This window comes from Spermophilus citellus, assembly GCF_964194105.1.
Source record: "Spermophilus citellus genome assembly, chromosome: 3".
In the NCBI taxonomy this organism is placed as follows: Eukaryota; Metazoa; Chordata; class Mammalia; order Rodentia; family Sciuridae; genus Spermophilus; species Spermophilus citellus.
Window position 1 is genome coordinate 141260216 of NC_138184.1, and position 115483 is coordinate 141375698.

Consider the following 115483-nt stretch of genomic DNA (forward strand, 5'->3'; position numbering starts at 1 on the left):
TTCCTCTAGAAAACCGTAACTAATACACCCTCGAAGAACAGAACCCACAGCTGTGCAGGAAGAGTGCACCCTAGGCTCCCTCAAAGGCCTGCTTCCCCTGACCCCAGCCACAGGTGTGTGCTGACAACAGGGCTGGCACCTGCCTCCTGTCCTGTCCTTTACACAGCCTCTCTACTCTGAACCCAGAGCCTAAACGAAATACTTCAATGCTTTTCATGTAATTTGGAAAGACTGGAGAACGTTCCGAGATCCTAAATGCAGTCTTTGGAAGTGTCTAAAAAATGTTTGCTGTCAACGCCGTGGTTGAAAATGAGCGTCCACAACAGAAACTCAATAGAAGTTGGCATTGACTGAAGTTGTAATCCTTGGAGGTAAAGAATTATTACAGTCTTACTCCCGGGAGAAAGGCTGGACTAAATCACCCTTTTCCCCAAGGGCAAGTGTTTGGAGAACTGTAAGAAAGAGAACTGACGACATTAACTTGTTGCAATATTTTATTTATACTCAAGAGCCCAACGAAGCTCTTTGGAGTGGGCATTATTTGTTTTCTTTTCCTTTCCCTCTCCACTGGAATACAAGTGCCAGGGATAACAAGATTTTGTCACATTTGCTGCTGTGTCCCCAAGGCTTGAGAGAACACGTGATTTCCGGAAGGCTGTGTGGAAGGAATGAGTATTTCTAAAGTGCCTGAATCTGGCAGGTTTTCCCTGATTCTCAAGCCGGACATCATCTTGTCTGGGCTTGCTCAATGGCACTTGTTTGTATCTGGATTCCCAAGCAGCAGAGCCTGGCATGGAGATTCTTGAGCACATCACTTAGAGAGGGAATACTTTTTGGTGGTGCTGTGGAGACAGAGAGGGCAAAAGAAGGTGGAGCTGTCTAAACATCCTGGCCCTACACGGAGAGCTGGTGTGTGTGCACTGGACCACAGAGGCTACCCTTCCCAGAGGTCAGGGCCATCCTACCCATCAGTCCAGACCAACCCCATCAGTCTAGACCAATCCCATCAGTCATTTGTACAGGACATGCTGAGTGGTCAGGGAGGCAGGAGGGCTGTGTTACTCCTCAGTCTTCTGTCAGCAATTGTCTGGGTGGGAGGGGGGGTGTGAAAGCCATAGCAGCCCACACCTGCAGCAACCAGATGACCAGATGGAGAAGGGAGCTGGGTGGCACCAACAGCATCTGCTGGGCATGCCTCTCCATTTACCTTAGTCTACGGTCCTCCCCTTATCTGCAAATCCATGGGGCACTGGTTCTGGAACTCCCATAGATAAGAAACTACCGATGCTCAAGTCCTTTTTATAAAATGGTGTATTATTTGCAAAGAACCTACACACATCCCCCTTTATACTTTAAATCTTCTAGATTACTTGCAATACCTAATACAATGTGATGTGATGTGATGTGATGTGTGTGTGTGTGTGTGTGTGTGTGTGTGTGTCTGTAGTTGTTACACTGATAATAAATGTCAAGAAAAAATCTGTACATGTTGAGTATGGGCACATTCTTTTTCTGCAATAATTTCCATCTGAGGTTGGCTGAGTCCACAGACACAGAACCCACTGATATGAAGGGCCAAATGCATTCACTCATTTCCCCACAAGCAATAAGCTCCTGAGAGAGACTCTTGTCTCTTACTTTGGTATCCACATTGGATAGGTATCCTCACTGGAATGAGGACTTAGCTGATTATCTCAGTGAAAAATCTAAGGAGTGAACAAACTGGTGAATATTAGTATATTGGTGTTTACAATTAAGTGTGAAAATTCTTAGATGCACATGAACTTCCTAAATGACATGCTTCTTGTATTAGCTCGGTTTCCAGATTTAAGGTTTCTATAAGGTCAGACAAAAGTGCCATTGTTGAGTTTTATCAACAGGAAATGCGTAGGGTTGAATCACTGCAAAATCCTCTGTGGGTCACATTCTTTCTTAAGCAACTCAAGATATGTTTCTCCTCCTGATGTTAATTATAGTAAATATTTTAGCTAGTTCTTGCCCCTCATTATCTCATTTATGAGTCACTGTGTGGAAACAAGCCTGATGATGGGCTGGGAGGACTCCCTGTGACTTCCAGAAGGGAGCGCCCATACCGCTGTTGTCCTCAACTGAGTGGCCAGCAGAGGGCACTGCAGACCTGTGCTCTGATTTTTGCCCTGAAGAAATAAAGGTCAGGGAACTTGCTGGTGGAGGAAATGGCTGTCACTTCCCAGGTATATTATATTGGCTGCTGTCTCTCTTGTCTGCCTTTCAGATTTAATGCCTGTGGTTGTGTCCTGGTCTGCTTGAAGACTTCCTCTGTCTGTCATGTAAAGGATAACAGAATGAAGAGGCAGGACTCTCCCCAGGCCACTCGCAGAGCCCACCAGGCTGTCCTCTGTACCCTGTTGACCTCCATGTTTGCTACCCATGGGCCTCAGGCCTTGGTGTCACCAGGAGGCTGTGTGCAGCCTGTGTATCATGCAGGCCCAAGAGCATGCAGACCCTTCAGAACTGAGTGTGGGGTTCCGACAGTGTGGCCAGCTGGGGCAGGTCTGTTAGCTCAATGGGAGAAGTGGACCTCAAAGGTCAGGATTTCCTTGAACTTGCTGAAAGACAGAAATCACTGCATCTTCTGTCTCTTTGACTCCAGTGGAAGGGCTCCTTTCCAGCAAAAGTCATTCTTGGGGGGTATGATGGATCCCTTTCCAGGCAGAAGCCTTCCTTGTTTGAGGGCATGATTCAGAGGCCTGAAAGCTGCCCCCTCCATCCTCCAAGAGCAGGGATGAGAACTGGGTTCTCTTGGGAGAAGTCCCAATAGTTTCTAGAGTGATCCCAGCCAATCTTGGAGGTAAGAGGATGCTTCCAAATGAGCCACCCCCTCCAAGCCAGCTGCAGTTCTTCCCTGTGGCCAGTTCTGTAGCCTGGTTCTCAGTTCTGGTGTAATGCCAGATTCGTGGGACTCCAATAGACCTCCAGGAGCCGAATCCGATGCAATCACACAAGAGTCTTTATTGCAAGCTCGAGCCTGGACTCACAATCGTTTCCGACGCATCGGTCCCAAGGAGTGAGTCCTGATTCTTATTTCAGTGAAGATTTATAGGTTTTTTTTGGGGGGGGGATGCTCTATGGGTCACAACATCACACAGCAAATCATTTCATACCGAAGGAAAATCAAACAACAACTCTTAACATTGATTAGCACATTCACTGGTGGGAACAATCTGAGTAGGGGTGATGGGTTAGTTCAAGTGGTGGATACATTTGAACTGATTGGTTTAGGCCGCAAGAGTGTATAGGCTAAACTGAAGGGTAGCCTAATCATGTTATCAATCACTGAAACTACTGGGAGGGTCCCCTGGCATTTCAGATATTTTCCCTGTCTTATGCTGATTGGTGGTTGCTAGCATTTCTTATTATTAAAAAGCCCTTGTTTTGTACTTAATTTTGAATTCAAAATTTTGTAGTTTTATATTAAAGAGGGTTCCCCAAATTACATGAGTTTCAAGCCACCTAAAACCGACATTGGCACGTGTTCATGTCAGATAAATAGGCCTCATAGATGCACCAGAAGGTGGGGTATCTCAGAACTGTCTGTGGTGCTGGACCCAAAGCTTGCAGGGCTCTCTCCATGGTACTTACTGCATAAGCCCTTGCCCAGGAGGGTAGATTGTGCCTGGAGACGAGGAGTGGGGTTTATCAGCCAAGGCATGGTTAATGCCATAGCAATGGATGCTTTTGCCCATGGAGAGAGGGTCTAAAGAGAAGAGGTAAAAGAGAACCACATGTGACTCCTAAGTATCAGAGAACCCCCAAGAAGAGGGGCACAAGAGTGTCAGCTCAAGGAAAACGCAGACCATAAGCCATGCACAAGTCTAGGGCAGGAACAGAGAGGAGGTGAACCTTATGTGAGGCAAAGGAAGTAGCTAGAATACCATGGGTTGGGGTGGGGCTGTCTGGAAGGGAGGGGAGTGTGACTGAGAGGAGTGGCCTCGAGAGAACTCTGAGGGACAGAACCAAGACACTTCTTGTTGAGTTGGTGGAAGATGAGCCCTCTGAAGCTGAGGTTCCACCCCCAAAACCCCATCCACTCAAGAGTCTGCATGAGCCAGAATAGATACACATGATGGCTTTGTCCAAGGCTCCTGCCTCTCATGATGTTCCTGTCTTTCGTAAATGTTGTTTTTTGTTCAGAAAGAGACACTCAATTCCTTTGAAAATTGGGCTTGCTGAGGCAATAAGAAAAAGTCAGTGTCCAGCCCACTTGAAAGAGTTTAAGAATTTCATCTGACTTCACAGCTGAGCCTGGGTCCCCTGAGGATCTAGATGCTGCTGTGATGGAGTAGGTCACAACTCAGGCGCTACAAGTTTACACAAGAAATGTGAAAAATGTTTAGACAGGACCATGTGAAAACCAGGGTGAGAGGGTTTGGGATCAGGTTTGTTGCACTTTATTTTGGACTTTTACTTAACTGCATTGATGGTGACTGTGGGTGACTGATGGTAACTCACCTCACATATTCACATCAACCCTCCATCTCTTCCAAATAAATAATCTCAAGTAAACATGAGTGTGCCCGCTCAGCCAGTGACGCTCCAAACCTCCTTGCCTTTTACTATAGATTGAGTTATGTCTCCCCCGATGACATACTGATGTCCTAACTGCCTGTGAATGGGACCACATTTGGAAATAGGGTCTTTGCAGATATAATGAACTAGTTGATGCTGTATTGGATTACAGTAGGTCTAAAATCAAATGTGACTATTGTCCTTATAAAGAAGAATAGAAATACGGAAAAAGACACACATGGAGAAAGTCTTGTGCTAACAGAGGAAAAGATCAGAGTGGGGCCTCTATAAGCCAAGGCATGTCAAAAGTGGCCTGCCAGCAAGCCTAGAAGCTAGAAGAAAAGCATGGAAACTTCTCCCTCACCTTTAAAGGCAGCAGGGCCCTGGCAACATCTTCATTTCAAATTTCTAGCCTCAGAGTTGTGAGACAAGAAGTTTCAGTTGTCTCAAGCCACCCAGTTTGTTATGGTTTGTTAAGGCAGCCCTCGGAAACTAAAACAGATTGCATCCTAGTTCATTTCATGTTCAAGTGTGTTTACTCCTGGTGGTTTCTCTGCCTGGGATGTTCTCACCATAGGCTTTTGCAGAGGCCCACAGGAAGTGGTCTAATAAGGCTGGGAGTCTCGGAGTGTTCGAGCACACATATGTCTGCATCCCAGGCCATCTCTGTCTGGGATCTGGAATCCTAACCCTGCATCTAGGATCTGGAAGGGAAGAGCCATCTCCATGTTCACATCAGAGCCACTGCAACAGGTTGTCCAACGAGAGGGAAGCTAATAAACCTGCAAGGCTCAGAAGCATCCAAATTGAGTTCACTTGGGGATAACTGATGACCATGAATTAGAGGACCCTCATTCTGTCCCCCCCAAAAAAACTAACTCAAAGAATCCCCCAAATTAAAAAGAGATGAATTCATATGGAAGTTTCTGGAGCACAGAACCCACTTAAGAAGTGCAGCTGTGAGCAAAAGTTCAAAGGATGAAGAAAATCAGAAAGGACATGATCACATTCTCACCCCTTGAAACTAGACTCGGTTTCAGGGGTGGGAATAACTGAGGCAGACGTAGAGGGGCTTAGGCAGTCAGGGAAAGATGGCTAGTGAGGAGGTTGGGGGCAGGGCCAGAACAAAGGAGCATGGAGAGGGTCTTCTGATGAGGTCAACTTCCTGCTTGACGAAAGTGCTTGTGGACACAAGTGGGGGACCCAATCAGACAGATACAATCAGACAGACACTTCTGTGCTCATGCTCCTAAGGAGGGGAATCCATTAGAAAAACTAAAACAGACTGTGGACACAGGAGGGCACCAATCAACAATAGTGAGGAGCATGTAGACAGGGGCAGAGATTAAAAAAAAAAAAAAGAGGAAATTCCAGAGACCATAAAAAGAACAAGCCAAAACTCTCCCACTAGATAGATTCCCAGCTCGGGACCCTTTCTCTTGGGAAAAGTCTACCTCTGTATCTCTATCACTTTTACAATAAACCTACTTCTTGTTTGCTGTCTCTGGGTCTTGTTCTCCAATTCTTTGCTGAATAGAGACAGTGAACCTAGCACCACTAGATGGTAATATAACAAGTTTCCTCAGTTCTGATCCAGGGATCCTTCAAAGTCGTTCTATGGTCAGATTGGAGACTGCACCCCCTCGTTTGTCATTTTCAATAGAGTGGAGCATACATATACCTCTCTCTTTTTGCACAGATGTGAGATGAGCCCAGTGACCACCACGAGATTGCCCAATGATTAGGGGGTTGAGATTATGACACAAACCACCCTTTAGCAGTCAATATCCACTTTCTCCTTTCAGTTTTATTAAGGGGGGATTACACTGTCTGCCTTGCAGTGAGTTATGGCCATGAGACTAAACATTGGCCAAGACATGAAGGAGATACAAGGCTTCTTAAGAGATGGTGACTAAAGAAGGAGGAGAGAGCTTTATCCTTCTCCCACTTGAGTTCATTGGCACCCAGAGCTCCAGGAGCCACCTTGGACCATAAAGTGTCCCTAAGACTCACATGCAAAAGATGTGGAAAGAAAGAAATTTGAGTCCCTAGAGAGACCATAAATACAATACCAGTTCTGAATTTTCTGTTTTTGGACTTAGTATGAGAAAAACTAAACTTGTCTTCTTTAAGCCATTTTTAGTGGGATTTCCCTTGTCATAGCTCACTGAATTTGATCCTGATTGATTCAGAGATGGTCCAAGGATTCAGAGATTCAAGATGATTTGAATTCTTGGACCTGGATTCTTGGGCCATCTTTGAACATCTATAAGCTGATTGCCCCTTGAACCCTTTTGCCTCATGATCTTAAGACATTAGCCTGAAGGGAAATTAAATTAAATCCCAAGCTGCTAATGTCTGTGTATGTTGTTAGCCTCCTAGGGAGCAAATCACAGGCCAGGTCCAAGAGGCTGGGATCAGAAATTATGGGAGAGGGTCCAGCAATCTGTATTTTAACAGATGCTCCCTCTAGGCAAGCTTTTGGGGTATGTAATGATCACTCCCATAGAATATGAAATACTTAAAGCATCAAAGACTATAGAGTGAGTTGCTTCCATTTCCAGGACCCAAAATATAGATGTGATCCTGATTCCACTCAAGTTCCATGAAACATCCTCAAGGGGTTCTGATACAGGCTAAAGCTAGAGAATTACTGAGTTCCCAAGAGGAATTACCCTTAGTGTTTGTACCCACAAATAACCAGGAATTGTTACCTAGGAATAACCAGGATTCAAGACATTCTTTTAAGGGGGTTAGGAGAAAAGAGGACTCGATGTTGAGGAGTAGATGTATGAATCAGGACTTAACTCATATGCACTCAGTAGCTTGATCTTCACAGCCACCAAGAAACTCAAGCTTAATATGTAATTCCAGCTTCTCGACTTGCTTTTGACTCTTTGCCTTTACTTCTTGAATGTGACCTCTTTCTAAGAATGAAATACATGGGACCTCAATCTGTCATGGTCACATCAGTGAAAATAATGTTTGTCTATACTCTAAGGAATTCTCCTGTGAAAGCAGCCAGCAGAGTCTGACACCCAGGATTCACAGCCTCTAATTCATAGTTGCATTTTCGAAGCAGCTGAAGTTGTCTGCTAAATGAGCCATAGGACATAGCCTTATAATATCTCTAAAGGAAGTAATAGCAGGTTCAGCCTCAGGTAGCAGCACCTCCCAGGTTACCAGCTTGGGACATCCCCACTAGATGCCCAGATGCATTGGTGAATGGCCTCTCCAGCCTATCCAGTTGTAGACTCATATCCTATTGGATTAGGATGCACCTTTTCGTTGACCCAATTCTATAGCGGCCCATCTGGCCACCAGAGGAAGCTAGCTTTGTCACTTTTTCCATAGACTTCAATCATGTGGACATTAATTATTCACAGGACTTTTTAACACCATTGGAATGTTTAGAAAATCTCCAGATTTGTGAGCTGGACCTCCCCAAGGTAGAATCCAGAGAAGTATAGTTTCCAGTCTCCCCTGCGTGAAACCCAGGGAATCCAAGGGAGTCATGGAGACCGTGGGATCCAGATCTGATTTTTTGGTGAGAATGGAAGCAATGCTATGTGCTTCAAGATAGTAGTAATTGGGACACCTAGTCCCCAGCATGAAAGATACATCACTGGGCTGGCTGGTGGCAGTAACAGTGGCAGTTAAGTTTCACCATCAGTTTGGGAACATAATATGTGGTTTTAGATAACTTTTTTGGTGTCTCCAGTCTTACAAGAATTCTAAGACCTGCCCAACTTTTTTTCTTTTCACAAATTCCTTTCCTGATTTATAAGCCCAAATTATCTGCTAGCAACTAAAACTCATATGACTAATATAAAAGTGGGCACCACACTTGTGACCATCAACAGAGCCTCTAGGAAATGAGATTAGGCACCTAGTCAGGCAGGGACTGAAGACTCTGACTCTGCAGAGGGTTAGGGGATGGGACTCCTGGAGCCGAGGGCACACCTGTGACTACCTGGGATGAAATGCCTCCCTGTTTGCAAGACATTTAGGGGTACCTGGTGGCCACTCCTCTTGAACAATATGAAGGACATAAAGCATCAGATTACAGAGTAAGCTGCTTCCATTTCCAGGAACTCAATATATCCAAGTGATCCTGAGTTCACTCAAGTTGCATGAAGATTCTTTTGAGGCCAAGACTTTTCCTTTTGTTTTCCAAGACCAACATCAGCTCATTGAGCCCAATTCCCATATCACTCGCTTGGAATCCCAAAAGACACAGGATTTTACAGACTGGATTATTCTAGGGTGATCAGTCCTCCCCTTCCACCTCCTCTTCTCCATGACCTCCTTTTTGATCAATTACAGCCACCAGGAAAAAAAATGATAAGACATTTATTGAGTCATCTACAGCAGTTTGACATCCTTAAATTCCCGGACAAGGTTGTGAGCACAGCATTAATGGCAGCAGCAGTAGCAATAAGGTCCATGGGGCTCATCTATATCATGGGAGATGAAACCCAGGCTGATCCAGTTCCCACAAGGGAGCCTGGAGTTGAATCTGGGATGCCAGGGACTGCACCACTCCAACCCTGGCAGGTGCAAAGCAACAGAACACAGACATCAGACAAGACACACATGGCTGATTGCAGACACATTCCCAGACCTGGAGTTCAGGGGAAGGAGAAGGGATGGGCATATGGCCCATTGGAGAACTTTCCCACATCCTTGAAGGATTCCCAGGAGGGGTAGCATCGAAAAGCTCAAAACACCCACGTGGTCCTCTCCCCATCCTAATCCCAAGTGCAAACAGAATCAGTTGAAGATAAAGCTAAGACTCTGTGTCTGCCAGAGCCCTCTGGCTTCCTCCTCATCCCCAGTGCTGGTGGTTTTACAAATGGGGTAAAAGTCAACCCAGGAGCACTCAATGCAGTAAACAGACAGCAAAGATCCCCTTTCAGGGGGCTTCACCCCAGTAATGAGACCAAATTTGTGTCATTTACAAAATTCATTCACACGCAGAGGGTCTCTCACTTCAACCTCATCCCTGGCCTGTGCAGCAGATGATCCAATCACAACCGTCCATTTCTCAGATTAGAGGGCAGAGGCCTGGAGATGGTCTCACAGAGCAGGTGGCGAAGCCCAGCAGGTCGACTCCACTGCTTCTCCTGCATTCTGGAGTCCTAAACAGCTTTCAGTAGCCAGAGCCCCTCTGCTACACAAGGCCAAGTGTTTATTAGATGTAGATGCTTTGAGCACCACGTTCTGGCTCATGTGCAGGGATGTGTACGTACTGGTGGGGCCATTTCCTCATTTAGATTTATGCCTGGCCCACCTGTTTCCTCATCGGTCTGAAGGTGACAGCTGATGTGTAGATCTCCAAGTTTCTCCCGGCTCTAGTCTTTTGTGTCTCCCCAAAGCCACAAGGGAATGAGTCAAGGTTAAACAGCAGGTCAGTGGCAAAGCAGGGAGAAGCCCAGGTCCCTGCTCCCTGCTTGGGGCTCTTCCAGCTGGTTTCCATGCTGCCTGGGCTCAAGTGATTCATATGACACAATGCTCACTACTTTCACTCTGGAGTGGCCCTGAAAGGGATAAGGGTACTCAAAGAATTAAAGAGAGAGTCTCTTCCAGGAAAAGAGAGGGACTGATCAAGGAGCAGAGGCCTTGGCATATGATAACAGATGCAGGTCTATTTCCAGCCTCAGGCCAGGCTGTGGCTCCCCAGCCTTATTTCCCAAGGACCCAGCTCACAGAAGATGGGATTAGAGAAAGACAGGCATGCCACAGAGGGTCACAGGGCTGCCTACTGAAACAGAGAATGTATTTTGGCCCCAAGTATGATGGGAGTCCTGAGGCTCACAGTGCTGGGGACCGTGACAAAGCTGCAGAACCCCTAAATTCCACTCTCTGGCTCTTCACTGGCTCCACGGCAGCCTCAGCTTCCCTAATTTTTGCCTCTCCTGACACTGCCTCTCCTGTCCCACACCTGGACAGTCATGTCAGGGGTGAGATTTCCCTATCCCGAGAAGAATCTGGCCACCCATGGGTGAGGTTTAGAATTGCATAGAACAACAACAACAAAAAAAACCCTTCCCAGGAATGAACCCCCGCAGGCATGGAACACAACAACTCTGTTCTTCTCCAGGTGAACATTTCCCAAGTGTCCCCACCCCTCTTCACACAGCAGGATTCCTTATCTTTTGGGAGTCCAGGCAATGACACAATCCTTACTTGGGGCCCCTTCCAAGGAGATGGCTGGTATTTAGAGAGAATTCCAGGATGTGTCGGGCTACGTAAGAATCATCTAGTCTTATTGCCCATGCTACAGATTTGAAAACAGAAGATCTGGTCCCAAGCCTCATGCCACCCTCCCACTACCCATGACCTAAACCAGAAACTTCTGGAACATTCAGAACACAGCAGGTACATCTTCTCACAAGACTGGCAAAAATCCATTCAAACAGAAAGCAAACCGAGAGGACCTAGAACCTCTAGGAGGACAGAGGCCCAGGGCTCAGCAGTAGTGCAGGACACGGGACGCGGGGCTGACTTGTTTTTGCTGTTTCACAATGATGTAGCTATAAAGTCAGTTTCTTCTTCGACAGTGACACAGCGCTGCTGGTGAGGGTGGTGACAAATGAATGAGGTCCATATAACTGCTCCTTGGATCTGGTTGCCACCTAGTCACAGCACCCTGCCCAAGCCAGGTGGAGCGCTGGTCTGCACATCACACCCAAGGCACCTGTTCAAATGTCCGTGACCTGAGCCTCCCTTCCATTCTACTGGCTTCCATCATGGTGTCCAAAAGGAAGGGAAAGGAGCTGGGTTTCGAAGAGAAAATAAACAGCATTCTTCCCTCAGACCCCCCTCCTTAAAACCTCAGATGATACACACATCATGCATGCATGCCCTTTTACCTGCCTTAGTTTTGAACTGGAAAACTGAACAGTATAGGGCCCAGAGAAACATTAGATGCCACCTCATTTCATGAATGGGGAAACTGAGGCCCAGAATAGGGAGGATTGCGTCCATAGTCACAGCCATGAGAACCCAGCTGGGGCAGAATCCTGGTCTCTGAATCCCAGGCCGGGGCTTCTTCCAAGCAACTCAGGGACTCCAGCAGTGACCCAAGTGCAAGGTGATCAGTAGACACTTCTTGGGCAATGCACCTGCCTCCCCAAGCAGGGTGAGGGGATCCGGAGGTCTGGCTCAGGGTAGAAGGGACCACTGCACACCCCACGGCAAGTCCAAGTCATTCAACATGCTGAGGAAAGGGCAGAGTTCCTTTCCGGGTGGTTGACAAAGACCTGGGGACCTACTTCCCTGTGGAGGACGCAAGACTCATCTCCAAATTAGAGCAACTCGAGCCTTCTCCAGTCCCTCTGAAAGGGTCTCCAGAAGCACTGCCAAGGCCCCCAGGGTTCCTTCCTCTTTGTGAAACCAAGACAAAGCAACACCCACCCCCACCGCAACCCCCAAGCATTTCAGAACATGGTCAGGAAGCAAGTCCACAAACACAGAGACAGGAACAAGACCAAGAGCTGAGGTGGAATGAATTGGGCCCCGGGGCCATGGCACTCTAGCACTTTTCTTAACCTTCCCTGAACCTGGTTCTGCCCTATTTGAAATTCGTAGGTGGTGGCTGTGCCATTTGCAGCTGGGAAGCCAAAATGAGCACTGGGTTGGGGTGGGGGGCAGGGGGGCATCAGCTCCTCCCGCCAATAGCTTCTGCTAATGGGTGTGTAGGCATGGTGTCCCCTCAAGCTCCCTAGCAGCCCACAGTGATTCAATGTCAAGGGCACACAGGGGGATGTAGTACAGAGGTCTCAGATAGAGTTCAGTAGTTGAGTCCAGGTCTGAGGACCTGGTGACTGGGGCTCTTCGTCACCCATGGAGGCAGGGCCTGGGGGAGCCCTGGGCCCAGGACTTGGGCACATTGGAGGTGTGAGGTGCTCCAGGATTTGCTGACATCACAGGAAGTCGGCTGGTTCAACCTAGTCATGGCTTTGACTTAAGGGGAAGGAAGGAGGAGGGCTTAGGGACTCTGGGGCATCTACTGGGGACAGGAAGGGCAAAAGGGGAGCTACCAGATGAACCCTGCCTGTCTCATGTCGGGGTCCAACAATGGAGATGGAGGAAGTCTTCTTGAATGGGTCTTCCAAACCATTCTATCTCCTTTTCAATCATATTCACATTTCTGGCTCTCAGCTCTTCTTGGATCAAATGAAAAGCACCAGAACTTTTCCTGACCTTCAAACCCCACCCCCAACTGAAGTCTCTGATTGAGAGAGTGTGGAGTTTTCCCACAACCCTGATACCCAGAGGTTGGGGACCTGGACACCAAGATGCCAGGTGAGCATGAGGGAGCCTTGGGGCTGGCCTGCATTGAAGGATCCGGCCACCCCAGCTAGACCTCTGGCTAGCCTCAGGGACTAGGCTCAGACAAGAAAAGGTCCCATATCTGAAGTCAAAACTGAGGGGGTTATCGAGGCAGGCATCAGACCAGCCACTCCAGAGCAGGGTCTCTTCAGCCTCAGCTCACGAGGCCTCGTGCCTGGGCTCAGGCCATCACCAAGGCTGGCCAAGACTCAGTGCAATGGAACTGGGCTGGCTGAAGTGAGCGGGGACATGGGTGGAAGGGAAGAGATGGGACAACTTTCCAAATTCAAGGAGTATTTACATGTCCAATCAGGGACCAAGGGACCATGGTGGGCAGGACCAGTACCAAAACAGGAGGGGCAACAACAATCTGCGCCCCGCCACCTTCTCCCCACTTGGGGAGGAGCCAAGCTGCCAGCCCAGGGTCTGCCCAAAGGGAGGGAAGAGGCGCGACCGTGCACAGCCCCTGCCCGCAGCCCCAGCCTGTGTAGGAGGAGAGGAAGAGGGGAGGGGGACTCAGGTGGCCAGGTTGTCGGCCGGAAGGCTGGACATGCGGAGCTGGGAGCTGCTCTTGCTCAGGATGGAGAGCTGGGTGCCCCCGTTCACCCCACTGCTGGCCAGGGATGGGTGCCTGTGCTTGAAGTCCATGGTGAAGTAACGGTTCACCTTCCAGCTCCGCCATTTCCGCTTGATCTCTGCCTGCACCTGCAGGGAGCAACTGGGGCTGTTACCTCTGGGCGACATCCTCTCCAGGCACCAGGTCCCACCCTGACCGCAGGCCTTCCGAGGCTGTCACCTCCAGTACTCCTCCTGGTACCCCCTGCAGACCTCCCCCTAGTCACTGCCTGGGGAAGGCCTTCGGACAGCTTCCTATTGTCTCTGGCCCACTCCAAAAAGAGCTGGGTGGGTCTTTAACAAGCAGTCCCGCAGGGCACATGGATCAGGGTAAGGATGCCCACTCTTGCTGACCATTCACACTGGGCTGCCTGAGAATCACCCAGAGAGTTTTCAAAGTCTCAGATCCCAGACCATATGGATAATTACATCCCATCTCTGGCTAAGATCCAGATGGCAGTAGCTTTTACAACATCCCAGGTGATTGCAGTGTGCAGTCATGGCTGCGAACCACTAAGCAGTCCTCTGGCAAATGCACTCCCATGTAGCCCTTACTTAGTACGGCAACTAGGGGGTCATGCCAAGTGAGTCTCAGCTTCCACCTGCCCTTCAGCCAAGTTATCTCTGTGCAGTGCACAAAATAGAACTAGAAGCAGCACCCACACTCCCCCTCTCCACGTCCAGCTCCCCTTCCACCGCAGGCTCTTGACAAGCTACACCTACTCCAGTGTCTGCTCTCCCCGTCACTCCTGCAAGGCCCTCTCTGTCGCTCCTCATCTGTCCTAATCTGACCCTTGCTCTAGGTCATTCCAGTGATGGCTGAGCCCAATCTTTTTGTTTCTCAGATGCAAACAAGGGAAGAGCCTGCTGAGGTCATGGTCACACAGAGAGCACTGTTGCTCCCTCTCCAAACCCATCCCACATGTCCAGCCCGGGACCCATCCCTGCACCTGTTTGGGTTCTCCTCAAGAGCATCACTCCATAGGTTATCTCTGGAAGTGGAGCATTACTGGAAGGTTCCAGGTCTCTCCCTGAGGTCTCTTCCAAATCCTCCCATTCCTTGCTCTACCAGGGGATGGATTTGGGTGAAGCAGGGGGGTCTGCTGGGGGGCAGCGCTGAATGCTGGACAGCTCCTGGTCTAGCAATCTTGCCCATCACAGCCTCCTGACCTGTGGTCCCTATGCCTGTGTCCTCCCCTGCCTCGCTGTCACCTCCTCCTCACTGAGTTGCCTCTCACGAGTGCACGTGCAGGAGCTCTGGACTCAACAGAGCTGCTGTCTTCCTTTGGGTAGAGCTCTGTGCTCAGGGTGGGCCTCAGCGGCCAAGTGGGAAAGGTCCTGGCCCAGGTGGAAGCTGTCAGGAGACCCTGACAAGACAGGACACTTGCAGCTGTGTGACCAGCTCCTCCCCTAGGTGCTGAGAACCTAGCAAAACTCTTGTCAGGGGGATCTATCCTGGTGTTTGCTCCCCAGCAATCCCCACTTCCACTGGTGAGAAGCCAAATGGCCAGGGTCTTACCTCCCCATTCAGAAAACAGTAGAGAACGGCCACCACAAAGCCCTGGGGAAAGAGGAGAAATAAACCTCAGAATGCCATATGCAGGGGGTGTGGGGGAGGGCAGGGGTGAGAGCATGACAACAGGAAGCAGAAAAATGCCAAGACCTGGATAGGGGACCCTGCCCAAGGCTCTGGGATGAGACAGATGTGTTCTGCTCCACCAAGATGGGCAGTCAGGAAGCCAGGTGGCTGGTGGGCGAGAACCCACCAATACACCCAGGCTTTGAATCCCATGTGCCCTTGGTAGAACCCTTCCCAATGCCTTTTTGCCCCCCCCCCCTTTTTTGTGGGACCAGGGATTGAACCAAGGGATGAGTTATCAATGAGCTGCATCCCCAGCCCTTTTTTTATTTTTTATTTTCAGACAGGACAGGGTCTTGCCAAATTGCTTAGGGCCTCACTAAGTGGCTGAGGCTGGCTTTAAACCTGCAATCTTCCTGCCTCTGCCTCTTGAGCCACTGTGATTACAGGCTGTATCCCACGTCCCTGAATGCCCCAGAATGTTCTCTGGGCTCTCCAACTGGATGGCAGGCTCCTGAGACAGGAGCCCTCCAGGATACAACAGAAGCATGTTTTCTTTAACTATTACTGTCTCCCCACTCTCCCTCCACCCTCCACCCTTATCACAGTGAAGCCAAATACCATGTAAAGTCAGTCCTTGGCATGGAACATGGGTTTAGCCACTCTACATGTACACCAAAAAAAAAAAAAAAAAAAACGAGAACATTCTCCTGAATGCTGCCAACAAATTTCTTGCAATCCCTGTGCCCTAGGTGGTCATTTGAAGGTGTCAGCGGAATAAGGACTGGAATACATCAGCAAGTCCAAACATGGGAGCCCTGGGTTCTGATTCCTGGTTCAGAACTTGCTCTATAAAAATCTGTCCCAGTCTGAGCAGGTTCAGAAGCTGAGCCAGGTAAAGTGGCCTTGAATTAGAATGTAAGACACCAGTCAGATGTCCAGAATAATGTCCTGACCACCAAGCTCAAATGCTATATTAAGCAGATGGCTCAGAGACAGACACTCTACCCAGCACACCCCAGGGAGCCATCCTTCCCCTATGAACCCACTGTTACTGCCCACGCACACCAGGACTCACAGCCCCATCATTCATCCCTCCCCATGTGGACTCATTACTCCACTGCTCCCCGCATCTCCTGGCTCACTTGGGTATGCATCTATTTGCTCATGTCCTTGCCAAGCTCACTCAACTCCTGAGGCCAGGTCCTATGCTGGGGACTCCTGTGCCAGGGACCCTGACTTGAGTAAGACAGAACTCCAGCCCTGCAGGGGTACAGGATTAGAAGGCTGAAATCAGGATGTGGACACACAGGGCTCTCAAAGCCATCCACCCTGCAGCCCAGGCTGATGGACAACTGTCATCTCAGATTGCCCAAGAGGCGTGGCACAGGAAGCTCAGTCATAGTGATGTGCAGATATTGGCGTGTCTTCCTAGAGCTTTCACAGAGTGCTTCTATTCTAGTACTTATTTCAGAGACAGAAACACTGAGACCTGGAGTGAGGTGAAGAGGTTCCAGAACTACCCCTGGTTCTGGGGAATTCTTCCCTCCAATTGTGCCATGCCTTACCTGGAAGGAGCCCAGCCCCAGCTCAAACACGAGTCTTTCCCTCTTGCTGACGTTCTCTGGGGAGAAGGCGAATACAGTGTAGTGGATTCCAAACAGCGGGATGAGCAGCAGGGTGGACCGGGCCAGCCGTCTGTGGAGAGAAAGTAGCACATGTGCTCCAGAGACTGCCAGGTCTTGGGACCAGAGCCACAGAGGATCCAGTCCCAGCCCCTGGCTCTCCCCCAGGTCCCTGTCAACAGTTCTGCTCAGCATTACGTCAGTGCAAGGGACCTGGGAAAGAAGGGAACTGACCAGGGCCCAGGCTTCCAGGACTCCCTGAGCTATTGTGGGGCGGGGCTTCCCCAGTCTGCAAGGCACCCAGTCAACATCCTGCAGAGCCACTAAAAATGTACACACTATTTATAGGACCCCCCCTGAGCAATGTGTAAAACCCTTGGGGGTAAATAAATTCAGAGCAAAACACAGGACTGGTATTCAGGAGGCTGGAGGCAAAGCAAAGCTTCTCCCTGTTCTGGAAGGAAATTCTATGTGCCACAAAAGTTGCTCCTGAAGGCCACAGAGTTTCTGTGTTTCTGAGTCTGGGGTGAGTGGAGGACATTCCCAGAAAGTAATAGGAGTGCTGAACACAGGGAGAGAGGGCATTGGCTGGACCACAGCTGGATTCTAGGAAGGACCTACAGACTCTGGGCATAAACCATCTCTTCCCAGGCAGGAAGAAGCTTCTGCCCAGGAAACTGGGTAAAGGGGAGAGAACAATCTTGGCTCCAAGGTGGGACAGACAGGGGAACTACCAGATGTGTGGCCCACTTTCTCCCTGACTCTCAGCCCACCACTGGCTCTCAGGTCAAGAGTGGAGTGGTGCCCTGTTCTAAGGGTGCAGAGGCTTAGAGACCCAGGATGGGGACACCAGGCAGCTGTGCTCTCTAGGGAGGAAACTCTCCCAGGAGCTCCCAGGACCCCATCTCCACCTGCTCCAGCTTACTGGCTCCCTGTGGGCCTCCCCAAAGAGCCCAGTCCTGTCCTGCAGATGTGTTCTGTCCCTCAGCTGCACCCAACCTGGCTCTCTGGAGGGTCAGACCGTGCTCTCCCCACAGAGGATGGTTCACAAAAGTGGACATGAAGTTTAGGGTGCCTGTTTGATAGGGGCAATTGTACTCTGTGCTTCTCCTTCCTCCCCATCCCAGACTTTCTAGGAGAGAACGTTATATTGAATGTGGAGGTTCCAAACTTCTAGAAAATTGAAACCATGAGATCTGTGCAAGGTCTTGGTATCTTGGCTTCTGTGAGGAGAAGGCAGGAGGGAGAAGGCAGGCAAGGAAGAGGAAGAGACACAGGGAATAAGGAGGAGGAACAGCCTGAGAAGACCTACAGGAAGAGGAAGCTCAGCCCAGAAGGGAAGAGGCCACTGGAGTGTGGCCAACCTCCTCCCTGCTCACAGCCTGTTCTGCAGGCCCTGAGGGTCCTTAGACCAGATCAGGGCCAACAGGAGCTGAGCAATCCCTGCTGGGAGTCCACATGCAGCCCTGAGTAGCCTGTCCTCTCAGCCTTCCTCTTAGAAAGTGCCCCCTGAAGAAGGCAGAGAGGCTCCTGTTTGTCTGTGATGTCCTGCAGCAAGCACCTCTGGGCTTGGACCTGATGCCCAGAAATGCCTGCTCCAGGGAGGAATCCATGGACCACACAGGCACAAGAGCCCGGAGTCCTTAAAGCCAGACATCTGGGCACGTGGGTGCTGCTCATCTCTGGGTGCCCAGAGTCTGGAACCAGAAGGCAGCAGAGGGTGACAGATTAAGAAGAGCCAAAGAAAGGGGCTGGAAATGCAATGTGTGGCCCCCCCGGGGGCTTCACTCTGGTCCTGCCTAACAGGCTCACTTTAAAACACACACCTGTTGAAGGAGCTCAGGAAGGGAGGCTGCCCTGAAACAGGACTGGGGTGCCTGCCTCCCTCCCTCCTGTCTTCCTGTCCTGCAAATGGACAGTTTCCAGGAACCTGGCCTTATCGTCTGAAAAGAGCCCTGGAAACCAAGATGTCAAACCTCTCCAGTGTCAATGCTGGCATGAGATGCATTGGGTTCACAGTGGGGCTTTTCATGCAGGGGCTCAGGCTCTTCCCAGGCCCAGAACAGAAGTGGTAGCTGCACCAAGGGTATCCCATGGATAGGCCATGGGCAGCATCCCTCCCCAGCACCCTGCAGCAGCCTCAGCAAAGTCAGGGATTTTAGGCAGGGACCCAGGTGGCTGCAGGGGCCCCTTTGGCAGACAGGGCACTGAGGACAGAGAAGACCTCTAAAGCTCAGGGGGGTGGGGCTTGTGGACCTCTGACCTGCCTGGAGGCCCTACAATTGGAACTTAGGATATAAGCCTCACACTATAATCTGATCACCCAGAGAGACAGTGACACAGGGCGTAGCAATGTCCTACTGCCCTGAGAAGACTTCAATAGGCAGAAGAATCCTAAAATGCCAAGAAGAGCCTCCAGTGACTGGAGCTGCATCAATGACAAGGGGCTGCCAAGGAGGCAATGACACCCCCAGTCCACGTGGACATCCAAATTGAGGCTGACCTGGTCAGAGTCAACCTAAGCACAGTGTTCAAATCCTGGGTTCAAATTCTCACCCTGCCAATAAAGTGGCCTCGAGTGAGTCACTTCACCTCTCTGTGCTTCAGTTTTCTCATCTGTAAAATGGGGACAATACAAGGACCCACCTCATAGAGTGGCTGCCGAAACAAGTGACTTGCTACCAACTTGCACATTGAGTGCTCTAAATATCGGAGTGAGGGTCCCCTCCTGTGTGCAGGGGTTTGGCCTCGATAAACTAAAGTTCTCACCCTTATTAGAAATAATTTTGCAATTGCAAAGACTGAAGCTCAGAGAAGTGGGGGATTTGGGGAAAGGTTACACACACAAGGCAGCAACCAAGACTGCAGAGCTTCCTCCTCAGCACCAGCCAAGCCCCCAGAATGCTGCTACCATACTGCAGCTCCGTCCCCACACCTTGCCCTCCCGCCCCAGGACCACAAGATTACAGAGAACTCACAAGACACGGGGACAGACGTCAACATGCAACAGCCGGGGATCAGGGCCAGGCTGGGAAGCACAAGGTGGCTCTCCACTCTCCAGCCTACCAAGACGCAAGCTCGAGGCAGTGGCGGCATGCGTCCCCCTCCCCTCCAGGACACCCGGCCACAGCCACGGCCACGCACACTTACAGAGTAATGGTGGACAGTTCTGACATCTTGCAAGAGTGCTGCTGAGCCCGCTGTGGCTTGCAGTAGCATTTCTGCACGCAGCTGCTGGGTGTGACAAGATTAGCACTTCTGTCAGCTGGGGACACCGGGCAAGGAAGAAACTGAGGCAGGACTTAAGGAGGGAGGGCAGAGGAACAGGGGGGTGGAGGCAGGGCCAGGACATTCATGAGGAGAACAAGGAAGCCTAAGGCCAAGACTCAATCGGCTCTGGACAGAGAAAGGCACGCCCACATGTGTAGGTGTGTGCTTAGTTGCACACACACCCACAAGCACTCACTGGGACCACCAATGGGTCGATGATCTTAGGGGGAAGGTGTGTGTTCAGAAGGTGGGATGTGGGCAGGGGCCGAGGCAGGGAGCCCGAGGCTCAGCCCCAAGCTGCTGAGCACACAGTCTTGCTGCAGGTCACTCAGTGAGATAGACAGCTGGAAACTCACACCACAGACCTCATCACACGCTGCCTGGTCTGGGCAGAGTGAGCTCTGAGCTTGGTTGTGTGTGTCACCTTAGGTGTCCTCTGGTCATCCCCTCTATCCCTCTCTCCTCCAGCCCAGGCTGGCCTTCCTCTCAGTGTCAAGAGTGCTATCTACAGAAGACCAGACTGAAAGCACTGCTCATCGGTCTAGTCTGGACTTGCACTGTCCACTCTGAGAGTCACTACCCATATTCGGCTATTTGGATTAAAATCAATTAAAATGAAATCAACTTAAAAATCTACCTCCTCAGTTGTCCTAGCCATATCATAAAAGCTCAAGGGCCACATGTAGCCAGGGGTGACCATGCAAACAGCGCAGGTGCCAGGCATTTCCCTTGCCCTGGAGAGTTCTGCATAGTGCTGGGAATTCAGTGGGCAGGTGCTGAAGACTGAGAGAATAGCTTTGGAGCACTGCCCCATGTCCTGCAGAAACAGGTGACTTTAAGAAGGTGGGCCCAGAAGCCAGTCTAGCTCTATAGCCTGCTGGGTGGGCACAAGCCTCAGGGTATACAGACTCCATCTCTTTCATTCCTTCCTGTTCATGCTTGAGTGGGCACAAGCTGTGGACATTTGTTCTCCTCTCAAGATGGGTCAACAGCTGCATCATCTCACACATAGGAGCAGCTCCTTCAAAGCCCTTCTCAGGGGCCACACACGTGGCCTTGAGATTCCTAGTACTGGATGGTGAACTGATGTATTAAACATGAATCAGATGTCCATGAAGTCAGATATTTGGGAGAGGTTAGATCCTTGGCATTCATAGATATGCTCTTTTTGACTCCACCTCTTTGAGTACAAGTCCGAAGGCACGTGACATGTGGGGACATGTCATTCTGCTGGGGGAAGAATGTGTATCATGCACTTCTGATGGAATATTATTACTCAGCCGTAAAGAAAAATGAAATTATGGCATTTGCTGGTAAGTAGAAGGAACTGGAGACTATCATGCTAAGTAAGCTAATCCCAAAAAACCAAAGGCCAAATGTTCTCTCCAATGTGCGGATGCTAACACACAATGGGGTGTGTGTGTGGGGGGGTAGAAGTTCATTGGATTAGACAAAGGGGAATGAAGGGAAGGGGGGAGGATGGTAATAGGAAAGATGATAGAATGAATCAGACATAACTTTCCTCTATTCATAGATGAATATACAACCAGTGTAACTCCACACCTTGTACAACCACAAGAATGGGATACTAATTAGTATAATGAGTTATACTCCATGTATGTGTAACATGTTAAAATACACTCTTCTGTCATGTGTATCTAAAAAGAACAAAATTTAAAAAAAAATGTGTATCATATGCTTCAAAGATGAGACCAACCCCAGCCTGCCCAGCATCTGTGCTGTGCCTCTGTGGGTTTGTGGTTCTCATTTTATAAATGGCCCCTTTCTGTTCTCATTACTTGCAAGGTGGTTACTGTGAGCCCATTTTTGAAGAAGAGAAATGTGTGGTGTGGTTTGATGCTTTGCTTTCCCCAGACCAGCAGCAACAGGATCCACCTAAGAACTTCTTAGAAATGGCAGACTCTCGGGGCCACCCTGGCCTGCTTGACTCAAGATCTGCTTTTTAATTAGAGTTCCCAGCTATTCATGCATCTAAGTTTTTCATGTGTCCTCAATGAATGCCCAAAGTCTCCATTACAAATATACAAGAAGACACACAGATGCAAATAAGGACTTTTTTCTCAATAATTAAAAGGGTTCATTAGGTCATACAGGAATGGTAGTTATTCATTCTATCCTTATTATCTCCCTTGCATGGACTGAAAGGCTGACTGGTCTCCCCTAGATGGCCTGGTCTCCCCTAAATGGCCCAGAAACCAAGGTCAGAAGCCAGAGACCTACCCACAGCAGCAGAGCCTGCGCCAACGCTATCACCCTGAATTCTAAGCTTTGGCTGTTCTCTGAGATCCCTCTATGTTTAGCTCCAAAGTGTCCCTGATCTTCCTGGACTCCAGATATTTCTACAGTAAACATGGCATCCTCTGATTATTTCCAAGATTTTTTTAAATAATCTAAAGACTATTATGTGACAAGTTAGCTGGGACACGGTGCATGATGGGGGAAGAGGAGGACAGATGGATGAGCAGTAAAGGGGGATTGGAGGCATCTCAGGGGAGATGGATCTAGGGGAAAGGGGAAAGGCCCCTTTCCCTAAATATGTCCTTCCCCAGACCTTCAAGGACTGTGCAAACGAACTCACTGAAAAGAAGAAAAACAAGACTGCAGCAGGCTGACCAGAGTCAGGAGCGTGAGAAAGAAAGAGAAGGCAGAGTCTCAGGACAATTAGTAAAAAGAGAAAAGGAATTTCATTAAAAGGAAGAGATAAGGCTAGACGGACTGATGAGATCAGTTCCGAGTTGGCTCCAAGGGAGGACCAGAAACTCAGATGAGGGTGCTGGGTGGGGCTGCCTGGAGAGCAACAGCTGCCCGAATCAGAAGGCAGGAGGCCCCGGCTGCAGGTACAGGACCCACTCTGCAAGTCACGGGGCCCTTGACTTCCGGACCCGACTCTGCCATGGCTTTGCTGTGTCTGCTGGAAGGTCAAAGCCATCCCTGGTCTCAGAACTCAAGGATCTGGCAAAAGGTGTCTACAGTAGCCAAACTCCAAGAGCATTTCCGTGGTCTTTGTTTAGAGGCTGGTTGGACTGCAGCCCCAGAAAACACCCAGGTTGCTAGACAGAGACGTCTGTGGAGGACCTTTGCAAGCAGAACCCCCATCTTTTTCACCTCTGTGATCCTAGAGATCAGTGTGGTGCTGGGCCCTTGGGGGGCTTCAGAATGTGGTGGTCTGAGCCAGACATGCCTCAGTGGGTCTCTTCTGATGCCAAGGTGCTATGTACACCAGCACCCTGCCCATGCCTAAGGAAGTGCTCCCCAGCACACCAGCACCCCAGCTCTGCAGATCTTGGAAGCTTTCCTGCTCAGCACCATGTCTCCCCTCTTCTCTGTGCTCCCTGCCAGCATGGAGAGGTGTGAGATGAGGAGTCGGGCACTCAAGCTCAAAGCTTTGTTCAGCCACTAATGTGTTGGGTGACTCAAGTTATATCACATTCCTTCTTGAGGAATCAGTTTCTGCAAAATGAGGGTAACAATTCCCTGCTGATCAGCCTCTAGCAGAACGGTGAGGAGGGGACACTCCCAGGCAGGGCAGGGCAGGGGCACTCTGGAGTGGAAGATGGAGCCCCGCGTGAACCAGAAGCCTCTGGCTGTGGGTGAAGGCCCTGGACTGAGCCCCTGGCTGCACAGCGGCCTTGCCACAGCAGGACCAATCTTGGGAGGGGCACACCGTCTGCCCTGATGGGGCTGAGGAAGCCCCAAGAGGGGTGCACATAAGCTTTCCCACCCCTACCCTATACCCAAAATGCAGCTTCCAGTGCCCATCTTCTGGCTAGAGGTGACTGGGAATGAAGCTAAGCCATGCCAGAGCGGGGGCCTGAGGCTCTTCCTGTACAGAAGGTGTCTGCCTTAGAAACTTCACCCCTCCCTTTCTGGAACCAGGTAAACTCAGATCTGCAGCCAAAGACAGGCTGACCCTGCCGGCGGAATGCTCAGCCCTAACTTTAACACTCAGCCCTAACTCTGGTCTGAGACCAAGCCAATTGTGGACCCATGCTGAGCCCTGACCTAGGCCCCGACTCCATCCCTGGCCATTGCCAAACCCTGATTCCAGCCATTCATTCTACCAGGAGCATCAGGTAGGAGTGTGGGTGGCTCAGCGTCACTGGCCCCTGCAGGGGCCCCACACCCCAACAGGTCCTTCTGAGGCTGGGTCAGGAGTGCCGTCTTGGTCTCCGTAGGAAAACCCTTTATCATCTGAGCAGCTGGAACCAACCTACAGGAAAGGGAGTGAATGCTGGTCTGAGGGCACAGGCAGGGGGTCCTCTCGGGTTTTCTTGGGGACTCCCAGGCTTAAATTTGTTCTGGAAACAGAGGAAAAAAACCAGAGAGCTGTTGTGGGCAGATATGAAGAGGCTTTGCAGCCCAGCATATACTTCTGGTGCCCCAGAGGATGGGGCACAGTCCTGGCCTTTCCCTCTCCCACCAAGCCCAGTCTTCTCCTCCTTCCCCCCAAGCTTCTCCCCTCCTCCCCATGCACACACCTCCCTGCTCACAGCCAGCCCCTCTTCCACACCCTCTAGGCTGGGGACAATTTTACGCAAGGCTGGAGCCCATTAGGAGCCTCTTCATCCAGGAAACCTCATTGTATCAGTTAGTTGGACACCACCTGCAGGTCTGCGAATCAAGGATAAGAATAGCCTGGAGAAATGCCCCCCACGCCCTGCACTGTAGCTACACCTTGACTCTATCCTGCAGGACTCATTGCACTGGGAACTAATTCCCTCAGCTCTAAGGTGGGGAATTGCTTACCTAGCCCGCCAGATGCGCTGGGTGTTTGTGAGCATAAAATGTGCACAGGCCAACCTGCAAGTGCTTTAAGTGCTCTGCAGTTCTTAGCAGCATTGTCACTGGGTTATTGCTCATGTTCATGGAAAGGGTGTCCTCGACCCTGGGAACACTCCAACACGTGGCTGATGTCAATGGGATCAAACAGATTCCTTGTCTACCATCAGCCCACCCACCTGGTTCACAGCCCTGAAGTTTTCATCTTCCAGGCTTGAAACTAGCAGAGGTTTGGCTTTCTCTAAAAAAAGGATTTATTGAGTAGGCAAGGAGATGCTTTTAAAGAAGGAAACCAACTAGCTGTCTCTTCAAATGTCTTGGATCAACACTTCAATGGATAAGCCGTGTGCTAATGACAAGTGGTCCTCACCTATGCATTTGTGCTAGGACAGGACTCCACAGTGCCTACAGTGTGGACAATTTGAAACCCAGGCCCATGATTCTTTCCCATCTGACCCTGGGGTCTCTTGTTGCCTGGGGCAGGATGTCTGAGTCAGCCAGGGTTCGGAGCATCCTTGCTTAGGCTGAGCAGCTGGAACCAAACAGTCTCTGTGGGTATCCCTGCACAGGCAGAGTGAGGGGAAGCCGGAAGGACCCCCACTCCTGGCCTGCAAACAAGAGGTCCCAGGGGCCTTAGAAGAAGAAACAGATCCTACCAGAAAGGGGAAGAGATAAAGCTGCTCTTGCTCAAATGGGAATGAAGCTGACTCAACAACCGGCCCAGCTACTGTGGATTTCAAATACCAGACGTAAATGTCAGTGGGTTAACCAATTCCCAACCAAGCAGGAGAAACTGAGGCCACACAAGGACATGGTTTCCAACACCACAGGGAGGGGAGGGGAGGAGCAGGGCCCTATTTTGAGACTCCTAAGATAAAAGTAGGAAGGATGTCTCTAGGGCAGGTTGGGTAGTGGCAGAGGGCTGGCCCTAGCAGACATTATGGCTTTTATCAATGAATAATTTTCCACTATGTAATAGACACATGTAAGTAAGAGCTGGCAAAAACTTATAAAAAAATGACAGTAAATGGACAGGAAAATAAAAGTTTCTTTTCCAATGTGATGTGATCATCATACTGGCAAAGAAAATATGGAAATAGTCTCCAGTCCCCATGGAAAGGGCTTCTCCAAGGGGAAATACCAGGGTGGATAGACAAGCCAAGAACAAGACTCCCAGGAAGCCCCCAAGGAACCTTCAAGAAGATCTGGGACTTGGCCTCTGAGCAGTCCCTCCCTCTGCCTCTCTCCAGGAGAATGCTGGGGTGCTATGGAGACCTCTGCTGAGCCCTCCCTGCGCCTCTCTTTCCCCTGGGCGGCGTCAAGGTTGTGATCTGAGGCTGGGGTCTCTGGTGAAGGCAGGACCAGTGATGGCCGCAGCTCTTTCTAACCTGCTCATTTCGAAAGGAACAGAGGAAGCAACACCCTTGGCCTCAACTGTGTCCCCCAGTCAACCACAGGGGATCACCAACCTTTCTCTTCAGCATGGAAATGCCCCCCCCACCTCAGAGCCCCAGCTGGTCCTGCTCCATTCACAAGGCCAGAAGGGTGAGGGGGCAGATGCCGAGTCTGATTTCAGATAGAGCAAGGCTGGGAGAGCCAGCGGGAAGATGCTATCAGGGACATGACACAAAAATAGCTGTAGGAAACCAAATGGCCATGAAAGTAGAGAAAGCCTTGGGCTCAATGGAAAGAGGCTGCACGTGAACCCCAAACACAGAAAGCGATCAGACGTTCCCCTTCTCAGGAAGGAGGGAATTGAGGAAGAAGGATCAGAGAGATGCAGAGGCAGAGCTGCCCTAAGAGAAAGAACCCCAATTCCAACACCCAGGCCAGTGAGAATGACCACCTGTGTCACCAGGCACGCTGAGCAAGTTCTACGTGTTGTCCTGGGGGTTGGGCCTATCCAATGTGCTCACAGGTTTCCCACAGACCAGCATCCCCACAGGAAACCCAGCTTCTGAACAACCAAGTCCTGAACTACCTTAGGGAATCTGGTGTTCTCCGCTTTGATTTTTCTAGTGTCACATAGGCTCTGTCACTCTCTTTTTTTTCCCTTATGTGTAATGGCATGGAAATTAGGAGCTCCTGGGTTGGCTGAAGCCCAGGAGGGAGGGCAACTATGTTTTAAAGGCTATGTTTCATTCAGGAAGAAATTTTGCCAATGCCCATTATGATATAACCCTATCAGCAAAGCCCAAGCCTTCTCCTGCTGGTGACCTGAGCGCCGGGCCTGTGTGGCTGTTGCAAATGGCCGTGGCATCCACATGGTGGTACTTACAAGTAGATGCTGGACTCGTTGCCTCCCATGTCTGGAGATTGCAGCTTCTGCACAAGGATGACGATGATGCCGATGAAGAGCACAAAGTTAACCTGAGGGCCAAAGAAAAGGCAGACAGACATGACTTTGGGCAAAGACTTTGTGTACTCCTGCCCCTATACAGGCTCCTCTTTCCCACGGGTACCTTCCCCAGCTAGTCGAGATCCCCTCTAGACTTCTAATCCAAGATGGCGGTAGGAGAGTGCTAATGTAGCTCCTACCCACCACAGTATCACTGCAATGAAAGAAGAGATACGAGAAACAGAATTCCACAGGAGTTCCGGAAAATAGGGAAGGGTGTCATGAGTAAGTGGGGAAGGTGAGCCATGTCCAGAAGAGAAAAAGAAAGTAGGACCAGGCTGGTGGGAAAGCTACAACTTAAGAGAAAAGAGTCAACTGCAGAGGTGAGAGTTCTTCTCTGGAAAAACTCTAAGATGAGCGTCATGGAATATGGGGAATCTGTGTGGCCATAAGCCTTGCTAATTACAATAGCAATATTTGCCATCAGATAAAGATCTTTGACAGATGCTTTCTAAACAAAGTGGGAAGCTGTGTGTATGTGAGAAAGGAGGAGGAAGGAGAGCAAATAAATAAATGAGGACTGTTCAGGGATGTCTTGGAGATAGCCAAAGCAGCCTTGGAAGAAAAAACAGAGAGCCTCGAGTTAGTCTATTAAAAAAAAAATCATAATTACTGAAAACTAATTAGGCCTTCAAATCAAAAAAAGCTAAGAAAAGATTACCTCAAATGGAACTTATAGAAGAAGGAATTTTATATAGGCAAAAGACATAAGAAAGAAAATAGAAAAAAAATAGGAGATTGGATCGACAAAAATGACAATTTATTTTTGTTTTTGTCTTCTTTGTTTTTATAGATCAACTGGAATGACGAAGCACACACCACACTCTGTCCACCTTGTTCTCTGCTCCATGCCTGCTGTCTAATCAGTGCCTGGAATTAGCTCAGCAAATACCTCTAACTGCATGTGTTCATCAATCCAAAAGGAGAAACTACAGTTAGACCAATTTAGGCGTGAGAAAGAGGACAAGAAAAGATGGGCAGAATATTTTAAATCGTGAGAGAATACCAAACAAAATGGGAAAATAAAAATTAACAAACACAACTCAAGAAGAGGTAGAGAAATCTGAGTAATCATCTCAGAAGAAATTTAAAAAGTAGTCAAGGTGTCTGCATTCAAAGACATTAGGCCCGGATGATTTTTATGAACTTCTAAGGAACATGTAATTGACATGCTACTTTATTGTTTTAAAGCAAATAAAACCTCATAGATTACCTACGAAGTTAACAAAATCCTGCTACAAAAGCCAGGCGAATACAGAAAACACTTTCACAGGCACATAAACGTAGAAGACCACAGAATTTACAGAGAGCAAGGCAAAAAGTTAAAACAAATATTAATAAAGAGAATTTAGCAGTGTATTCAACGAACAAACAGATCATGACCACAAAGGTTTCAAACTAGAAATGCAAAAATAAACCTAATATTTGTTACGACAACAGATTGAAATAAGCTTCCATTAAATCCCTGAAGACTGGTGAATGAGTTGGTCACAGAAACATCAGCAAAGGTAGGGGAAATACCAGAAATGATACCTTGCTCATAGAGGGCAGTTTTTGCTATCTATGAAAATGTACAATGCACATATCTTTGTCCCAGGAATTCTACTCCTAGAGATTTACTCTAAAGAAATATTCACATATGTTCAAAGAAAGGCACAAATATATATTCCTTGTTCATAATGAAGTTAGATTGGAATACTCTCAATGTTCATCACTATGGGTATGATCACTTCAATATCTCCAAAATGCATTTGATAAAATCCAATATCCATGCTTGAGATATTAAGAATTCATACTAAAACAAGCCAGGAAGAGAAACTTCTCCAGTTCTGTGCAGGGTAATTGCCAAAAGCTAGAGAAAACATCACCCTGAACAGAAACCAGGAATAAAGGGACACATACTGAAAAAGAAGGACAAAAACTGTTTTCATTTGCAGATCATGTAATTTCTACCTAGAAAACCCACGTGAACCAACAGAAAAGGGACAAGAACTAATAAAAGGGTTCATAAATGTAACTAAAAAAAAAATGCACAAAAGACAAGAGCTTCCCTACACTCCACCAGTAACCCATCAGAAAGTAGAAAGAAAGAATGATTCCTAGATTCAATAAAAGGCCAAACTGGGAAACACCTTAGAGGTGAACATAACAACAAGAAAGAAATCTTAAAAAGTTTACCAAAATAACTCTGTAACAAGGACCGAATAGGTGGAGAATCTTGTCACACTCTTGGAGAGAAAGACCACCATTTAAGCAAACCAGTTCTCCAAATTAGCCTATAAATTCAGTGTGATTCCTACACAATCTCAAACATACTTTTTTTTTATTTTACAATTTTGCAACTTGACAAGGATATTCAAAAGTCCACCTGAAGAGTAAATGGGCAAGGAATTTTTGAAGAAAAACAAAATAAGAGGAGAAATCTGCTACAAAGCATGCTACAAGGTCTCAGTAACTAGGAAAATGGGGAATCTGCCTAGGGAATAGACAAATAGATTAGCAGCATAAAAGTGAAAGTCTGGATCCAAAAATAACATTTCAATAAAAAGGATGCAATAAAAAGAATTGAGAATGTGGAATGTACATCCATTAGAAAGATAAAATTAAATAGCATTTCAGGCCAGACAAAAAATTAAATTTCAGCTGGATTAAAGGTGTATACATAACAGTACAATTCACAAAAGTATTACGAAACAAGGAAGAGGCGTATTTTTATATCTTAGGTTAGGAAAGAACTCTATAAACAAGAAGTAGGGCTCAGAATTTATAAAGCTGGAGGATTCCACTGCAGAACAGCTATGCTGTCTTAGAAACACAACACATATAACAAATGAAGGGTTATTATCCTTCACTGTAATAAATATAATCTGATAGAAAACTAGGCAAAAGAGATAGATGGGAATATTCAGAATTGAAAAAAAATATGATTAAATGTTCAGAAAAACTGGTCAATTAGCTAACAATATGGAGAAATGTTTGTGAAATTACTATTATCCTCCATAAGAATATTTAAAAATTTAGACAATTGATATTGGGGAAATGCACCACCCTTCCAGAGGAAGTGTGAATTGCTAAAGGAATTTTGCAAAACAATTTGGGACCTAAAATTTTTAGATGTACACCCTTTTTGACCTATTCCTCCCATGTTTAGAGATGTATTCTAAAGAAATATTTGCAAATGTTTAAAATTATGCACAAAACTATTCTAGTAGCACCTTTCATAATGAAGAAAACGTAGTAAGACACATGTCCACCCCTAGGGGGACAGCTAAATAATTTGTGTGTCTGTGCTATGGAATATAATGCAGTCACAACAAAGAAGAAGGCCAGTTTGTTCAGTGACTCTTTCATGTCCCCTTCTTGTTCATGTGCCATGCCACCCAGGCCCTGTCTCTTCTCTTCCTCTTTGTCCCAAGGACACTCACCATTATCGAGCCAACCACAGGGCCTTTGATCACCCACCACAGAGCTGTGCTGTCATTCATATCCCAGCAGCTGAAAGATGGACAGACAGAGAGAAGAGAAATCACATCCAGGGGTGAGCCCAGATGCCTACAGGACACTGCCCTGGCTAGCTGAGGGTCTGGCCCTTTCTTCCCCTGGAGCTCCTGAAGAGGGGTCAGCTAGAAGGAGAAGTTGCAGAAGCCAGACCCTGGTTATAGGAATGCCCCTCTTTTGAGCTTTGCTCTTTCCCTCTGCATCCCTGTCAAGACAAGATTTGGGGTCAAAGAGTTATGGTCACCAGTGGGCTCCTGGGAAAGGTCCCTGTGTCCCTTTCAGACCCAGAACTCTTGAGGCATAAGCTCACCATCACCATCTTCCCACCCTCCCCAAAGGGAGGGCCCAGAGCTGGGCCCAGAGCAAAGAGGGTTCAGAAGCCTTTCCTATTCTCTTCCTGGGCTGCTGGCTGAGATGTAGCTGACCTTCATGGGGTCTGTGCTCAGGTGGCCCCTGGCCCTGGGCTTCAGTCTGGTCCCAGTGTTGGATGGTTTGCTGGGAAAGTCGACAGCCACTGAGAACCCAATCTGTAGGAATCTATTCTGCTCTGGCCCTGACTCTTGGGCGTGTACTCACCCTGTGTTATCGAAGTAGATCCTCAGTGTAGCCCACACGGTCACACACACAGTTGGGGTCCCTAGGAAAACAAGAAAAAAGACCCCTAATAGCAGGAAAACCAGCATGTCCACTGTTCCCTCAGACTTGGGGCTCCCAGAGGCCACCATGCCCCTCACACTTGGAGTTCCTGGGGACTCTTACTGTCCCTCACACCCAGGCTTCCTGGGAGGTCAACATCTCCCCCAGATCTCAGACCACCTTATCTCTCAGGAGGACTCCTGGGCAGTACTTCCCCCTCAGACAGGGAGTTTCCCACAGGCAGGAAGAGAAAGGCAGGGTCCAAGAATGAGCAGTCAGCGTCTGCCTGGGGCAGTACCAAGGTCACAGGCGACTAGGAGGCCCGAGTGCGTCCAGGCCCACCCAGGGACCTACCCCAGCCAATGATGGTGTACCAGTAGAAGTATCTCCTCTCAGGAAAGAAGGTCTCCACCAGCAGCGTGAAGAGGTACAGGCCCTCGATGAACAGCCAGAAGTAGTTGGACACCACACAGTAGTGGAAGAAAACCATGACAGCCTTGCATGCCACCTACAGGGACAGCCACCAGGCGAGGAACGTCGCACTCCCTCTCCTGACCCCAGGCGAACCCCTAAAGCCCAGGGGAGTTCTGAGGACCTTCAGCTCTAGTTATGCTGGGTGGGGCCCAAACACACCCAGGATCCGGGACAGTCAACACTCCTGAACTGTGGCACTGAGATCTGCAGCATCCTATGGGTCTCAGTCCAAAAGGCCTGCGCTGGCAGGAGAGGGACAGGTACACAGGTGTGGAGCCCACCAGGCCCACCGACCCCCTCTTCAGCTCCCACAAGGAAGATGAGCAGGGAGAAGCAGCCAGAGGTCCCCCACAGGGAGCTCCTGGTAAAACAGGGACCTGGATCCCTCCCAGATGGAGCGAATGCTCACCCTGGCCCCAGAGATCCCTTCTCACTGAAAATCTTCAAGTGAGCCCTCTCAGTCAAGGGCTGGACTCCAGACCATTCTTCCCACCTGGCGCCTCCTCCAAATACCGGGGGCATGAGGAGACACATGGAAAGACCCCTAGCCATCCAGCATAGCCCACACCAGCCCTCTGGGAGCCTCAGCTGCCTCCAGAGTCGGCTGACCGTCCTCGAGTATTCTGAGGGACTGAAGACAATGTGTCTGGAAGTGACACTAGGGACATGTTGATTCCTGGGCTTCCATGTGAATGGGGCACAACGCCTTCATTCCAGGAACACACTTGAGGGGCTCAGGCTGAGAAACAAGTCCCAGGCGGTGGTGCGGGGAGGGGGACTTCCTGGCAGCAGTGGCCTCGGGTCCTCTGGGCTCACTCACGGTGGAGATGAAGCAGTGGTTGCTGTCCTGCTCGGCATAGAGGATCCAGTCTTTGATGAAGACAGAAATCGCCCTCAGCATGAAGGACACAAACAGGTTCATGTGGATGAAGTTTCGGGTGCAGTGCAGCTTCCTGCAGGAGCAGGCCAGGGGAGGAGGAGGACTTGACCCCAAGCAAGCAACCCCAAAGCACTCACACCCCTCCACCCTGGGCTCTGCCCTGGACCTGCTCTTGCCATTGTCTCAGTGGGGTCTGCCACCGAGTCTACCTGCTTCTACCCACCTCTTGATCCTGGTTTCCAGGCCCCTGTAACCTGTGCCCCTTCTCCCTCCTATGGCCTCTCTATCTACACTAGGAAGATGAAAGTGAGCAATGCAGGTCTCTTGCCCAGCTTCTGCCTGGCTGTGTGGCCCTGATCAAGTAGGCTGCCCTCTCTGGGGTCAGGTTTCCCATCTGCTACCCCAGGGGTGAGGGCTGACATCCACAAGGAGGGGACGGGAGGCACTACTCTCAGCAGAGGTAGGTTGTGTGGGCTCCAGTGTCACTGGAGTCTCACCGGAAGCGACACAGGATGACCATGGCAGTGGTGAGCGTGACGAGGGAGGTGCTGTAGCCAACAGTGTAGAGGGCCTTCACCGACAGGTAGTAATAATCCTAGAGTAGGACACAGGATATGCAGGGATCCACATGGGGCAGGTCCTCCCACCCCCACCCCCAGACCTGCACCCTCTGAGCCTAGCTTCTCCCTGTCTCCTCCTAGCGATCTTACCTCCACTCCCCTACTCCCAGCTAAGCTGCTTATTCCACTCTGCAGGGTAACCTTCTGCAGATGTGGCTGGGGGTGTGGTGCAGAGATGGAGCCCTTACCCAGCATGGAACCCTGGGTTCCATCCCCAGCATCTGCTCAAAGGAAGAGCACTAACCAGTCCGTATAGACAGCATCCTTTAGTTAGATGTGGGAGGTAGGAGGGGGAGCCCGCATGTGGGGCCCAGAATTAACTCCTCAGGTTCTGGATCCTAGACAAGACAGTGTCCCCAGAAGGGACAGGAAGTAGGAGCTGGAGGATAAGGCAGTATGACAGCTGCTTCTCGCCACAGCAGCTAGCTTGGATACACAGTAGGTGCTCATGAATGTCATCTAGAGACCTGTCTTTTCCGCTGTCCCACCACTTCTGGGGAACAGGGCACAGACACTCACCTGGTCCCCAGTCTCAGTGTCATAGTCGTCAAAGCCACAAGCATCGAAATAATGCGGGAAAGGCTCCGACCAGCCATACTCCGTGCAGTTCCGGCTCACCACACCCATGTCTGCAGAGAAGAGAACACTCAGTGAGGCACAGAATGACTTCAGAGAGCCCCGAGATGCAGATGCAAATATTACTGCTTAAGTAGGAACCAGAAACCCATGTGTCCGCTGGAAGACATGAGGTCCAAGGAGTCAGTGACAGCTGATGGCCTGCAGCTCAGTCTTTACTAAGAACCATAGGGCTGGGGAAAGCCATCTTTTAGCCAGGGGTAAGGGGACTGAGCCTGTGAGTCCAGCAGCCCTGCAGCTCTCCTTCTGGAATATTCCCAAATACCTGCCACGAAATGCTCAAGTCTCTGGATCAGTGCTTCTCAAAGGTCCATGTGTAGAAGAACCATCCTGAGACTGATCACAAATGCAGATTCCAGTCCCTGCAGCCCCAGGGATTCTCAGCAGGACATCTGAGTGTGTCCAGGAATTGCCTCAGGTGACCAGAGGTGTGTCTTGAGCCCACTCTACAGGTGAACTTTACCCTAGCAGCTGACATTCTGCACCAATGAGACACCTTGCTTAATCAACAAGGACACTGAACTAGCTTAGGACCTTTTTTAAGACATATACTCCAGTTTGGTTTTTGGTTAAGTTTTGCCTTACAGGGTTTGCTGGTCTATTTCCTGTTACTAATGTACTTTAGTTTTTCTTCTGATGGCCTTAAATTAAAGGCCATCTTGTGTGATACCCAGGGGAGGCCAGGGTAAGACACAGCCATTGAGCCATTTGCTAGCTACAAAAAAAGCATTCAGCCTGGTTTTCATTATTCGTGGGGCTGTTTTAGCATCCCATGGTTGCTTGGTTCATTTCTCTCTCCCATCACCAGATGGTCTGTAAGGTACAGCCACAAATGATCAGGGGAGGTAAGCAGTCCCCTTTCGTCCAGCGAACACCTCGATGTGGCCCCGGAGAGACGTCAGTCCTCAGAATGGTTTCTTGGGAGTTACCTGGCCTCTTAGGACACATGGGGATGGTTCTTCCCCTCATAGGACTCAGTGACAAGGGGCATAGGGCACAGATTGCTGGATAGAATTTTCCCCTCTGTGACCCAGGCTGCCAAGGTGGGTGGGCAGTGGTTCAAGGAGACCCGTGGCCGGATGCAGAGGCCAAGAGGAGAGACTCCTCTTCCAGCCCACATCCTTGCTGGTTGAGCTGGAAAATGGAAGGCCAGTTCTCTTCACCTAGGAGAGTCAGAAACATCTTTCTTGGGACTTGGAGACATGAGCCTGCAGGGAAGAAGAGTTCTGCCCAGCAGCGGGGAGGGAGAGTCTGGTCTTTGTCACCTCTATAATTTCTCCAGTGCCGAGTTCTGTGGACAGGCTGGGGAGAAACCTGGCAGGCCCAGGCAAAGCCAAAGAGCTCACTTCAATCCCACAGTGTGGTGCCAAGCTGCTCCTCCTTCCAGAAAATCTGCTCAGGCTGCCCCTGGCAATCTCTGGCAATCTCCTTCCAAGTCCCTCTAAACACTTCTTCAGAAAGTCTGACTGTCCCAGGGGAGGCAGCACCTTGCCCAAGCCCCTCCCCCATCAGGGCTTCATCTCCTCCCTACTCTGCCCTTCTCAAGGTGGTGAGAAGAGGAAAGGAAGTTGTTTTGAAAAACAATTTTTTATAAAACTGTCCTGGAGTGAAAAGCCATTTCCTCTCTTTTCTTTTCTTTCTTTTTTTTTTCTTTTTATAGCCTAATGTAGGCACAGAAAAGTATAAACCTTTTTGTTCCAGAACTGTTCCTTGAATATTGTTCTGATAGAAATCTCCGGAAGAGCGTTCTCCAGATTGTCAGAATCCTGCAGTGACTGCGCCCACATCACCAGGCTGCTTTGCCCCAGCAGTTTCATAGAAGCCGGGAATTTTAGGGTTCCTGAATGAGCACCTGCCCATATTAGACCATAGAACACCTGGGTATCCAGCTAGCAATGCGCATGCTCATCCTGAGGCCGAGGCCGAGGAAATCAGAAGACTCTGAGGGTGAGGCCCTGGAATCTGTGTTTTAATAAGCCCAGGAGAGGACTGTGATGTGCAAGTTTAAATTTGGTTTGAAAACCTCTACCCTACGTATCGGAGTTCAAAACTATCAGGAACCATCTAAAACAGGGGTTCTTTGCTTAGAATCCACAAAGGGGCTTCAAGAGATCTCCAGCTCCTATGAAATTGTAGGAACCATGTTCTGCCTTTGCACCTAACTGCCATCTGCCATGGAGACAAGCTGTACCTGTACCTCGAAAGTTACCAACCAGTCTCAGATCTCAAAGCCACAGAGGGCAGAGCTCAGCCTGCAATGGGGCTCTCAAAGCTCCCATGTCAGCAGACGCCCTCCGGTCAGCCAGTCCATGGTGGGTCCCAGCCTGTCCCTTACCTGAGAGACCCAAGGAGTTACTGCCAGCAAAATCAAACTCTCCTGTAAAACACAGATGTGGGCATGTGTCAAAATGCCTGGTTTATCAACTTGACGCAATACCACTGCTTACTTTCCCTGCTGTGCCTGGGTCTGGAGGGCCTGGGGACAAGGTCACCAGACAGCCTCACACACAGTGGCTGCACACCCTTCTGACTCACAGCACCTTCTGACACCCATCTCCTTGGGTTTGCATTTCTTGGATGCTAAGGATGATGCATGACTCAACCACCCACCCCACCCCTCAGGAAACAGGAAATAGGCACTGTCAGGAGGGCAGGAGGACCTTCTGCTGAGAGGAAAGGGAAGGAATGGAAACGAGCAAAGAACAGCAACAGGGGTCTAGGACTTGGGGTTCCTTGGGTCCTCATCTCGGTCTCCAGACCCACTCCTCATCAAAGGGAACCCAAAACTTCAAAGGCTTCATCCCCAGAATTTTATCCTTCTCTCTTTACTCTTTATTCCCCTTCCCACGCTCTCCTATGCCCAAATCCCATGCTAGCCTAGCAATGGACCCACATTTCATCTCCATTTCTTAAAAATCCAGTTTCCAAGCTGACATGCCACCTCCTCCAGGAAGCCCCCCATGACCTCACTGCTCTGCCCATATGCTGCATCATCAGCTCTCTTCTATTCTCTGGCTTCCCGTACATTCTACCTTCTCAGCAACTGGGGATATGAGCATCTGTACGGATTCACTCACAGGTCAGGCCTGCGCACATGCCTATGCATTGGTGAGTCTTGTCTTTCCAAACAAGCTCATGATGGCCTGGAAGCCAAAGGCTGTGTCCTCCATTGCTCCCACCTTCAGGGTGGCTGAACAGAGGTGTGGGGAGGGGAGAAGGAGAGAAGAACCTGGTCTCTGAAGAGCCTGCCATTCCACCCAACCAAATGCTGATCCCGGCAGTCAGAGCCTGGGATCTCCTGAGGCTAGGCTCCTGCTACATACAGAGATGGACAGATGGACAGCGGTCTGTCCTCACCAAGGTTCCTCTTACCGATGGTTTCCGTCTCCCAGACTGCAACAGAAAGAGAGAGAGAGAGAGAAAGAGAGAAAATGCAGAGGTAAGCAGGGGTGTGCAGTGGGGGGTCTGCTCTCACTGACCACTTCCTCCTCCTCCCCACCCCCAAACTTCGGAGAGAGTTCTGCAGGGGGTGCAGAAAGCAGGACTACACCCTGGGCACCATCAGGCATGAGAGACTTCTACCTCCACCTCCAGAACAGAAATGCGCAGAGGCATCTGGGAGGAGGAGAGAGGGTGGAGCTCCCACACCTCCAATATCTCCAAGGTCCTTGCCGGCTGCATTACCCCTGGAGCTTCCTGAGAGCTGAGAAAGCAAAGGAGACATCCAACCCACACGTCTAAGTGGAAAGACAAGCCCACCAACCAAGCCTGTGAACAGAGGTGCTGGAGTCCCCGCCTTAATGAACCATTAGGAATGGGGTGTCACCTCACCGCCTGCCTGCTGCTGAGGGAGAGAAGCTGGAGGAATGTGCATCTCCAGGAAATCTCACTCGACTGCAGATTCTCTTTGCCTTTTGTGGCAAGAAGCATTCTTGGCATGGAATCTGACCCAGAGAAGATGTTCAGTAAACTTTAAATAAATGACTGAATGAGAGCCATACATTCATGGGGGAAGTGACTAAGTTGGTTTCTAGAGGAATGAATGAGGAACGGGGCTGAATCACAGGCTGTCACTGTGCCTCACAGCCCTCCATTCACTGTGCTCCTTGCTCCAGCACTTCCCTGCCAGTCTCCTTGGCCAGAATTCACTCTCTAGCCTGTTTGGGGTCACTCACTCAAAGTCCCCAAGCCCTTGGGGTGGGGAGTTCAGTTGCCACCCTCCTTCTGGGTTGGCAGAGGTTTGGAGGTGTGAGGGATGTGGACAAAGCAAGGTGGGATGTGTGGGAGACAGGCCCCCACCTTCTAGGGATGGGAGCCAGAGATGGGACTCCAACATGTGTCACTACCTCTCTTGGCCACCTCCTGCAAATCCCTCGCTTTACGATATTGCTGGAACGTGAGGTTTGAAAGTGAATTTGCCTTTTACCTCTCATAATAGGAACCCCCCAGTGGATATGCAGCCATTTAGAGTTTACTTTATATATATATATTTTTTTTTTTTTTTCGATACCAGGGATTGAACGCTCAACTACTGAGCTTCATCCCCAGCTAAGTTGCTTAGAGCCTTGCTAAATTGCTGAGGCTGGCTTTGAACTGGCGATCCTCCTGCCTCAGCCTCCGGAGCCATTTGGACTTTGTCTTGCCCCTGCCCCATATCTTTGTGTCCTGCATCACGGAGCTCAGCCACCATGTCTATCCCACAGGCTCCTAAATCAATCTGGGGCCCCCAGAACTCTCCACAGAATTTTAATGGCCCCCAGAGATCTCAAACTCAGACATGCCCAAAATTGAGTTCTTGTGACCCCCCACTTCCCTGGTAGGAAGGGTGCCATCATACACTCACCCCAGAATCAGCGTCCATAAGTTACAGACTACACTGTTTCCACTGTGGATAGTGTCCTCTCCTAGGAGCCCAGGAGCTTCTGGAGGCCAGGACCCCCAGCTTCTCTTCTCCTGAGCCCTCATAGCTACCTAAGGGCAGTGAGGGCCAAGGAAACGCTTTGTTAGCAGACATGCCTGCCTGCCTGCCTGCCTGCTGTGAGGCCTGGGCACCATGCCCACATCAAGTGGTCCATGAGTGTGGATGTGGGTGAGCGTCATGAGCCCAACTGCACCCTTCACACTCCCGCTCTGCCTGAGGGTGTCTAACTGCTGGTCCCTGTCCACGCATTCCCCTGGGCCTCTGAGAATCTCTGTGACTGTGTGACAGCAATGACAACATCAGCTACCACTGACCACTGAACATTCAAGATGTGCCAAGTCCTGCACTACACGGTGACCCACATGCATGACCTCACTTTATCCTCAGAGACACCCCATGAGGGAGCCACCATGCCACATTCTCACCTGGCAGACCAGGGCCTTAACTGGGAGGAGTGAACTGCTTTGCTCAAGTCCTTAGGAGGGTGAGAGACAGAGCTGGTGTCAACCCCACACCAGTGCACACCCAGGTGTCCCTGGGGACTGGGTGCCATGTTGAAGGAAGGCTTGTGCACCCCTACAAGTGCTCTGGAGCAAAGACTATCTGTTCACAGGGAGCCAGTCCTTAGTGCTTGTCTTTGGGAGCCTGGGCTGAGCTCAGGGAGCAGGTTAGATCAGTGTGGCCTAAAGACTGGGCTCTACCCACCTTGGTCCGGGTTGAAGATCCGGAAGACATCGGGGCAGCTAACGAGGACCATCTCCCCTACATGGGCTGGCTTCCAGCAGGTTATATTGTCCCACATGCCAGGGCAGCCTGGGGGAAGAGAGCCATGGTGAGCATGGGTCTACACACACACACACACACACACACATGCACACACGCACGCACACATGCACATCATCTCACACAAATACCATGTTAGTGCACACACACCACACCACACAGAACCAGTCACAAACACGTGCATGCACACATCCCACAACACACGCTACACTGTGGATGCCCACATGTACAGCATACACGCCACACTTGGATGCTCACGCCTGTATTCCCCCACTGCCCCCCACACAGAGGCAGGCTGGGCCGTTCATGAGCCAGGCTCTTGCCGAGTGGGTGGGAGCAGCTGCAGAGGAAAGTGGACTTCCTGTCTGAGGGAAGGCCAGGTCTGTACCTGAAAAGCCTCTCAAAGAGGAGGTGAGGCACGAGCCTCTGCAGGTGGTCCTGAGGTAGAAAGGGGGCCTCACCTGATCTTACCTGGCCCACAGCCCCCAAGTCCTGCAGGGTTGTGGGGAGGGGAAAAGCACCAGGCCAGGGCAGGGCCCTTCAGAAAGGGGCTGCCGGGTCTCTCGAGCAGCCCCTCCCACACGACCTGCTCCAGACTTCCTGCCTCGGCAGCAGCCTCCCAGGGCCAGCACAGTGTGGTCTGGCCTCAGCTCTACCTCCTCAGTGGTGGTCAGTGGTCGCTCACCCTAGGGGTGGGGGCTGGAAGTGGCTGGTCTGAGGCTGCTGCCTGGCCCCCACCTGCCTCAAAGGGCAGGCCTGGATGGAGCCCACAGTTGGCCCCCAGCTGGCACTTGGAGGAGGAGCACAGATTGATCAGATGAGAAGGGAAGGCCATCCAGGCAGAAGGCTGCGTGTGCCACGGCTGGAACTGGGAAAGGACCTGGAGTCTTGGAGTGGGATGACATGAAGGAGGCAGGGACCATGGGGGAGGCTGATGGAGAGGATGGCAAGGATGCACTGAGAAGTGCCTAGGAATCCTGAGGATCTGGAGACTCCCTGGACGTGAGTTGTGAGGAAGAAGAACCAGATTTTTGGATCTGGGGAGCTCAGAGGCCCCTGCCCCCTCTGCTGTACTCTCTCCTTCCAGCCACAGCCAGTCTCCTGTTTATCACCTCTGTCCCTCCTCTATGCTGAACTGATCTCACCAATGTCAACACTGACCTCTTTCCTGCCGAAATCAAAGGATGATTTCAGCTGTCTGCCAGCTGCTCTGACCTGAGCCACCGGCCACACACCCGGAATGAGCTCCCCCCACTCAGATACTTGACATGCCCAGTCCTGTTTCCAGCCACTCCCTTAGGGCTGAGTCTGTGGCCAGTTACCTTGCTGGACATTCCCACCTTGGGGGACCCAAGACCAATCAGAAGCAGATGAAGCAGTTCGTGCCTCTACTCAGCATCACCCACTAAACCCTCATCTCTCCCAGCCCCAGAAGTGTGACAGCCATCCCACCTTGTTCTCTCTCCTCCTTTGTGCTCCATGTCAAATCCTGCTGGATTTCCCTCCAGATGATCGTGGAATCCTCTACCCTTCCCTGGGACCACCGTTACAGCCTCTTCTTGAATCTCCATCAACCCCACACAGCTATGACTGGTTTTCAAAATGAGTATCCGACTGGGTCACACCCACCCTATGAGCAGTTAAAAGCTTTCCGTTCTCTTAGCGTCCCAATTCTTCAACAGAGTCCCACAGTCCCCCTGCCATCCTTAACTCCAGCATAAGGGAAGTAATGAGAAAAGGATGTCAAGTGAGAAGATCCTGGAGGAGGGAAGCCCAGGGACCCTCATTGGCATCTATGGGGTAAGCCAGCAAAGTACACACAAAGACACAGTTAGACAGCGTGCAGAGGTGCAGTGGGGTGGCCGAAGCACAGCACATCAGACTGCAGAGTAGCTTCGGGAAAGGAACCTGGTCTGCAGAGAGACCATGGGCCACGGAGACGGCTCCCACATCACAGCAGGAAAGCAAGTGACCTCCGCACTCCACCTCACAGGGCTGCTAGGAGCACTAATGAGTTCCTACATGGAAAGTTCTCCAAATAGCACCAGGCTCCCTCTATGCAGACACACTGTTGTCATTAGCATCAATTTCACTGCTTTAGTCAGGTGTCCCTGGACAGATGCCAGGCAGGGGAGAGGGCTTGGAGCATGAGGCCATGGTCTCTGTCAGGGTCCACACTATTGGGTGCTGTTAGGAGCAGGAGATATCTATGGCTTCTGGATGTAGAAGACCTCTTCTCCCAGAATGTAGATCCTGCCATTTTAGAATCCACACCCTGACCTATAGCATTCTGCTCTTGGAATGTCAGAATTTGGGAGCTGGGAATAATGCAGTACTTTGCAATACTCTGAGTCAGCACACCAAGAGGTCAAGGACACTGAGGATTATATGAGGGGCGCCAGCCCTGGGTCCCAGCAACAGGCCACTGTCAGGGATACCTGTCTATCCACTACAGCAAGACATCTAGCCAGCATGTGCTTGGCTGTGACATTATGTCCTTGAAAGAGACCCAACAGCACATCTCTGGCCGCCACAGTTTGTGTTGACCGTGAAGCAGCCATGGAGCGTGACCATGTCTGGCCCACACTCCAGGGACCCCAGCCAACAGATGTTCCTGTTACGCGGAGCATTAGGCCCTAGCACAGCCAGCTGCTGCTGCCAGCAGGGCAGGGGACGCAACTTCAAGACAGCAAGCAGAGATGTGAGGGCTGAGAGGCAGAGGGGATGCAGGAGCCAAGTAGGTGGCACGAGGGGTGACAGGGGATCCTGGGATGGAGGGTAAAGAGGTGGTGGCAGGGAAAGGGGTGCATTCTCCTCATGACCACTTAGAGTGTCTGCCATGTGCCAGGGACCCTCTAGGCACCAGGATACAGGACTGGAGGAAACACACAAAGCTACAAAGCTCACAGGGGGTAGGGTCTTTCCTCGGCATCTGCACTGGAAGCCCCAGACTTGTGTTCTGGCCTCCTCTGCCATGGCTCATTCCTGAGGTGCCCATCAAGGGCCTTGTGTCTCTTGGGACGTCCAATTCTGAGTGACCAGAGCTCAAATCTGGAACAGAGATTCCCCAGGGACTTGCTGGTGCCTCGGAGATGGCCGGGGCAAGCAGGAGCTGCCCTCCAAGGAGCACTGGACCCGGCACCCCACCCCACCCCACCCCATGACCTGGAAAGGCTAAGGACCCTCTAGCACAACTCTCAAAGTCCTCCTGGTGTCTTCTTCAGTCCCCATCCTGGGTCCCCTCCAGAGTCCTAAGGGCAACTCCTGTGGCATCGGAGCAGACAGGAAACCTAAAACGAGACCTGGTCACCCCATGTCCTAATCCCAGTGTCGGTTTAGTGGACATCCTTGAGCATGGGAGCTCACAGCCTTGGAGCCGAGGAGAGCAGGAGGGGCTCTTGAGAGGGCCTTAGGTTCCTCTAGCTAAGGACAGCAAGATATTTTCCCGCCACTCAGGTAAAATGCGACCTGTTTCCACATTCCCGTTCATTTCACACTCCAGTCTCAACACACCTTAGTTTGGGTGAGATTGGAAGCTCAAGGATGCCTTTTCTCCTTTCTCCTCTCCCTCCTCCTTTTATTCTTTTTTTCTCTTTTCCCTGTCTTCTTCCCCTCCCCCTCCCCCTTATGATCCATACTCAAGAAATACGAGTCAGACCCTGCAGAATGCTACAGGAGTGAAGAGAAAGGATCCTGTCTCTGCTTCACAGAACTTACAGTCTGCCAGATCCTGCTAATGATTTTGGATGTTATGCTAAATGCTCAGATGCCGCCAGATGGTGGTGTCTTAGTTTCCTGTTACTGCTAAAAGTTTGTAAGCAACTTACTGTCTTCAAATGGCACAAATTATTAGTTCTGGGGGTAAGAGGTCTGAAATGGGTCTCGCTGTGCTGAAGTCAAGGTGTTAGCAGGGCTGCGCTTTTAGAGGTCCTAAAAGAGTCCTGTCTCCTTTCTTTTCCAGATTCTAGAGGCCACCTGCCCTTCTTGGCCTATGGTCCCCTTCCCCTATCCTCAAAGTCAGAAGCTGAGCCTTCTCAACTCTCCCTTTCTGACTCTCCCCTCTTCTTTCACTTATAAGGACTTTCGTGCTTACACTGTGTCTGCTCAAGTAACCTGGGAGAATCTCCCCATCTCGAGACCCTCAACATAACTGCCTACGCAAATCTGCATCCCTCTGCCATGTAAGGTCACATTCACACAATTCCAGGGAATAGGATGTGTCTTCTATCTCTGGACAGTGGCAAGGGTCCTTATTCTGCCTACCAAAGGGCTTTTGATCTCGTTCAGTAGTGTGTGAAGACAATATATTTCAAGAGCTGAAAGCAGACATGAAAGACTTGTCAGGGCACCGCTGACACCCTGGAGAGGGATGAAGGAGTCTGACAGGGAGCAATGGCCGCAGAGAAGAGTCCTGTATAGGACAATGTGGAGACAGGGATGACAGGGCTTGGAGGCAGACCAGCTGGACATGGCTGGCCAGAGTGCTAGAGGTGGTTAGTGCTCACCCATCTCACGTGACTTATCATCACATCCTGAGTTTTTAGCCACAGCAAGAGGATAGAAATGATGGACTAGTCTCTAAAACGCCCCTCACAGGATTCCAGAGCCTTTACCTCTCTTCCCTCTCTGTAGGACCCTTGCATGTCACAGGCAGAGTTCACATGGGGGTGGCAGTGTTCCAGTTTGGGAGGTGCCTGAATAAACTGTGTGAAGTGGGACTCTGCCTCCACCTCTGCTGACCACACTGGCCTGTAATATAGGCAAGCAAGAAATGTCACTGCGCTACATCTCTGAGAGTATACAGTTGATTTGTCACTGCTGTGTGGTCTAGACTATCTTGAGTCACACAAGGAAGGGCAGAGAGGTACCATGATGTCACCCAGATTTCTGGCTTGGGTGTCTGGATGGATGGATGAATGAATGAATGGATGGACTGACCGAGAGATGAACTGATGAATGAACTATGCTATTTACTATAGTGGAAAGGGCTGGGTGAGCAGCAGATAGAGGGGATGTTTTTCTTTTTTAAATTTTGAGACAGGGTCTTCCTGAATTGCTTAGGCTGCTCAAACTTGCAGTCCTCCTGCTTCAGCCTTCCAAGTAGCTGCAATTACAGGCCTACACCACCATGCCTGGCTGGAGAAGGAATTCAGCAAGTTGGAAATCAAGACTTTGGTCTGGTACACGTTTAGTTTGAGAGAGCAGAGTGGAGACAGGTATCAAACAGGCAGCTAAAAAGTCTGGGGTGTGGTGTGGTTGTGGTGTCTCATGCCTGGAATCTCAGTAGCTCAGGAGGCTGAGGCAGGAGGATCCCAAGTTCAAAGCCAGCCTCAGCAACTTAGCAAAGCCCATAAATATCTAAATAAAATATTTTAAAAGGCCAGGGATGTGGCTCAGTGCTTAAGGGCCCCTAGGTTCAAACCCTGGTACAAAGAAAAAATAAATGTCTGGGGTCCACAGAAGTCAGAACTGGAGATGAAGAGTGGGTGGGGTCAGCAGGGATGCTATTTGGGCCATGGACTGGATAGTCCAGCAAGAGAGCAGAGCTCAAAGAAGAAAGAAGAATAGCCTGGTGCTGACAGAAGAGAGGATGCCAATGTTTAGAAGAGGAGCTGGCAGGGAAGTCGGAGGAGGGACACCAGGACAGGAAAGCAGCACGCCAGCCAGGAAAGCATGTCTCAGGGAGGAGACAGACAGTCAAGCGCAGCTAGCATCATGTACCCCTCTGTTTCCTCCTCCAGAGAGGCCAAACATCAGAAAAGGTCTCCATCCCTCAAGAGAATGCTCAGCTCTCGGCAGCCCCACCGCCCCAGACTCCCTTTCCACCTCCTATCATCCCTCAACTCTGTGCCACCCCTGCCCCACACCTCCTGGGCTGGTCTGCCCAGACCCCGCTGTGGAACTTGGTCAGAGGAATCTGGGCAGTGGGCAGCTGGGGATACTGCACACTCTCTGGACTATTCCCACCGAGCAGCCAAGGGATGGTAGCGAGTTGTGACAACAGGAAGAATAGAGACCACTTAGGCAGGTCAGACTGAGGGAGAGTACAAGAGCTATTAGCCTTTGGCTGGAACAAAATATGGAGCTCATCTCAGGTTGTCATGGTGATGATTTTGTCCAGTTCCACACAGTGTTCAGAACCCCTAGACCAGGGACACCAGAGCGACAGACAAAGCGGTGGTCGTTCCCTCCAAAAGCCACCCCAGAGTCTCAGGTATTGTGAGAACAAGGCCCCCTATCTGAGCACAGAATTCAAATATTAAAAAATGATTCAATTTACTGAAATTCACTTTACAGCCAAGGCTTCTGTTAAAACAGTGAGGACCCCCACCTTGACCCGAGGTAAGTGCTGGAGGGGAGAGGAAGGACCAGAGACACAGCCCTCCTCATTCAAATCCAGGGATCCCTAAAGTGTGGGCCCCAGGCCAGCAACACCACTTAAGAACCAGGTCTAGGAATCAGAAACTCTGGGGATGGGTGTCAGTGACCTGCATTTGACAAGCCTCCAGGAGAGTCTGTTATATGCTTGAGTTCCAGAATGACCCAGCTAGGAAGACAAGGATCTGGACAGAAATGGAACCCTTTGTCAGATATGGCATCCAGGCCTACAGGGAATACTTCCCTCTGAGCAGAGCAAGAGGCCCTGCAGACCCCTGTTTCCCCACACCTAGGGCCTGCTTACCCTTGAGCAGCTGAGGGGACCAGACAGCAAGCTCATCCTGCTTCAAGGGTGGGGGAGCCCCAGCCTGGCCCTGAAGTGGTTCCCTCCTGGGGGCCTCTCCCCTTCGGAGGAGGGTGGAGGGGCTGAGGCACCTGGCATTCTGGACAGGATTCAGAAGACCTCCCTCTTCCATGTCCCCCAGCACGTGGGACCCCATGCAGAACCACACCTGAACAACCCTGCCAGGATGCAGCATGGCTTCCAGGCTGAGGGGAGTCAGCAGCCCTGGGAAGAGGAGATGCTGGCTGGCCCTGGGCTGGCAGGATGCCCCAGGACAGAAGAGGGAACAAAGCGTCTCCCAGCAGGTGCTCCCTGAGGGCCGCAGGGGCACCGGGCACTGTGTGATGGAGCAGCAGTTCCCACGCAGAGCCGTCCTTTCTCCACCTCTTCTGGCCACAAGAATCCTGCAGCAGAATGGCAGCCCCTGGCTGGGATGGCAGACCTGGGCACTGGCCCAGAGCTGGCTCTCACCCTGGGTAAGACTCGCCAGTGACCACCACCTCTGACCTCAGCGGCTCTGTGTCACGTGAGAGCTGCACTGGGGTTGGTTCCAGACTCATTCAGCATTTAGGGGTTTGGAGTGAGATGAAAACCACTAAATGCATCTCCAGACCTCCTCCTCTTCTTCTCCAGAAACTCCTTTAAGACACATAGAGGGTGTTCAAAAACCCAGCCAGAAAGCAAGTTGCTGCTACTGTCCGTGGCCACCTCCCTGTCGGTACCTTCAGCCTCTCTCAGCTGCCTCCACTCTGAAGACCACCATCCGCATGACCATCCCATGTTCTCTCTGGGACAGCGGTCCCAGAACGAGTGAGGAGCCAGAGTTTGAGGGAATGCAGGTGGCTTCCCGGGAGCCCCTCAGCCCCCACCACACACACAGGGCCACATGCCTGCCCCTCACCTCTACCACACCAGGACCAACTGACCCACTTTACTAGATCTACAGGATTATAGGGAGAAACTCAATGTACATAAGCAGGTCATGTACAGTCACATGCCATAATGACGTTTAAGTGAGTGATGGGCTACACACACACCACGGTGGTTCCATAAGATTACAACAGAGTTGAAAACTCCCAAAGCTCAGCAATATCACAGTCACTGTACTGCTGTACATAACACAGTGCACAACTCCTGCATTTGTGGTGGGAACAAACCTGCATTGCCAGTCATTTAAAGGCATAGCACAGGCAATGATATACCGCGCACAGTACCTGATGATAGACAGCTGTGCTACTTGTTTTCATATTTGCTGTACTATAATCGGTATCACCATTATAGACTATTCTTCTACTTATCAAAGTTTACTGCAAAACTGTATGCCCTGCTCTGCAGCCTCATACGTCCTGTAGTCTCCTGGTGGAACCAAGGGGCCACGTGGAGTGACTGCCCTATAGCACCCACGTCACACGACCACCAAATCACAGACAAGGCATTCCTCAGAGGGTCTCACTACCACCAAGCGAGCAATGCCGGTAGATGTGTGTGTGCTCACATGTGTAAAAGCACTGCCCTGAGTTCACACTCGTAGATACCAGAACAAGCCATCAGGCTTTGTTTTTCCATGTTCTGTTGTGTTTCAAGGGCATCTGCTGCCCTTGGGCCAGCCTCTCTGCAGGTGTGCTTGCTCAGGGACAGTGCAGCAGCGGGAGGGCTGGCCTCTCTCAATTCCACCCCAGCCCAGGTTAATAGCCTAGTGCACAGCTGTCAATCATGGTTACTCTCGGGTTTGGTCTCTGCGGGGAATGGGTTCCCTGCCCAGCCTGTGCCATGGGAGCTGCTCTCCGGCTTCACATTATAGCACACCCTGGAGGGTGCTGTTCTCAAATAAAACTAGTGATTCTCAACCTGGGTACTCTTCAGAATTAACTTAGAGGATCTTAACACATACCAATGTGGAGTAGCCCGTACAAATGCTGATGAGGCTGGGCCTGGGAAGTTCTGGACATCCGCATCTTGCAATCTCCCAGGGAGCTTTAATGGGCTGAACCACGAACAGGGGTTGCAGTTCACATTCCACGAGTGTGTTTAATTTGGAGCCACGAAGAAGCCCAGCTCCAGCCAAAGGCACTCCTAGGAGCAGGCCTGAGGCTCCCGTGGGGACCCGGGGGAAATTAAGGCCCTTGTTTGGCAGCTGACAGTGGGATAACACTGTCCTTGAACTTAAGCCCTGGAAAGGAACCCAGAGGCTGCCTGATCTAAAGCCCCTTGAGGAGGGTCCTCCAACCTCAGTCTGCGGAAACAAGCTTTTCAGACCACAGGCCGGATGCAAGCTCCTTGGAGGTCAGCCTTCCGCAGTGGGCCTCCCCTCGTCCTGCCCGCTGCCCCTCTCCTTCCCAAGCAGGTCACTGGAGGCTGAGAACCTGGCTCTTATAAAAACAAACGCCCTCCAGCCTTCACTAGCTAAGAAAAGGGCAGGCCTGGGGCACACACCCAGGGCCCTCCTCTCCCAGCTCCACTCTCCAGCTCCAACTTCCTCCGCAGCTGTCTGACCTTTCCCTCCAACAAGGAGAGAAGGGCGGGTGCCTCCTCACTCCTGAGCTGCAGTGCAGCGCAGTGGCGGAAAAGGTGGCTCTGGAACCATCTGAATGCACACTGCAGCTCCACCCTCTCTGTGTGGGCTTAGATGTGAGCAGACAAAGAAATGAAGGCTCTTGGGAACAGCCTCATCTGTAAGCAGGGGGTAGAAACTGCCCAGACATGGTGCTGCGTACATGGAGAACCCAAGGACTGCCTTCTAAGTGCTGGCTATGACGCTCCCTGCCACCTGCCACCCACCTCTTTCCCTTCCCACCTTTACCCAGGCCATCCCCACCTGGTTCACATTCCTACCTCTTCCCTCCTTCCCTCCAAGGCCCAAGCTGGCCCCCAGTCCCTCCCTGCTCTTCCAGAAAGCCTTTGTGGATTATTCCAAATGGCATGCCTAGAGGAGTCTCAACACTCCCCAGAACTCAGACCTAGAGGAAGATGGGTCACCCTCAAGGCCCCCATGTTGTGACATGACGACTCCAATAACCGTCGTCTCTGCTGAGAGCTTAGTAAAGCCCATCACCATCCCCTGCCCTTCCCACCGATTTCGTCACTTAACCCAATATTCCTGTGTGGTAGGTATTATTTTTTCCTCCATTTTGCAGACAAGAAAATTAAGGTGTTATGTACTTTCCTAAGGTCCCACAGTTGGTGATCTGGGAACCGGTGCTAGGTTCCCAGCATGTGGTTCTGAGGCTTTATGTCCCAGTGGCTGTCTGGGTTCAAGGTCCACCTCTGCCTCGTAATGGACTGCAACCTTAAGCAAATTGTATAACCTCCTTATGCTTCGGCTTCCTTATGTATAAAATAGGAGCAGTAATAGACCAGCCTGCCAGGTTGCTTTGGTGATTGAATAAAACACACACACATAGTGACTGGAATAAAGGAAGTCTATATAAAGTATTTGGCCATTCACATGACCCATTCTACCATCTTCATTTTATAAAAGGAGATCTTTTTATAAAAGGTCCATAGCCACAGAGTCAGGGGTCTAGCTGGGCCCTCAGAAAAGTGCTTCTTCTTTCCTGATAGCTCTTCTTTCCTTCTGCTTAATTTAATGTCAACCCTATCCGGTAAAGCTCTACCCCTTGACTCAGGGAGGGCAAAGATAGAGATGTGAGATCCTCTTCTCTCCTCTAACAGGCCATGGGTGGGCAAAGCCTTCTTTCTCTCTCTCTCTCTTTGTCTCTCTCCCTTTCTCCATCCCTCCTTTCCTCCCTCAGAAGAGACCTGTGCCCTCCTCACTCTTGAAGAACCCTTCACACCCTACCCCCTCTAGGCCGAGCCTGCCTATCCCTACCTTCACCTGCCCGTGAGAGGCACCGTCTCCTCCCCTGAATCCCCAGTACACAGGCTCCAGCTTTCCCCACTGACTCTGACCTCTCTGAACTTGACTTCAGGGCTCTCATGTCTGCCTGCATTCCCTGACCCTGGCCTTGCCCTCACTCCACCCAGGCCAGACACCTAAGAATCCAGCTTCTCCTGTGAGTCCAAGAGTGCAGGAAAGGTGAGCGAGCAGAGCCGAGCCAGGGAGTGGATGAACGAATGAGCTGGGGGGGGGGGGGGCAGTGAGTGTCCTCCACGGGCTTCAGGTCCCCCACCCAAGTTCAGGTCTGGGAGTGACCTGTGTCACTGCTGCTCCACAGGGTCCCTGAGGAGGGCCCGATGAGGTCCTGGGGAAGGATTCTCGCTCAGTGGGGACTGGCCACAGCTGTTCCCCTACCTCCGCCTCTTGTGGAAATGGACTTGAAATGTGCAGACACTCACTCCCTGGGACAGCCAGCCCCCAGGATGGCTCATCCCCACACCCCAGACGGGGCTGCAAACAGGGGCACTCCGTCCCCCCAGAGGTCAGGCACCTGCCCCCTGGCCTCTTGTTCCTATGACTCTCTTCGTCTGATTCACCCACTCTCGGTTCTCAGCTGCGGTCAAATGTCCACCCATCCTGGGGGCCCAGCTCAGGGGTTCTCAGCTTTAGCTTCTCACTTGAACTTGATGGGAGCTTCTGAACCTGACAGAAACTGCGTGAGGTTCTGACTGAAGCTGCAGGATCGTGGTTTGAGCACCTTCTTCTGAAAGCTCTCCTGGCAATCCTGACGTGCAGCCAGGTTTGGAAACCAAGGATCTCGGTTCAACGCCACCTTCCCCAGCAGCCCCTCCCCATCTCATCACGAAGGACTCACCTCTTTCCCATCCTGAGCACACTCCCCAGCACTAGACAGCCCGTCCCAGACTGGTGACTGTCCCCACATCTGTCTCTGTCTTGCTTCAGCCAGGTCACCGCTATGGGCAAGCCTGTCTTGTCCTCTCAGCCCAGGGCTCAATAGATGGGTGTAATCTCCCTGCAGTCCCTGCCCTGGCCCCACCCTCAACCTCTACCCTTGCCTCCTGGACCCCTGTGCTGCTCCACCCTGAGACCTGGATGCAGGAACAATGGCTCTGGGCTGGGAGGCAGGACACCTGCAATCCAGACCTCCACATGGGCTCTGAACATGGCCTGCCCTCAGCAGCCCACTCTCCATGAAAGACCGGGTCGGGACAAGTCTTCATTTCTTTGAGTTTCCTCCAACCACACCCATCTGGAAGAGGGTCCCATCTGAGGTCCCTTCCTGAGTGTCCCTAGTTGGTGGGACCCAGCATCCACTTTTGCCGTCAATCAGGGCTAAGCAGTGTCCACTGGTCGGTGGGGCAGGCAGGCCCAGCTCGGAGCAGTGCCTTCCCAGCCAGTCTGCACGGAGAAGCAGCTGGCTGTGGAGTTGGGCCCAGTGGGACCGCTACATTTAACTGGGCTAGAGATTAATAAAGTCTTCAAACAGATGGTGCTCAGAAGAGCTGGGCGGATCTGAAGGGAAAAGCGCATCTTCTGGTCTGAGCAGACAGCCTCACCCTTGGGTAGACCCGCAGCCAGCAACCGAAGCAGGAGCGAGGCTGGAAGGGCCGCTGGGATGCCCCAGCCAGCCCCTGAAAGGCCCTGAGACAGAAGGCAGAGGGAGTCTTTGGGCCTGGGATCCCATCTGCAAAGCAGGGGAGTTGGGAGGGGAGGGTGACATGGGACCACTGGGGCTCATCAGGGCTGCATCAGTCCCTGGGGACATGTGAAATGTTGGGAGGCACTTTTTGTTTATCTTTGGGATCAGGGGTGTTATGGACATTTAAGAGGACAAGCTAAGGATGCTAAATGTCCTGCACCATGTAGCTCCATCCAGCACAGGGCATGGTACCCCTCCCCAGATGAGGCCACCCCTGCACCAGACAGTCTCTGAGACTGGGGAGCTTGCTGCCTTTCCCCCTGGCTTCTGATGGAATGAGCAGAGAAGACAGGAAATGACCCTATGCTCTGCCCTAAGCTGACCAGGTGCTCTACAGCCCAGCTGCCAGCAACAGCTGCGTCCCTGCTGCCATCAGGCCCCTGTGGCCTGCTAATAAGCTTTCTGACAGCCACTGCCCGGCCCAGCACCAGCTCTATCATAGCCTCTAGGTGAGAGAAGGTGGTCACATCCAGCCACCAGAACAGCCCTGAGCCACCCAGGACAGACTGGCTCCAAGCAGGGCAATCCCTGCCGCACTGCTCAGAGCAGATGAAGGACACCATCTCCCAGAGACCTGCACCCTCTGCCACCCCGTCCAAGGTGGACCTGGGGCCAGGAAGCTGGTGCTAAAGGCCAGCCTGCATGTTCTGGGGACACCGTGCCCTCCCAGCCATCCGGCTCACCTGGGGAGGAATCGTTGAAGCCCAGCAGGTCATTGGCCCTCTGGATCTTCTCCAGGCACAGGGCCTGCTCCTTCTTGAAGATGCAGTCGGAGTGCATAGCGGTGGCCTGCAGGGGACACATGGTATGGGTGGTGGGAGACCCACCTATGACACCTCCTACTTAATCCCAGGGGCATGTCCTAGAGAACATGTGCGGGGGGGTGCAGAACCAGGAAGAGGAGAGTGGCAGAAAGACCTCAGGGCAGCAGGGGGACATCCTCTTAGTCATGAGGGCCACGAGGGCTCTTCTCAGTCACCAACTCAATGCCTGGCCTTGGACAGATCCCACTCTTCTCTTGGGTCTCAGTTTCCACATCTTATAATAATTTTAGCAATCCTATATGTAGCACTTTACTAAGTACATGCTTTATTCTGAGCGTTGTGTGTATGTGCACACATGAGCACACAGACACACATATATGTGTGTAGATATCTTATAAGTATTAGGAAGTAGGTATTATTTTTTATCATTTTCCATATGTGAAAACAAGTAAAGAGATATGAAGTTACTTGCTCAGTGTCACATGGCTTAGTAGACCATAGAGTCGGGATCTGAACCCAGATGTTCTGGCTCCAGAGACCACAAGGATCTAACTACTTCAGGGGCAAGCAAGGGGTGGGGGCGAGCTCAGGGTCTCTTTTCTCGGGGCTGGTGAGGAAGTGGCGCCCTCTAGCTGCTGCAGGTGGAGGAGCAGCGGCTGCAGGCCAAGAGGCCAGCTCACCACTCTTCCTTGACTGAGAGGGAAAAGTGAGGCTCAGAGGAGTTAAGGAAGCACAGCCCAAGGTCAGGCAGTGGTTGCTGGCAGATTTGGATTCTAGCTCGGGATCAAGTAACTTCACAGCCATGCATGGTATCATGACAGTTGCCTCTGCACGCTGTCACTTTAACTCAACCCCCAGGCAGGATGGTTTCCCAGGGGACTGTCAATGCGTGGAGAAGCAGTCAGCAGACATCGGAGCTGCCAAGGGCCATGTTCAGGGACACTTCCAATCCCAAATGCTCACAGATATGCAGGCAGCTCCCCCAGAGAGGGATGCGCTTGTCTGTAGTCACACAGGGAAGCAGAACAAAGACCTGGACCTCTGCTGGTCCAGGTCAAATGGAGGGGCCAGTACTTGGGAAGCCTCCTTTTCCCACTTTCTCTCCTTATCCTTGCTCAGAAAAGACATGAGCAGAGAGCAGCCTCCTGGATTCAAATCTGGCCAGGCCTCCTAAGCTGGAGACGAGAAGATCAAAAGACCCTTCTGCAGCTCTAACTAGGATGCCTGCATACGGCTGAGCAGGCTGTGTACTGCACAACTCCAAACGTGACCACACATGCCACTATCGTAATAAATTTGAAATTTCAAATTTATTTGGTCTAATCAGTCCAGTATCCTAAGGAAGGGCATTCTTCTAATTCACACAAAGGTGCTAGATGGTCCAGTAGGGTGTTGGCAGAGATACCAGTCAAGTATCTCAGCTTGGATGAGGACACAGAAAAGTCCTAGGTTCTCTGGGGAAAGCCTCAGGTGAGCCTGAGCTGCAGATTCATGGAGGGGAGGGTCCCGGGCCTTACCACAGGCAACAGGAGGAGTGCAGCCAGGGGGACCTGCAGGACACTGGCCATGGTGCTCCTCAGCCGGCACTGCTGGCCTCCCACACCAGCAGCCGCTGCTCAGCCCCCAGAGGTCCACAGGCTAGGGAGGAAGGAAAGGCGTGAGTCCTGGGTTGTTCCCCCACCCACCTGCAGCATGGTCCCCAGCCTCCAATGCAAACTCCCTCCAGGCCTGCAGCCGTCCATCCTATTCTTTCGACTCCTACAAACAGGAGAGGGCCAGGGTCTACATCCTCTAGATATTGAGGATAGAGTGGGGTGCAGGCTGGCTCAGCCCCGACAGTCTACTGGAACGGTCGGTCTGGAATGGCTTTCTCATCTGCCGTAGACCAGTTGTCTCCCTGACCTTGGCATGCTCCCCTTGCTCCACAACAAATGGACAGCTTTGCCTAGCACCGCCTTGCCCACCCAAAGGTGACACTTCCCTGTCTCCCCCGCTCCTGAGCATGGGATCAAGCTGGCATCTGAGGAATGCGACTGGCAGCAGGAGAGCCTCGTGGGCAGCATCCCATACACAAGGGCTTGGCATGCTCTCCTCTCCTATTTTCTTGCCCTTCCCGAGTGTAGACAAGGATGCCAGCTGTGGGCGGGGAGAGCAATGCTCTGAGAGGAGCCAGGACCACTGAGTGCAGCTAAGCAGCCTGGATGGCCTACCTCGCCCCAGACTGCGCTGCAAGGGAAATAAACTTCTACCTAATTTACTCTCTCTTAAGGACCCATTTGTTCCAGCCACTTAGGCTGGCACCTTATAGAATACACCTTCCTTTTGCCCTGCCTCACCCCACTTTGTCCTCAAGAAACAAGTGACACAGAAAGCACAGTGACTACTAAAGGGTGTGCTCAAGCCTCAGAGCTACCCGGACCCCCCAAGAAGACAAACATGCAAAGACTGGGACCCTGGCAGGGACCAGAGAGGTTACACGGAGTCAATTGAGGAGCTGCAGGGACCCAGTTCACTCCCAACAGAGGATATTCTGCTTCTGAAACTGATGACGAATACATACACCCTGCAACCCAGCAACTCCACATCTGGGAAATTTTTGCAGTTGAACCAAAAGAAGGATAAGCAAGGCTATTTACTACGGCATCATTTAAAATAGCATCTGCGACAAAAAAAAGGGGGACAGAGCAGCAGCCACCCAGCACGCACTGCTAAACAGGCTCTGCAGGGCCACACAATGGAATACCACACACTCAGCTTAAAATCGTCATTACTGTTATTATTAAATTGGTATAGAAAAGGTTGAGTAGGCTCAAATTAGGGGCACCGCTACCTGGCACGTGTCTGGTTTGGGACAAAAGGGGCTGGAGCAAGCGCTGCCCCTGCATCGCAACTACTAGGCCTTGCAAGTGCATGCCCAGTGTGCACAGCTGCTGTGACCCCTGGTCCCCTTGTGCCCAGCTCTCGACCTAACCATGTCTCCATCCATCTCTTCTGGCCTCCCCTATAGCCCCTCCAAGCTCAAGCTGGTGATGAGCAAGCACCCAAAGGAGAAATAGAAGCTGCTGCAGGAAGGCTCAACAAAAGGGGCCCCCATGTCATCCCCAGCCCAGGGCTCACTCAGAGATGCTGAGACAAGCCTCAAGAGACACTCTGAGAAGTCCAGTGCTGACTGCGGGTCAGGGAGGATGGAAAGCACTGGCCCCAGCACTTGCAGACACCAAGGACTGGCTACACCAGACACCCAGGCTTCCACCTCCTGTACCCTCTCCCAACTTCCTACAAACCCTTGGTGGCTACAGGCTGCCTCTGACATGGCCCTGGGGGGTTCCCAAAGGACTCAGTCACCTCCATCTGCCCTGGGAAGTACAAGATTCTGCTTAGAGAGAGATAGCCTCCTGTCCTTCCTGCTGGGATAGAGCAGTGCCTGGTCCCAGTGATCCTCAGCAGATGAGATCATCTGCTGAGCAGAGAGGCCATCTCTCCCGGACAGCAGAGCAGGGAGAGAAGTTACTGCAAGGCAGAAGCCTCTGAGATCAGGGGGTGACTGCCCTGGACCTTGGACAACCTCAGGTCAAAAACAGAAAAACAGAGCTCCTTGTCCTTAGGGACCACCTGAGCCGGCACAAGCACGGCCCACTACAGGACAGAGCTGCCCCCACATGGTGGCCCATGCCTCCTCCCCAAGCCGTGACTGCTCAGCCCGGTCCGTGTGCAACCTGGGCTGCCCACTAGAGTCACCTGCAGAGCTTCAAAGGACACCTCCGTGAGAGAAATCAGAGCCTCTCCGGGGTCAGTCCTGTTTTGAGTTCCCAGGTGGCATCGTGCAGAATTAGAACTCTAAGGGTTTGTCTTAACCTTTAGTAGAGGCCAGAAGTGTGCCCACAGAGCTGTGGCTTGAAGGGTTCCAACAGGAGGCCTACGGCAGCAGGGGCAGGTGAGGGCTGGTTGATCTCCGAAATTCTCTTTCTGATGCACATGCTGTGCGCACACGCACAAATACACAGAAACAGGTCCACGGAGATGCAATAAAGACATGTCAACCTCACAGAGACAAAAGAGACACGGATCCCCAGGGCTCCCACTTGAAAGTCTCAGTACAAACTCCCAAGATGGGATACACAGGGCGGAACAGGCCAAAAACAGGGAAACAGAGCTCCTGGTCCCCCTGAGGACCAAGCAGACAATGCCACACACACACACACTCCTTCATGGTGACAGACACACACTCTTAGAACCAAGTCACGTGCAGAAGCAGCAGCCGAGACTGGGACATTCAGACACATCTATCAAACAGGACATGTATGTTGATGCTCGTGCTCCATCTGTAGTCATCCAGACACATCAAGGCATCGAGATACTCATGAATGCAGACCTGGGTGCAGGCATGGGCACGAGCGCAGGCACACACGAGCACGTGCACACAAGTATGGGAAGGCCTGGGCTTGCAGGGTGCGTGCCCTGCTCTGCAAGCAGCTCCTCCACCACAGCTTCAGTGGACTGAGAAGAGGGCCGAGCCCAGCCCTTCACTTCCCGGCAATCTGCATCACCATCAGGCTGCTCAAGCTACCACAGGAGCCAGCAGAGAGACGTCTCAGTCCAGGGGCACGGGGTAAGGGAGCTGGGAGCTCTCCGCACAGCACCTCCTCTGGAACCAGACCCAGAGTTCTTGACGCCAATGCTGCACTCTCCTGCATCCCTGCCACAGCCCATCCCCTGTGCAACTGGGCAGGCGCTCCCCAGCAAAGACAGGGAGAGAGGACCTGGGGCTCTAGGGCCTTGATTTCCCAACCACACACCTCTGGGGACCTCAGATCACTTTCTACAGCCTCCCCAGGGTGCTAATACCCTCAGTCCCTCCAGGCGCTTCTGTCCCTACCCATACCCTGCACTGGACCTGATGGGCAGAGCCCAGAATTTGCAGACTTAGGTCACCTGTCCTGTCCCCAAACCAGTGTTCTTCCAGGCACTTGTGTGGCTCCGCTGCCCAAGGACAGTCTTCTGAGGCCCCCAGTCTGCCACTCTATCAGCTGCTCCTCCTCCACCCCATCTCCACTGCCTCTTCCTCAGGTGACCCACGCCCTAAGGGCCAAGCCACCACAGCTCTGAGGACGGTCATCAGGTTCCTTGTCTCAGGATGATTTGTTTACCCATGTCCCATGACATTGCTCTTGGGTCTAGGCTCTGCAGGGCAGTGGGCCTTGAGAACAAACTCTGTCTCGGGACATTTAACTGGGCAGACAAAGGAATCCTTTTTGCTAGAGTTTTTAGCCTCAGGATCTCAGGCTTGAGCCTTCCGTGCCTCCATTGTAACCTCTGTAAAATGGGAGTAACCGTAGTGCCTGTCTCCTGGGTATTACTTCAAGGCCCTCAACTATTTACAAAAACTGCAGAGGGTACCAGAGCCTGGCCCCCAGCGGGGGCTCTCTGTATTATCAGTACTGTTGACTCATGGCTTCCTGGGCAGGCTTTGCGCACCCTGGCGGCTCTCCACCCCCAACAGCCTACTAAACCAACCGTTATTGGCCAATGGCTAATATCTATCAAACACTCAGTCTGTGCCAGGCTGTCTTCCAAGTAAGAAGTGTGCAATAACTCCTCCAACCTCCTGAAGCCTCTTAAGTAATTCCTAGCACCCTCCTCATTCTATAGAGGAGGTGACCAAGGGAGACGAAGCGACTCCCCCAAGGTCACACTGCATATTCATGGCGGACCAGGGAAGTGAGCCCAAGCAGTCTGGTTCCCAAGTCTGTGCATCTGGGCTTCTGCTGCTTTGCTTCTGGCAAAGGAAGACAGCTCAGAGCCTTCGGGTGCCCCAGGGTGACCTTGACCCTCAGGGCTGGTCAGGCCCTCTGTGACCCCCTGCCCCCCCATCTCTATCTGTTTCCCTCCTTAGGAAGAGTCAATGATCGACACAGCATCTCAGGCCAGAAGCAGACCTTAAAGGCCACCTCCTCATGGTCCAGCAGGGGAAACTGAGGTCAGAGAAGGGGAGACACTTCCCAAGGTCACACAGCGTGGTACCCTGGAGGTTGGCCTACCGTGAATGGGATGCGTAATAGATAAGTGAGCCAAGAGGAGTTTGAGGGGACCCAGTGGCACACCATCCCCCCTTTAACTGGGGTTAGTCTGACCTCCTCCGGCCCCCTAAGCCCAGTGATGAAGCCTGGAACTGGCAGCAGCAGCAGCCGCCCTGTCCTCCTATGAGTGGCGGCTCAGGCAGCGGTGGCCCAGCACACGGAAGACGCGTCATCAGTCAGCACAGGAGCAGGCGGTGACTCACGGGGCACTGCTCTCCACATCTGAGCGGGAGGAGATTCAGAGACCCTCCAGCCACCCCCTCGCTGCACCAGATCCAGCAGGAGCCCTTCTGCAGCACCCCAGCTGTGGGCCAGGCTCCTGGCCAGCGTCTCTTGTCCCTCTCTAGCAGCTGGTCAGGACCTCAGAGGGAAGCTCCGATGTCTCCAGATCTCCTTGCAGCCAGCCCTAAGCAGCACTGGGTCTTCTGCCCTACAGATGCCCCTAGGCGGGTGTGAGGACTGCATCATCCTCTCCCTCTCCTCTGGCCACACAGCCCTTCCTTTCATAGAGCAGTGCCAAGCTTAGACACCAGACAGACAAAGATGGCCAGGAAAAGAGCATCACTCACCTCCCCTGCTCTCCACATGCTGCCTTTATTAATGAGACGGAAACAGGTCCCACCCCACTTGCTCCTCTGCCTCCTAGGACTGGAAACGTAGAGGGAAGGTGAAAGAGGAAGCACTTCCTCCTACCCATTCCCCTCAGTAGAAGGGACAAAAATTGCTTCAGGGAAGAGGGAGGAGTTGGAGCACCTCTTTCCTCCTAGTAAGGCCCGAGCTGATAAAGGCTGAGCCCTGGGTGAGAAGCTTCCTAGCAGTCACAAGATCAATCATGCATACTGATTCTCCTCTTTGGTGATCAAACCAAGCCATCCTTTCAGAGCTGCTCAGGTTCTGTCCACAGTCGGCCACAGGAGCCAGGTCACCAGACAGGCCCCAGGAATGATTCCACCCACACCCTTCATTTCACATGGGAGTGGGGACCGGGGCTCAGGACGGGGAAGGGCTGGGTTGGGGTGCACTGTGGCAGAATCACCCCTTCCATCAATGACAGTGGGGGGTCCCAAGAGGCTTCTCCAAGGTCACACTGTGAAGTCCTTTACCCTCCCCCCCCCCAAAAAAAAAAACCATGTCCTCTGAGGAACCCCTTCCACAACAGAGAGTGCAGGAGCACCTCCTGTCCTGCAGGGTCAGGGGGAGCTGCCCGCTCCCAGGCCAGGCTAAAGGAGGAGGCAGAAGACCAAAGCTGGGGGAAAGCAGAAAGAGGTTGAGAGGTGATGGAAAGGTGGGTGGGTGTGGGAGGGGAACAGGAAGCCCCGGGAGCAGGGAGGGGGCATGGCTCTGAACTCCCGGCCAGGCAGGGGGCGTGGCTCAGGACAGGGGGCGTGGCTCAGGACGGGAGTGGTGACCAGCCCCACTGACCGCACTTTCCCTTAGCCCCAGCTCCGTTGTGCACGACCTCCTGGCCCCTGCATACAGAGGTATGTGCCCAGAGTGCGCACATGAGTGCCTGCTGGATGGCCTGGGAAGGTGACCAGCTGGGACACGAGAGGGCTGGAACACAGGAAGGGATGGGCCCTGGAGAGGGCTAGCAGGGGAGTGGGAGCTCTGCTTGCCCCCTAGAGAAGAGCCCTTCAAAGGCTGGTGAGCAGAGCAAAGGGGGAGGTGCAGGGTTATGCTCTCCCGAGGCCCCTCTCTGGATCAGGGTAGAGCTGAGGGGCAGCTGGAACAGAATGGGGAGTCAGAATCCAGAGACTCAGAAAAACAGAAAGTCTCCCTGGCTCATCTTGGGGGAGGTGGCAGGAAAGAAATGTCTCAAAGAGACAGCAGGGGGAGGAAGAAAGAGAGGGCAGGGCAGGTTCACTCCACAAACTAATAAATCAGCAGCTGGGAGACTCCAAGAGGCCTGCACAGGAGCTCTATGCTTTACTCTCTGCCAGCCCCCTGCAGCGCCCATTTGTCAGGAGGAGAGGTGAGGACAACCAGGGCCATGCATGGAGTCTGGAGAGCCAGGAGGAGCATGCCCAGCCATGCCTCAAGGCCAACCTAACCTCCTACACCACCTCCAGGAAGCCCGCCCGGGCTGCACCCACCCCCTCTGACCTCATCCTCCTCTGAGAACCCCCAATCCTGGGATGAAAACTCTCTTCTTCCTGCCCAGGCTGCTTCGGGTCTTGTCATGTTCACGGTGAGGTTCAAGTTGTATCTGGAAACAAGGAGCCTGCAGGTTTGAGGGTGATATCCCTCACAGTGGGAGTGCACCTAGAGCTGGGCACAGAGGGTACACAGGAAAAGGGGCTCAGGAGCCCTTTGGGGCTCAGGGGACATCAATTAGTTTTTCATGACTGTTTTCTCCAGGTGTTCTCAGAGTAGAAATTTATTGTGTGGATGCCATGGGGGGCTGGTCTGGGGTAGAGGGCAGAGGCCAGGCAGGACCTCCCCTGGGACAGGCTCTTGTGAGCTCCATATAGACTGGGTGAAGCACCATGGTGCCCTCAGGTGTCCTGAGCTCCCAGCACCAATCGCCTGCCTTCCTCATTCTCCTGGACGCCTTCTCTTGTCTAACTGTTGGTCCGGGAGTCGGCAAACCCTTGAGGCCTGTTGGATCCAGCCTGTCACCTGCTGTTGTACAGCCAGCCAGTGAATGGTTTGTACATTTCTAAATGGTCCGAAAAAAATTAAAAGAAGCATTCTTCCTGATACATGCAAGTGGCCCCAAATTAAAATATTCAGTGTCCACAAATGAAGTTTATCAGAACATATCCTCTAGGCTTTGTTTTTATTTACATATTTTCGACAGTTGTCTGATTGTTTTCAGGCTACATCAGACAAAATAAATCACTGCAACAGGGAATATTGGCCACAAAATCTAAAATATTCACTGTATTTACAAAAAGAAAAAAAGCTGCTTACCCTCGTTCTAGGTTCATACAGCACAGAGTGTACACACACACACACACACACACTTTCTCCACTCAGCTCAACATGCATCTGGATCTTCTTTGTGGTCTTTGGGCAAATGCCTGAGTCCCCAGGTTTGCTCAGGTCTGTGTGAAGACTCTCTCTGTTCATCTCCCTTACTCTATTTTGTCCAGACTCCTTGGTAGGTGTCATGGGAAACCCACATGCCTCCCTGGCTGTGTGTCACTCCCTCTCTATGTGTCACTGTGGGGGTGGCTGTCACCGTGTGCCTCTGACGGCATCCACAGCTCAGTACAAACACACCACAGCTGAGGAGTTTCCAGCCTCCATGTTGCCGGGCAGCTGGACCACACTTCAGGCCCCCTGGATTCTTCTATTCAGAGGTGACAGAGGGCTCCTGAGGCTTATAGGCCTTTCAGGGTAGAAAGCCCCCGGGTAGCCCCCATCTGGAGCATTTGATCTCTGATCACAAGCCTCCTCAGGACAGGAAATTCACTGTCACCCCGGTATCAGCTCCACAGTGAGGGGCTGTCAGGCAAGCAAAACCTGCCTGGCACAAGCAGAGCTGGTGCACTGCACTTGGCACACCTTGGTCCTGTCCTCTGGAAGGCAGCACAGGGTGTCTTCCACTTAATCAATGCCAGCCCTTGCTCAGCAAAATGTCCATCCCGGGAGGCCAGCAACCTGGGGCACTCAAGCCTCCCCAGGAGGAAAGCCACCTTGTGGCCTTAGCTGCTGTCTTTCTCAGCCTCTTTCATATACACTGACCTATAAACACTCATTGTATAGACCTGTTTATTCAACATGAATTGGTGAAGTGTCCCAAAGTAGGAGGACGGCAAAGAGAGGTGGCCATATGAAAAAGAGTGGGTCCCAAAGTCTTTCTCCAGTCAATCCCACAGCAGCCTAAACCTTGCACAAAGCAGGACTTTAATGCGTGCTTGCTCAGATCAGTCTTTAACATGCAGGAAAGGGGCGTCCTAGAGGCTCCCCAGAGACACCGTCCTCACTACACTCAGGGCAGACTTCTGGGGGTCTTGTCAGTCACCCCACCACCAATGAGCCAGTTCTGATGGCAGAAGAAGCATCTGGCTCCTGGTCACACCACGCACACTTGTTGATGAATTCTTTGGAGGATCTGGCTCAGGGCCCACTCTAGTGAGTTCTGTCTAGTTTATACTGTTCAAATTCCTGCTTGTGCCCAGACTGATGCTCCTGCCTGCCCTCTCCAAGGTCAGTGAGGAGCAGGAACCCCAGACTCAGCTTGGGACTGGGCATTCCACTGCCTGGATGCAGGTAGCACCAAACTCAGATGTGGCTCCAGAGAAAACCTAGGAGCTGTCACTGCCCTGGCCCTCATGGCTCCAACACAATTCCCAATCCCCTTCAGAAGCCCACAGCCACCAAAAGCCTTTAGCCTGACCTTCAGGGTACCAGTGTGCCTCTGGCCAACTATAGTCTGGGCAAATTGCCCTCCACATACTGTGCTTAGTCCCTTCCAATCCCCCCACCCCAGGGCTGTTCACAGGCAAAGCCAAATGCTGTCTTGTTTTTGTCTTTGTTCCAGGATGGGGGCTTGCGGTACACACCAGGAGGCTGGGGGAGGTAAAGAAAGGGAATCTGACGCACCTGCACTGAAAGACGGAAATGGTCTGAAAAATGAGCAGGGCTCCCACCCCCCACCCCCAGAATCTTCTGAAGGGGGCCTAAGCTCCTTTCAGGCCCCCCCCCCTCCTCAGCTCCACGTGTGAAATGCCATCACCTTCCTGCCGGGGCTTCTTCCTGAAGATTTAACTCCATTCTTTGGCACCCTGGTCTTTTCTGAGTCCCCAACCCACTCAGTTCCAGCTGAGGATGTACCCCCGACTCCCGCAGCTGGCGCAGGAGCCTGGGCCTTTAAGACTGCGGGCAAGGGTCTTGAATGGGCCCACTTCAGCCCCGGGGGGCCACGCGCGCGTTTGTCCCACAGGCCTCTTTGGGCGTTTCCTTAGGGGACCACGAAAGCCCTGGCATTCCTAATCCCATCCTTTGGTGCCGCGGGAAACCGGAGACTACTATGCTCTTTTGAATGATTCCGAATGTACCCCGGTAGGGAGACATTCTCCACTGGCCTCCACCCCACCCCTTTCCAGCACACCACCTGCCCACCCCTCAAACCCCGTGCAGACTGCGGCACCTAGCCCTAGGGGACAGTTCAACGTGGCCTTTGGAATCCGCGTAGGCGCGTCTGCCCGCCTTGGGGCTAGGGGGACAGGTCCCTTGGGGACCCTCTGGCCTCTGTGTCATCCCTGCCCTCATTGTCCTTTCCTGGCACCAGGATGGACGCTCGATGGCTAGGCCGACCCCCACTCCAGTGAGCTGCAGGAATGGGCCCCCCAAGCAATGGCCCCAGACACTAGGAGAGGGGTGAGACTGACTGACGCGCAGGAAACAAACAACGGCTGGAGAGCTTCACCGATTCCGAAGCTTTGCCCCGCGCTGGCCCGCGCCAGTTCTCTGTCGCTGGAGGAGGCGACTTGCGGAGACCGCCGAGCTGGAGGAGGGGGTCCCAGGTCTCTGCTAGGCGAAGGTTCTGGAGCTGGGAGAGAGCTGCCGGGAGTGGAGGGGCAGGGGCGGCGGGGCGGTCCTTACCTGCTCACTGCGGGGCCTGGCCGTGGGGCTGGGGGCTGCGGGTCCTCCGGGGCAGGCTCCGCGAGGAGGGCGCGCAGCCGGCGAGTCCGCGCCCGGCGCCGCCGGGGAATGCGGAGCGTGTGCGCCGAGGAGCGCGCGCGCGGAGCCGAGTCGCCGCGTCCGTGTGGCCGCGGGCGACCTGGGTCCGTGTGTCCCTGCGCGGCTACGTGTGCGTGTGCGCACGCGGAGACCGCGTTCGCTGGGAGCCGCCGCCGCCGCGGTCGTTAGTCACCGCCCGGTGCCGGAGCGCGGCGCCCCCCGCCTGCCTTCTCCGGCCCCGCGCCTCACGGCCGCCCAGCGGGGCTCAGTCTTGCGGGAGAGGCGCCGCCTCCGCCGCGAAGCCAGGCAGGGGACCGGAGGGAGGCGACCGGCCACCGCCTCCCTCCACGGAGCTCGCAGGCTGGGGATGGGGTGCAGACCAATGAGCGCCCGGGGCGGAGTTAGGCCGAGGGGAGCCCGTACCGAGCGCGGTGGGGACCCTGCCGGCCGCACAGACCTAGCTGGAGCTGTGGCGCCAGGACCACTCCGCCCTGGGCGCGAATGCAGAGGTGACAGCCTCCATTCCATCCCACCACCATCCTCTCCCATCTACACCCCCCTAAAAAAAAAAAAAAAAGCAACTGTCTCGGAGCTTCCGGGGCTGAGTGGGGTCTTTCCCTGTCTCGCCTCCTTCCTTTCCACCCTCTGCATGACACCAGCGGGGGAAAGCCCTTTTCTCCTTACTATGTCCCCTGGGCATGTTTTAGATCCTCCTTGGGCTCTTTTCTCACTTCACATCCCCGGTTATGACAGGGAGTGAGGGGGGGTAGCTAGTTTTGCGGTACCAACCTGGAAGCCCTCAAATGTAATGCTCTGGAGAAAGTTTCTATAGCCAGAAGAGGGGTCGGGGTGCTTACACCACAGAGGTGTATTTAAATTAATCTGCTTGCCGGCCAGCTTTGTGAGCTTGCGGAAGTGGCTTGACCTCTGAGAGACCCAACTTCTTCATATGCATAAGGGAATGTTAGTATCAATTCCCAAGTTCATGACAACAGCAGTAAATTAGAATAGTATATGCATAGCAGAGTAGTTTTCATTGGTTCACTGATGCTGAATATTACTATTGCTACTGTTATTGTAGTCCTGTTCCACAGTCTCCTAATACCAATGAGCAAACTGAGGCTTAATCCAGGGAACTACCCAGATCAAGTTTGCAGAGCCAGTGGTAGTGGAGCCACAGCCTAACAAAGCCATTATACTCCCAAATGAGTACTTACTTACTCTCTGCTTTATCCGTGGGCCCACGGGGGTTGTTGCTGCCTGCATCTGATCTCAGTTTGTGGTCACTACCCTAGGCTATGCATCCTGAGAGCCTCCTCATACTCCAAACCTCAGTTCTGCAACCAGGGCTGTCCTTACCCCATTCAGGTATGTTCGTGGCCTGACTCCCTGTGGGTCCAAGTCCTGAGTGTGGCCACCTAACTGGAGACCCCAAGGAAGGAAAAAGACACTTGAGATTTCCCTTAAGGGCCGCAGACTAACTGAGAAGAGGACTGGAGAATGGAGATGAGCCCATACAGAAACCTAGGGGAACAATCTGAGGACCCAGAAAGGTGCATGGAGTTTCCTAGGTGCAGGCAGCAAGCTGAAGGTTTTTCTTTACCCCCATCAACACTGGCCCAGGATGCCACACCACACTGTCTGCATGGCTCATATCCCTTCAGTCCAAGAAAGCTTCCTGGAGGAACAATGTGTCAGCTGGGCACAGTAGCGCATACCTGTAATCCCAGTGACTCGGGAGGCTGAGACAGGAGGATATTGAGTTCAAAGCAAAATTGAGATGCTAAGCAACTCAGTGAGACCCTGTCTCTAAATAAAATACCAAAAAAAAAAAAAAAAAAAACAAAAGGGCTGGGGATGTGGCTCAGTGGTTGAGTGCCCCTGAGTTCAATCCCTGGTACCTGGGGGGGGAAAAAAGAATGAGTTGTATCAGAAAAAGGAGAGAAGAAGGTGAGGAGCTGTGCCATAGTTAGAATCATAGGTAAAACCTCCCTGTGGAACCCAGCTGGACCCCTTCTTTGCTTGTTGTCCCCACATTCTGGGAGTCTGCTTCCATAGTCACCTCCAGCTCAAGTTCTGAAAGATCAAATGAGGTGCTATGTGTGAAAGTGTTCTATAAACTGTGAACCCTACTAGGGAAGGCAAGGCTGCAGGAGTCTGAATCAGGAAGCACAGAGCACAGGACATTCAGACCAGGGAGTGTGTGGACAGGTGGAGATCTGGGTAACCCACAGTAGGCTAGCTTACCCGGGAAATGTATGGTCCCTTAACTTTGAAGGTCTGACTTTAGTTCCTGACTTATCCCCTGTTCCATATTCTTTGTTTTCCAGGTCTACCCCGGGCTCCAGATCCCCTGCTTTCTGTTCTGTTCTCAGATACACATCTGGGTGTGGGCAGGTGGGCATGGTGCCCACCCTGGGCACACTTCCTCTCTGCCTGGGCAGCCAGTCCTGCAGGGAGGAAACCCAACTGTCGTTTGCTTACACCTGTTCCCTTCGTCTGTTCTGCATTTCCATCAGGACCCATGACCAGAATGTTAGCCCTGGATGACCATAGCTAGAGGTCAACCAGGGCTCTGGAGGCTATTTGTATCCTGCTCAAAGGAACCTGAAAGAGGCCATTGAGGGTAGAGACACATTGCTCACCAAGCCAGACATCCCCTGAGTCCAGCCAAAAAGGTTTTTTTTTGTTGATCTACCTGAGGGGGCACCTCTCAAATTCTCTCCAAGGTTCTGGGTATCCTATTCATCCTTGTCCACTTGGATTCTAGCCCTAGCTCCATCTGGTAGCATCAGCCTGGGCCAGGCATGGAAAGACAGTCCAACCCTGGGACCCAGGAGGGTTGCCTGGCCCTTTCCCTGTGAATGGGCAACAGGACTAGCCCAAGGTGGCACAGGAAACTTTACTATACATCCAGGTACCTAGCTAAATGTCACCCTACCTTGTGAGCTGCCCCCATCATTCCAGAAGCCCAGGTCAGGCTTTTGTGTCCTGTATGATTCTATTCTCTGCCTTTCTCGGGCATTTGAAATTGAGTTTTCCAAACCATCTCAGCTGTCCGGAAGCAGGAGCTAAATCAATTCTGTTTTCCCAAACTGGGTCTCCCCCAAGGACAAGGCCAGTGTCTGCCACTTCCCTGCCCTATACCCTCTCACCCCACCTCAAGTTCTAATGAATGACCTTCTAAGCTATCCAGGCCACTCTCCCCTCTCTACCTGCCAGGGTTTGGGAAGAATGGGGACAAGGGACCACACCTGGGAATAGTCTCCTCCCAGAGGCCCCCTGGAGCTGCCTTTTCTCCCCTAGGAAGACAACGAAGGGTCTCCACACCCACTTTTTCCTACCCTGAGGTGCTCACCACCTCGCCCCCTTCCACCACCCAGCCAGTCAGCCAGCCAGCCAGGCGGGCAGCAGCTGAAAAATATGGGTTTTAATTCAATTTTCGGAGATGTGACTGAGGGAGATGGATGCCAGGCCACCCTACCCAGCATTCATCTCTCCTGAGCAGCAGTTCCCTCTGTGACTCCCAAGCCCCTGGCCTAGCTCAGGCAGAGCCAGAACCTCGGAGCACACAGGCTGACATGTATGGAATGCTCATCCCACCCTGGGCCAGAGCTTCTCAATCCTGGTGCTCTCAAAGCCACAAGCTTTTGAAAAATGCCCCTGCCCAGGCCTTACCACCAGAAATAATTGAATAATTGGTGTGGAGGGGAACAGACCAAAGTATTTTTTTAAAGCTCCCCAGAGGGTTCTAATGTGCATCCAGAATGACATGAATCACTGCCAGAGCCCTCTACTCCACTCTACTCATGCACCTAGGGCACTTTCCCTGTAGGACCCTGGTACTCAGGACCTTGGGACACCCTGAGAAGGCAAGGAAATGCAGGCTAAATCTCTGCCTAGTTCCATGATTTGCAAGCTGTGCTCCAGGAGTTTTAGAATCCCTGAAGCTGCCTCAGACGATGGCTGGGTTCGAGGAGGATGGAAGAGCCATCTTCAGAGACACGTTGGGGCCCGTCAGAGGCTGGGCCAGAGCCCTCTCCATCCCCAGCCCCACAGGGCCCAATCATGGACAAGGAGCAAGGGAAAAGGATCATCATAAGCAGAGCAAGCAGGAGCATGGGCAAAGTACTCAGAACCCTAAATTTAAAGGGTAGGCCTGACCACTTAGCTCCTATTTCACAGATGTAGAAAATGAGGCTCAGAGAACAGAAATGATGTATTCAGTTACTGGGCTAACTATTGGCAGGACAGGGGCCACGTGCCAGGGCTTGGGGCTTTTCTTCCTGTGCTTGGACCCTAACTCTTAGGAAAGACGGCACACTTCTGGGAAGTTGAAAACTTAGGTGCACTGGGAGTAGGATGGTGAAAGAAGTAATTCCTTGAAGTCCAAAGCTGGACATGACTCATGTGGAGACCAAATGCCCAAGGTCCTCCTCCTGGGTACATAGATATTCAAATACATCCCCCACCCCCCCACACCCCAGATGAGCATCTGCCCAAGTACGCATCCTTACCACCACACTTGCAGAGTCTCTGCATGCACGCACACGTGTGTGCGCGCACACACACACGTGCATTCCCATGCAATATGCATGACCAGAGGGACAACACATAGGGTCCAAGCATGCACTTGAGAGGGTGCTGATGCACACACATGCGCGCGCGCGCGCACACACACACACACACACACACACACACACACACACAAAAGGGTGCCCTGGGCATATCTGCATTCTGAGAGCACATCTCCTCCCAGGATAGAGATGTTTTCTCTCCTGCAGGATCTCAGGCAGGCAGGGTCTGTCTGCACAGGCATAGCTTTATCACTCTCAGGCAGCTCTTGTCAGACAGTGAGTGACATTTCCCATTCACCTTCTGTAGTGCCCTCCCCGGGGACTTAGCTGTTTACTCATGGGAGCTTCATGTACTTCATGGTTGAAGGAGAATGCGGTGTTTCCATTTTCACCCCTACCTCCTCTCTCTGCACAGGACTTTCTTTGCTTATCTCTACCCCAGCCCCTCCTCCTCCTTCTGTATGACCTGGAGTTTGTGCAGAGTATTCTGCTGCAGAAAAGACTCCTCTGAGTTACCCACAAACAGGCCACGTCGTCGGGTGTGTTGAAAAGCCATTTTGCGGGCTGGGGATGTGGCTCAAGCGGTAGCGCGCTCGCCTGACATGCGTGCGGCCCGGGTTCGATCCTCAGCACCACATACCAACAAAGATGTTGTGTCCGCCGAGAACTAAAAAATAAATATTAAAAATTCTCTCTCTCTCTCCTCTCTCTAAAAAAAAAAAAAAAAAAAAAAAAAAAAGAAAAGCCATTTTGCACACATTCTGCCCTCTGCTAGGGGCAGGTTGGCTGCCTCTGGACTGGTTCTAGCTCCTTTTATGGTGGAGGCTTGCACCCCACTCTCTGCCCCCTCTTCGCAGGTGCCACAGTCAATGCCAGGTCCCGCTTACTGTTCCTACAGCTTCCTGGAGCCTAGTTTGACTGCTTTGAAAATCACAGTGTGCCCCAGCGCCACACAAGCCCTGGCTCTACCACAGGGCCTCAACAAGCATGGAGGTGTGGAAATTACAGATAATTCGTGTGGGAGGAGGCAGCCTGCATGTGGCACAGTTACAGCCGTTCCCAGAAAAGCAGCTCAGGATAATACAGGGCCTGTGACAGGCTGAGCCCTGACTTGGTGTCGTGCAAACGATGCTAATAATTATATTAAAAGCAGGGAAAATAGAACCTTCTTTGACGACCAACTTTGGGAGCAGGTTGGCAGCTGATGAAATAATCCTTTGCCATGGCTGATGGGAGAATTGTCTGCAAGAAATTCACAGGGCACATGGGCTCCAAGCCCTGAGCAGGAATTGGCAAGTGGCTTGAGCTGGCAGGATGGGCTGACCCCAGGTCCTGCATACATTCAAGGGCAGGATTTGCAGAGTATTCGTTTTCTCTTGCAGTACAAGTTACTATAAACTCAGTGGCTTTAAACACTTACTGGCTGAAAGTGCCTTGTTTTTCTCACAGTTTCCGTGGTTTAAGAGTCTGTCTGGAATTTTCTCTTAGGGTCTTATAAGGCTGTGATCTAAGCATCAGCTGGGCCTGGGGTCTCATCTAAGACTCAGGACCTTATTGGCAGAATTCAGTTCCTTGTGGTTGTAAAAATGGGGCCTCGGCTTCCAGAGGACACCCACTATGCAATGCTCCATTACTCTGTCACCTCAAGAAGGGATTCTGTGGTGTCTGTATCCTTGATTTCTAGACCCTCTTTCTTTTCTTTTTTTTTTTAAAGGGAGAGTGAGAGAGGAGAGAGAGAGAGAGAGAGAGAGAATTTTTTTAATATTTTTTTTTTTTTAGTTCTCGGCGGACACAACATCTTTGTTGGTATGTGGTGCTGAGGATCGAACCCGGGCCGCACGCATGCCAGGCGAGCGCGCTACCGCTTGAGCCACATCCCCAGCCCCTCTAGACCCTCTTTCAAAAGGCTCACCTGATTAGTCCAGGCCCCCTCAGGATGATCTCCCTGTGCATAAATTTAAAGTCAATTCATTGGGGATTATAACAGTGTCTGCTCCTCTCCTTTGCCACATAACTGGACTATCAGGAGAGGAAAATCCCACCATAATTATAGGTCCTGCCTACATTCAAGAGCAGTGGCTTGTATGGACTCGTACACCAGGGGCAAGAATTGTAAAATTCATTCTACCACAATCCTCATCTTCCAGAGCCTGGAATGTGAGGCTGAGGTCAGGCTGGGACAACCCACTGACAGAAGCTTCCCAAGATCAGAGCCTACATCTATTCTTATTCCATCTCCAATACTTCACATAAAGCCTGTGCTCAGGAAAATTTTCTTTTTTGTCTTTTTCCCCAGCTCTATTTTGTATTTTATTTAAAGATTAAATAATCTCTTTTGATGAGGCTGGCTTTGAACTCTCGATCTTCCTGCCTCAACTTCCCAAACTGCTGGAATTACAGGCATAATCCACTGTGCCTGCCTGGATAGGAAAATTTTCTTGATTGAATAAGTGAGGCCCCATATCTCCACTATGCCTTGTTGGGGAAACCAAGTTCAGGAGGAAAGAAAGAACTATTTAAAATCATCCTAAGCCACAGATGACAAGGTTGAAATAATGATGCAAAGTAACGTTTATTGAGCACTTACTGCACATGCCTGATTCCCCACTTACTTATGGTATTTCCTGTCTCCTAGTCTCATCATCAAGTTGTGTGATGAGAGATATAATTACCCCCAGGTTTACAGATGAAAAAAAAAAGTCTCAGAGAGGTGAAATAATTTGATGCTGCCAGCTCATCAGCTCGACCTGGTGTCCCTGATGCGCCCTCTTCTATCACCGTCGCCTATGCCCACAGGCAGGACAGCCTGAGAGCCAGGTGTGCAGGGAGGAGGGGGATGTGCTCAGCTTCCATCCTCCCCCCAGCGCCTTTTCCTACCCGCTGGGAGAATTTAGCCCTCACTCTGTTTTGTACTGGGATGGGCCACCCACCAGAGGGAGAGGTATTTCTAATTATTCATAATTAGTCAGACTAATCCTGTCACCAGGGGATTGTCTCTTTTAGCTCTTTCTTTGTGTTCTGAAGACACTTCTTCAGAACAGGGGAGACCTATCAGCAGTGTCCAGGGAAAAGAGAACTCAGAGGAATGTGACTGGAGTGGACAGAGTGGCCTTTGCATGACCACAGCCACAAGTATCTCTCAGAGGCTGCTGCTCCCATCAGGTCCCTGCAGAAAGCCTGCCTCCAGCCCCCAAGCACAGATGACACTGCTTTCTGTTACTGGAAGAAGAGCCCAGCTCACGCCCTGAGGGACACATCTGTTCCATCACCCCTTCCCCAAGTATCCACAGGCACCTCTCCTGCCTCCTTGAACTCTGTTTAAGTGCCCCTGCCTGCCCTATGAGAGCTGGCACCCTCTCACCCTCCACTCCTTCACCCTGCAGTAGGAAACAGGGTCATGCAGAGACTGAGCTAGACTGCTGGTTCGAATCCTGGTGCTGCCATTGGGACAAGTTATTTAACCTTCTGTGCCTCAGTTTCCTCATCTCTAAAGTGAAGCTAATAAAAGCATCTATTCTTTAAGATTACAGTGAAATTTAAAGATAAATAGACAGTAAGTACTTGGAGCAGTGCCTAGCACAGAGTAAATACAATGGCGTTATGGTTATTCATTATTTGTTCTTTTTCTTCATAATACAGCACTGTCTGACACATTGCATAGCATCTTCCCCACGGGAAGGCAAGCTGCTGGGGGTACAGGTGTATCCCTTTCTGTGTCCCTTGCTCCATCTCCAACACATAGGGTAGATGGATAGTGTTTGCTGAAACAGTGAATGAATCTCACCTTTCCTTTCTCTACAGAAATTTGAACCACTGAGCCATATCTCCAGTCTTTTTTTGTATCTAATTTAGAGACAGGGTCTCACTGAGTTGGTTAGGGCCTCACTAAGTTGCCAAGGCTGGCTTTGAACTTGAAATCCTCCTGCCTCAGCCTCCGAAGCTGCTGGGATTATAGGCGGGTGCCACTATGCCCAGCTGTAATGTAAAGAGAATAAAAATGCAGCTTTCATGTCCCCATAAGTTCTTAACTCTTGTCACCCTGATCCACACTCACAGACTCCATTTGTGGGTCAGGGACTCCCCTGGAAAATAATAACCAAACACTGGAATATAATCCACGATACAGAGACCCACACGATAAAATCCCGGTAAAATCCTAGAATCTAGAATGCTGGCTTCCTAGAATGGACTCCGGGGACTTGGAGAATTGCAGAATAAAACTCTGCAATCTTCTGGTGTGATCTGAGGATTGCTGATGGGACCTAGAAATCTTAGGAAGGAAGCCTGGAATTTCAGAAGAGACTCTTGGAATATGATAATCAGGGAAATCTGGTGAGACCAGCTGGCTCGCTTTCACTGCCTTTTTTTTTTTCCTCCCAGCAATAAAAAGGCGAGTGGTGCTTGTGTGCGCTCAGAGCCGAGGGCAGGGTGAGGGGCCAGGACTGTGGTGGGAAAGGGCTCCCCTGTGAGGGTTGCTAGGCACTGGCCAAGCCGGGCAGGAGAGGATAATGAGCTGAGCCTGGCCGGGGTAGGTAGGGCTGAGGGCTGCATCCTAATCAGGACGCCAGGGCGAGGGAGGGAGGGAGGCTTCGGGGTGGCGGGCAGGGAGGTGGGTATAGCCAGCCTTAATCCCATTACAGCTGCTCTTCCAGCTGCCAGGACTGGCAGGACACCAGGCCAGGCAGGGCCCTCTGTTCCTCTGATTTCAGGCTCAGGCGGAAGAAGGCTTTGGACTCAGGTTTTCCATCTTGTTCTGAAGTCCCTTCCCTAGAGGAGGAGTATAACCATGCCTTGAGGCCCCGGGAACTAAGGGCTGAAAGGGATGATGGTGTTTAGGGGGCAGGAGGGCAGAGGAATCCTTCCAGGAAACAGATCAACACAAAATAAAATGATGGTAATTGGTGAGACATTTGGGGTATAATATCCATAAATATTAGTTGAATATTCAACCCAGCCAGTGCTGAGAGCCAGCCCAAACCCTGAACGCAACCCTGTCTGACTGGCCTCTAACCCTGGCCTCAGGTCAGATTCTTCATGGGCTGCAGACTGACCTCTAATCCCAACTCAGAACAGAGACTAGATCCCAGCTATAGACTCCTCCTACACGCTTCAGGGAGCATCTCTGACTCTCTGCTCTCCACCCAACTCTGAAAACAGGAGTCACCTTAAAAATATATATATATAAAAGACCAAGAGGCTTCCTTAGAATGGTCAATTCAAGACCCTGACCCATGTTAGCTTCTGGAAGCCACAGCTGCAAAGGCCTGTACTGAACCCCCTCTCATGACCCCCAGCAACCTGGCTCACCCCTGCTCGGTTGTGCAAGGGTCTTTTCTTCCAGAAGTAGCTCTGTGCTAATGGTCTATCCCAAACCCTTTCCAGTATGGGAAAGAGAATCTAGAGAGGTCGGTGGACCAGGTGCTGACCTGATGTGAAGTCAAGATCCAGGTGATGAACACAGAGTCAACAGTATTGTAGGTGGCGACACCAAGCATGGCAAGTAGTGGGTAAGTGACTTGCTATGGGGAGTGGAGATGCTGACCTTGACGGTTTTGATAAATGGAGGTGGAAATGCATATGAAAACCTGGCCATAACCACAGTCTCCCAACTTTTCTTCTCTCATTGCTTTTCCTTCATGAGTCTGGAATGTGGCAAGGAAAACTCTGTAACAATCCAAAGAACACATCAGCCTGAGCCTCTGCATCCCCTTCCTCTTCCTTTAACACCTCCAAGGTGGAAGGACTGCTGCCCTTGTTTACCATCAGAGGGCTGGAGGCCTCCTTTTGGGACATCTATATGTGTGTCCACTAACCATAAGGGGGTTCTCTCTAAAAAAGACAGATGAACCCAAGACATCTCAGAGCTCCAACCCTGCAACTGGAGAAGGAAGATACTTCAGTTCACATTCCAGGATGGTTCTACCACAAAGGGACAGTGTGGCCAGCCTCACTTGGCCCGTATGGCTGTAGAATGTCAGAGTCACTAGGAAAGACCCTCTATCCTCTCAGCCATCTTCCTTGTCCAGGGCCTCACCAAAATCTCTCCACTATGACTCCTTTTCTTGAGGTGAGAAGTGTGAATATGTAGTGGAGGAAGCTCTGGACCGATGGCGAAGAGACCTTCCTTCTAAGCTGGGACACAACGCTGTGCTGCCTGATCCTCCTGCCACATCACTCCATATCTACTCCTCAAGGAGGCAGCAATGCAGGCATGGGAGGCTGGACACCCATCTTTATAGACAGGCTGTCCTTGGCTCTATAGAGCATTTGGTATTCTCAGTCTAGACTCTGGTTCTAAATGCTAGTGACATTGCTCAGCCACAGTGACATGTCCAAACATCCCCATGCAGCTCCAATGTGGCCCACCCTGTATGGCCTTGAGAACTCTTCTGATATTGCCTGTGTAGAAATGGCAGAGGGAGTGGCCTCAATCCAGGTCAGCCATGACGAGCCTCCCACCCACCTCCAAGCAGAGGCGAGAGCTTAAAAAGTAAAAGCCTCTGAGGAGACATGTGTTGGGGACCCCTGCAGGCAGGCAGATAGGGGAGGGAGGGGTTGTTTCCCTCTAAAGTTGAACACAATGCCAAGAATTTCCAAATGACTGCCATCTTGGCAGCCTTGACCTGTGACAACCTTGGGCCAATTAGAAATCCATCGTCAGTTGATTCAGGAAGAATGGCCTCCCAGAGTCCCTGATCCATACAGCCAATAGCGTATATGGTGCAGGAAGCTTTAAAAGCAGCTCCAGCCGGCATTTCCAATACTGAACATGGGCTCCTGCTGCACTCTGAGCCCCCCATGTCCCATCTCCATGAATGATCCCACATTCGTCTCCTTGGTGAACCAGCGTTTGGAGATGAGGTATCACCCAAAAGCTCCTGTGTTAATTCTGAGGGGAAATGATCAATGATTGGATTGTAAGAGCAGTAACCTAATCAGTCCATCCTAGCTTGAGTGGCCTGACTTGAGCAGGTGAGGTGTGGTTGGAGGAAGTGGGTCACCGGGGTATGTCCTTGGGATTTGTTTCTTTTCTCCCTGGCTCCTCTTTCCATCTCTCCCTCTGCTTCCTGGCCCCCATGAGGTGAATAGCACTCCTCCAACATATTGCCTTTCCGCCATGTTGTTCTGCCTCTGCTCAGACCCAGGTTAATGGAGTTGACTCACCATGGACTGAAACCTCTGAAACCAAGAGCCAAACTAAACTTTTCCTACCCAAAGTTGTTCTTGTAGGGTCAAGTGACAAAAGGTTAACTCACACAGCCAGGAACCTGGGAGTCTCTTTATACCCTGCTAGTCCTCATGATTTGACAGGAAAACCAACTTTTAGTGAGGATTTGCTGTGGGCCAGCCCCAGTGCCAGGCACAGGGAGGGATTCAAGGGTCCCTGCTTTCCTGGAGCTCTTAGTCATTCAGATTACACGGAATTGAAGCAATGATCACACAGATAATGTAGTACAACCTGGATATTGAAGTCAATCAAATGCAATACACCTAAGTAATAGGTCATCCTGGTCTCACCAGGAGTTCAGGAAGGCATCCCAGACAAAGGTCAGTTCATCTTCAATCTAAAGGACAAGTGAAGGGAACCAGAGTGGGGTGAGGTGGTGTTGGTGTAAGGACACTGCAGCAGAGGAGGAAACAAGAGCAAAGGCCATGAATAGAGTGGGGGGCACCATGCCCTCAACACACTGGACTCGTCCAGGTGACTGGAGATAGACAGCCAGGGAGGTGAACAGCACTCCTCCAACATATTGCCTTTCCACCATGATGTTGTTCTTGTATGGTCAAGACTGGACCTGAGGCCAGAGGGCCAGGTCAGATGATGAGGGTCTTGGGGGCCCTTAAAGGTTAGGGGCTCAGAGCAGTGGGAATCTGCTGATCAGAGGGACAGTGTCTCACTTGCATTTTAAAAAATGTCATTCAGGATACAAAGGAAAAGCCAGGTTGGAGGATTCAGGAAGCCAGTTAGGAGGCTCACGGTGTGGACTAACAGAACCGCAGAAGAGGGAGGAAGGGATGGAGAATCATCTTAGCAGATAAAGCCAGCAAGAATCCTTGTCATCTCACAGCCCCTTGCACCAGGAGTGAGCATGAGACTGAATTTGGGTCAACAGGATGTGAGCAGGAGTGATGAGACCAGCGTGTGACCTTCAGGGGAAGGATATGGCTTCTCCTTCTGTCCCCTCCACCCACTGGCTGGGAAGGAGATGTGATGCAACTAACTGGGCAAAGAGAAGAAGGCTGCCTCTTAGGACAGCAAAGCCACCAGAGGAGCCAGGTCCCCGTGTTGATGGAACTCCACACAGCCCTGAATTGCCCACTCAAGCTTTCACGTGAGTATTTTGTTTGGACTCTGCTATTTCAGGTCCCTCTGTTAGAGATGCTACAGTGATCTTCACAGGGATGGATTAGACATGAAGAATAGGAGAGGCGTGGCTGGCAGGCCCTCTGGTCGACACCAGCTTATACCCCTGGGCATGGGGCATGGTGCTCATGTTCACTGAGACAGGAATCCTGGAAGGAGGAAGAGGCTTCAAACAGACATGGACTTGACTTGGTTTGAGGTGCCCTAAGGAGAACTCAGGAGGAGATGTCAAGAGAGCAGGTGGGGAGCTCAGAAGAGAGGTAGGCACTGGAAGATCACATGATCTGAGGATGAACCAGGGCTTCTCAACATGGACTGCACAAGAGGACTTTTTACCTTGTGCTACCTGGGTCCAACCCAAAGATTCTGATTTATCCGACTTGGGATGGGGATTGGCATTTGCATTTTCTTTCTCTTTCTTTTTTATGAAGCTTCCCAGGTGATACTAACATGTAATATGGTCATGCCCCCCACAGTGTGGATGGTGATAAAACCCGCAGGAATGGATGGGAAGGCCTGGGGAGGACATGCAGGGGGAGAAGGGTCCACCTCAGGTCCTGTTGATTGATGTCTCGCTCCCCGGCTCTGCTGGGAAATAAGAGAGAGCAGATGACCCTTAGCAACTGCCTAGCATCGCTATTGCAGTCTGTTGGGATTTGGATGTGAGTGTCCCCAAAGGTTCAATGCAAGAAGGTTCAAAGGAGAAATGATTGGGTTACAAGAGCCTTAACCCAATCAGTGAATTACTCCCTTGATAGGATTAACTGAGTGGTAACTGAAATGGTGGGGTGTGACTAGAGGAGGTGGGCATTGGGGTGTGGCCTTGGGTATATATTTGGGAGTGGACTCTCTCTCTGATTCCTGATTATCTTGTGAGCCACTTCCCTCTGCCTCACTTCCACGAAGGTTTTCCTGCCTCACCTTGAGCCCCAAGGAATGGAGCCTACTCTCTATGGACTGAAGTCCTCTGAAACCCTGAGCACCCCCCAATAAACTTCCCCCCTTCTACAGATATCCTTCAGTCACAGCAGTGAAAAGGCTGACTAAAGCGCAGTCCCCATGCAGAACATGGCAAGGAAAGCCAAGTAGGAGGCATAGTCCTCTCAGCGGTGACAGGGCTATCACCCAGTCATGGGTGACAACCCTGGCTGGCCTCCCTCCTGGGACTGCTGTAGTCCACTTGGCCACTGGAGAACTTATGTGGCCTTCACAGCTGATTCAGCCACAGACTGCCACAACCTGGTTCCTCTGGCCTCCTGGGAGGAAGCCCTTGCCTGGGGAAGGCTATGAGTCTATCCCTGAAGTTGGTGGCCCTGTCTGCTAGTGCCAGGCCAGTCACACTGTAAGCACACCACCACACACTTGAGGATGTCCACAATTTTCTTTCTTCGCATTGTTTTTGTTTATCCAGACCTCCGCTTGCTCATCTATAAAATGGAACGGTGATGCTCAACCCCACCAGGACAGTGGAGGAGGGGGTTGTGAGCCACCAAGTGGGCTTAAGGAAATCATCAACAGGCACAAAGCACGTGGAACTAGACACGTCTCTGCTGTTCTCCAGGACAGGGTGGAAGAAGAATGAGGGAGGGAGTCAGAGGGATGAAGGCCTATCTGGTCCCCACTGCTCTTGGGGGACTTACAGAAGAACACAACAGACACAAGCAAAAGCTGGAAGGGACCAAGCCCACCACATTTAGGTCACGAGGAGGCCACAGTTTGTAAGGGCAGAAGCCAGTGGGAACAGAGGCCTTCAGAAGTTCCACCAAAAGAATGCCCCTAAGAGTCAGCCAGACCCTACTATTGCCACTTCCCACGTGCCACTGGGCATGTCACTAAGAACTTAACCATTCTGAGCCTGTTGCTTCAGTTAAGAGTAAATATGGGTTACTCTTGCTGTAAACACAGTCGCCATCTTCAAAGGACTTTGAACATGCAAAAGCCGGGATCTAGAGCAGGTGTTTAATGTTCACTGGGCCCACTCCTTCCTTTAAGTGGAATCAAGTAAACCTCAATGCTTTGTGACCATGAGATGTCCCACGGTGTTGTGGGCTGCGGGGAGGGGCTCTCTGAGCCAGAACTGGGGTGTCCATCCACTAGTGTGAGAAGTCGGTTTGCCACTGCTGGGATCAGACATGGGAGTTCCAACCCAGGGCTGGGAAGAACTTTCTGACACGAGGAAAGGTCCAGAGAGAGTGAGGTCCATCGTGTGGACAGGGGAGGCACCCACAGGAGAAGAGCTTAGTGGGAACAGGGAGGCAAAGGAAAGGCCACTAGAAAATGTTTCTCAGGTAGATGATGCTATGATCTGAATGTACCTGTCTCCCTGTCCTAACTCCCGTGATGAAACTTAATGGCCAGTATGGTAGAATTAAGAGGTGGGCTTTTAGGAGGACATTAAGTCATGAGAGTGAAGTTGTTCTGGGTGGGATTAGTGACCTTCTATAGGAGTGTCCTGGCCCTTTTGCTCTTCTGCCTCCCACCATATACAGATGCAGCAACAGTTGCCTTTGGAAGCAGGAAGCAGCCCTCAGCAGACATCACATCTTCTGATGCCCTCATTTAGTACTTCACAGCCTGCAAAACTGTGAGAAGTAGATTTTTATGATTTATAAATTACTCTGTCTCAGGTATTTTTGTTATAGCAGCACACATGGACTAAGATGCATGGATAGACACATATGGATGGAATCCTGGATCCCAGGTGCCCAGGCGTAGGAGGCCTGGCAGCCTTGGACAGTTGAATGCTGAGTCCCTACCCTGATGTACCCTAGTTCTCTAGCTCCCCATCTTCTACTGTTGCTGCTCCCCTGGAGCCAGGTTGTTACTGTCTAGGGGTTTTGGGTTCATTGTCTCCTTTCAGCAAGGAGTCAATGAACAGGACACAGGGATAGTAATGAAGAAGTAGGTTTATTGTAAAGGTGACAGAGATATAGAAATAGACTTCTCCAAAGAGAGGAGCCGCAGAACTGGGAATCCATTGGGGGAATTTTGGCCTGTTCTTTTTATGATTCCTGGAATCGTAAAAATTCCCTCTTTTCCTTATCTCCTCTCCTGTCCAGACACTCCTCACTATTATTGATTGGTGTCCCCGTGTCCACACCTCTGTTTTAGGTTTTCTATTGGGGACCTCACTGAAGAGCACCAGTACAGAAGTGTCTGACTGGGTCCCCCACTTGTGTCCATGAGTACTTCTGTCAAACAGGAAGTTGACCCCATCAGAAGACCCTCTCCATGCTCCTTTTCTCTGGCCCTGCTGCCGACCTCCTCACTCGCCATCTTTCCTAGACTGCTTATGCCCTTCTAGATCACCCTCCCGTGGCTCCTCTTGCCCTGTGGGATTTGCCTTCCTACTGCCCTAACTGTGACCACTACCCAGAGTCTTGAGTTAGAGCGTTCCCCCAGGGCTGGTTGCAACCTCAGATCCTGATTCCCCACGGGACATGCCAACACGACTCTTGCAACTTGAAGGCATCACCCAGCCATGGCTCTCACCTTCCTTCCTCAGCTCCTGACCCGCCATCTTGGTGGTCACATTTCCCCCTCTGTGTGCACAGCCTCGCCACTCTGTGGAAGTGTCCTTGATGAGACCTTGAAGTCCTCAGAGAGCAGAGATGCCAGCCTGAGCCCCTGGATGGCACAGGCTTCCAGACACCGGGGCCAGTGAGCTTGTTTGCTGGGCTGCTGTCTGAGCCTGGTGTCTGAGCAGTGGTTGTCCCTGAGAGGTAAGAGGAAGAGATTCTGTCTGTTTAATTGGGTCGCTGAACACTATTAGTCGAGGCTTCTAAAAATTCGGGAACATGGTTGGAGCTTTGTTCGTCTTGTTGAATAAATGATATCTGGAAGGGTCTTAACCACCCTCCAATCCACCCCTCTCATTTTGTAACAGAGCATAATTTTGAACCTTCTGGCACGAGAACACATGATGGGTGGTTCTCTCTCATCCCTGCGGAAAGTCCACCTCTTGGCACATTATACTCAGAATCTCAAAGCTTGGTGGGATGTGCCTTGGCAGGACAAACTCCCTCATAGCTGGCCATCCACAAATCCGCTCAAGGTGTCGGCCTTGGACAGAGGATCTGAAGGTCATCTCCTGCCAAGGACACCCCGGTGACCCCATGGCATGAACTGTGGATGATGGAATCTGAGACGAAGCCCTTTCTTGTTAACGTCCTCCCCCTGGCCAGCCCCCGCAGGTGTGACTGATGACCAGAAGATTCCAGGCACTCGGCAGAAGCTGAAGCCATCAGATTGAAGAAATCCATGAGAAAAAAATGGATTTTCTTACTGGGCACAGAGTCTTTAATTTCCTGTGTTTGCCCTCAAAGGACTGTTTCATTGACAAAGCACTTGGTTCTTAGGGCAGAGCGGTTGAAGAGAAGCTGCTGGTGGAGAGATTTAGTGATCAGGGACAGACAGGCCTGGGTGAGCTGGGATGGCAGTTCTGATGAGGGACTGGGAGAGCCAAACCCAGGCCAGGCCAGGCGTGGGGTATCCCAAAGAGCCAAGAATGGGCAGACGAGGAGAGAAGCCAGGTGAAGTAGCACCAGCAAGCACATCGCCCAACCAGGAACAAGGGCTACCAGGAACAATAATTCCTGCACACAGAGACCTTGCAGATCAGCTCAGAGAGACAATTAGGGAGGTAGGGATAGGGGCCCATGGGAAGACTTGGGGACCAGAGGCAGGACACGAGAAGCTCAGATCAGAGTTTCTACACTTCTATCCCTACATGTCTTGATCCCCAAATCTATCAGAGCCCAGAGCTGAACTTATGGTGCTGTTGTAAGGAGAAAAAACGTCTCTCAGTGTGATGGCAAAACCAGATCTGGTTGTGAAATGAAATTATAAAAATTATAATAAAAATTATAAAAACCATTGCCTAGGGAAGGGGTCAGTTCCCCTCCCCTCTCTCAGCCTTTCTCCAGGAACCGGATTGACTCTGATGGGTCCTACCTGTTAGATGGTAGATAACTTCCCCTGGGAGTCTGACCACTCCTCTTTAAAGTGTAAGTGCACCTGTGGAGGCTCTGGGCCCAAGGCTCGAGATTTGTGGAAGGCCTTGTAAGAGGGGCCAGTTCTTCCCCATATCACACTCTGCTTCTGAAAACATGCTTCCTGCTAGAAACCCCATGCACAACTGTACATCAGGTAGACTAGAAAGTTTATGTCATTGTGAATAACTGTGGATAGGGGCTCAGAACTTGGAGTTGTTTTTCCTCTAGGCCTGCTGCATAAAATAAAGTTTGGAGTTCTCTCTGAGTGCTGCTTGTGCTTCTCGACCAGTCTGTTTCCTGTAACACCAGAGGCTAAGAAAGTAGGACTGGTCTAGTGAGAAAGGATTGACAGGCTTAAGAAAGGGTTGGGGGCCCTGCGAATAGCGCATGCCTGTAATCCCAGCGACTCGGGAGACTGAGGCAGGAGGATTTTGAGTTCGAAACCAGTCTCAGCAAAAGCGAGGTGCTGGGCTGGGTTATGACTCAGTAGTAGAGCACTTACTTGCCTAGCATGTGTGAGGCACTGGGTTCTATCCTCAGAATCACATAAAATAAATAGATAAATAAATTAGATTAAATAAAGTTAGGGGGAAAAAAGCAAGGCACTAAGCAACTCAGTGAGACCCTGTCTCTAAATAAAATATAAAATAGGGCTGGGGATGTGGCTCAGTGATTGAGTGCCCCTGAGTTCAATCCTCAATACCCCCCCAAAAAAAGAGGGTGGAGAGAAAAGGATTTTTCTGTCTTTACTATAAGGAGGATGTTAATCAGGGGGTGTGCTGAGTTTAGCTTCCGGCAGGACCTTGAATAGACTTAAGGAAGGCCTTCCCGGCTGTCAAGTGAATAGCTGTCTGGGTCACCTGTGCAAATCTCAGGGCCTTCTTCTCACCTTAGCTGGGGCCACCAGACACAGCCCCTCCCTGGCTTTCCGGAATGGAGCACCCAACTCTGGGGGCCCTTGAAGCTGGCCAGCTATCCTGCCCCGGGCCAACGCACTCTGTTACCATTTTGCTCCAATCTGCCACGGGCTCACAGGCAGCTCCGTGAGTCTGCACACAGACCACACCAGCCTCACAGGACATCTTCTTCTCCTGCCAGGTTGTCTTTGGACTCCCTGGCTTCTCTCTCAGCGCCCCCAAACCTGTTCCTTCCCCATGGTTCACTCTCTGAATATTGGTACACTCCAGTGCTCCAACCTGAGCAGCCTCTCCAACATCTGTCCTCACCTTTTATGGCTTTAAATCCATCTAGGTCCTGCAGGTCCCCAAAAGTCTACCTCTACCCTGTTGTCTTTCTGAAAATCCAGCTAACTTCCTGACATCTTAAGTTGGGTGTCCACAGTCATCCCCCAGGTAACGGGACCATCACAGAACACCTGAGCTCCTTCTCCAAGCCTGTGCCTCCCCCAGCATTCCAATCTCAGTGAATGGCCTCCCTCTCCATGTAGCTAGTCACATCCGAATTCTTCTGTGCATTCTGATTCCTTTTCTTCCCTTATACTTCCCCAGGCTCACTCCCTCGGTGAGTTCTGAGGAGCCAGTGTAGATTCTGAATCATCTCTTCCCTCCATCTCCACCATTTCCATCATTACCAAACCTTTATCCTCAGGGGAGGTGATTAAGCACTCAGACTCAGGAGCCAGCTTCATACTTATTACCTGTGTGGCCTTGAGCAAGCTAATTAACCTCTCTGGGCCACAGCCTCCTCATATACAAAGGGAGGATAAGAGCAATAGATCCCTGATGTGCTTGTTGTGAAAATTAAGTGATGTATGTAAAAATCAAGCAATGCTTGTGGGATGGAATAGAAGAAATAAGAAATAGAAAGGAGAAGTAAAGGAAGGATGAGGAAATAAAATCTTTAATTTAAAGTTCTACACACTTTTCCAGGTCTCTCACTCCCTCAGTTAGTCTCCCCAGGCTATTATTCCCAAATTCCTGAAAAATCTGTAAATCTACCTGTGCATTGTGAATCCATCCCCAATGAATAGATTCAGTCAGGAGAGACGACATTTTTAAAAACTTGTAATTTAGGGACTTTTCCAGCACCATCTACTGATCCGATAATGAAGACCATGTCAGCCCGAGGACTCAGAGATTGACCAGATCACCAGAACCCATCTTGAGACCACCAGACTGGTATCCTTCCAGCATACCGTCCATACCACCCCTCACCAAGTTTCCTTTAAAAGCGTCAGGAACTCCCAAAATGCACCTCCCCTCCTCAAAATGGCCCAATATTCTCCCTTGAGTGCTTATTCCTTGCTTTACCCCAAAAGACATCTGTCTTGAGATTAGCTGCATCCTCCCTTGAATATGTATCTACTTTCCAAAATAAACCTCGGTCTCTGCCTCTGGTGCATGATGAAATTCTTTTTCATCACGTTTGCTAAGAACCCAGCAGGTCCTGAATTGAGTTTCCCCTCCTCTCCAAGGACTCCTTGGACCCTTCCTCAGAGAAACCACTTTTCCCAGGACATTTGCACATAGGAACCTGAATAATCAAGATTCTCAGCGTCTGACTCAGCCCTGTTCAACAGAAACACGAGGTGATCCATGCATATGTGCAATGCAGAGTTCCTTGTAGCCACATTAGAAAGAGAAACAAGTGAAGTTGATTTTAATGATCTATTTTATTTAGCCTACTATATTCAAAATATTATCCTTCCTAAATATCATCAGTATAAATTATGAATGAGATATCTTGCCTTCCTTTGGCTGTGTCAAGTCTGAATTCCAGGCTGTAGTTTTCATTCACAGAACCTCTCTGCTAGCCACATTGCAAGTGATCCAAGCTCACGTGTGGCCTGGGGCAACTATATGTAACAGCACAGATCAAAACAGTCTGGATGCTTCCCTTCTTCCTCTACAGCTGAATTTCTCAACTTCTGCACCATTGGCTCTGAAGCAAAGTGATGGAGAAAGAATTTGAACCCAGAGTATATATCGAGAGCCAGATATAGGGGCACATCACCCTGGGTTATCCACAAAGAACAAGGGCCAGCATTGGGGACACCAACATTGATACCATGATTTCTCACACCCAGCTCCATTGACTTTGGGGGTCATATAATTCTTCACTGGGGAAGAGGGCCATCCTGTGCATTAGAGAATCATCCCTGGCCTCTACCCAACAGCACCACCCACATTCTCTTGACATTGCCAACTAGGGGGACAGGGGCACATCCATTGGGAATCACTGTTTGACAGTCTCTTCTGTGAAAATTCCTCTGATGGCTTCTCATCACATGAAGGGTGGAGTTTAGACTCCTCACCATGGCTGATGGCATGGAGGTCTGTCCTCTACCAGGGCCATTCTCTCCAGCCTTCTTCACCCACTGGTTCCAGTCCTCACAGCCTCCTTGTTCAGTTCCTGGACAGACCAATCACATTCCCTTCACCTGGCTGCTCCCTTCACTTGCCATACTCCTCCCCTTGACCTTCACTCGGCTGGCCCCCTCTTACCATTCAGTTCTCAGCTTAAAGCCCTGTGGGCCTTGCCAGTCACTTTCTGTCCCCTGATCTAACACTGCTGTTCACTGACCATCCATTCCTGGGTTGTCAGTCTCATCCTACTGATATTTTTCTAGTCTCTTCCCTCTAAAACACAAGCCCCAGGATCACAAGGACTTGGTGCATTTTCTTTCCAGCATCTGAAATAGTGCCGGGCCCAGGGTAGGTGCTTTCAGTTAGTATTCATGGAAGGCACCCATGCCCTTTCTGTTCTGGCCTCAGGGTCTCAGGCTCAAGGTCAACAAAGCCTTTCCCATGCAACTGTGCCAGGAATCTCCCTTGAATTTTCCAGTATTTGGTAAAAGAGTCACTGCCTCTCCAAATTCTGCTTGGCAGGCTGCTATGGACAGCAATTCAGGTTCAATGACACTCTGTGGAGGTGTGAGTGACTGAAATCCGTGCTCTGTAGGGCCGTGTCTGCCAATAGAGGTCATCTTTCTAATTCATACTAAGGGGCCATGGAGGCTGAGAGTGTCCTTGCTGATGTGGCTACCTGCTGGTGCAGGCTCCCTAGTCCCAAGGGATTTCCCCTCTACAGCAGGGGCCCACCCTGGTGTCACAGGCCTGGTTGTGCACCCATGGGACCCAGTTGGGGAGCAGGGTATGGCTGGATCTTTGCCCTGGATCTGGAAATCTGCTAGAGGTGGGAAAGCACCTCCTCTCTCTGCCATGGACCCACTCACCTATTCACAGGCAGAAGCAGCAGTGCTCAGAGCTGCTTCTTCTCTGCACAGTCTTCCTTTGGTCCCCCCTCCCAGGAGCAATTCTAGCTTCTGCCTCTCTAGGACAGGGGAGGAATCAGGGCCATAATGCAAAAGTGGCTGTGATCTAAAACAGCCTGTCAATCCTGGGAGAGGCTGGGAGAGCAAAGCCAGCCCTGTGGAAGAATGCTTACCAGCAGCATGAAGTAAGGAGCGTGAGGTGGTTTCTGACCTTGGAACAAATGGTCCTGGAGACATTTGTAATAAATGCCCTTGAGACATACAATCTCCAAAGAGCCGCAGGGGCAGTGTGGGCAGCTGTCCAATGGTCATTAGCCATCTGAAGGCTGTCCCATTCACAGGCCTCTGACATACAGCCTGGGCTCTTGTCTCAGGTCATTAATCTAAAAGGCTGAAGGCCTGACCCCTCCGCCTTGACAGATGGGGAAACTGAGGTCCATGGCTGTACAACTCCAAAGAGAGCGTTCTGGAAAGCAGGGGTCACTGTGAGGGCAGAGTTGGTTACATGAGGTGGGAGGAGTGCTGCTGAGGCCTCTTAGCTACTTTCCCAGGCCCCCCTGGCCCTAGCATTCCTCCTCTGCCAACTCAGCCTTTGTCTGATTTGCTCTCTGCGACAGCTGGGGAGGCTGGGCCTCACCCTGGCTCCTGCCATCAGCCATCTCTGTGTGGCACTAAAGATGTGCTTGGGCGCCAGGCCCTGGCAGCAGGCTTGGCAGGCAGCTCTGTGTTGCCAGGGAGACCAGGGAGGAGGATGGCCACTCCACGTGGCTACTGAGGGCCAGATGGCTGGGGCAGGGAGGGGGGCATCCAGAGGTGCCTTTCTTGGGGACCACTACCTCATGTACACACTGCTGGGGTCTCACAGACACCCAGGAGGTGGATGTGAAACCTGAGTGGAGAGAGGTGGAGGGCCTGGTACCCAGGGAGGGTGGTGAAGAGCTGAGGTCAGAGCCAGAGGCCATCTCTTCCCTGGGCTCTGATGGCCTCGGGAGCTGCATCCAGGAACACACAGGCAAAAGAGCAGGTCTCTGTGGCCTGGTTTCAGATCCCACCTGGATTCCTCTGGAGAACTGAATTTCCCTCTTGGAAATACCTCAGGTGCCATTAAATGGCCCTATTAAACCTCACTCTAAGGAGCAGCCAAAGTTGTGTGGCCCTGAATCCCAGAAGACTCTGGTGTGGATGCGGGGGGGGGGGGGGGGGGGGCGGAGGGGAGTGGAAGAGCACAAGAGAGAGGTGGAAGGTGGGCTCTGTGATAGGTCTTGGTTGGGAACCCAGATGGTGGGCAAGGCAGATGGCCAGAGAACTGACTGATCTCTTAAAATGGGCAGTCCACACCTTTGTTCCACAGGAGGAAAACAAGGTGTATTTTGGAAAAGACAAGGGCTCAAGCTCCTCAGAAAGGCTCTTTCTGAGCTGGTCTCACCTTCTTGAAGATAGGGAAGGGGAGGAGAGAACATGTATGGGGCCTGGCTGAGACCTCCAGAGACTGGCCGATGAGAGGGAACCCACTATTCTCTGGGTGAGGGCCTTAGGTCCTGGCCTCCAAGCAGGACTGTCCTCCAAGGGCCCCAGGGGTGGCAGGAGGGCTCTGCCCCTTCCCCCAGTACCTGAGTCAGTGAGGAGCCTATACACAGGCCTGAGGAGGGCTAAAGTAAGAGGCTGGGAAACTCAGGGCTGGGGAAACCAGGGGTGGGGGGTGGGGGACGACAGTAAGGTCTGGAAGTCTTGCCAGAGAAAGGGAGGCGGAGAGACAGCCAGGCCACCCTCCTTCTGCGCAAGGTCTGGAAATACCCAGAACAGCCCAAGGCATGGATCCTGAGAGCTTCTTCCTGTGGAGCAGGGAAGTCTGGCTTACTGCTCTTCAGCTCTGACACTCAGGCATAAATTAAATCAGGAGAGGAGCTGGACTGGTTCTCTGGGTTCACATAACTGAGTTAAATTGCTCCATAACCCGCTCCGCGGTTGAAACGGAAATCCCCACCTGCTCCAGGTTGTCACACAGGCAGCATCTGCTCCCAAGAGAGGGATGAGGAGCTGCCTGCAGCCCGGGGCCTCCCGCGCCCAGCCCCCGCCTGCTGCCTGAGCTGTCAGCCCAACTCGCAAACAGGCTGATTATCCCCATCTGGGGAAAACAAAACATGTCAGCCTCTGGGAAGAGGCTTGGCTCCTTAGCGAGAAGCCATCTGAGGAGCACTCCCAGCAATGATCTGCCGGAGGAAGTGAGTGGCCATCTCCGTTACCTTAGCATGGCTTTCTCTTCCACCAGCATCACCTAGGCCCAGAAGCCTTCAGGGCCATGGCTGACCCTGCTCGGGCTCCCTGCTGGCTTCCCTGAACCTCCTAGGACCTGCTGTGAGATTTCAGGCAGGTTTCCGATTTCCATGCAGCTCAGAGCTTTGATCTCTGTTTCAGAATTGGATTCTTGGTTGCATGGTTTACTGCTTTGCAGGAATTTTGGACATGACTCCAGGCAAAGAGACCTGGGGACTCCTGCAGGAAGAATGCTGTTCCCCCTAGAATGGAGTGGCCCAGAGAGGAGGTCAGCAGTCAGCAAGTTACAGATCCAGAGCACCTCTGTTTGCAAAGAAAAAAAATTATGACTTCAACCTCGTACCCCTCACAGTTTCCTGCCCCTGGGCTGCCCATGGAGTCTCTCTGCCTGGGATGCCCGTCAATCTATTTGGCATGCCTATATGTCCTCTATCTCAGTGTATTTACATCCCAATGGGAAAAAATAAACACAATCCTCCCTGTTAAAAAATCCCTTGTCCACCAGGTGACCCTTTCTAGTCTACTTGTCATGGTGTTCATTTGAGAGAACATTTTTAACCTGCTCTCCCCACCCTTGCAGGGACACTGTGGGTCATGTCTGCCTGCCCCAGGACCCAGCCCAGGGACCAGAAGTAGCTCATATCCAAGAACTATGTGAGCAAATGAAAATGAACGTCTCTTCCTTTAAGCCTGCCTTCTCCAACTGCTTCCATCTCCAGTAGCTGCAGGTGCTGCAACCTCCAAATTCTCCCCAAACTCGAAGGAGGAGTTGGTCATGATGCTTTACCCAGGGACTTCCTGCCAGTCCTCTTAGGGAGGGAAACTAACATTCCCTGAATCTTATATACCAGGGAAAGGGATAAACCTGATATTCATCTACTTCATCTAGCACACACAACAGCAAGCTGTGTTTGGTGGAATGCTGCCCACTTTACAGATGCAAAAACTGAGGCTCAGACAAGATGCAGACCTGCCCAAAGTCCTTGGTGGCAGAATGGGGATCCCACTTCCAAGTCTCTTGCTTTCTGGGCCAGACACCTTTCCTCTGCAATAGGACACCCTATTTAATCAGGTTTTCAAGGACTCACCTTCAGGCAAGGAGGGCGCTGGGCAGTGCCCTCACACCATAGTAGACTCTCCACCTGAGGGGTGTTGTGACCGGACATCATCATCAGCTCAGTGTTTTATCATCACGTTGCACATGAAGAAACTGAGACACAGAGAAGTTAGCAAACTTGCTGACGTTCACAACCATAATGTGACAGTCTGTCTTCTTAAAGGACTCAGGCTGGGAGACAGGAAATGAAGATCACCTGCTCGCACCCCGCAGCTGGCCAGAATGCCCCACCCCCACATGACCCTTGAGGCTTGCCAGCTCTCCTCCCAACCCTGCTGCAGCTCCCAGAGTGGATGCCTTACTACCTTCCTCTGTCCCCGGCCCCTCACCCTAACAGTGACCTTGTCCAAACAGGGGGCCAGATTCGCCCTCTTGTATTTCCTCCCACAGGAGAGCAGAGGCCAGAGTCGAGCGAAGGGGAGCCCGATGAGTTTACACTGCACTTTCACCATTTCCTCTGCCTGCTTCCAAAGCAGATGGAAGGTGGTTTAGAATATTGAAATGCATAATGAGGACAATAAAATTATTCTTTAAAACAGAGCTGTTGGAATCCAATCAGCAGGCAGGAAGATGGAGTTCTATCAGGCAGCTGGGAGAAACCAGGCCTGGATACAGAAAACTGGGTTTATGTTCCTGGCTGTGCTGCAGGCGCCCTGTGGAAGCAACTCCTCCTTCTCCAGTCTCTGTGTGTGGGTCTGTACAACAGGAGGGCCAAACAGAGGAGGCAGAGAGTGAACGCCCTGGATGTTTTTTCAAACCATGCTAGTCAGAGCCCCAGGGGTTAATCAAGGATATGCCAGTGGCTGACATGGGTGGACAGGGAGGATGGGGCCAATTAGTGGGCCCCAGGCCCACCACCCCCACACTGCAATCAGACCGACTCCACTTTGATCTGTTGTAGCTATTAAGCTTCTGAGTAAGATTCTAGCCCTGCTGCTAAAGATGGTTAGAAGCCACACTGGACAGCACATTTTCTGAAGTTTAAAGCCCTTGGCTTTCTTCATGCTTACTGTCGGCCTCCCTTGGTAGAACTCTGTTCCGGCACAGGAAGTAATAGTTGGGGGGGTGCTACCTGGTGAGGTTGCTATAATGGAAGCCAGGGCCTCATTTTCCCTCTAGGCAGGAGTTCGCCCTCTGCCTTTAAGACCCAAGATTTGTGCATTGGTCTGGGGAACCAGTGATGTCAATGTCAGGATCCCTGAGGGCCTCCTCTCTCAGCTCTACAGGACCTCTGTGCTGCAGGCAAGCACAGACTCCTGGAGGAGTCAGGAAGGCAGATAGACCAGGCGAGCTGTCAATATTCCAGGCCCACCAGCTGCAAGGGTGATTTAGCCACTGTTCAGAGCCCCCTTGCCTAAACCAGACCCCCTACCAGATTCTGTTATCAGCATCTGACTATAAGGATGCTAACTGTCTCTATCAATCATGGGCATGGCTGTGGGTGCTGATCTTTGCTGTGGTGGGATGGGGCACAGAGCCACCCACTCTCCCCGATCCTGTGCCCTTCTGGGCCAATGTTGGTGGACTTTGTCACTACAGTCTACTCCCGGCCTGAGCCTCCCACTAGCAGCCTAACTGCCAAGCCCAGGCATCAAATACCCCCATTCAGGAGGTTTGCACCTCAGCACACAACTAGGATCCAGCTTATATCTCTTTGCACCCTGAAAAAAAAAGAGTCCCAGGAGGAGGTCTAAGAAATGGTGACACACTCCAGCCTGTGGTGAGCTCATCCTCCAGTTCTGAATGTGGGAGGAAGAGAGGAAAGGAGGAAGGTGGGCAAAGGTAGGACCCAATGACAGATGTCTTGGGAGAGGGTAGGAGCTGCAGAGTCAGCTTCAGCATCCCAGGAAGACAAGAAGAGCCTCCCTTGGGCTTTGGGGCCATAGGGTGCCACACGTTCCTTCTAGGACGGCTTGGAGACCCCAGCCTACCTGGGAGGGGGCATAGTGATGGCAGGCCTAATTGGGCTTCTGGGATTTGGACTTTTCTCTCAGTGGATCCCTTGCTGTGCTGGGAGGTCCCATGGCCTTCTGGTCACTGGGCCTGCCAACTGGCCTCATAACCCTCCCTCCTCCTACTCCAGTCCCTCCCCGCTGCCCTGGGCCTCTCCCCCTCTGCCTCCCACTCAATAGGGGCTGTACTTAGATGGGGCAGTTGTATCAGTAAATCCTAGGCAGCACCTAGACTGGGGACTGAGCCCAATTCCTGTGGAAGAACACTGAGTAGTTGGAGATGTCCCCCTAGGGAGCTCTGATGTCCCCTCACCCCCTACGGCCACCGAATTGAGCAACATTCTCCTCTTCCCTCTCTCTGATGGTTTTAAGACCCATCTATTTGTCAGCAGGCCCCAAATGCTCATCTGAGCCCTTCCTCTAGGCTTCCTCCAACATCTTGAAAGGCCACTTCATTCCGTCAGTCCTGACCTGGCCTAAATAATGATTTCTACTTTTCTCCGGGGAAAAACTTCTAGTGGTCCTGGGCAGATTTTCTAGCATCTAGCCTGCATCTTGCAGATGAGAGGCCTGGGGCCCAGCTGGACCTCTGGCCTCCACTCCTCTCCACGGGTCTGCCTGGCATGGACAGCAGCCTCTGAGGCCCTTCCAGGCCAACATTCCTTGCTTCAGAAGCTGCTTTCTCCCTCCCCTTCTGCTCATTGTGCGGTGCATCGCACCCCCTTCCAAACTGTAGGATGAAAGCACCGGGCATTTTAGTCCAATTTTCTCTTCAAGCAGACAGGAGATTGTGGCATTAAGAGCTGGTCCCTGCTGTTCAAAACCAGCAAAAAGCAATAAGTGGGACAAGTAATGAGGGTTGTGAGGAAGGAACTGAGGCTGTTCCCTGTCTTCCCCTGTCCCAAGCCCTCCACACCACCTAGCTCTCTTCCCAGAGCCGGAATTGAAGGGGGCTTCCCTGAACACACCAGGTTCTGGCTGTCCTGGTTGGTCAGATCCTCCATGTGGCCCTGGGAAAACCACCTATCTTTTCTCAATCTTAGTTTCCTCATCTGTACAATGGACATTAACACCTCCTTCAGAGAATGGGAACATCTTCAAAAGCCAAGGAGGAAGCTGGTCATTGGGAGCCGTTGCTATCCCACCATGTTCAGCTTAGAAACCATCACCATCCTGAGCCAGGATCATAAGGGGACAGGTATGCAGAAGGGGACAGGTATGCAGAAGTGAAATGTTTGCCTATTGTCTGTATCAGCATCCATTCAGGGAACCCCACATAACAATAGAACATAGAAGCCAAGCGCGGTGGCACATACCTGAAATCCCACTGGCCTGGGAGGTTGAAGCAAGAGGATCACAAGTTCAAAGCCAGCCTCAACAAAACTGAGGTGCTAAAACTGAGCAACTCAGTGAGACCCTGTCTCACAAAGTAGGGCTGGGGATGTGGCTCAGTGGCCAAGTGCCCCTGAGTTCAATCCCAGTACCTCCAAAAAAAAAAAAAAGAACAATAATGCATATCTATGGAGGTCTTATGTTGCCCGGGGCTTGGCACCCTGCTTGGATCATCTCATTTAAACCTCACAACAACTCCCTGGGAAGCCTCTCTTATTATCCTTGGTTTATACTGGGCAAACTGAGGTGAGGACCCTTAAACTACCTGTGGAAGAGTCACATGATAAGCAGCAGGCAGGTTTTTGAGCCCCCCCAAAATCTGATCCCCCATACACATTGGGCTGCACTCCCTCACAGAGTGCCCAGCCCCCACCCTGCCCACTCCAAGGATCTGACACATGAGGACAGAGGATGTGAGCCTGAGTGGCCTTGCTCAGCCTTGCCCTGGAGCCCAAGGGGGAATCAACAAACTAAGAAGTTCATGGTCTCACTCTAAGAGGAAGGGGGCCTGATTGGTGGCCCAGGAAGTCACTCCTGAAAGAGTCACTTTAGCATGCACTATGAACATGTCAGGCTGGGGGATGAGAAATGGGAAAAAGAAAGCTTCCGCCATCCCGTTCCAGTCTTCCTTCTGCCTCCCACCCTCTACCACCGGGATTTGTCTCTGGCTCTCTCCTCCTTGTTCTCTCCCATTTGCTTGTCCCCAAGTCTCTGTGTGACTACCTGCCCCTTCACACACACCCCAGCTCCCCTTCTGAGACCAGTGCAGGATGTGAGGGTGGTTGAGTGGCCTGCTGCAGAGATGCAGTTTGTAGGTCAGAGATGCCCCACTGTGACAGGCAGATCTTTATCTCAAACATCCTTCCCCCATCTCCTACAGAGAAGCAGACTAGTCCCCGCTGGCCAGAAGTGACACCTACAGGGAGTCCCCTCTCAGTCCTGGCCCTCTGCTCCCTCTCCCACCCCAGCATTGGACCCTTCACTCAGCAAACATTAATGCAATGTCTGTTTTGTGCAGGTACAAGGTCATGGGTCAGGGGTTGAAGTAAAAAGAACATGACCTGTGCCCCAGGTGGCCAAGGAGGGGACAGACACAGTGGTCCTTTCCCCAGCTGCCCCAGAGGCTTCGGCAGGCCTGAGGGATCCCAAGGAGTGGGCCTGCTCTCTGGAAATCATGGTGGGGTGCCAATGGAACCCTGACCTGATCCATTTCACCACAGTGTGACTTCCCACCCGAAATGACATTGGTGCTGAGGCTTGAAGAGAGAACAGGGACGCCTGGTGATTGCCATCCCTCTGCCCAAAGCCAGTATGGCCAACCTCCAGAGTTTAGGGACTCCAAAGAGGAGGGACAGTGACCACCTCCCCAGTTCTCTGGGACAGAAGGAAGGTGCGGGATCCTCCCTCACCAGCTGGGGACCCCCCACCCATTCATTTATCTCCCACAGCAAATTCCCCTCCACCCAACACCAGCACTACTCCCCAGCTGCGCCCTTCACCCTGCACCCCTGAACCCCACATCCAGTCCCTCTCCATCATCCATGGCCAGTTCCCTATCAGCTGGGCCTAGGGCTGAGTGATAGAGTGGTGTCAGGAGATGGAGGATGAAGATAAGAAAGTCCAAAGGTGTATCCCCACCCTCACCACAGCCAGCTGCTCCTCTTGCAAGTGGTGTTGGCACTGGGGGGTGGACATGCAGGTAAGGATGGGGGCCAAGACATTCTGCCTCCTCCTGGCTCATAAAGGGGCAGGAAACAGGAAACCACAGGAGCTGGGAGGGGACCCCTTGGCAGAAAGAGGAGCTCCAAAGACTCTGGTGGAACATGGACTCAAAGTCCTCAGCAGCTCAGAGGTGGCTTTGCTCTTCTGCTTGGGTCCCAGTGGTGAGTCAGGTACATATGTCTCTTGGCTTGCCTCCTGCCCCTCAGAGGACCCGGATGCTCCCTGTCTTCCTTACCCAAGGCTTCATTTTAAAGAGGAGGCCTACTAAGGCCCAAAGAGGTTCCACAGGGTCTTAAGCAAGGCCACCCAGTAAGCAAGCCACCAGGGATAACACATCTGACACATCAAGGTTTCCAAAGTCCCAGAAGCTGTGGCTGGGAGTTGGTCTGTGACTGGGCACTACTGCCTGTGTTGGATACCATCTCCTTCCCCAGTGGGTCAGAGTAGAGAGGCCCCCACTGGACTCTACAGAGGAGGAGCTGACACTTGCCAGGTCCAGAGAGTGCAAGGTCAGTTCCAGAAGATTCTTCTCTTGCCAGCCCTCCTGCCCCAGCCCCACCCAGGAGGGATCAGGAACCAGCTATGAAGCTAGAGGAGGGGAGACGGTCAAAGAGGATAAAGAAGCCAACCCACATCAGGTTCCAGACCCAAGTGAGCGAGGGAAAAGATGTGCTGTTAAATGGATTCAGGGTGTTAATCAGCATCCTGTCTGTGGCCTAGGAGTGAATAGAGAAGAGAGAGCCTGCCTCAGACTTCATCCAATAAAGCAGGCAAAGATTTCTCCAGTAATACGTGGTAAAATGCAATCCTACGGACCCCAGCCCTGCTTGTTCCACTGTCCTCACCAATACTGTGAGCTAAAATGACCATCATGCTTGAGCCCCCTTCCTCTCTTGTTGTGCACTTTAGGATCCTGTGCATTCTTGGGTGGACCTTTTGCTTGCCTGCCCTAGGTACCTCCAGCTGCAACTCTAGCACTAACCTACTGGATGTTTTCGGCCAGTGTCTAACCCATTTGGGTCTCATTTCCACATATGCAGTAGCATTTGGCAAATGGGGTCACGTCTAAAGGCTTGGTCTATTTTAAGGGATAGCAGGGGTCCCCTCATCTGTGATCTTGAGAAGTTCTGATCAAGGTGGGCACAGGAAACTGGAACACAGACTGGACTACGTAGAAAGGTAAAAGGCCGGGAAATTCAATCCACATAATCTGGATTCTGGCGTTTTCTGAATGTTTGACAATCTGGCAGCATTGGGCTGGCACAGCCACACAGTCATCAGCAGCTCTGTTCGTCAGAAGGAAACCTCCCCTTGGCCACAGTCCTCCCCACTCCCCATCACCTCCCACCCCTGACACCAGTTGCTACTGATCACCGGGCTTGTGCGTCATTTTAGTAGAAAATGATTTCTCTGTCACTGTATCACTCTCATAAATTAGAAATGGCACTGGAGCAAGAGAGGACATGTTTTTTTGTTTTGTTTTGTTTTGTTTTTAAATAGCCAAAGGAGCCTCTTCCTGGCACTGTAAAGTGCAGCAGCATATTGGAGGATCCCGTGCCTGGCCCTGTCTGTGCTCTTATTGGACTTCCTTGTCTGAGGCTTGTGGAGGTTAATTTCTTCATTCTCAGGCCACTCAGAGGACTTCCTGTCCCTCTTGCAGCTCCCTGCCGTCCCAGCAGGACAGAGGGGTATACACCAGTCCCCAGTCTGTGGATGCTTCTCTGGGGGTCCTCCTCACCCTTTTCTCACCCAAAACCTTCTCTAGACCAAAACCTCAGGTGGCTTCCAGGGAGGCCCATGCCTCACCCCCAGAGGAAGCACGCTGCAAGGTGCAGAAGTCAGCGTGGAGCTGGGCTGGGCGGGGACGATGTGGCCACAGAGGGGCCTTCCTGGGCGAGGGTCTTTTTTCTCTGGACCTCCAGCCTGAGTCCTCCGCAGCTTCCCACTTGGAGAACCAGCTGATGAATCCAACCCCTCGGGCCCTCTCCTCCTTCCCTCTGCTGGAGTTGCCATGGCAACCAGAGTTCACCCTTTATACCAAAAACACTGCAAAACAACAGTGAAGACTCCACCCTCCTCTGAGAGGGAAGGGCGATGAGGGCCAGGCATTGGGACCATGGCAAGGGGGAGGGGACGAGCCCCACGTGCTGCCCCTTCTCCCACATCCCCCCAGTAGAAGCACAATAACTGCGAACTTGGGGACTGTGCACCAGGCCAGAGGCAAAGAGTAAGTGAGGGCTGATGTTCTGTGGGGACTTCATTTTCCTTCCTGGGGCAGCAGCTCCTTTCTACCATATATACTGACCCCTTACAGGTGTCCCCGCAATGTCCCCATTATTCATATCTTTCCAGAGGTGGCAGACAGAACACAGGTGGAAGGGGGTACCGTGGCCCAGGGGACAAGCTTTAGTCCTGGGCCATGTGTTCACCTGGCTTTGCCTGGCTCTGGCTGTGTGACCTCAGACAAGAACTTCCTTCTCTGGTGCCCTGGTCCTCCCCACTCCACTCCCTTCACCCCGTCCCCCAGCATGAACAGGTGGAGCACTCAGGATCTTGTTCACATTTAGGGATACCTGACTGATGAGTCTTCAATGGCCTGAGGAGCAGGTATCTGATGGTAGCACTTCAAGCCTCCCAGAGCCAGGCTGGTGTTGGGGAGCATTTACCACCCCTCTGCAACCCCCCAAGTGAAGAAGGGAGGGGACACAGACTCCTTGAGCAACCCTGGACACAGCCTGTCCTGACCACAGCACGGTCACTGCCTGCCCGCTTGGCCTGTTAGCTCAGGGCGTCATTCTCCAGCATCTTGCCCTCCAGTCCATCCTTTTAGGGTAAAAGGGCCTGAGCATCCTTAAGGATGGAGACACAGCGGGGGAAGGTCAAAGTCGTTGGGCGATGGGAGAAGACCAGCCTCAGGGACTTCCTGTGTGCACACCTGAGCAGAGAACCAGTCTTAGCTCCACCTTGGCTCCTGTTAGCAAATTGTTTCCTTCTCTGGTCCTCGGCCTTCTCCCCTGGAGAGGTGCCCTGGGTGGTCGTGGAGAGCATGTTGTGTGTGATGGCCTTTAGATTGGAAGCTCCATGGGGACAGGACACCTCACCCTCACCTTTGCCCCCAGAGCTTCAATTCAAAGGTGTGCAATGAAGGAAGAAAGGGCCTGGGTGTGGAGGTGGTGAGTGGAAGCAGACATACCTGGACCTGTGCCCAGGAGGTGCCCAAGGCCCAGCCAGCAAGTCAGACCAAAGAGCTGCCTCCCTGTACTTCTCCTGTGGCTGCCACACAGGGCTTAGTGGCTTCTTTCAGTCTGCTCTATTTCCTGCCCCAAACATGCAGCAGGGGCATGGGGACAGGAGAAGTACAGGCTCCATCTAGGGCTCCAGTTGCCCACTGACTAATGGGCAGCTCACAGGTAAACTAACAATTCTAGTTTCGGGCACCCTATGCTAGGAAGGGGTCTCCTCAGGAGCTCTGCGGGAGAGTAACCAGGTGGGGAGTATGGTGGGGCACTTGTCCCTGAACTGAAGGTAGCTAGGAGATGGGAGCAGAGGGGGACACAGGAAGGGTATGTTTATGTGCACACTTGTGTGTGTGTGTGTGTGTGTGTGTGTGTACACATGTGCAAGTGATTGGGGGAGGCAGGGATCAAGACAGGCACAGGCTCCTCAAACCTCTGCAGAGGGCAGATAAAGAAGGGTCAGGGGAAGCAGGGAGACCAGCAAGGAGGCTGCAGGTGTCCAGAGAGCAGAGAGGACCCACCCCCAGCACCAGGTGCACTTCCACTCTGCAGATCCTTCCTGAGTATCTGCTTCATGATCACGAGTGCCAGACATACCTATGTTAGCTGGGTTAATCAGTACAGCAATGAGCTCGTATTGTTTTCACACACACTTTATAGGTGAGAAAATAGACCCCGAGGAATAAGGGGCTCTGATTCCATGACGGGGCAGCCACTCCAAAGCCCCTGTCTTTAACATCCTGTGTTCCTGTGTCATGCTCACCCAGCACAGGCCATGTGCCAGGTGTTGGGAACAAGTGAAACCTGGTCCCAACAAGACCCCAGGCCAAACATGCCGAAGCCTAACCTCCTGCAGGCAGGGATGGTGGGGATAGTGAGAGGTGGGGCGTTGGGAAATGATGTCTATTTTAGAGACCCCGATGTGGGGGCAGGCAACAGGGAGAAATGAAGGAAGAGCTGAGGGCACTGACCAGGCATGCTGGTCCCCCACTAAGGTGGCTGCACCTCTCTGAGCATCTCTCTGAGGCCTAGGTGGAGGGGCAGGAGTAAGGGTGGTGCATGGGGTCAGCTTCCACCTCAATCCCTCCGCCCTGGATCTGCCTCTCTTGGGTTTTGGTCATAGCTGTGATGGGAAGACAGAGAGGGACCAGCAAGGGGCAGTTGCCAGCCCATCAAATGCAGCAGAAGAAATGTCATGGCTCACCTAGACTCCTCTTCGCTTAGTCTGCAGTGACAAACAGATCCGGGTCCCCCAAGACCAGAACGGAGTGACTTACAAATTCCAGCGCCTGTCCCTCTTCAGACAGAAGGCTCACGGGTCCCTGCCCAGATCAGATGAACTTCACTCATTCATGCATTGATTCATTAATTTAATAAGTATTTCACATTAAATAAGTTAAAACATTAATCTATAGCTTACATAATTCCACATGAAACATCATTTATATAAAATTATGCACAAATTATGACATTAGTTTTTTAATTCAACAAATCTGCATGCATTTGATATCAATGCTGAGCTGGGCTGGGGAGACGGGGAGTTGGGTGCACATAGCCCTAGGCAGACAGTCCTGAGCCAGCCTCACAGAGCGGACGGCCCAGTCTGGAAAGAGAGACAGGTAACAATAGGTAAGGACCTCGAAACAAGATGGAGACAAACAGAGTTGGACACCTCCTTATCTTGGTGGGGCAGGATGGGGACAGAGTCAAGGGAGGCTTCCTGGAGGAAGTGACATTGCAACTGAAAAGTGGCAAAGAAGAGAGCCCAGGAAGAGGAGAGGTGAGGTGAAGGCAGAGACAGAATCGATGGGGGAGAAACAGGGCAAAGAGCTGGGCCTAACATGAAGGACATGCAATATTTTGAGTGTTGTGCCCTCAGGGTAAGAAGCAAGGGATGGGCAGGGCTTGGTGGTGCATGTCTGTAATCTCAGCCGCTCTGGAGGCTGAGGCAGGAGGATCATGAGTTCAGAGTTAGCCTCAGCAATTTAGTGAGGCCCTAAGCTAATTCAGTGAGACCTTGTCTCTAAATAAAAAATAAAAAGGTCTGGGGATGTGGCTCCGTGGTTGAATGCCCCTGGGTTCAATTTCTGCTTTAAAAAAAAAAAAAAAAAAAACCGGCAGCAAGACATGGCTGGATTCCAGGGGAAGTGGGACACCTGGTATGTGATGGCTGCCTGTCCTGCTGGATGCAGTGGGCCTGGCCTCCTGTCCACAGGGTGAGTGGCAGGGGTTCACTATTGCAGGACACTGGAAGGAGATCAGCTTAGGGTCTGATGGATGCAGCAGCCTGTGCTCCACACTAGGGAGTGTGTTTATGGTGCAGTTGAAAGTAGTGATCTGGGCTCCAGGGAGAGGTCCAGGCTAGAGAGGAGCATCAGGTGTCAGCATGGAGAGGCGCCAGGGGGTTCATGCTGCCCCATCAAGATGGCCTTCAAAAGACATCTACAGAGTGACAATGGCTCATTTATATTCCCCACACTACGCTGACAAAGGCAGAGCAATCAGAGATGGAACAATGGGAAAGAACAACAAGCAAGTGACTGGTGTTGGGGAACAGGGAGCAGGTTCTGCTCTGATGCCTCAAGGACTCAGGACACAGGGCTTCTAGATCACTCTGGAAGAGGAGAGAGGCTGGACGCACAGGCATGCATGGTGCATGTCGTTTTGAAAAGGAGTTAGGTCTGTCCCCTGGCCCCCAGATCCCCTTCTCACCTAGCTGAGCATAGAAAATTTACTCTCAGGAGAAATTAACTCAGAGATCTCAGATTTTGGTGACTCTGGGACTGTGGATTGGGGGTAGGGGATGAGTCACCACACTGAAAATTGGGGTTGCATACAGAAGGGTGGGACTCCAGCCTCCAGTCTGCTGCTCCAATTGCAGAAGGTAAATATAGCAAAAGGAATTTAGAGATGTCCTCTGTGCAAAAACTAATCAGACAAAGAGGAAAGACCTGGATAATGGCACTTGTACCTGCCACCTGATCATCGCCAGGGAGCCATCTGAGCACAAGCTCTGTCTATGCACAGACTCTTTTGTGGGAGGTTGGTGCCTCTATCTTAAATTTGGACTCCTGACAAGAGCCCCCAGATATTTTAGAAATGCCTCCAACATGAAGGACATGGGACAGGCAGAGGAACGTGAGAAAGGGATGAGACAGAGGAAGAGAAGCAGACGAAACACACAAGTAGTGAGAAAAAAAAAACGAAATCTAGCTAAATCCTCAGAAAATTAATAAAGAACACTAGATGCACAGGGGGAAAAGTACCGGATGTTATTTTTAAAAGGAATACCCAGAAAATAAGCCAAAGTTCTTGGAAGGTATAAAGAAAAATATGATAGTTTAAACTAAAAGATGTAACTGAAAGGCTGAAATTTAAGTTGATAACACCTTTTGAAAAATAGACAAAATAAGTTAAAAGAGAGAAAAGTTATAAAATGGAAGTGCCTAATCATAAAGTCTAACAGGAGTTCCAAAACCTGAAAGCAGGGAGAATGGAAAGAAGAATTTTTTTTTCCAAGAGAAGATACAAGATTTTCTAGAATTCAAGGACAGGAGGCTCTGCTTTGAAAGCATCATGAATCTGAACAAAGCACAGAAGATCCATGCAAGTAATATGAAATTCTGAATATCAGGGGCAGAAAAATTTAAAATAAGGTGGTAAACTGATCCTGTAGGAAGGAAAAGACTTCTAATGGCATAAGATTCAACAGAAATCCTGGAAACTCAAAGACAACTGAGCAATACCTTCATAATCTTTGAGAGAAACTTATTTGCAACCCAGACTTCCATACCTAACCAAACTATCCACCAAGAAAACAAAACAAAGCATAAATAAAAGATAACATGAATACATATTCAGACTTGCAAGAACTCACAAAATTCACCTCCTACATATATTTCTTTGAAAGCTCTTGGAGAATTGCTAGACCAGAACAAGGATAATAGCCAAGAAATAAGAAGCCATTGGAACCACTGTCACAGTGGAGTCAATCAAAAGGAGAAAAGGGAATCCCCAGGAAGAGGGAAAGGACAGTTCTTGAAAACTCTCTAGATATGGAAGGCAGCCCTTTCAGTGGGAAGAGGAGGTGGTAAATGGCATATCTTTAAAAAAAGAAAAGGAAAAAAAAAGAAAAGAAAAATTTGAGCTGATAGATTATCTGAGCATGTTAGCAAAATTAGGTTTTGTTGGAGAGTTTGGAAAGAATTTGTGGTATGTACATAGGAAAGAAAGAAAGAAAGAAAGAAAGAAAGAAAGAAAGAAAGAAAGAAAGAAAGAAAGAAAGAAAGAAAGAAAGAAAGAAAGAAAGGAAGAAAGAAAGAAAGAAAGAAAGAGGAAGGAAGGAAGGAAGGAAGGAAGGAAGGAAGGAAGGAAGGAAGGAAGGAGGGAGGGAGGGAGGGAGGGAGGGAGGGAGGAGAAAAACAAGTCCTGTAGATTTTGCTTCTAAGGCATCTCTTGGATGCCTCTCCTCCACTCTTCCTCCATTCTAGAAGAGCAGTGTCCCCCACTCAGGCATGTTGCTGATTTGTCTCAGGAGACCTGACAATAAACAAAATCTGACCTTTGGATGTCTCCTATAAAAGGCAGGCTTCTCTGAAGCCCATCAGAAAGCAGCCCTGCCCAGGTACCCTGGGCTTTGAATCAGCAACTCTGATGGGCAGTCCAGGATCCTCAGATATTCAACAAAATCCTCCAACATCAAAGACTGAGATCCAAACAAAAACTGCCCAAAAGGCCAAATATTTTGGTTATTTGATATGAGGTGTCTCCCCAAAGCCCATGTATGAGACAATGCAAGAATGTTCAGAAGTGAAATAATTAGAATTATAGCATAATCAGTGGGTTGATCCACTTAATGGATTCACTGGGTGGTAACTGTAGGCAGGTAGGATGTGCTTGGAGGAAGTGGGTCACTTTAGGCATGACTTTGTGGTTTACATTTTGTCTGCAGTGGTGAATGGATCTCTCTCTCTCTCTCATTCCTAGTTGCCTTGTCCTGAGCTGCTTTCCTCCACCATGCCCTTCTGCCATGATGTTCTGCCTCACTTTGGGCCCAGAGCTGAGTCCACTGACTATGGACTGAACCTCTGAAACCCAGTCAAAATATACATTTTCTCTAAGTTGTTCTTATCAGGTCTCTTGGCCCCAGTGACAAAAAATCTAACTAAAACATCAAAGATGGAGGCAATGCTGGGAATAGATGATAAAATCGACAACAATAATGACAACTATGATTAGCTTTTTTTTTTTTTTTTTTTTTTTTTGCAGTGCTAGAGATGGACCCAGGGCCTCACCATGACAGGCAAGCAAGTTGCATTCTTAGCCCAACATTTAATTTTCCCTACAGTTGTGGGGAATGACCCCAGGGTACTCATGCCCTGAGCTGCAGCTCCCAGCCCTTTGTATTTTTTATTTTGAGACAGGGTCTTGCTAAATTGCAATCCTTCTGTCTCGGTCTCCCAAGCCCCTGGGATTACAGATGTGTGTGTGGGCCACCACACCTGGCCAGACCAATATTCTTTAAAAAAAAATTTCTAACTTTATTTATTTATTTATTACATGGTGCTGAGATTCTAACCCCGTGCCTCACACATGCTAGGCAAGTACTCTACCACTGAGCTACAACTCCAGCCCACTGTATTCTTGATAATTGCCATTCTGACTGGAGTGAGATGAAATTGTGTCCATCTAAAACTAAAAAATATTTTTTAAAAAATAATACAAGCAACAATAAATGTTGGTGACGATGTGGGGGAAAAGGCACACTATATACACTGCTGGTAGGATTGCAATTGGTGCAATCAATATGGAAAGCAGTATGGAAATTTCTTAGGAAACTTGGAATGGAACCACCATTTGATCCAGCTATCCCACTCCTCGGTTTATACCCAAAGGACTTAAAATTTCACAGCCACATCAATGTTTATAGCAGCTCAATTCACAATAGATAAGCTGTGAAACCAACCTAGGTGCCCTTCAACAAATGAATGGGTAAAGAAATTGTGGTATATATAGGGATTAGAATATTACTCAGCCTTAAAGAAGAATGAAATTATGGCATTTTCCAGTAAATGGATGGAGCTGGAGAATATCATGCAAAGCAAAATAAGCCAATCTCAAAGAACAAAAACCAAATGTTTTCTCTGACATGTGAATGCTAATTCACAATAGGAGAGGAGTGGGCTAGGGAGGAATAGAGGTACTTTGGATTAGACAGAGGGGAGTGAAGGGAGGGGAGGGGGCATCAAAGTAGGAAGGATAGTAGAATGAATGGGACATTATTACCCTATGTGCATATATAATTACATGACCAGTGTAATTCTATATCATCAACAAGAAGAATGAGAAGTTATATCTCCATTTATGTATAATGTAATGCATTCTACTGTCATGTATAACTAATTAGAACCAATGCAAAAAAACCAATAACAACAACAAAAGGCACTGTCAATTTTAAGAAATTTTCAAAGAAATTACCCATAAAAATTTACCAGATGGGGCTGTGGCTGAGGTTCAGCAGTAGCGCACTTGCCTGGCATGTGTGAGGCACTGGGTTCGATTATCCGCACCACATATAAATAAATAAAATTAAGGTCTATGAACAACTAATAAATAAACAAACAAACAAACAAACAAATTCATCAGAATGGATAGACAGGGCTTCTAGAATAAAAGGACCTATTCACTGCCCGGCACAGTAGGTGAAGCAAGTGCACATATAAAAACAGGGATTAAAATGGGGAGGACTTTGGCACTTCCAAACTAACAATGCAGCTCATAGGGGACGAGGAGTCAGAGTGGCATTGGGGCTGAGATACAGCTCAGAGGTGGAGCACTTGCTCAGCACACTCAAGGTCCTGGGTTCCAGCCAGAGTACCTGGGAGGGGGGGGGGGTGTGTGTGAAGAGTGACAGAAGGGCATTAGGCTACTCTCTAGCAGCTCTGGGTGTGAGAAGATAACAGGCAGCACTTTCAAAACTCTGAGGGAGAGTTTCCACCAAAGACATCTGTGCTCTGGGAATCCATCAATCAAGTGTGACACATTTCAGATGTAAAAAGACTGCAAATGTTGTTCCCTGCGTCCAAAACAAGGGAACAAACCAAGAAGGAGAAAGAAGAGAGACTGGGACACCGAGGGATCGAACACAGAAGAACTCTGAAGGTGACTTTCAGGATAGGAGTGAAAGTCCTAAGAACAGGGTTCAGTGTCAGGACCAACAAACCACGAGTCCAGATAAAGACAAGAGAATAGAGCCAATCCATGAAACGAAAGCCTTTGATTGGATGGAGACTATTATTGATAGACTAGTGACAGAGACAGAGCATTAGAAAAAAAAATATTTAAAAATGCAATACATCGGGGCTGTGGGGAAGGTGGTAATTCACTTTGGAAAAAGCAGGAGCTATATAAACAGGAATTCACAGTCCTAGGACACAAGGAGAGTTGCTTTTGTTCCACAGCAACAAATTTAGAAAGTTGGGAGGAGGGAGGGAGGGGGACAGGAAGGAGATGGGAGATTTAAGTTTTCTTTACCAAGGCAGGAAGTCAAATGCTAGTGTCCCAGATAGACAGACAGATGGATTAATGAACCATGTGAGCATCTGGTGAAGAAAAAAAGAAAGAGTATGAAAAAGGGTTTCAGGTGTCTACTGGGGGCCTTGGGACGATCTCCCGGGATGAAGAGGGCTCCTGTACTGTGAGTTTGGGGAATCCCTGGCCTTTTGCCCCTCAGCAACCAAGACACCCTCCCACCCCGGCCCTCATGGGCATTGGCATCTTTGTTTGGTGGCCTGCAGGGGACCGGGGTAGTGGCACAGCCATTGCTCTGAGCCTCCTGGGACGCAGAGCTGGGTTCTCACGGGGCTCCATCCGCGTGCAGCCTGGAGCCAGGGGTCGGAGGTCCGGGCTGCCCTGGGCTTCTGGAGCCCTTCCAGGGAAGAACCAGCAGCAGCCCGACTTTGGGACTTCCTCTGCTTCCTGGGGGGCAGTCTCAGATGGAGTGGAATGACTCTGCTGTCCCTGCCCTGTGCTGGGGAAAAAAAAAAAAAAAAGGCATCAGTACAACCTTCTCTTTCTGAAAAAAGCCATCCAAATAGTCCCTTGGCACAGAACCCTTCCATTTTCTGAGGGAATAAATTAAATGCCTGCTCATTGCTTGAAGAGCTAATGCTCATAATGGTCCACACTGGTTTGAGGGGAAATTTGTGATCTGGTGGAGCTGAATTTTGTGTGATAACTAATTATCACTTACCACTTGCTAGATGCTAAGCTGGGGCTTTGAGAGGGTTGTTCAGTGGCTTGCCGTGCCATCTCACAAGACAGAAACCACTGTCATCCTCATTTTCCAGAGAAGGAAACTGATGCCCAGAGAGGGTAGCTTGCTGAACATCACACAGCTGGCAGAGGATAGAACTGGAACTGGTACTGTAATGCCAGATTCGTGGGACCCCAGTAGACCTCCAGGAGCTGAATCTGGTGTTATCACACAAGAGTCTTTACTGCAAGCTCGAGCCTGGACTCACAACCGTTTCCGACACAGCGGTCCCCAGGAGTGAGTCCCAGTCCTTTGTTCAGTGAGATTTTATAGGTTTGGGGGGATACTCTCTGTGTCACAACATCACACCGCAAATCATTCCATACCGCAGGAAAATCAAATAACAACTCTTAACATTGATTAGCACATTCACTGGTGGGAACAAGTTGGGTAGGGGTGATTGGTTAGTACAAGAGGGGGATTCCTTTGAACTGATTGGTTTAAGCCACAAGGGGGGTAGGTGCTAAACTACATGGTTTCCCAACATGTTATCAACCACCATAAACTACTGGGGGGTCATCTGGCATCCCAGGTATTTTCCCTGTCTCATGCTGATTGGTGGTTGCTAGGAGGTTGCTATGGGTCCTCACCTAGCCTAACTGAGTCAGGGACACCTGGATCCGCAGACCTCTCCTGTTATTTGCAGACAAACAACTCAGCAGAGTGAGTATGTGCCTAGGAGTGCTCTGTGGGTTTTTCCAAGGACAAAGGTCACACCCCCTTCCTTGGGACAAGCCTTGAGGTAGAAGCTGCTTATTTATTTATTTTCAAAGATGGAGTCACATCAGTTTCTCAGAGCCCTATCATCCTGACCCTCATCCTAGTAAGTTGTCCATCATTCTGATGACAGGAATAGAAATGTCTAGAATCCAGATCAAAATCAGAAAACCAGGTCGGATGGAGACACATGAGCCCCGGTAAGTATGCCCTTCTACCCGCTGTTGCTGGGTCTGTTTCCTCACCTGAGCAGAGGGGACTGGGCAGCTGTGCTGGCCATTCTGACCCTGACCTTCAGGGAGCCTGTGTCTAGAACCATCTAGACTGGTGTTTTCAGCAATCCCATACCCTGTTGTTGTTTATTCAGAAAATGGAAAGGCCACCGAGGGGAGGGGTCTGCAGGTCAGGTCAGCAGCCTAGGCTCTGGATTCTAAAGTAAAGGGCACAGAGGAGACTCCAGGCTGGGTCTCAGAAACCACTTAGATTACCTTCAGCACCTCCTGATCAGGGCACACAAGCCCAGAGGGGAACCTGGCTCAGCAGATAGAGAAAGGGGAGGGACAGAACCCAGGGTCAGTGGGGGAGAGGGAGCAGCTTTGGTGATTCCGCTGGGTGGGGTCAGGGAGAGCAGGCTTGCCCAGAGGGGCCTTACAGGGCAGGGCCAGGAGGGATGGGGCCCTGGGAGTGCTCCTAGGACTCAGGAGAGAGGAGCCCCATGGAGGGCTGGATCTATGTCTTATTCTGAGTCAGGAGGAAAAGGAAGGGAGGAAGAGGCTGCCTGAGGTCCAGTCTGGGGGGAGAAACGGTTCCTCCAGCCTGCGAGGGGCAGGGCAGGTGGGATAGGCTGAGCAGGTGAGGGTCAGGGAAGCCCAACTGGGGAGTACGGCCAGGCCACGGAGCGTGGGGCCACCGATGGTCTTGCTGGTGGAGCTCGGAGGTCCTGGGAGCTGAGTGTGTTCACCAGGAGGAAGTTGCAGACCTCTTTCTGGGTGACCGAGTAGGTTCCATATTTTCCAGAGCATGAGGGCATCCTGGAAGCTGTGAGCAACTGGGAGCTAGTCAGGCCCAAGCCGCCAAGAGGCCAGCGTCTGCTGATCAGGGGCTTTCCTGGGATGCTTTCTCCTTTCTCTGTGGCCAGTTGTGAGGTTGGTATCTTGGTCCGGGACCCTGCCCTTTCTAGAACAATGGAAGGGGATGCTACTCTCCCTTCCCTCTTGTGGGGACACACGGTGGCCACCAGGTTTCACATACTGTTCCTCCCTGGACTAGATATCAAGATGCCTGCCCTCTGTCACCACTACTGCTTATGTGGCCACTAAACAAAAAGACTAGGTGGTCATCACAAAGGAGCACGGTAGATAGATTCAGTGGGGCCCCTTGGGGACTTTGCTCAGAGACTCAGGCGCTCCCCTTGGGTAAGATGGAGGGGCTTCTCTGACCCACCTCTCCCTGGAGGTCCCAATTCTGGGGGATCCCATGAGCCCTCCCAGTCTTCCCAGGGGGATAGCAGCACTTGGCCACCTTCATTCAGAACCACCTGATCCTCATGAGATACTTCAGGACTCGAGGTGACACGAGAGGCTCAGGAGAGAAACCACTGGCCCTGTAGAAAAGAACATGCTGTCAGGGTCAAGGCCGCAGATCTAACTCCCTCCCACCTGTGACCTCCCTACAATGGCAAGGTCCTGCCTTCCCTGTCCCTCCTTCCGGTCTCCTTCCTTTCAGTGCATCTTGGTCCCCAATTACTCAGAGCTGCAGGAGGCCTGCCAGGGAAGAAATTAGAGCTACACATCAGCTATTCTATATTTACCACCTGATGGCTGAGGAGGATCCATCTTCTGTACAATTAAATGAAAAGAGTTTTAATATCGGCAGGCAAAGGACTCTAGCAACAATGGAGAATTAGGTTAGAGCCAGCAATTGGATTAGTGCCCAACTGCAAGTGAAATGAGGACTCGGACATGGGAGGGTTATCCTTCTCCTGGTGACAGGCCCTGCCTGGGCTGAGCGTGGGGAGGGTCTGGGGTGGCGAGGGCCAGGCTGGATGCCTGAGGCCCGCCCAGCCCCCTCTCTGAGGACCAAAGGCTGGGAGGGACAACATTTCCCAGAATCCTCTGGGGAAGAGGAAGACCTCAGCCAGGGGTGGTGGATGAATGGACACAGGGGTCCTCGTGGATGTGCCCTGCAGCCCCACAGGCAGGTAGCTGCCACACTCCTGAGAATGGGAGGTCACCAGTGACCCCCAATCTATTCCTCCTTCCCTAATTCAGGCCCTCTTCGTCTTTCCCCGGGGCTACTCCAGCCACTCGGTTGCCTCTTCTCTCTCTCACCTTCCGCCCAACCTGTAAACATAGACCAGTCAGCAGGTGCCTTCTCAGAAGGATGCAGAGGGAGCCCGGAGCACGTAAGTTCCCAGGTAACAGAAACAGAGAGACCCACAGAGACCCAACAGTTGTGAAGGGCACAGACAAGTAATGGTCCCTTCCTTATTTTCATTTCAATTTTACACTGAGTTGCTTTCTTTAGATTTATGTGAGATGCATGAATGCCCCCTAGCTCTGTTAGGTGTTTGTTTGGGGACAAGTTCCAGCATTGCCTAGGAGAGATGGCATATGCGGGTCACATTGTTTCTGGCTGCCATCTGCCTTCACTAGGCCACCACTGACACCCTGATGTGGCGAACTCAGATCCTTTTGCTGGAAATGAGGGCAAGGGCTTCCTGGGAGTGAGTGTCTTGTCTCCCACCACACAGCCCCAGGAAGCACCCAGCCGAGCCCTGCCTCTGGAAAGCATGCAAGGCCCTGCCTGCAGAGACTGGCCTCCCGAAGAGAAGACTCCACTGCCAGCTGTGTCTCTTCTGGTCACCTTTCTCCTTCTCGCTGACAGCAAGTTCTTCCTTCCTCTTGCCTAAATCTCCCCTGGGTGCTGTCCAAGTTTGCTGGAATTGTCTCAAGAGAAGACAGGAATCAGCCGGTGGTTACCAGAGAAGACCAGTTGTCTTCCCCAACTCCCAAATCTAACAGCCCCGAGTATGAAGGAGGGATCCTGGATTGGTATCTTCGTTGCAGAGTGATTCCGAAGTCAGAATGGCAACCAGAGATGTAGGTATGGAGTGAGACTGTCCTGGGACTCTCTGGTCCCAAGATCAATGTACCTTGACCCTAGTGTTTGTCTCTTTCCTGGCAGAATACCCGGACAGTGGGGGTCTCCACATGAATCCAAAGCATCCATGCCTAACTCAAAGGATAGTGCCATACTGAAATAGCTTCACCCTTGTATGAGTTAACTTGGGCTGCTATAACAACAGCCAAACAGACAGGATGGCTTACACAACAGAAATCCATTTCCTCACACTTCTGGAGGCTAGGAGTCCCAGATCAAGGTATTGGCAGGGTTGTCTGTTCTGAGGCCTCTCCTTGGCTTGGACACAGGCATTTTCTGTTTCTTCACATGGTTTTTCCTTCTTGTCCATCTGTATCCTACTCTCCTTATAAGGACACCAGTCATATTGGATTAGCGCCCACCCTAATGAGCTCATTTTACCTTAATTGCCTCTTTAAGGGTCCCACATCAGGCTGGGAATGCAGCTCATGGGTAGAGTACGCTTGCCCAGCACATGTGAGGCCGTAGATTCAATCCCCAGCATGGGGTGGGGGTCCTTCAGCATAGGAATCTGGGAGGGGGACTCAAGTAAGCCCTTGACACCCCCCATCCTCAAGTTGCCACCCACAGTAGCAGGGCAGGGAGTCACCTCACTCTAAGGGTATGAGTTGCCACTACTTGCTCCTCCCTCCAAAGATTTTAGTTCCTCTCAGCCATGACCCCTCCTGCAGGAAGCCTCCTGCTCAGCCTAGCACATTCCCCTTCCTGCTTCCCACCCCCACCCCTGCCCCTCACTGGGGTTTCTGTGGGACAGCCCAATTCCCAGGAGGGAGCCTACAGAGAGTGTGGACGGAGGCGGGGCTGGGTGAGAAGGGTCTTGTGGTGCAGCTGGGGAGGGGCCAGGCTGCCCAGACCCTGGGGGCCATGTTTAGGCTTTTGGAGCAGGAAGAGACCTAGGAGACTCCCCTTGGATCTATTTGTCCTCCTTGCTCCACCCCTGGCCAAAGGAGTCCTGGCCCAGTCCTCCTCTGTGGGAGAAGATGGCTAACAGATGTTCCAGCTGTTCCCAAGGGCTCCTCAGCCTCCATGTCCCGAACGGGGTCAAAGAGCATCTCTGTGATTTCCTGGTGGAGGAAAACCGTGCCTAACCTCGGGGCCGCCCGCCGGTGGATGAGGGCGTTCCCCCTGCGCCTCGTCCCACTTCTGTTTCAAATCCCTTTTCTCTGCACATCTGTCTTTATTGCCTTGACCGTCTGCCCTTCTGGCCGTGGGTCTCGCAGCTGCAAGAGGCTTCACCATGGGTAGTGAGGGGTCAGAGTCAGGGACCGTTCAAGTCTTTTTTGGTCTGATATTTTTTGTTTGTGTTCGGCAGTGTATTCCCAGTGCCTGGAACAGTTCCTGGTACATAGTACAACAGAGATTCAATACAAATTTTTGAACAGATAAATGACAAACCTCGCCGCAGGTCCCTGGTGTACGTGGAGGGCGGAGGAGTGGGCGTTGGGAGAGCCGTGTTCCATCTGTGGGCACAGCCCTGAAGGTCCTTAGGATCACGGGCAGTAAAGCAGGGAGGGTCTGAGAACTTGACCCCGAAGGCTGGGGTCCAGGGACAAGAACAGAAATGGAGAGAAACCCAAAGAAAGCTCAGAAGGGTGGTGAGTGCCCTGTCATGGAGCTATGCAAGGTTCGCCAGACACCAGGAGTGCAAGATGCTGCCCAAAGGAACACACCGAAGACCCAAGAGAGCCGCTGGCCTCAGACCTGATGGCGACACCGAGTTCTGACTTCAGACCCATCCTGGTCCCTGGGCCCCCTGGACCTGGGAAGCCCCTTTCCTCTGCAGGCCTCAGTTCCTCTTCTCTATTCCAGCAGGAAAAAGCTTGTCAGCTCCTCCAGCTCCAGAGACCCACTTTCTGGAGCCCTGGGAGAGTCTCTCCCAAGAGGGTGGGCTGTGGTCCTCTCCAGGGCTGCTCAGGGTGAACTGTCCACCCCAGGGGCGAAGAAAGACAAGCACAAGGGAGAGCGGAGTGCTGGCCGGGCCTGCAAAGGCTCCAGTGAGAACTGCTCTTGCCCTGACTCCCACGCCTCCAGCCAGCCCCACGAGGCCCACAGCCCTGGGCGTGGGGCCCCAGATAGGCCGGAGGCGCCATGCAGGCTTAGCAGGGTCAGGGCTGTGGCTTTCTCCTGGGAACACAGGCAGGGGCTTTGAAGAACACACGTCTAGTAACCACAGGGCCTCAGCAGGAGCCACAGGAGGCCGGAGACCTGGTCTCAGCTCCTGTGTGACTATGGAAAAGTCACTTCCCCTCTCTGAGTCCTAAGTAACCAAGGCAAAGTTAACCTTGCAAAATGTGTCAAATGGGCTTATGATCTCTACTCTGCCTTCCTGCCTCCTTGGGAAGAGCAACCCATGAAAACCAATGTGTGGGTGCCACTTTTCAGCATGGAGGACACCCTCTGGATCATGCTCTCCCTGAACCTCAAGATGACCTGCAGACTCACATGCCGGCCCTAGAAAGTTGAGGGGTCAACACAAGCTGCTCTCTCTCTTCCTGTGGGTGTCCATGGTCACTGGGCTTCCTCCCTGTCACCCACGTCACTGCCTCTCCCAGGCCGTGAGCTCCCGGAGAGCAAATGGGCTCTCTCTGCCTCCAGTCTCCCTGTGCAGCTTCTCCTCCGGCAGGGCCAGGCGCCCGGGCTGCCGTAAGTGCATGCGTAGCAGGTCAGGAAGGAGCCAGGCCCTGAATCAGAGCTGGATCCCACCCAGAGAGAGGCGCAGAGCAAAGCCAGAGCACAGAAGACAGATGTCTGTAGGTGACTGCGGTTGCAGAGAATTTGATACAGAAACTTCAGGGAAGTCATGGGAGGAACCAGAATTCTGGACCCCTTTATGCCTATTTTTTTTTTTTTTGAGAGAGTGAGAGAGGAAAGAGAGAGAGAGAGAGAGAGAGAGAGAGAGAATTTTTAATATTTATTTTTTAGTTCTCGGCGGACACAACATCTTTGTTGGTATGTGGTGCTGAGGATCGAACCCGGGCCGCACGCATGCCAGGCGAGTGCGCTACCACTTGAGCCACAACCCCAGCCCCCCTTTATGCCTATTTTTATTTGCTTTTAATTCATTTCCAAAAGCATTTCTTCTTCTTCTTCTCCTTCTCCTTCTCCTTCTCCTTCTCCTTCTCCTTCTCCTTCTCTTCTCCTCCTCCTCCTCCTCCTCCTTCTCCTCCTCCTCCTCCTCCTCCTCCTTCTTCTTCCTCCTCCTCCTCCTCGATCCTCCTCCTCCTCCTTGCTCCTCCTCCTCCTCCTCCTGCTCCTCCTCCTCTTCCTCCTCCTCCTCCTCGCTCCTCCTCCTCCTCCTCCTCCTCCTCCCCTCCCCCTCCTCCTCCTCGCTCCTCCTCCTCCTCCTTCTTCTTCCTCCTCCTCCTCCTCCGCCTCCTCTTCTTCTTCTAATATTGTAAAAAACTCCCAGTCATAATGACTTACGGAGCATTTACGATGTGCAAGATGTCCTAACTCATTAACTCACCACAACCCAATATATTCTGATTCCAATAGGAAACTATTGCCCAGAAAGTTCACATGGAAGAATAAGGAAAATAACAACCAACAGGACAGAGAAGTGACACTCTGCCCCAAACTGTCTGACCTGGAGGAGGAAGGCCACCATTAATCCTCTCCCAGTGAATCCTTTCCCAGTAACAATGGGCTCCAAGGGGAAAAAAATAAAAGCAAACATTCATTCCTTCCCAACCACAGTGGGTCCTGAAGGGGGGAGGCAGATGGCTGACACCTGGGCCCCGGACTTTGTCCCTTTCCCCCTGGGGCTGAGTCCTAGAAAGAGAAAAGCAAAGAGTGAGGCTGTAGGAGACCCTGAATCCCAGAGAAAGAACATGAGCAACCAACTCCAAGTTCTGGGGTTTTTCCAGTGACGATGAGTGTCAGTCAGGCTTTTTACAACTTCTTTCTTGACTGTCCAAACCAACATGGCCTGCTTCCATTTCTAATAATTAAACCACCCTCATGACAAACTGTAAAACTCAAACCCCTTCTGTTACCCGTGGCCATTTTTCAACCCAGAAAGCGAGCCCCTTCCGTGTCTGATTGACTGACTCTGCTGCGGACTAAAGGAAAGCTTGCAGATCTGTTTGAGGTCTGCTTCTGTCCAGGTTATCTGTGTGTTCCTAATGGTGCCAAAACCATTGTGGTTACTTTTGCTTACCCACACACCTTGCCCTGTATCTATGACCAGTAGGTCCACATTCTCTAATGCCTACCCTGTTGAAGACCTGCATGGAGCTTGCATGCCAAGGAGGAACGGCCAATGATGAAGCAAGATGAGTCCGTTAATGTTACATTTCAATTGTAGGTGACAAGGAGAGCATCACAAAGTGAGCGAGTGGATATGTCAGAGGCTGTAGCTGGGTTGAAGGGTGCCTAGCCATGTGGGTATCTGATGAATGACTAGTGCAAAGGCCCTGAGGCAGGAACAGCAAGGAAGCCAGCACGGCTGGAGCCAAGGAAAATCATAGCCAATCCAGAGAGATGGCACTAGTAGGCCCTCCCAGGCTTATGTAGGCCGCTGTAAGGCTCTTAGCACTTCCCTTTGAGTCAAAGGAGTGGCTTGTAGAAGGCTAGGCAAATAACAGGATTTATTCTGAATCACGGTGGTTTTTCCTTGCGGGGGAGGGGGGGAGTGGGGGGGATGGATCAGAGACTGGCTACCATGTTTTTCTGTGACTCCAACCTTGGCCTGAACCCAGGTCTAATTAACTCCAGGTTCTCAGCACTGACTCTGGAACCCCAAGCTTCTGAGAAGGGTCAGGCTGGAAGTGGGAGACCAGTCATGCTTGAGGGCTGATCCTGGCTTTGGAGGTGACATCTTGGGCCAGGTTTGGGAGGGAGGGAGGGAGCCGGGCCCCAGAGGCGGCCTTGCTGGCTTCCGAGAAGCTCTGTGAAGGAGTGTGTGGTTTCCTGTGGTGGTTCTCCTCCCTGAGCCAGGAATGAGTCCTCCCTCTGCCCTCAGCCGCCCACTGTGGATGGAGTGGGGAAGAGGGGAAGGGAGAAGTGCCGGTCTGGGGGTGCGGTGTGCAGGCCCAAGGATTGCTCAAGCACCCCA

The 115483-nt window shown here is 51.3% G+C and overlaps 1 protein-coding gene across 9 annotated transcripts; it reads right to left on the bottom strand.

Annotated features, from left to right (window-relative positions):
- Positions 1-13268: 13268 nt before the first annotated feature.
- On the bottom strand, positions 13269-64867 carry ADCYAP1R1 (ADCYAP receptor type I). 9 transcript variants are annotated; one of them, XM_081286759.1, is made up of 18 exons: positions 64294-64867; positions 54181-54301; positions 52583-52688; positions 39543-39650; positions 37289-37309; positions 36252-36293; positions 33800-33909; positions 33158-33255; positions 32601-32733; positions 31661-31814; positions 31247-31307; positions 30598-30667; positions 27053-27144; positions 24210-24293; positions 19855-19935; positions 16648-16777; positions 15020-15061; positions 13269-13590 (listed from the first exon to the last, which is right to left on the bottom strand). In XM_081286759.1, the coding sequence occupies exons 2-18, from the start codon at positions 54229-54231 to the stop codon at positions 13402-13404; spliced, it is 1572 nt and encodes a 523-aa protein (XP_081142885.1). In that variant the 5' UTR covers positions 54232-54301; positions 64294-64867; the 3' UTR covers positions 13269-13401. The 9 variants fall into 9 exon arrangements, with proteins under 9 accessions (XP_081142885.1, XP_081142886.1, XP_081142887.1 ...); XM_081286760.1 differs by lacking the exon at positions 37289-37309; XM_081286761.1 differs by lacking the exon at positions 36252-36293 and having other exon boundaries at positions 64294-64866.
- Positions 64868-115483: the final 50616 nt, after the last annotated feature.

Bases quoted from the DNA above. Each gene is read 5' to 3' on its own strand.
- ADCYAP1R1 (XM_081286759.1), bottom strand. From the start codon at position 54,231: ATGGCCAGTGTCCTGCAGGTCCCCCTGGCTGCACTCCTCCTGTTGCCT. The intron at 32,734-33,157 runs GTGAGACTCCAG...CTGCTCCTGCAG, and splicing joins GTCATCCTGTGTCGCTTCCG to GAAGCTGCACTGCACCCGAA. The intron at 16,778-19,854 runs GTAAGTGTGCGT...TTCTCTCCACAG, and splicing joins GAACTGTCCACCATTACTCT to ACGGCTGGCCCGGTCCACCC.